Source organism: Scomber japonicus, chromosome 24, assembly GCF_027409825.1.
Source record: "Scomber japonicus isolate fScoJap1 chromosome 24, fScoJap1.pri, whole genome shotgun sequence".
Taxonomy (NCBI): Eukaryota; Metazoa; Chordata; class Actinopteri; order Scombriformes; family Scombridae; genus Scomber; species Scomber japonicus.
This window is the reverse complement of record NC_070601.1, coordinates 17,533,489-17,677,667: the sequence shown is the minus strand read 5'-3', so window position 1 is coordinate 17,677,667 and position 144,179 is coordinate 17,533,489. Positions and strand designations below refer to the sequence as shown.

Below are 144,179 nucleotides of genomic sequence, written 5' to 3'. Positions count from 1 at the left end.
GTGTCGGGCTGTTTGGTGGCCACCTGTTTCTGAGCGTGCATTCTGTAATGTTTGGTTGTCTTATTGCCGAAAGATCTCATCACAGTTGTCTTGACGACTTGACAACAAGGATTCACAGTTGGATTGTCTCGTCATGTCATAGACAGTTTATCCTTGTGACCTGGATGCATCCGCGCTGGAGTCATGCATTGAGTCCGATCACAGAGCTAAAGCAGACTCTAGAATGATACCTTTGCTTCTGATGGTCCCCATGGAGATATCACTATCACAGAGCATCATTTCAAATCTAAAGCACGTCCGTTCATTCAGCAAATCTCCTCTCCGTCAGCAGCGTCCGCTCCCCTGGGTACGCGCCAGCCGCTATGTTTCCTCAGCTGGGTATGGGGAATTGAGCCAGGCCCCATTTGTCTCCATCAGTGGTGGGATCTGTCTCTAGAGAATAATGCTCAGTGATCCAGAACAACTCAGAGTTAGCAAAAAAACACATGTTGCAGAGCTGCTGAAGAGTGCGCTGAAAGCCTGTGTTTAGATCAATTATAGCTTGAGGAAAGGATTGAAGCTGCGCTGAAAGGCAGCACTTGTTGTGGGCAGGAAGCAGCGCTGCTACACTGATATGTCAGTTTGCCAGTATTGCTTTTCAATAAACATTGGACATCAGCCAGTGAGATATTATATAAAGGCAGTGATGATGGAGCTTTTGGGATGCAGGGAAAAACACAGACTGACAGACTGACTGACTGACGGTACCAATTTACCAGTGGTGCCAAAATGACGTGAAATCACTGATCCAGATTGAAGGTTTGAGAGTCTTGGTTTTATCAGTGGAGTGATGTAATGTGTCAAGAAAACTAGTCATTCTAATCAAGGAATGTGCAGGAGTTTTTCACTCAGCTCAAGAAGCTGCTGACTCACCAGCAGCAACATCATTAGTCAGAGTTTTGTATGTGTATCTAAAGTCTGATATATCTCATTCCTCTGTGCTGTAGACAACCATTGTTATCCAAAAACTATTAAAATCATGTCAGTGATCCACTCTGCTGCACTGTCCCTTCACTATCATGAACACACACAAGGTAGGTTTTTTTTCCATCCCACACACACTGTCCTGCTGCCAGATACACTCACTATAGAACACCAAATGTGGATTCATCCTCTGCTGCAAATAGTCCCTCACAAATGTCCTGTTTCCTCAGCCTGTAAAATGTCTCAGTCATCATCATTAACTGCTGCCAACTTGTGTCATGAAACCAACAATTGCATAATAGAGGCACAGCGAGGGACACCATCTATAATCTGCTTCACTGATTACCATGGTGATGCATTTTTCAGCAGGACTCAGTGTCTCATCCCTGAAATGCATGTAGATCTCCTAGTGAGATCACTGATGGATGTAATGGATGTAGTGAATCAAACTATACTATCAGTTGTAATCTTTAAGATTTTCGCCCTGCTTAAAGTCAGTGTAAAGTAAGAATAAATATGTGTTCTGAGTTTGACGTACCACAGAAAAGTGTGTTGTTAACCACCCTGCCAAATTTGAATGATTAAAAAAATTGCCAAATATATGAAATTAGGCTTCAAAGTTGTATAAAAATCAGCCTCTTACTCTGCTCCCAAACGCTGTGGGAGTTCCCGCTGAGTTTGCTGAAACCCCGCCCCCTACCAAGTGTCACTTGTCAATCAAAGCCACCACCTCTACCAGAAACATGGACGCTACGTCTGAGAGCTTTCTGTTTCTAACTCAGCTGCTAACTCGGCAGCTAACTCGGTTGCTAGCTCGGCGGCTAGCTCAGCTAACTCAGCTAACTGTAGACTGTAGTAGTAGTAGTGTGTGCTGAATGTGTTTATACCTCTACAGCAGCAGGGACGGGTTTATGCTACACAGAAATGTTGAAACACAGTTTGTGAAGCTTAGCTCCACAATTCAAATCTAAATGGTTGAAATGCTTTTTACACCTTTTTAATACATTTATGACCTATTTAATGTGTTTAGAAGAAAATGTCTGAATTCACTTTACACAGTCTTTAATTTGGCAGTGTCTGTGGTTACCACGGTAACAGCAAGTGTGGTTAAATTCTACAGCATTCTTTTAGCAGCTAGTTTGTCAGAAACAGAACAGAGGAACAGCTGGTTTATAGAGCAGCCAAACACATCCTGTTGATTTTTAAGGTTCCCCTGGTTGACTCTTCTTGCAAACACACTTTCTGTTTACATTCTCTCCCCAAATTTCATTGTGTGTATTGTTGAGGACTAACAAATGAGTTATGTGCATTTCTTTTCTCATTAAAAAACCTACATTATTAACGTATGTTTACTAGTTTGTGTGCGTGTGTGTGCTTGTGTGTTCTTGCACATGAACAAAACAACACATTGGCCTGAGTGTAAAACGTGGCTCTGTGGGGTTAATGGTCAGAAAGTCCACAGGGTATCTTTAATGAAGAAGTGAGTCAAAACTACCATCTGATTCCATGCTGCACATGATGGGAATAGTTTTCCACACATCAGCAGCTCTAGATTTCAATGTGAAGCAACAGCAGTAGAAGAAGTTATGAGCATTAGCACTGATTAGGACATAAACAGTATTACAATAGATTATATGCTACACATACTTTATGCTCAGGTAGGCAGACAGTCTGAATTCAGCACAGACATGGTGGACTCCAACACAACCAGTCAACACTTCTTCATAATTACTCAGTGTAATTACTCAATTTAAACATATTAAATTGCAAATGGCCACCATAAATAGAAAAACAGGGTTTAATTTCGTGAAACGGAACAACTGTACTGCTGAGTTCCCATATAATGAAGATTTATCAGTAAATGTAAGGACATGGTGTGGCAGGTAGAGTACAGCAGGTGTATCACAGCTGCCTGATGCTGATGGAAACCAGAACAATGAGCCAACAAGCTCTGCAAAGTTGTGATGCTTCTGTGTGTGTTAGTTGAGTCACATCTTTCACTTTACATGTAGTGATTGTGGTCCAATCTTAATATAAATGTATTGATTAGTGAAGCTTTAAGATGTATTGTCTCTCAAAATCAATCAATCATATTATTATATTTTCTCTATTATTAGTCTTGAAACATTATTTCACATTATTTCAAATGAATGCTTCAATAAAAGACACAAATGTTTAAAGTCCAACTACAATCCAAAATAATTTTTTAAATAATTTTAATTTAATGTTACTATTTTATTTCTCTATATATATGCAATATATTTATATATTCTCATCTTAAACCTGTACAATAACAATCTCAACTCAGGTATATTATCACTCAACATCAATATTACTTATTTACTTCTGTACATAATGTTACTATTATTTACTATTATCTATATTTTACTACTATTTGTTTGTGTTTTTGTACTTAATTATTATATATTGTAATGGTACAGATGTGTACATAATGTGGGTTCATGTTTGTAATTTTAATGAGAAGGATACTGTAGCAGGAAAGTGTGACGGTTTGCTCTGACAGAACATCAAAACATTTGATTAGTTATATGGAAAAAGGGTTCCAGCTATGTAAATTGATTTTGTCGAATCAATTCAAAACTAGAGATGCCATCATAAAACCAAATACACATTTCTCCCTTTTCATTTTCCTCCTTTTTTTCTCAAAGAAGAAAAAAGGAAAAGTGATTTACAGAGCATATGGCTGTAGCAGACAGTAGACACTACTTTTTGCCCAAATTTGGAATTTCTGGATCTACCAACAGACATGGCTGCAACGATAAATCAAATCAAAGCTTCACATGACACTGAACATGTCGGAACATACAGGTGATGATTAACCCACTACATGGTTCTTTAGCTTTAAATGTAAGGTCAGCTGAGGGAGGGAGAGGTGTGCAGACCATGTGTTAGACAGTTTGTACCAGCTGCTAATAGAGGTCAATAGAAGTCTGAGTTTGCTTGATGCCCATTTAATGCTTTCACAGCAAGTTGGTAATATCTGTGTGCACCTCATCCTCTGTTGCTCTGTCTGCTAATGGATCAACAGGACTGAGGGAGCCACACCTGAGCAGTAAAGCTACCAGGAACTGATGGAAACCATCTGTCCACATGGCATTTTGATGCATAACTCTCATTCCCAGGTCAGCCATTCAACAAGGGTGTGAGCGGCAGGACCTCATTAGTAAAAGATGGAGGCCCTTGGGGGGGTACAGAAACACAAAAATCGACTTTTAAAAGAAAACAGGAGGACTGCCAATGAGATCCCAAAGCGGGGGAAAAGAAAGGAAAAGGGGATGCTGTTCGGAATGAAAAGCTGTGAAGCTAAAATCAACCTGACCTCTCTTTGGAGACTGTACAGGGAGAGAGAAGAGAGAATGAAATCATACTTAACTGGTTACAGCTGCTGGGAAGCTTCAGACATCCAGTTATTGTAGGGGAAATAAAACTGCTGATCAAAGACAGGATGTATACACTGTCTGCACACATACACACTGAAAGTACATCATAAATCAGATTTTACTATAATACTCACAGTCTCACATGACCTGGGAATGAACAAACTGCTTCTGCTATAGGTTCATAAAAAGAGAGAAATACACTCCACTAACTGCACAATCAAGGCATACACGCTCAGCTCAGGCCAACTGTGAGACTGTCACTGACAATCCATGTGATGATAGCAGCCTGTTTGTGTTATCATGCTCCCGCGGGTAATGAAATGATAGTTATAATCACGCTGGGCTGAGATTGCTTTGCTCAGTGGAAGCAATGCAATTGGCCAAAATGGGAAAATGTAGTATATATGGCACTGAAGGTAAAGAATTGCTTCCAACATGATACATTTCAATGATCTGCAGTAACTTACTTTACTTTAAAGCTGTATTTATGAATATTTTCACATTAAAAATGGGTCAAATGTGTGATATGACAGGGGTCGCTTATTGGGATGAACCCACAATGAATTATCACTGACTCTGCAGTTAGGGTTAGGGTTAGGGTCACTCAGCTCAACTGGGCTTCTTAGCCATGTTTTACCTCATTATTTTGTTTTTTGGCCCACAGGTTTTACTGTTTTGTGTGACTGCTTTCACCAACCCTTTGGATAGCAGCTGTTTTCAGTGAAAAAACTTGGATAAAGCCACTGTCTCTCTGTGCTCTGCTATCTACATAGCACCAACCTGCTGACAGACACAGTTAAAGACTAGTTCATGAGTTTAATGGAACACTTAAGCAGCTAAAGAGGCAGATTTTTTTTCTCAGGAGTTAATGAAGACCAAAGCAAAGCTAAAGGAGAGTGAATGTTGGATTTACATTCATCAGATGGAGACGAACTTGACTCTAAATGAATAATATTGTGGCTGATAGCTGAATGAACTTTCAGGATTAGCCTTTTACTAACAACTGTCACTCCTGAAGAACAATAGCACTATAGAGAACTTTTCAACAGTCCTTATAATTAAACAACAAAATAAATAGTTTATTTTTATGTCTTCCAAAGGGACTCTGTTTTCTGATCTGATGTCCCTATCAGGAAGACACAGACTGTTGCTACCTTCTCAAACTGTTACAGATGTTGTTAGTTCACTCAGAAGAATCTAGGACTGCCCTTTGGTCCAAAGGCCCATTATTCTGAAACCTCAATAGTTTGAAAAATATTCAGTTGGACTGAAAGCCAAAAACAAAAGCCCACTTCTCTGAAGGACATGCAGCAAAGGTCTTGCTGGAGTTGAATCAAGAACGTTGTAGTTACGTGGTATGCATGGTAACCACTAGGCTACTAAAGGGTTCCACCTCCACATGGATCCCAAAGACTTTTCATTTCAGCTGATATTTAACTTCAACAGCTCTTCTGTGAACTAAATTAAATAAACTGCCTGTCCATGTGATTTCATTTAAAGTCTGTGTAAAGTAAGAATAAATATGTGTTCTGAGTTTGACATACCACAGAAAAGTGTGTTGTTAACCACCCTGCCAAATTTGAATGATTAAAAAAATCACCAAATATATGAAATTAGACTTCAAAGTTGTGTAAAAATCAGCCTCTTTCTCTGCTCCCAAACGCTGAACCCCCCCACCAAGTGTCACCTGTCAATCAAAGTCACCACCTCTACCCGAAACAAGGACGCTACGTCTGAGAGCTTTCTGCTGCTAACTGTAGACTGTAGTAGTAGTAGTGTGTGCTGAATGTATTTATACCTCTACAGCAGCAGGGGCGGGTTTATGATTTTCAGACCCGCCCACTAAATCCTGAACACAGAAATCTTGAAACACAGTTTGTGAAGCCTAGCTCCACAATTCAAATCTAAATGGTTGAAATGCTTTTTACACCTTTTTTAGAAATACATTTATGACCTATTTAATGTGTTTAGAAGAAAATGTCTGAATTCACTTTATACAGTCTTTAATGATTTCATTATATTCTGCTTTGTGAAATTTGATGCTGGACTTATCAGAACTATGTGAATTCTGAAAAGTGCAAGTTACATTTTAAATGACTGACAGCAAGACACATAAAGTTCCACTATTTCCTACTGTCAGTAAACCTCAGTTAACATATGCAACATATTTGTTTCCCTAAAAGCTGCAGTAGGTAACTTTGAGGAGAGAGAGGATTTAGCATCAAATTTGATGAAGTACAACTTTCAGATCCCTCCCCCTCCCTCTCTGCTGCACTCCTGCCCTGCCTCCAAAGTCCCTCCCCCAGAGGAGGCTGACGTGCATGCGACGGCACACGACCACGTGCACACAGCTAGATATAAAATGCTTTACAGTGACTTTCACATGGCTATACCTTACCTAGAAACTACAGATATGAGCTTGACCGAGCTGAGGAGTAAGGGGGAGGGGGCTGTGAGGAGGAAGGGGGAGGGGGCTGTGTGTGGGTCGCAGTGGATTCTGGCAATTTGCAGTAGGAGCAGTAGGCGGGGCTAAATGAGCCTGTTTTTTTTACAGATTACTAGTTTCATGTAATACTGTCTTTACATAGTGACAGTCTGCAAATATGACAAAAAGTTACTTTTATAAGACTTACCAACTGCAGCTTTAACACAGTTAACAACTGTTTATTTATCAAATTGGAGTTCTACTAAGTAAAACATGATGCTAAATTCAGCAGAAGACTTCATATATAAAAAGTATGATTTGTGATAAGTATTAATAATACACCTGCCATTATTTCCCCCTTGATATCTTAGTGTATTTTCATGTGCTTGTTAAATAATGATGTCATATGGTGTGACAATGCTTTGGTTAAAGTCTGGTTAGGTTTAGGCACAATAAACAGTTGGTGAGGGTTCGAGAAAGATCATGGTTTGGGTTACAGTGATCACTTGCATGTCAAGGGCCCAGAGAGCAGTAGGCTTTTATTTTTAGGATAATGGGCTGTTGGACTATTGACTTTCAGTCCAATGGGAAGTTTTTTGAATAACTGCGGTTTTGGAATAATAGGCCATTGGCATGAGTTCACAGAAGAATTATTGAAGTTGCATGAATATTAATATGTAATACAGCTGTCTATGCTAATGTTACCAAAGAACCCATGTGCTCCTAAATGAAATAAATAAAAAACAATTAGGAGCACACAGAGAAATTTAAAAGCACAGTGAAAAGTGTTCAAGTAATACAGATGTTTGAAACTTCAGGGCTGACGTCTCTGCCTTTCACACCAAGTCATTACTATGTCTGACTGCCTTTAGCCTACTGTCAGGTCTTGAATTTAAATAGACTGAGGGCTGCCTGATGCAAGACCTTTATTTTGAGAGAACACCATTTCTCTAAGGGGAGTATCAGTGACAGAACAGGAAGTGAACTATCATTTACCTATTGGTATTGGACCACATTCAAGAAGTGAATGCATTTATCAGGAGCCGTCCTCATTGTGTGCTTTAAACTAGATCTGCAAAGATAAGGCCATTTATCAATTAGACAACAGTAAGTGGATTGATTCAGCTACTGTGGCCCATCACTAGCCTCTGAACAGACTGCTGATGGTCAGATTGTTGTATGTGACAATGAATGACCCTTAAAAAATAAATACATAAACTAAAATGTTCTATGTATTAAGTTGAAACTGAGTATACGGTACCCATCATTCTTTATTTCACACTGAATAGAACTGAAACTTTGCTTTTGACTTACAATTTATCATTTAACCCTCACCTACGGTTCATATTCAGACATATTCACTGTATCCATTCATAATTAGTCTGTCAAATTATTAATGAACGCCTCATCAGTCACAGGTAAATGTGTGCTTTCAGAGAGCACAGATACTTTATTCTTTAGTTTTTATGCTTTTTGTTTATGGATCATCATTTATAATCAGGGGAACATGACGAGTTGAATGAATTATATTAAATGTGAAGAATGCAACAGTGAGTTTTGAATGTTTTAAATTAAATATGGATCAAACACTCAACACAAATGTACATCAGCTGCATACAAATGTTCATAAGAAGGTGAAATATTTTAATTTTGTATAATGTAGGTCATATAAGGAGTATTTAGTGTGTTTTTACTTCTCTCAAATGTTAAAATGGGTCCAATTTTACTGTACAGTATGTAAGGGTTAATACAATAAAACTAATGGAATAGTCAAACATTTTGGTAGCATTAACTTTCTATCCTTCTACACTAGTAGTTTGGCCAACTCTTCTCTAGTAAACTGCTCCAGTTCTCTCAGGTTTGATGGGTGCTGTCTGCCAACTGCAAGTTTCAGCTCTTTCCACAAATGTTCACAAATGTTCACAAATGTTCACTAATGTTCTATGTGATTCAGATAAAGAGACCACTTAAGAACGGTCCAATGTTTTCTTCTAATCCACTTGAGTGCTTTTTGGTGTATGTTTGGGGTCATTATCCTGCTTGAAGACCAATGACCTGCAACTAAGACACAGTTTTCTGACACTGGGCTGTATGTTTTGCTAGTCTTCTGATTTCATTGTGATTGAAGGCACCTGGAGTCTGAGGCAGCAAAGTAACCCCAAAACACCACTGAGCCATGTCCTTGTTTCAGTAGACATGGTGTTCTTTTCTTTGAAGGCTTCATCTTTTTCTTCTATAAATATAAGGTTGTGTGGTTTACCAAAGAACTCAAATTTTGTTTCATCTGTTCAAAGTACATTCTCTCAGAACGACTGTGGCTTGTCAACATGTATTTTGACAAAGTCCAGTCTGGCTTTTGTGTCTCCCTCTTAGAAGTGGGGTCTTCCTGGGTCATCTACCATGGAGCCCATTTTCATTCAGACAGTGACAGATGGTTCAACTTGAAACTATTGTACCTTGAACTTGAAGATCAGCTTGGATCTGTATTAAAGTTTTTCTTTGGTGCTTTTTTGACCATTTGTGCAATCCTTCTGTTCAATCTCAGGCCAATGTTCCTTCTGTGACCACATCCAGAGATGTTGGTTACAGCTCTAAGGGCCCTAAACCTCTTACTTTTATTGGCAACAGTGGTCACAGGATCATCAAACTCTTCAGAGATGGTCTTGTAACCTTTATGTTGACCATACTAGGCTATTACCCTTTCTCTAATGTCTTCAGACCACTTTCTAGTTTTCCTTCTGTTTTCCGTGTTCAATGTGACACACACAGTGACACAAAACAGAGGAGTGAGTAATTTAACTTTTAAATTGGCTGCGTGAGCGATTATGACATTGAAAACACCTGTGATATTAATTAATAAAACAATAGTCTGCTTCAAGTATCACTACCAATCAATTATTTCTTCTAAATGGTGCCAATCATTTTGTCCAGGCTATTTTAGAATGTCTTTGTAGAATAAGAATGAGTTAAGTTATTTTCACAACTTTTTTGTTCTGTTCCACTGCACTGATAATACAGGTTTCATCCACTCAGGGAAAATGGTGTGTTATTTGAATAAATGCAAAGGTACCAATCATTTTGACCACATCAGTACTTCTACTATCTGACTATTAAATACTAGTTTTTGAGTAATTAGCAGCAGGGGGGGGGGTTTATGGTAAGTTGGAATCTCTACTTGAGTCTAAGTGAATTTAAATATACGGTTCATAATGCAGATTTTTGGCCTTTTGCTCACTGTGGAAATTTTCATGGTTTCAAGTTATGTCAAACCTGAACTATGCAACAATTAAATCCATGTGATCATTCCTACAAAGTCGGGGTTGATAGTAAAGGTTTAAGACTTAAATATGCCTTTAATATTAGTTTGCAGGACAGCTTATAGAATAGAAGGTTTACCTGACTGTACAGTGAAAATGGAGTGTTTTGTCTGGATGACCTCCTCCAGCACCGGCCCTTGCTAATAGACTCCAGCCAAAAGAAACCTACAGTGTGTAAAGCTGTACAGACATTTAAAACTCCTCACTCTATGATCATTTCATGCTTTGCAAACTGAGAAAGACAAAGCCAAAAACAAGTCACATTTGGAACAGAAGTAAATATGATTTCAAGCTCTCGTCCTCCCCAGGTGAAACATTAAAGATTACAGAGGACACACAATTACATAACCGCAAGTGAAAAACAGGTAGTGCATCATAAAAAAAATATGGGATGCTTGCAAGGAGGCAGATGGGACATCAGGCCTCTGAGTGCTGGGAGTTAAGCGGATGCATTTTTGAAACAGAAACACATGGACGCCTTCTGAGCAGTGAAGCAGAGAAGGCTGGGTGAGCATATGGAGTGGGGATTGCAGGGACAGACGCCAGACAGACACATGGAGACAGAAAGGAACAGGAAGAGAAGAAACAACTCAGCAGCACCTGCGTCAGGTAGAAAATTACACACATACAGATGAATTACAATCAGGAAATATGCCAAATTCTTCAATAACATTAGACATTTTGTTGTGGGTTGGGTCTAATTTTTGTCAGTCCAAAACACCTGCACATCACTGATTCAAGTTTGGTTGTAAACAAGACTGAATAACCTTTTTAACATTGAACTAAAATCACTATCTAAGTGTTTTAGTACCCCAAAGCAACTGATGGCAACCAGTATTAAGGTTAGGGTTAGGGTTGGGGTTGGGGTTAGGGTTACAGCTGCCTCCCATCTCACAGTCTGAACCAGAATGATCTTCCCCCACAAACAAACACAGCTCTACCTTCTAATAATAATAAATCATAATCTTTACCTAATCTTCAAGCAAAAGTTCGACATTATGGAAAATATTTATTTTCCTGCGGTTTTTAATATCAGCCTTATATCTCTGTTCAGTATGAAGCTACAGCCAGCAGGTTGGCTTAGGTTAACCCAGCACATCATGTTATGACTTGTTTGTTCGATATGTACACAAACCTAATTGAAAGATTGACAATTGACAATTTGTCGTTTATTTGCCGTTCTTGGCTTCCAGGAAGTATACTCTATGTGGCCAAGAAATACTCAGACAAGTGCGAGCTGACACTTTTCCATTTCAGTGTTTGTACAGAGTAAAGTAATGAGACATATTGTGTTAAGGGATGAGCTTTAGAGTTGATGGTAGGAGGATTTTGTTACCTTTGGACTAAGTCAGGCTAGCCATCTCTCCCTGCCTCCAGTTGTTATGCTACGCTAAGCTAACCAGCTCTGGACTGTAGCCTTGCATTTAACCCACAGCTAATAGGAGCTCTTGCCTTCTGGCAGAAGGTACAGAATCCCAAAATACAAACTGAACCGTTTTAAATACTCTTTCGTACCCACCTCCATCAAAATTTTAAATAGATCTGTATGCTGAGGCCTGGGAAGTGTGCAATAACTTGGTGTTCTGTTTTGTTTTTTTAATTTGCTTTAATCTTTTATTGAGGTGTCATGAGTGTGTATGTAGCCTGTGTGTACATCTTTAGCTGTTATATGTATTTTATGAGTATTTGTTTTGGCATAGACTCCTTTATTCAACAGTAAACAGACAGGAAACATGGGGGTGTGACATGCAGCAAAGGACCTCCGGCTGAGATTCAAACCGGGGTAGGCTGCGTATAACCACTCCACCACCTGCGCACCCCATTTTATGTGTATTTATGGTCTGTAAGGGCAACTACTACTATGCACTACGCACTTTGAGACCATGACAAATTTCCCCTAGGGGACAATAAACTATATACTATTCTATTATGAGAATGGTATCATCTAACTCTGTTATTCCTGCTACATTACTTGAACCATACTGTAGTTGCCATGCACAAATATTGAAGAAATTGAAAGTTTCAAAAACATTAGAATTATTTTAATTCTAAACACTCCAAGCTTTTGCAGAATTGTAAAATATGACTGATATTACTTTCAAAGTAGCTAATGTAGACAAAAAAAAGCATCTGCCTTCCACAGTAACAGTACTCTCCAGCAGCATAAAAGATAAAGTAAGTACCGTATATAGCTGTCCCTTCTTCAGATTCAATCAGCACTGATACACCATCTCTACACATTTCAAAGACTAAACAGAAAGATGGAATGAGAGACACATAAGTCATTTATACACAAACAGCCATTGGCCATGCCTTCACATCATCAGTTCATATCAATATGCACTGACACACACAAGATTCACCCACTGACACACACAGACACACACACAGAGCAGTCATAACTGCGTGATGGCAAGCAAAACATCGGTCTTCAGTGTATCTGAGGAGAATCAGAGTAACCAGATTTCCATGATAACAAGTTAGTAATGTGTCTGGATGCTTTCAGTGAGTTATTCATAATTCACAGTAGGGTAGATGGGGGTTGGCAGGGGCATGAATTTCTTTCCTGGACCTTTCACGAAGTAAATATCACAACACACTCCCCGGCAGTGTAGTAGCTATTCTTTGTGACCTGCTTACTGAATCAGACCAGCTGATATGTTAGATAGCGTGCTGATGCACACTACCCCACTGTGCATCATCACGCTATCTAACATAACTACAGATGTGCAGTTTTGAATAGAAGACACATTAATCGTCAGGAATTAGAATGATTCATTGATTTGTGGTTGGCCAAGTGAGCTAGAGCTGGATGTGTTGCTGGCCAACAGGATGATAAATCTCTGAATCTCCCTCACTTGTCTTACAGCCATCAGCCTGTGTTTAATGTTTCCTTTTTCCGGTGCCAAGAAGATGTCTCCAATAGCGTTGAATCCCACAACGTGCTCAGCAGCAAAGTGTCCACCAAGCGCCAGGGCACCAGTGAAACACTTACTCTCTGTGTCAAAAGGTCAAGAGGCTAAGTGGGCTTAATGTGCAAACAAGCATGGCTGAACAGTTAAGTAGCATCTGAGGGAGGAGGGAAAGATAACATGAAAATCCATCAATGAGATGAAATGTTTTCTGGGGACAGCAGAGTTGGGAAGAAATGGCAGACACAAATTCAAAACATATGTGAGGTATTTGAGGGAAGCCTGGATGATCGAGCTCCCACTATTGCCTTGAAAATGGGATTTCTCCAAAAGTCTGGTGCGAGAGAGAGTTGGGAAGAGAGAGAGAGAGACAGCAAGACTAGACTGTGTGTGAAACTGTGTCTGAGTGTAAGTTTCAGTCTCCAGAGGACTTAGGGACGGAGCAGAGAAGCGCTCAATCACATCCAGCTGTTGAGCTGTTGTGGTGATGGATGGGAAGCACCAGGTATGTGTCCGTTTACTGAGAGAGGAGTTCCAGTGTGACATGCACGCTAAGAGACAATCAGCACACAAACACAAGCTGGCTTTCCCTTCTTTATAACAGTTTGGCAAAGTCTAAGCTGTCATATGAGAAATACTTCCTGGAAATGGAAAGATCCAAAATGTCAGTCCAAGTCTCTAAAAAATATATATATTTTGTCAGTGTAGATGTCATGACATGTATCCAGTGATGCTGACCAAATAATGAGTCATGTTTGCCATGATTAGGTACCTGAGTCATCCAGTTTATGGACATTTTATTTAAAGTATAGCTCCATCTAACAATATTTTATTGTGAAAGGGTTTCTTTACCTCTAGTGGTATCCTGCTCACAAGTATTAGGGGCAAAATAAATCTGAGACTGTTTCATCATACTAGGCTACTATGAGAGAACAAATGGTCTATATTTAGATTAGATTACAGTCTATATTATGTACATATGTACTACTGTACTATTTGTCCTTGCAGAATACTTTAAAATAATAAGGTCCAAATTAAATTGCATTTTTTGTGAGCTACAGCATATGTGCTCTGTAAATCTCTTTTAAGAAAACATCTGAAAATAGAAGAAACCACATTTATAATAAATACTTTTTGGTTGCATTATGGTGCCAACATGTTTTGCATTAATTTGATGGAATACTGTTATCTGTATATCTGTGTATATGAAGGCCTTGCTTCTATACAACCTGCACATCTGAACAACAACCAGCATTCCTTCTAAAGTCTCCTTATCTAACTTACACTTGAACAAACAGGCTACTTAGCTAACTAGCATGTAAATGTAATTGTAACTGACCACATTGATTCAGTTAGATGCTAGTTTGGTCATTGTTCTTCAGTACCACAGCTAACATGACTTGAACAGTTTGTTTACTTAGTCTTATTCCCTCTTGTTGGAACACAAGTTTGATGTTGTGAATTTATTGTGACTACTAGCTGAATTTTAGCCATTCCAGCATCATGGCTCTACGTATGTATGGCAATGCAATGTAGGTCGGTTGGTCAAACACCTTGGTCCAGACTCAAATACTTTAGCAACTATAAGATGGATTACCATGAAATATTGTACAGACAGTCATGTTCTGCAAAGAATAATCCTGTATGAATTTACTGATCCCATGACATTTCCTCTAGTGCCAAATCTTTCACTTGTCCTGTGAAATATCACATACTAGCTGGTGTTGCACAAATCTGACATTCTTGGTACTCAGGCTTTGAATGCAAATGACTTTGGTGATCCCCTTACTTGTCCTGTAGTGTCACCATGAAGTTGACCTTAATGGGTCTGGGTGACTCAATGCCTCAGCAACTATTGCCTGGCTTTTCATGTAATTAATACATTTATGTTATATATGTTTGATGATCCTCTGACTCTTCGCTCCACCATCAAGTCAAAATATTAATCTGTCCAAGACTTTTCTGTACTTTCTAATTAATGCTAACTAGCTAATGTTTGCAAGCCAACACGCTAAGCTAAGACAGTGAACATGGTAAACATTACGCAGCTAAATATCAGTATGTTAGCATTGTCATTGTGAGCATGTCAATACGTTGATGTAAGCATTTAGATCAAAGTATTGCAGTGACAAAGTATGTGTACCATGCAGTTTAACTAATGGTGACCTCAGGGCATGAATGACCAACCCCAGGCAGGTACAATTAAGTGCTTCCAAAATGAAAGCAAGCCAAACTTCTAACACCTGGTCCCCTCTAATTAAAGTTATATTAATCAAACACTCCTGCAGTATTTCTCCCGTGCTGAAGCTACTTACCAAACGTAAGCACTATGTGAGCTGTAGAATGGACGTCTCTGATTATTTTAATCAGCATTGATTTGGGCTTTTGTGGGTAATATAATGATATATCCGTGATGCCTGTAGGGAAATTATAAGCTATAATTGAGCAACAAATTGTAATAGAACAGAGCACATTAAAGAAAGAAAAAACTTAAAGAAAATGGATTTAATCTTAGAACTATTGTTTTCATAAATCCTTAACTTTTTTATTGTAAATTCCAGACTGTACCTCAGTGGGACAGATATAAAGGAGAGCATATATCCAGAGATGGTTGGGTGGCACCCTGAATGGGGGTGGGATGGTGTGTCGAGGCGTCACCTCATTCCCAGCAAGGGTGTGGTGCATTCACAACCTGTACTGATGACAGGAATCTCATATGACCACTGCTAATGTGACCTGAGACAGTGCTGGCTTGTTATTAGCACGATAACACAGGACATGTAAACAAGTGCACCCTGTTGTTTAGCCCGGGTTGGGCTTCACAGGGCAAATGACACTAAAAAGACCTTGCTATATACACATCCTTTTGTACAAAATACATTTAAAAGTAGATGTGAAGCTTTTATGAGTCTTCATCAGTGTGAGTCATGTCAAGTGATATCTGACACATTTACAGTCTTTTTAGCATCAAATTCCCTCTTAGTGTTTCCTGTTGAGCTGTGGTGGAAGTATAGTAACAAAAAGACTTTGCTACTAAAAACACTGTAACGTTGAAACATAGAAGATGAAGATTTGACTTATTTGGACGACTGAAGCCCATCACTTACCTTGTAAATGCATTATGAAGGAATGTTCTAATGATCAGTATGACCAGCAGGGATGATTATGGAAAGAAAAGTATGTTTCAGTGTTCATTTAGGCACCAGATTGCTGTTCTAGGAAGGACTAAAAAATGTGAAACTATAATTTCCTCCAGTAAATGCTAGCCTAAAGTCCTGCTTGACATCATCAGCAACATTGTCACTACTGCACCTCCTGATGTGCCTGTTTTTCAAATAAGTATTGTGGCAACTTACTCTCTTTCTTTGTGGATAAGATTAGAAATGTCAGGTCTGACATCATCTCCTCCTCTACTCCCTTTTCTCTTTATCCAACTCGGCCGTCAATTTTGGACTGCTTCTCTCTTATTTCCCTGCAAGACCTCATTGATCTACAGGTAGTATGAAACCTTCCTCCAGCCCTGCAGATATTTTACCAAATCCCATTCTCGGAACTGTATTTGGGTTTATTAGTCCATGCCTGATCTCTCTTAGAAATAACTTCCTGCCTATTTTAAACATGCAGTTGTTCAGCCTCATCTGAAAAAACAAAAAAACACGACTTATCTCTTCCCAAAAACTACAGGCCTAAGTCTGAGCTACCTTTCATCTCTAAGGTTAGCGCTCACTGCTGTCTTGACTACACACAATATTTTAGACAAATTCCAATCTGGTTTCTGTCAGGAACCAGATTGGAATTCTACTGAAACAGCTATTATCAGAGTTTCCAATGATGTAATCATGTTGTCTGATGTGGGTGAATGTTCTGTTTTGGTGAGGCTGGTTCTTAGTGCAGTTTTTGGTACTATAGATCACAGCACCCTGATGGAAAGCTGTAGGAAGTGGGTGTTTCTGGAGGCGCCCTAGTATAGACTGCCATCTTTCAGATCAGAGTTTTTCTGCCGCTTGGTCTAAAGGTGCTGGTTTTTCTGAGGAGTCCCCCACAGTTCTGTCCTTGGTCCTATACTATTTACTCTGTATATAATACACTTACGTCATATTTATTTAACAGTCTCTGTTATCACTGTTATATTGATGATATTTAGCAGTGTTTCTTGTTAGTGTGATGAGAAAACAAAAGGAGATCTGCTTTTGAAGTGGTTGTAATTGTATGTCTTTAAAGTATTTCTGTTGCATTCTGTGTTTACTGCTTTTTATGGTCATTGATAATAATTTTACTCAAGTGAAGCATTTTGCAACTTCGCTCTAACCCTAACCCTAACCCTTTTCTCAACCTTTACTATTCTGTGACTGTGTCCTCTTTCAGGTTCCCAGTGTTGGGTTCATCAGCGTTGTGGTGCTCAACCAAGCACTGGTCAAGCCCACAGAACTGTGGTTGTAATTTTGGTAAATTCAGATTTGTCAAGTTGAGCTTTTTGAATATTTCACTTTAACTTTTATATTCATAAATCAATTGTACTTTCATGTCAGAGCAGGGATACTCTCAGCGTTCTTCTTCTTTAGTATAATTGGAGTTCATTCCTCCCATGCCTCACTTAAATAAATAAAACATTTAAAAAACTGTCTGAGTGGCCAGTTGCAAAACTCATTAGAACAGACAAATTAGTAGTTGTGAGCTATGCTAAACCACTTTATTCATTTTTCTTGGGCTGCGTTGCCTGTTTATAAGAAAAAAGAGCTTGTTGGCTTGATGTTCTTGGAGGTTTGCCCAGTTTAACATCCACACCAGTTCACAGAAAAGTTGGCATAACTTGCTGTGTATCAAACAGCAAATATTCCGCAATGCCATTGAAGTCCCTGAAAGAAACACAATCAATGTAAGTATAATATGTGATGTGATGTATAAAGCATATCATATGAAAAGACTTTGCCTGTCACACCTCAAAAATTTGCAATAACCATAAAAATAAATTCCAGAAAAAGAGGGGTTTGAATTTAAAATTCAGACATGACATGTGGTCCACAATAAGACAGACAAACTCAGAGTGTCTTATTAAAAAGAAAACCTTTCAAATTGAGTTTACTGGCCCCATTAAGTGTGTGACCTTGCTGGCCAGAGCAAGTCATTCAGCCAAAGGATCAGTTGCCTGTGGCATTGCCTCTATTTGTCTCTGGCCTGTGGCCTCCTGCAAGAGCACTAATTATGTCTGCACTGTCACAGCTCCCATTTACACACAGGGTTCAGCACCAGTTCATTTTGTTTGACAGGACCTCATCTGTAATGGAGATTGCTGTTGTAGAAAATCCAAATGGACATTATTATTATTATGTTGTTGCTGTTTTAGGCTTTAGGTGATTTGGTTGGGAGGGTCATGTGTGACAGAGTGGAACCTTAGCCAAAACACAAGCTTAGTAATGTCTATGGCAGAAATGGGATATAATATTCATAGGTATGTTTTACTGACATGTACAATCACTTGGACGGTTTGCATTTTTCGTAAGTTCTGTGGCCACTGTGGATTCTCCTAGGGGAGGGGAGTGGGAGGGGTATTTAGATGGTTGAAATTTACAATTTGACTATTAGATGCCATTAAATCCTATACACTGCTCGTTTGCTGGGTTGGTTCACAATCTTTTTTTAAAAAAATACTCAGGTGCCTGTATGTTGTTGATTGAAGGAAGTTTGTGCTTGCTGTAATTGTTCCTCCTGTTCATACTGACAAGTGGGGCAGAGGTGGCTTAAGGTTAGAGAAGTGAGCTTGTGACTGGAGAGCTCGTTCAGTCCCATGGACAGGCAGGATCAATCTGGGTGTGGAAAGTGAAGAAACAGTAATTGCCCCTCCCGCCACCTGCTCCAGAGGAGCTGCTCAGTGGCTGGCAGATCAGACTGTGGTTGTACTGGGCAGTTTCCAGGTGTGAATATGTGCGACTGTGGGAATGTGGTCAGAGCTCTCCTTTACAAAGGTGAGTGAACCAGGTATCGGTGGAGTAGGCTGCTCTAAAGCCGGGCTGAAACTTATAAGGTTGTGCTGAATTAGATATTCTTCAATCTAATCAAACACTACCCTCTCCAGTAACTTAGATATGTTTGGCAGGACTGATACTGGCCTGTAGTAGAGTCTGGTCATTTTCACATGACTTGGAACATTTCCCTGCTTTAATGACATTTACATTGTGAGCAACAACAGTCATCAGGAATCTGTCTGGAATAAGATCCAGGCCAGTTGTTGTTTCTATATAGAGTGAGGATAGCATTTTCATTAGTTTTTCTACTGAGACAGGACCCATCTCAAAGGTGTCAGGGATAATATTTTTACTTTGGTTGAAAGTGTTCAGAAATGGAAGTCCAAATCTCCTAGAGCCATTTGGTGGTTTAGAAAAAAGACTAATAGCAATGGTTGTAAAAACTGTATTGAAATATTCAGAAATATTCTGTTTCTTGTACTTTCCACAATTTTTGGGCTGATGCACATTCTCTGCAACAGCATCCATGTAATACTGGGACTTGGCTTTCTGTATGTTGTATCTAGCTAGTATCTAGCAAGTTCGGCCATTGTATATATCCTGTCATAGTCAGTATATATATTTTACTTCTTAAACATCACCAAATAGCGATCTCTGTTTAATGAGGTCAAACATTTCTGTTGTCATCCATTTGGCACTTCTCTGTTGGCCTCGTTCATTGGTGCAACTATGTCCAACACAACCAAAAACTCTACCTCTAAACAAATTGTATGACTTTTCAACATGATTACTTTGAGAAACAACAGCCCAATCTTGTTCAGCAAGTTTATGCTCAAAAACCTGTGTTTGTGTACTCTCTAGTACATCTTAACTAAACAGAGTGGTGCTTGAGACCAATGTCCAAAACACATTTCTTAACTGGACAGCTCCAGCTAGGAGGCAACAAAACATTTATTAATATCACCTAAAGTCACCTCTCCATCATCACATTACTATCAACACAAGCCATCTCTAAAAGTTCATAAAAAAGTCACTTTGCTTCAGTGGTTTGTAGCATACAGCTACTACAAGAGGTTTAGTTTCCAGAAATAAAAGCTCTGCCCACACAGATTCCAACGATTCTGAAATTCACAGCGTGAGTTAAAAGGTAGATTATTCCCAATAAACCAATGTCTGCATATTCAATGGAACTGTCCAGCCATATCTCTATCACTGTGATCACAACCTTCAATCTAGTTGTCAGTTACTTGCTCTCTTCTATTTTGGAAAGCAGGCTCTTCGCAGTCATGTTAATCAAATTTAGCATCCTTAGATTCAAATAGTCAAGGGTGATCCCCCTGTCTGTCCTCTGCACCCTCCACAAAACATAACCCCTAACTGTAATCCGGCACATCGATGGCACACATTTCCTTAGCATAACAACCATTACATACCAGTTTCATACTAGACCTATTCCTGAAAGCTAGTTCAGAGGTCTTTCCGCATTTGATGTGAACAAATTCATTGTGAAGGGACTTCTTTCTTAAATGGTTCCCCAAACACATGGCTCAACGTGGCTTAGAAAAAATGCATGGTTCAACAAAGACTCACCATGCCTGAAAGATAAGGGACACTCTTTTGAGGACAACAGTGTGCATATTTTGCATAGGGAGGACAGATGGTTTTAGATAGTGGAGGTTATCTAGAGACAAAGTAGAGGCACCATCCCTCCACAGGGGAGGAGGTCTATGACACCACTTTTTACTCACAATGCTGTTCTTTCATCTCTTCCCAGGAGACTTAACATCCATTCACATTTAGCCTCTTGTGACAACTCCAATGACTGTGATTTACACCTGGCCTCAAGTGACTCCAACAACTCTTAACCACTGTCGGTACAACAGTCTGCAGCACTAATGAACCAAATGGCATCAGTGACCTGGATAACAAGCCCACAGAGGTTAGTCAGCCAGTAAGAACTGAAGAAACCTCTTAGGTGAGAAGCAAAATGTTTTCAGGTATCTACAACCAAGACCAGTTGCCCTCGATTCAACCATCGACCTGGGTGACTGAGAATCTTCGTAGATGGTTTAAGATTGAATTGTGCTTTATTATCGTCCAAGCAACCAATTCTCTTCATTACTGAATGAGAATAAACTTGCAGAAACTTGAAACCAGTTGGAATGAGGTAATTTATCAGTAAATATCATGTCAGCTTTTGTTGATGTGCAGATTAGGTCATTGTTATGGTTGTAGCATGACGTGTGGATACATTGGACAAAGATGCACTGCATTACAAAGTAACCTTTACAAAAACAATAGCAGACATGACCGACGTTCAATCTGATCGATTATCATCTTTTATCATTTTTTTCCTCAAAAAACATTTTCCAGAGATTAGCAATGACAGTATGAAAAGTTTGCATGGATAAGATGTATGCTTTATTACCCTAATCACAATACAGGCTGCAGATTTGATATAGTGGGATGCAGATTCTTAGGCAGCTGATACTACATGCAGGGGTTTTTTCATACCTCGTGATCGTGAGCCTTTCCCGTCACTGAGGTCTTCTGAGAAGTCTCACCCTGCACTCCCACAGCTTCTGCCGTCACTCCGCCAAATTCACCTTGAAAGCACTTCATAAGGCATTCATTAGCTGACTATTAGAGCTGTGCGGCAATACAGTTCGGACTGTCATCACTTACAGCGAGACTAGCAGGGAATCCAGACAAAACATGACTCACTTTTCCACTGTAAACATAATAACCCTCCATGAAACTCAGTGTTCAGCACATTAACACCAGTTTCTCAGTTATAGAGAGGAAATTAAAAGTTAAAAGAACTTAACATAATCCATGGTAAAATACTGACTTTAATTGTGATTAGATGTTAACAAAAAACAGAAGGAATATGGGAGACCACCACTGCCAGTCAAAGCTCTGTTGGAAAACACATAATAGATAATAAATGCCAGGTCAGCATTTCCTCATCATTAACCAAAGAAAAGCACCTCACTACTGTCACAAAGCCTGATTATCATCAAGCATGCTTAGTATCAGCCATCTGAGAATTGAGATGAAGACTGAAAACACAAAGAATCAAAAGGGCAATTCCGCACTCTGGTGACACTGAATGGCAGTGAGAGGAACTGCAGCACTCTGGAGGTTGACTGGAGGTTGACTGAAGGTGGTAAAATGGTCGTAATGTCTCACAGGACTCCAAAATTCATGACTACTCATCATTTACCCATCGACCACATGTGGTCAAAACAATGCCGTGGTAATTTATTCGGGTATGAAGCATCTCCTTAGTCATAGAGAAGAGAGACAGTGACCTCCTGGAGGCTTAGACAGTCTAGAACACTCCCTTACAAGCCTTGGGGGAATTCATTGCAACACAGTTCATGAGTCATTCCATACAAGTACTACATTAGATAAAGCAAAATTAAAGCTGCTAAAACCATCTTTTCTTATATCAACAAATAATTAAATGACTTCTGCTTGTAGTGACAAACCTATCAAAACATCTGCAGTTCCCATCAGCCCTACAGATATTATGTCTTAATGTATAATCATCTGAAAATAATGAATTACAGCCTTAGAATGAGCCATTTCTATCTAAATAAAGAGGAGACCCTCTTCCATGGAGCCTGCCATGTTTCTACTGTATCCCAGAACAGACAAACCAAACACTAGCTATAGAGAGAGTCTTTGTTGTATAGGTTCTTCTGTATGTTTGGACGGGGATGAGAGGGATATTCAGTTGGTTCAATATGCAACCTCCCTGCTAAATGCCACTAAAATTGGTGGAGCGCAAAACAGCTCTAAATGTAGAGTGAATAGTAGACTTATGTTGTTCTGCCGATCCAAAAAAGTTAATTAATGGTGCTTTAAGTAATCTATTTTGTAATTTGTGCTCATTCGAGATGACCACAGGCCTTTTTCAAGTCGCTGCATCTTCAGGACCTTTTATTTGACACACCCGATCAGTCAGTTTCAAAATGAGTAGACATGATGACGTGTCACTGCTGATGAATTAATAACATGGATGCTATAAATAGCCACGGCCATGCATAACAACAGCTGTTCTGGCTGTGGAAGTTCTCTTTTTTGCTGCGTCTGTCTCACTGATGGGTGTAAAGACTGGTAGAGCAGGAAGTGTATTGATGATGTCTGGTTCAGGGTGTCTTCATCTATTTATGGATGATTGTGGTAGTAGAGATAAGGCTGGTATAGATGCACCTAGTTCCACAGGGACTGACATTTATAAAACAGAAGTACACATACATCTGAGCTGTATACATCTGAGCTGTATACACGTGGCACCTGGTGTGTGAGAAAATGATCTGAAGTCAAAGGTTGAATAGGACCAGTACTTGGGCAGTGACTGATGATATTCACTAGAACACATGTAGAATAACGCATATTCATATTCACATAACGCAGTTCTCTCTCGCTTTGTGTGTTTTATTCCCCTCTTCAGTGTGATTTTGAACTTCTCATTTATTTCTGGTGTAATGTGTCAATCACAGATCAATACCTTGAAGAAGACTGACATGTCAAAACGTTGGTCATTTAATATAATATTCATGAATTGTGGCTACTAGTGTGCCTGGATGTAAAACAATAGGGAAGTTAGACTTGTGAACAGCCACAGAACAAGAAAAGTTCAGTTTACATGTATAGTAGACTATTCACATTTTTTTATATAAAGTGCCATTGTGATAAAATAGTGTGTCTCTAATATTGTCATAAAATTGTATTTATTTGTGCCAATGCCTGTTCATGTGTACTTTTATGTGCAGTGAAATGAATTCTGATACAGTAAAAGTACAGAAGTATTACGATCTTGATGTAGTTAAAGTATTACTCATATTATAGTATGACATCATTAGATTATTAATAGTGAAGCATCAGTGTTAGAGCTGCATGTTACTGTTGTAGCTGCTGTAGGTGGAGCTAGTTTACATTACTTTATATACAGTTAGCTAGTTTACACTACTTTATATACAGTTAGCTAGTTTATACTACTTTATATACAGTTAGCTAGTTTATACTACTTTATATACAGTTAGCTAGTTTATACTACTTTATATACAGTTAGCTAGTTTATACTACTTTATATACAGTTAGCTAGTTTACATTACTTTATATACAGTTAGCTAGTTTACACTACTTTATATACAGTTAGCTAGTTTAATCCAGTGGTTCCCAACCTACTGTAGGGGTGGGGCCCCTCCAAAGGCTCAGCAGATAAATGTGAGGGCTGGTGAGATGATTAATGGGAGAGGAAAGAAACAAAAATATGTTTTCAGTTCTTGGACTTTTTCTCTAATCTTTGATTTTTGCTGAAATATTGGATCACTTGAACATTTATTGAATTTAGAGGGAAAAATCACTATTTGGTAGAGCTGTGAACAACTCATAGACATCTGCTTTCTGCTTTTTGGTTTCATCTTTAACAATGTGTTGTATTTTAAAAGCTTGTTATATTATCCATTGTGTCAAATCTTTATCTGAAAAGTAACTAAAGCTGTTAAATAAAGTACAAGTACCTCAAAAGTGCACTTAAGTACAGGACTACAGTAAATATACTTTCCACCACTGTGTGCATAACAGCCACATTTTATCTAAAAAAGCAGGATGTGTTTTTTTCCACTTGGTGATTACATTGCTGTTTCAGCTTCACATACAGCCGTGGGCAGAGATAATCTGTGCATTTTATACATGAAACCCTGAACTATAAAAGCTTTTGAACATCGCCGAAATGAAGAGTTCATTCGTCTAAATGTCATATTTCCATTTTGTAAATATAAAAGCTTTGCATGACAGCAAGCCGGCATCTGACCTTCAGAGTGTCTCTGCAGCAGCTGCTGAGTGACTGCAGGACGGAAAGTGAGAATGAGTGAGAGGAGATGTGAAAGGACCAGACAGGACAAGAGAAGAAGAGAAAAAAGAGCATGTTTCCTTCTTACTTCCAAACATTTCCAAAGACACTTTAGTCTTCATACAAACATGTGCCATAGCTTTAAGTTCCATAAATAAAAGGTATAAAGGGATATTAAAAGGCATTGTAATGTACTGGATAGAAAATGACGTACGATTGCTCCAAAACAAACATTTTTAAAGGCAAAGGTTGAGCTATAAAACATATTGCTGGGACAGACATGATGGGGGTCTGGGGGTTGGGGTTGTTGGACATTACAGACGATACATGCATTGCACACAAACTGCGGCACATGAAGGAGCACCATATCCAGAGCAAACCAGGTTCCTCTACTCAGCAGAAAAAAAGCTTTAAATACAACATGGTGTTCCATCACAGAGTAGTCATGACTCTTTTCTACTTTATAAAAGCTACGTCTACACAGAGCTGCTACTGAATGATGTCATACATACTAATGTCCTGTACATGCCCATACTGTATATTATACTGTGTGACATACTGATGTGGATAATAACTGTGAAATTCAACTGCAGTGAGCTTTTTTTTTTTAATTGACTTGACAGTAGAATAAATATGTTTGAAGTGAAGCTGCCAGATGTTGGTGTTATAGCTCAGATACATGTGGTTTTTAGATATGTTAGTAATAAGAACTTATAGTACAGAAATGACAAAGATATGCTGTTTACTGCTGCCCACACCACACACTACTGCACTGAATATTTACTGTCATGTGGTATATAGGTTAAGGGCTGTATTGACAAAGTATCATATTACCGTAATTTCCGGACTATTAAGCACACCTAAATATAAGCTGCACCCACTGAATTTTTTAAAAAACATTTATTTTGAACATAAATATGCCGCACATGTCTATGAGCCGCAGGTGCCTACATTGAAACAAAGGAACTTTACACAGGCTTTAAAGTGATGGTCCGGCGTCATTTCGATCTAGCGTCATATGCACCATGAGGTCTATCTAATATAAAATAATGGAGTTAGAGCCATAGAATGGCTTAGTACAGGCGCTAACAGGACCTCCAGTGTATCTGGTAAATGACCCCACTAATAATGCCTGGATTGTTATCAAACTTCTACAGTAGTACAAATAAGGTCTTTACTCATAAATCCATGCATCGGAAAGTTTGTAAGTACACCAGGAGTTTATTAAAATAAACACTTACCTGATGGTTTTTACTCTGCTGCTACTGCTAAAATTGTAATATCGCGTGATCACTGAAATACCGTGTGGTCACGCTATATTTTGATGAAGCTTGTGAAATTTGGAAAAATCCATAAATTAGCCACATCACTGTTTAAGGTTCAAAGCGTGGGAACAAAATAGTGGCTTATAGTCTAGAAATTACGGTATACCACTAAGTTCCTATAATGGCACCAGAATGACACATTTATCTAAAATTTACTGCTACATTTTCTCCAAGTTTCATTTGAAAATGTAATATATCCTGCTCAGCACATATTATTCATTGTATTTATAACAAAATATGGGTGAATATGTGAGATATTAAGATGGGAGTGTGCTAGCAGCAGCTGATGAGAAAGGCCTGGAGTGATGAAGAGGTCAGGTGCCTGATGAAGATTTAGTCTTTTAAAAAATGGATTTCTGGGTAGTTGAGAGAAAATAAGTGTTTACTCCTGTACAGTCAAACATTACAGAGGTAACACAAATACAAGCTGTGCATTATAACAGTATTCTGAGTGAGAAGCTGGCAGATGTTGGAGTATAAAACTGTGGGGCGGGGCTTTGTTCAGACTGATGTCAGCACTGTGTTGGTGATGTGAGGAGGTTAATAAATCATCTTTCATATGTCTAACTGCTTAAATGCAGGCCCTGTTCAGCAAATCTGGCCCTTAAATGATATATCTTTCCATTTGACCATTTGAGTTTAACATCACACTTGTGGGAGCCGTGTACATCCACATACTGTATCATTTACCAGACAAGATGATGATTTTAAAGCTGCAATGATCAGTCGATTAAGTTTGTTACCAACTACTTTGATATTTGATGAATCAATTATTTTTAACCATTTATTGGGTGGCTAACATTCAAAATATCCTCCATATGCCTCTCTGTGAGGCTGTACAACCATGGAGAGACTTTTTGGTAAATGTTTTAGCCTAGACCGGCGAGGAACCATATTTGGTAACTTCATTGACTTTGATTTGCAACATAAAAATACAATTTTGAAAAAAGTCACAAAAGCAAAAAAGTCATGTAATACCCACAAATAACTGTATAAAGGGTCAAGGAGCTGATTCCAGCTTCTTACATGTGAATATAATAGTTTGTTTAGTCCTCTGTGACAGTAAAGTGAATGTCTTAATTAATGGAGAAATGAATGGATAATGGAAATACTGAATAGTTGAACCCTGTATTAAACAGTTTGAGTCATCTATCACTCACACTGCATTCCATCAGCTGACATCCACACAGCAGATGTTCCAGCTGTTGATCTGATTCATTGGTCTCATTCAGGTCTATACCAAAGAGCTTCATCTGTAACCATGATACAGAAACATCTTTATATCCTTTTCTTCCATTTACACATCTGGTTTAACTCTGAACATATAACATAAATCATAAAATAACTGGCTTTCACATAATACCACATTTAACCTTATATCATCTCTACCCATCAAATCAAATCACTTCCACTTCCACCTACTTGTTCTTTTAACACAGTGCTGCTTTCAGTCTGAACACTTGATGATGAGATTCTTTTTAGCTTGGTAGAAGCTCAGTGATGAAGGCTGAGGCACAGAAATGGAAATATTGAGTTTAAAGGCCAATATTGTGTGGAGATATCAGCTAATTGATATATTTACATGTGGAGTATGTGATGAAAGAATAGCGAGCAGGGTCCCAGCACCTTTCACCACACGATGGTGATGATGATGATGATGATGAGTGAAGTGAGCCGGGTGTCATGGGAAACTTTGCAGACCAGATGTGACTGTATGATAATAACAAAGTACTTTGGCTGTGAATAAAGCTGCTGAGGCAGGAAATGACTGCTGGAAGAAGAAAAAACAGTCACATGATTCCACTTCCACGCTGACGGTGGAGAAAAAAAAGCACAATTTCAAGTGAACTTTTGTATAATTTGCGACATCATGCCCATCAAACTGTGATGTAAGGCACCTTATTACAAGTGCTACTGGTCACTAATGCTCAAATAAAGTGTCTGACTCACTCTCACTGTACACACAAGTCTAAATAGCCCACACTCATAACAACTGACAGTTACAGCACCAGTCAGGATAAAGTCTACAGTCACATTTAAATATGACCAACATGAACATTTAAAAAAGAGATAAAATATAAAACATGATATAAAAAAAAGACCTGATTAATTCTCTTTTTCAAACCTAGAAAGTAACAGTCTTTTGGTTTTTTAAAGGAACCACTTTTTTTTTTCTTTTTTTTTTGCATATGAGCAGGCTCAGAGAAAAAGCAGGGATGAAAAAAAATATATATAAAAAGCATCAATCATTTGGAGTTTGTCTTTGAAGATGGGGGGTTGGGGGGGGGCTGTTTTATTAAACAACTAAAATGTGAGATCCCTGCTTTGATAAATAGCCGTTTTCTCTATGATGGGTACCTGGAACAGTAGTGTCACCTTATTATACGTATGTCTGTCAAATCTCAGGATATTATAATGTTAATAAATAAGCCAGGCTGAGTGATCAGAAGTTCTTGAAGATCTCTAAGTCCTTCTGAGGAACGGGAGGATCTTTCTTCCAGTCGTCCTCTGGGTAAACATCAAAGTTGGAGGTGTCGCCCTCATGAGAGACTTTAGGAAGTATAGGTGGCTGTGGAGAAGAGGAACACAGTATAATATTTGTTAGAGATGATGCTCACATATAAGCACAATAAGCATCTTTGTAGATTATTTCTGTATTACAGGAATATTTAAAACTTTTATCCCAAGTGCAAATCATATAAGCACACCGGAACTGATATGCACTTCTATTTTATACTTGAATATACTATTATGTATTTTAGGAAAGATTTTATGGAGTTTATGGATTCTATGGAACTTATGTCATTTCTGTCTGCTGTATGTCTGTTATTGGAGAGCCAAAGACAATTTTCCTCCATGGTGGACAATAAAGTTGTATCCTGTCCTGTCCTGTCCTATCCTGTCCTGTCCTGTCCTGTCCTGTCCTGTCCTGTCCTGTCCTGTCCTGTCCTGTCCTGTCCTATTCTGTCCTGTCCTGTCCTGTCCTGTCATGTCCTATCCTATCCTATTCTATTCTATTTTGTCCTGTCCTGTCCTGTCCTGTCCTATCCTATCCTATTCTATTCTATTCTATTTTGTTGTGTCCTGTCGTGTCCTGTCGTGTCCTGTCGTGTCCTGTCGTGTCCTGTCGTGTCCTGTCGTGTCCTGTCGTGTCCTATTCTGCTTTCTCCAGTCTTAGGAAATAATATTCTCTGTTTCTCAGTTCAGTTTAGAAACAAGGAGGGTCTAATACTGTAAGGAACTTGGAAAAATGACCTTCCACACAGAAAAGTACAACAGGACTGTCATTCAAATCACACACACACACACACACACACACACACACACACACACACACACACAGAACAGTAAGCAGAATTACCTTTTTTATTTAGTTTTAATTTATGTAATGTAATGTGTTGTTGCTTTGATTCTTACTCTTCTTTTTAATCAAAGTGTGCCTGATTCCCGTACTATATCATTATCTATCTATCTATCTATCTATCTATCTATCTATCTATCATAACATTGTATTATTAATGGCCATTATCTAAGTCTCTGTAGAAAGACAGTAGCAGCACTGCAGCATCTGTCTGTGTGAACACTGCAGGTGTGTGAGCTGCAGCAGTTCAGTGACACTCACACACACACACATATGGACACACACACTGCTGAGGTAGAGGCAGAGGTAGACTGTGTGATCCAGGCATTAGAACAGCAGTCACTGGGCTTCAGCTATTTTAAACTGTTTGTAGTGTTTGCTTCCCTGCTGGGAGCAACTGACACATGTGAGGGAGAGCAGCTGATTATCAGTTAGAGTCAACACTAACTAAAAGCAGATAGCGAAGAGATTCAAGATAGAAAGCACCAAACTCCAGGTTTGTCAGTTAGTTTAAAGAATGTTATTAGATATTGAAAATGGAGTTTCAATCGTCAGCTAAATGAAATGTAACATGACGTGAAGACAGATCAAGTAAAGTTCCTTCACCTTCAGTTTCCTCAGAGGAACTGCATCCCAGTCAATGGTCTTGAACCACCGGTGCTTTTTCACATCGTCTGCTCCATTCTGAAAACACAAAGCAGGCTGTTTACACACAAACTGTACTGTGCTGTACACACATGAACTGTACTGTACACACATGAACTGTACTGTACTGTACACACATGAACTGTACTGTACACACATGAACTGTACTGTCCTGTACACACATGAACTGTACTGTACTGTACACACATGTACTGTACTGTACACACATGAACTGTACTGTACACACATGTACTGTCCTGTACACACATGAACTGTACTGTGCTGTACACACATGTACTGTACTGTACACACATGAACTGTACTGTACACACATGTACTGTCCTGTACACACATGAACTGTACTGTGCTGTACACACATGAACTGTACTGTACACACATGTACTGTCCTGTACACACATGAACTGTACTGTGCTGTACACACATGTACTGTACTGTACACACATGAACTGTACTGTACACACATGTACTGTCCTGTACACACATGAACTGTACTGTGCTGTACACACATGTACTGTACTGTACACACATGTACTGTCCTGTACACACATGAACTGTACTGTGCTGTACACACATGTACTGTACTGTACACACATGAATTGTACTGTACACACATGAACTGTACTATACTGTACACACATGAACTGTACTGTACTGTACACACATGGACCTCTGGAATCATCACACATTCTCTGTATAAAATCATATTGCTATCATTTTGATTTTTGGCCTGTAACATCCATCACACTACATAAAAAACTATCTACAACGTCTGGTCAGTGTTTATTGCTAAAATAAAGATGAACTGTGATGACAGCAGAGGGAGGATTTGATTGAACAGACAGTAAAAGCAGTGAAAGAAGCTGTTAGACCTGAAACACACACTGGCCTTTCAGTGGACACTCATGTTCCAAGATGGTTCAAAAAATGGTTTCAACTTTTAGTTTTTCCTCAACAACAAACATGTGGGTAGCTTTTTAACTAAATGTCCTCTTCTAGCATCTTCACTTCAAACCTTACCACAGAAATAACAATAAAAACTATTTCCTTCTTTGGTTTTACTCATACGCCCTTAAATTAAAGGAAACTAGAACAAAAAAGGGAAAGAATGTGTATTGTACGGAGCCTCAAGTGTGCCAAAATAAGCTACGCACTCAACATGTTTAAAGACTTTTTAAAAAACTATATTTTGATTAATATTAAATTATATTAAATATAATATTAAAACACATTAAATGATGGATCAAAGTTTTTAAAAGAAATTACAAAATAAAAATGTTTCTTTGTCTGGTCTAAACAATGAATTGAACATTGAGAGCATACTTATAAGTTATAATACTTAAGATTTTTATAAATTGCAAAATGTATGATGTTATGATATTTATGGTATTTTTGTATGCAACAGCCATTCAATGGATTTACATTAATTAATTACCTATAATTAATTAATTGGCAGTTTTTATTGTTAATGATTTCTATAATAGTTTTTAATGATCACTGACTGACTTCTTTATTAAATCAAAGCAATTTTACAACAGATACATTTATTTACAATTAAGTGTGTCATTTTCACTGTAAGCTATTTTTATATTGAATTAAAAAACAATGTTGCTTAATCGTAGAAAATTCAAGTTCCAAAGAAAAATTCTGAGAAAAATATTTTGCACAGTTTAATCTTTAAATCCTTTTTTTTCAAAATTAAATCTAATCAGTGCTGAAATCCAGCCTGACTCAAACACTGCTTACACCTGAGCTGAAATTAAATCACCTATAAAGTTAAATATGACACAGAAAAAGAGACATTTTCATTTTAACCACTGCTATCTCTATCAATTTAATGAAAGAAATCATCAAAAATGAAACACTGAATTTATTAAAGCATCATTTTAATGCAAATATCAATGGTTTATAGTGTCTTATTTAAATGTATGAATGTATCAAGTGGTTTATAAAAAACACTGTTGTAATCTCTCATTATTGTGATGGCACTCTCCAGACTCCGTACATCAGAACAGAATGTGTGTGTCACTGTTGTGTTAATGAATGATGGAACTGCTCTGCAGAGGAATATTGGCAGCCACAAATCAATATCATCTTGTGTGGGATTGTGTGGAGTTAATCACTGGGCTTAGAGAAGTATTTGTTTTGTTGAGAGCAGCTCTCAGTCTCCCGCTCTTTTCACTAATGTTAATTGAAAAGCTCCAGGCTTCCAGGCTTTGAATGGGAATCTACACGGCTCCCATTGATGAGTGGTGAAGTGGCAGGCTCCCAGTAAAATGTAGACACTATTTTCCACTCTGTAACACATTTTTATTCCTACTAGAGAACTAGAAATACTGTTTTGCAATAGACTAGAATAGAATAGAAGGAATTTAAGTGTATTTTCCTTGTATGTGTTCACAGCTGATTGTGATGGCAATGCTTCAGATCTGGATGTTACTGCAAAGAAGCTACAAGTTGTAAAACACAGATGCTTCACATATCTTCAACCTAATCTCCCCTTCTGTTCCTCTGTTCTGTTGTTCAATGATGATTACAGAACATTATGATGTGACAGTGAAGCTGACCTTTTGGATATAAAATGTCATCACTTCATCATTTTAATCCAATTAGACCAGATTTGTGTTTTTAAACTTTGTCCCAATTACTGTATGAATTCTTGAGTTATGGCCAATAACATGTTTTGTGAGGTCAGGGTAACCTTTGACCTTTTTGTCCACCAAATTCTAATCAGTTCATCATTTAGTCCATGTGGATGTAAGTGCCAAATTAGAAGAAATTCCCTCAAGGTGTCATTGTGTTAATGACAATGTGATGGATGGATGCATGGATGCATGGATGGATGGATGGATGGATGGATGGATGGATGCATGGATGGATGAATGGATGGATGGATGGATGGATGGATGGATGGATGGATGGATGGATGGATGGATGGATGGATGCATGGATGGACAACCTACCACAGCTGTCACTGCTGTGCAGGCAAATGTCTTTCAGTGAAATGAGTCTTATTGTTTTGTTGCTATGTAATGTTGAGGTTGAGCAGTGTTGCTGCTGGGAAGATTTAACAAAAACTAAATGAAGATGATTTATGTTTTTTTTTGAACCTCTGAGTTATAATCAGGAGCAAACTCAATATGAAGATGTTAAGGACATTCATTCACTCCAGACAAACAACTTATTACTTTATTGAAGAGCCTGTTGGAGCTCAAACAGTCAGTGGATTAAACTGACTTCAGTTATTATTATTAAATTGGCTATTCAATTCTCAGTTTGTAGCTATTATGTCAGATTTAAAAAGTGTTTACAAGGAACAAAGTAGTGGCTGTTTCAATTAGAGCAAACTTTACAGAAGTTACTAAGTAACTAAAGTAAAGGAGAGCTTATAGTCAGAATATAAAGGCTCATTCTGGACTCTTTGGGGGCACTTGTTCTTCGGACAAATAAATACGTATATATAATAAGTACACAAAACACAAGGTCCACTTACTAGCTTCAATGGCCTGTGAATTGAGTTAGCTGAGTAGTCATTAGGACTTACTTTGAAAATATCTGCCATTCAAATGTGGGGGAAAACCAAAATGTAATGAATTTTAAATTGAGTGTAAAAGCACAACAGGCTGTCAATCATTAAACTAAATTCTCCGCACTGATGCAAAATGCAGTAAACTAGTGAGTTGTGACACTGTGTAATCTGGGTAAGGCAAATGTTTGGATTCCAAACCATAGAAAATGTTGGACACAGGTCATTCTGCTTCTTAACTTTGTAAAATGTGACTGCCACAACAACAGATCTGAAGTCAGCTGTCAGCTCATCACTCATAAGAAGAAAAAGAAGAACAATGTTAACTTCACATGAGTTCAGGACAAAGGTTTAAATTCATTCAGACAAATGACCTGATATTCCTCATTCTTCTAATATCAATTTCCTGAAAAAGTGACAGCCCTAGTTGCCATGGAGATGATTCAGTTGCCTTCACTGTGGGATTTCTGCATGGTTATGGTAGAAAGCTCCAGAAAAGGTGAGAGGACAGTGAACTAAGATTATTTAGTCAGTGTGAACGTTAACCCTAGCCCTAACTCTAATGTCTTTTTTTGGTTATCTGATTCATTTTAGAGGCTGAAGATGTGTATTTTTATAATAAATAATAAACTGGCAACTTAATGTTTATTTCAAAGTATTGAAAGTGTGCTTGTTCAAATGATACTTGCTCCTTCTTACAAGCACAAACTTTTGATTATGGGTTCAAATATTTCCACATCCTTCTGTTCTTTGCTCTCAAATCCCTTGAGTGGTTGAATCATGAATTTGTTTCATTCTTACTTAATGACTGAGTCATGAATAACCTTCCATAATGTTACGTTGCTGAGAGAATTAAGGCTGTTGCAATACACTGGGGAATTATATGTAGAAATACAAGTCTGACCTATTACAAATAGAGGTATCCTCAGATAGATATCCATCCTGCTTCAGACTCCATACCAGCTCTGCAATTTCTCCTCATTTGTTACTAATTGGAAACATGTGGAGCTTCAGTCACACTGTGGACCCTTTCTTATCCTGTCCTGCTTCTCCCACTACTGACTTCAAACCACCCAGTGAACGTATGAAATATAGAGAGCCAGGAAGTCGTATCAACTCACCTTCATGTTGCCTAGCCGTCTGGCTCGGTCAATGACCAGAAATTTCTTGATGAGGTCTCTGGAGGGGGAAAGGAAACAGTGAGTGAATCCGGTGTTGTACAGTATGTATCTGAGAAGCAGTCTCTTTCTTTCTCACAAGACAAAAATTGCCAGAAGGTCCTTTCAGCGCTGTCAAAATGACAAATGAATCCTCACCAAAGGAAGCCTGACAGCTCGTAAAAGGTGACGAGGGCTGGCTAAGTGAATTGTGTCCTTTTGACAATCTTTTAATTGAAGAAAGTGAGAACTTTTTTTTTTTTTTTTGCAGACAGGAACTTTCTGAAACTATAAACTTGTGCATGTAATGTAGACATCGGTGAAGAAGGAAAAGGGGGGATGATTCACCGGGATCTTAAAACGGCAGAGTGTACGCCTTTCTGATGAAATGCGATAGCTGCTGACGAACGGAGAGCTTTCCATAAAGGTGCTGTATCTCACATCCGACGAGCTGCTGACAGCCTCATAAATACAGCGGCTGGATGTTGACAAGTCAGCTATTTCTCATTTTTTGTCTAAATCCTTCCTATGCTTAAAGACAGGCCTTTGGAGTGATATGTCACCGGGAAATATTTTAATCAGCTCTAGGGGAAAATGTTTGTATTTATGCCTTTTTATGGATTTCTTGGAGGAGAGTTCATCTGGAAAAAAATGGAAAGAGAAAGTAGGGAGGAAAACCAAAACACATAAAGGAATACTCTGTATATTTTCCCTTTATGTTTACTTTTCTCTTTAAAGCTCTACTAATTACTATTCATATATCAACAATAGATGAAATGAAGTGTGGCAGAACTGTGGAGAAAACAGAAGCATCCTCTCCACTTGGCAGGATTTAGAGAAAAATGCAAAGAAGAAAACTCATTTAACTTGACTTCACTTATATGGAATACAACAAAACATCAAAAAACAAAGCAAGTGGTAATCATGTATTCAGAATGTTCCAACTAAAACTACCTGCATCATCACACAGTTTTCAGTCTCCTGGAAGTTTCTGTTTAGTTCTTCTTGACTTGGTTGTGTTTCTTTTTTTCTAAATGCAACATACTATAGATGCTGTCAGAGTCATGAAAATGTGTTCATGTCCCTGTGTTTAGTCTATATGTATGTTTCCAAAGGTCTCAAAGTGTGTTTCGAGGTATTCAGTGTGTAAAAAGTAAGTATACAGCAGGGTTGTTATTTCAGTTTTTATTTGTATTTAGTTTTTCAGTTTGTTCTTTTATTTCAGTTTAGTTTTAGTTAGTTTAACAAGTGATGAAGTTAGGAATTGACTAGTTTGAGTTTAGTCTTTGTTTAGTCTTAGTTTTTCAGGTATTAGGAGGAAACCTTGATTGGTAGAAGTTGAAAAGGATGACATAATGTGTGACAAACCACAAAGTAAGGTTTGTTGTGTTTGTGGTGCAGCTGTCTGACTGTGAGCTTATGTTAGCTGTCTCCTGCTTCTCTGTGAGAGCTTTGAAGGTGGACTCTCACATTAGTGGGATTTTTCCCTTTTAGCTGTATCCTGCAAATGTTCCCATCACTCTTCATCACCAAACTTTTACTTTGATCTACTGCAGGGTCGGAGTCTAAATATTCCCATGTTGGGCTGTGACGTCTTCTGCCAGGAACTTCTTCTTCTTCTTCTTCTTCTTTCTTGAAAATCATAAATTGCACGTCAAGCATTTTCTTCTGTGTGTTATGTGGCAACCGGCATCTGCTATGCTGCCACCTACTGGTACCAGCTTGTTATCTCAAGAAGTCTGACTGAACAGGATTAGGGTTAGGGATTACGCAGTAAAAATGGAGGGAGAAAAAGAAAAAGAAACTAAGCTGATTTATCTGCAGTTCAGTTTAGTTTTAGTTAGTTTTACATTGTTCATTGTAGTTTTTATTTAGTTTTAGTTTTTTTATTTTCATTCCAGTTAACTAAATTCTTTTTTGTGCTAGTTTTAGTTTTAGTTTTGGTCAACTATAATAACCCTGGTATAGCTCTGCTAACACCTTGTTCAACTCTAGGGTTTAATATGTGCTATCTTTATCTTGTTCTACTGCCCCCAAGTGGACAAACTAATCAATGCATGCAGCCTTAACAGTCATGTTGATCCTTTTCATTGTAATATCACTTTGTGCTTCTGAATGTTGAAGATCATTTTCTGTTAACTTGAACTATGCCCTGATTACTGCTGATGGATTGTGTGTTTGCTCCGTTATTGTACTGTGTTATTTATGAAAGCTCTTCTTCTACACTTTCACACTGTTATACACATGTACAGCTGTTAGCCCTGCAGCAGCTCCACAGCAGCAGCAGCTGGGGGGTTTGGTGTGTTGCTCATGAGCACTGAGTCACTGTTGGGAAACAAATGCATCACAAGGATTACACAACAAGCCTCACCACCATAGATGGAAAGCAGAGGAGGACATGGAGACCCAGTGCAGGGTGTTAAAGATCACAATGTCAACATGTCCATAACAACTCCTTAACTAGCAGCTCATTTTATGACTTGTGCATTACAACACTTTTAGGCCTAGGGTCAGTGTGGGACACATCTCCAACATGTCTGATTGTCTATGCAGGCTAGCAGCTGCTGCAGGGGGGGGACACGCCACTCTGCTCTCAGCCCTCTGCGAGGCCTTTCACTTCTTGATGGATGGGAGTGCGTGACGTGGAACTGTGTAAGAGTGATATAAATGGTGGAAATATTAAAAATCCCTCTGTCTGCTGGCCCCAAGATAGATGGCTTAACAGTAGGAAGCTCTGGGTTCACTGAATTATCAGGGGAAGCAGTGTGTGTCTGGCCTCTCCAGGGCCACTGTGCCAGGACTGATTGAGTGAGTGTGTAGACTCTCTCTCTCTCTCTGTCACACACACACACACAGACACACACAGACACACACAGACACACACAGACACACAGAGCAGAGCGTACTGAGCCTGTAATCTTGCACATTCCTGCGCCCTCCAGCTGGTCTAATGGGCGGTGTGAGCGGTGGGGGAGCAAGTCCAAATCAGCTGGGTGTGTCATTAGTGACTGCAGGTCCACCTGAAGCCCCTCTTTAGCTCCAGGGAGCTCATTGACCCTGTGTTAAAGGGACGCTGCAGCACTTAAGCGAAAACATTCACGGCCAATACAGCTAGCACAATCATGTTGAGTATTACACTTAACAGGTCCTGCAGGCCAGCTTCTGCTTTTAAATGAACACCAGCGTAGGGAATGATTGGAATCATGGTAACAGGGCTGTAGCTACAGGTGAGGTTACTGACATCATCTTCTTCTACTTCTTTTTTTTCTTTTTTTCTTTTGGAACTTTTAGCAAGCTTGTGGAGAATATACATTCTTAAAGTCTGTGTAAAGTAAGGATAAATATGTGTTCTGAGTATGACATACCACAGAAAAGTGTGTTGTTAACCACCCTGCCAAATTTAAATGAATAAAAAAATTGCCAAATATATGAAATTAGGCTTCAAAGTTGTGTAAAACCAAGTGTCACCTGTCAATCAAAGTCACCACCTCTACCAGAAACATGGACGCTACGTCTGAGAGCTTTCTGCTGCTAACTCAGCGGCTAGCTCTGCGGCTAGCTCAGCTAACTGGCTAACTGGCTAACTGTAGTAGCAGTAGTGTGTGCTGATGTATTTATACCTCTACAGCAGCAGGGGCGGGTTTATGCTAACGATTTTCAGACCCGCCCACTAAATCCTGAACACAGAAATGTTGAAACACAGTTTGTGAAGCCTAGCTCCACAGTTCAAATCTAAATGGTTGAAATGCTTTTTACACATTTTTTAGAAATACATTTATGACCTATTTAATGTGTTTAGAAGAAAATGTCTGAATTCACTTTACACAGTCTTTAAATTAACTTTTAGACTCAGCATTTTTATAATAAATGAGTAAATGACTCACTACTTCCTCATCAGGATGTAATTCCTGACGGTGGGGTAAAGACTTTGAAACAGAATTTAATCAGAGTTGTGTTGAAATGATGAATCATTTCTGTCAGGTTGTATACTAAGGTTGGTCAAATGGATTTGGAAAGAAATCTAAGCTACATTATATGTTTTCTTATTTTTGGCATTTATCAGGAGTGCAATAAATAGAATAAATAAATGTGAAACTGAATTCTCCTCATATGATTTCTCATGGCCCAACAGCAGAAGACATTACAAATATATTAGATTTCACATGTTCATTATTCCTGGAGATTTAGTGACACAAAGAAAAGGAATTAATAATTAATAACAGTATGGCTTTGCAGAATTAACATACATCTGAGGAAATGATAAGGACTGTACAGTATGGAAGATGTAGCGTCAATCCATATCTCTGATTGGCTCACTTTAAAGCAAAGTTGATATTTTAAATCTCACACACACTAAAGAAAGCTTTTCATTTGTAAGCTTTTTTTTTTTTACAGTGTAATTTTTAGATGTTTGATAAATACACACTCTGTCTGGATATCATGTTTCAATATGCTGCCTCATTCATTCTAATCTAAGCTGCTCACTGGGAGAGTACACAGCAGAACATTGTTAGGCTGTGAGAACATGAACATTGGACTTCTTATCATTTCATGATGCTCAAAAACATGTTTTCATTGTCTGACAGCTGCCGGTTTTCTAATGATTGTGTATGTGGAAGTCTTGGTGGGGCTAGCTGACCTCACAACCTGGTGCTGCTCGGTTCCTGAGGGGAAGCTTGCTGTATTTGTGTGCAGTGAGCAGTTATTAGCAACATTTCAGGTAGAATCTTCTAGCAGCAGTTTACCTAACATCTATCATGCTGACATCATATTTCTATTCATGACTTGTGACTTCTGTCAGCTGATTTACTATATGAGCTTCACTTTTTTACTCCGGTACTGAAAGATGATGTTCCCATCAAAAAACCTATATAGTAAAAACTGAACACTTGTGTGGCTAGAGATAGGAGTGCTGGTACATGCAGAGATACACAGACTGAATGTACAGCTCACACACACACACACACACACACACACACACACACACACACACACACACACACACACACACACACACACACACACAGATTCCTAGTGTGGTTGCAGAGCTTACTTGACATGGAAATCCAGATGGCGTGGGAATTCCAGTTTTCCAGCCAGGATCTTCTGGTAGATTCCAAACGGATTGTCATCAAAGAAAGGTGGGTACCTGTGGAGAGAGAGAGAGATACAACGTCATGCCCCTCTGATGTGGCGCCCCCACCCCCCCACACCCCCAAACTCAATTTGGCGCTTTGCAAAAACAGCATGATGCAAGTAGCAGGTAACACAGGTAAGAGCTTCCACCTGGATCACTGTGAACAAAGTGAGTGAGTGAACATGCTTCAGAGTGGGGGGGCTTTAGATGTAGACAGAGACGTCTTTGTTCAGAGCTATTTTCACTATTGTGTGAGTATGTAAGTGTGTGTGTGTGTGTGTGTGTGTGTGTGTGTGTTGGTATTTCTACCACCCACAGGCCTTCTGCCGCTACACTTCACTGAATGCTTACCCAGCTCTCCTGTTCTTCCCTCTGCTTGAGCCTGGACAAGTCATTACCCACAAATTACATAATGGGGCTGGCCCCTAAACGCATTACGCATGGAGCAGACAGGCGCATAATCGCACCAGTTTGTCACATGCCGCTTGCCTTTTTTTCAGAGAAAAAGCTCCGGAGTCAGGAGACAGCAGCAGTGGAGGCGTCTGGGAGCTGGCTGTGCACCGCAGACTCCACTCATGTGGTTTTTTTTCCAAAACTGGTGCTGTCATAGCTGAGGAATCTGGGTCACTGTAGCAAAGAGGAGGGGAGGACGACATGATAGGACTGTTTTCTGACTTAAAGTGAAGGTTCAGCACAAGACAAAGCAATATGTGACAAATACATTAGACTAACACGGAAGAGGGTTTGGATGCTTTGAGGTGAAAAATTGGAAAGATGTATCAAAACATTGCATTACATTCTGTTAGGGTGTGGAGGGTAATATATATATAGATGTAAAAAATTAAGTTTCCTCCACTTTCTTCTTGTTCCTACAGTTGATGTTTGAGTTTCTCTGTGCAGAATGATGAATGTGCAGAGTTTGTTTTAACCTTTTATCTGCTAGTAGTAGAACGTTTCTCTGAGCTCACTGATAATCTGATTTTAAAGGGGAGGGGCCTATGAGCAGGATTTGTGACATCACAACTAGTCTGGGGCCAATCCTGGTCTAAAGATCAATTAAACAAGTGTGATGTAGAAACTTGAAGCATTCAGTGCACAAACACTGAGAATTAACTTTACATGTCCAAACTATGAATTTATTATAGAATAATTTGGGAACCTCTACTTTACAGTGAAGTAGAGAACATTGTCCAGTAGTGAAATATGAAACATTTGCATAATCAATGATTATGGAATTTTTAATAAGGCAGGAGTAGATGCCATTTCAGGGATTTCAACACTGTAATTAGACTATTTTTTTGTGGAAAAACCATATCAGACACATTATTGTTCCAAACAAAGCATTTTTATATGTCTTAATATAAGTCTAGAGAGGATCTTTAAATGACCATATAAAAGTTGGATTTCTTGCCATCAGAGATGTGGATCATTTATGAGTTCATAGATGAAGATATTATTTATCACAGCTTTTAATCTTTTTTATTTGATTCATAGTTGTTATACTGCTTAATAATGTTTTTATTGTTTGTAAAGAAAGGAGTGGGGCCAACAATAATGCCAGCCAATCAGTGAAGTGGATTTTGAATACTTACTAATGATAATAATTAAGGCAGCACTTTTCAGTAGAGGGGAATGTGGAGCAATGCCTTTTGGTGAAAGTGAGCAGTCATACCAATTCATCATAACAACGGCAGAACACCATCGATTAGTGTTTCAGGCCTTCTTAATACTGATGGATGAACACTAGAGTTGAGTGACACAGCAGTCTGCACACTTTTCATCCATGAAAAAAGTCTTCACCTCAGTCACTTGTTTTTTATTGACTTTGCATGCAATGACATCACTTTCAGTTCCAGCCAGCTGAAGGCTCTTTGGAAACGGTGTGTGTGTGTGTGTCATGGAAGAGTTTTCACTTCCACTGAACTCCAGGACTGTGACACAAGCAGCTGGATTACTCATGTGTTAGAGATATGTTGTAACTTTGATCTGTTTTTCTGACAGGCCGCAGTGAAAGACGATTAAATTACCCATCCAATGATGTTTTATGATGATGTTGTCCACTGCAACATCATCATAAAATATCATCATTCATGGTACCCCAAGGATGATCGGTCACTGCCTGAGGTTACTTCCTGTTAAAAGGGAGTTTTTTCTTGCCACTGTTGCTCATGTGGGAATGTTGGGTCTCTTTAAAGTTAAAACCTGAAGAGTTTGGTTTAGAACCTGCTCTATGTGTAAAGTGCCTTGAGATAACTCTGTTGTGATTTGGCGCTATACAAATAAAGATTGATTGATTGATTGACTCATCGTTGTGCCGTCGGGCCAAAATCTCCAGTTATAGTATAAGAAATATTAAAGCTTCTATTTTCTGCATCTAAAATGTTAGGCTCTGTGTCCCCAGCGGCACAACCAAAAGGGAGTACATCTGATTTTTGAGACTTTTAATAATGAAGTTGAGTTGGACTTTTTGGGAAATCTTAAATTGAGTCTCTACTGGAAGCCGAGTATTTTATTTATGAACTTTTTATGACCTGACTTACAGGTGTAGCCCCACTGTTGCAAAATAAGCGGTATGTTTTTCATGCGTTATTTTTTCCCAACCTGAATTCTGTGAAGACCCGCCCTACACTGCCTCTGATTGGCCCATGTTCAAGCATGCCTGAACATAACCAACCTCACCAATGAATAAAACGTCAGCCAATCAGAGGCAGAGTAGGGGTGAGTCTTTGCCGAATGTTGGTGTGAAAAATAAGCTATTTTTGTTCCTTCCAATGTTTAACATCATGAAATGTAATGCCCAGTTCAGCCACTAGAGATCGCTAGAAGGTTTTCCTTTGATTCTTTATTTCTGTCTTTGGTGTGATTTAAGACAAAAGCTGCTCCACGTGATTGATGAAAGAGTCCCAGCAGCACACTGGCTGTCCTAATTCAAAACTGCTCAAACTCAATGACACTTAGACTTTTTGGGTGACAGGCTGCTGTAATAGGACAGCGTTTCTCCTCCAGGATCTCCATCTCTAATCAGCGGGCTGACGCTCCACTGAACTGAAGTGGACAAGGACTGGCCCGGGTGAGCCAAGGAGAGGTGAGGAGACGGCTGGGGAAGGGGAAAGGGAAGGGGAAGGGGAAAAGGAAGGGGTCTGTTTCATTTTTTATGCAGTCAATCCAGAAAATTGAGTCTGGGAGTAGACGTGTTGATTAAAATTCCAAAGTGGGATTCATCTTTGCATTAAAATACTCTTTTTGATACAACTTATTTCAATAATTAACATGAAAGTGACCCTGAGCCAAACTCTAAGGCTTCTAGGAGTTGGGGGCCATGCTGGAAATTACCTCGACTTTCCAGCATGTGGCCTATTTCCAAACTGAAGCAGATCTTTATGTGGAGGAGTACAAGATATATACAGGAGGCAGATTTTCAGTGTGAGAGGAGTCAAACAAATACACACAGCAGCATCTGTAGAGCTCCATATACACACACTGAATGATTGGTTTCTATTAGGAGCAGAAATTTCACCCTGAAGGCAGGATTACAGATGGGAGAACCCATTCTTTTTCTTCTATACTCTCTCCTGACTTTCTCCCTCAGAGGCTGTGACCCTTCCCTGAATGTTTTTTCAACTTGTGCTTCACCCCAGAGGAGGGATGATCCACCACGACTAACTTTTCAGAAGCAGCCTCTACATTCCTGGATCAGGACTTCTGACGGGCGGCTGCACAATACAGTAATGATGAAGAGAGCTCTTTGTCTGAGGGGACGTCTTAGTGTAGCGCCCCTCCCTGGACACATCTAGTGATGTGCTGAGGGCAGCAACACTGTCAAGCCTCTGCAACACTTCAAAGCCTGCACTGATGAATGCTGGGAGAAGGTCACATTCCTTCCACAGGGTTTAAAAGCACATAGGTTTCATAGTGGGGCGTAAAAAAGATGGATGGTAGAGGTGAAGGCAGGGCCAATCTACATATTCATGAGTTCATTTAAGAAGGTTCCACCATCATCTTAAACATCATGGATAGCTGATGTTAATGATGGTCAAAACAATCCCTTCATACTGCTTCAACATGCTGATGTTAAGCAGGTATTATGTTAAACCATGTTCACTGTCTCAGCTCATTAAAACTGAGAGGATCACTGCAGTTCATCCTCTGGGGTGCTGAGATGTTGGTAGCAAGTTCCAAAGTAATCCATCCTATATTTATTATCATTTATAACTCATAATCCTAAATGTGTTTATTTGAGTTTAGAATTTGGCTGCTTAAATGCCTTTTCTCATAATATTTGCAGTGACATTTGTGACTTTATTGTGTGTATGAAAGTAGACGCATGGATTAGCTGACTTGGGTGAATTGATCCCCCAGCTTAAGGAAAGAAACAAGAAGAAATCCTGCTGTTCTTCTATTTACCACCACTGTCTTATCACTGACTAAATCAGCTGCTGACTTCCACAGACCTGCCCAGCCTCAGTAGTCTTTGGGTCTGTTCGAAACCGCATACTTTACTACTACTCGTACTAACTGACGTCATTTGAAGTATGTAGTGTGTTTCAACTGTGTAGTATGTGATTTAGAGTATGTGAGAAGTTCCCGGATGGTTTACTGGATTCACCAGAAATGCAGAGTATGCATATGAAAGGCGCTATACAAAATAAAGTTATTATTATTATTATTATTATTTTTTTATCAAGAGCTGACTACTCACACTCAAATTACCCATGATGCAATGTAACTTCTGTAACTTCTTGGTGGTTTCAAATTAGCTACAGCGAGGGTATGTTTGCTTCCTGTTTTCAAAATAAGAGCACCGATTCTATCGTTATGGTTTTCTTAATAATAAAAGGTAACGGGTGTTTTATTTTGTGAAAATGACTGGAAGTGCGTTACTCGCTACGGCTAACTCCGAAATCGCAGGAACAAAACTTTAAACAGCTGTTATTTGGACAAATTAGCGTCACATTGTGGATCTAAAGGGCTACTTTACTTTCTCACCTAAAAGGGTTAGAAATGTGGATAAAGTGTTATATTTACAGAGTTAGACCTAAAATGAAATCAGCTTCAGCGTACTGATTTCAGCTCGGATAGAGACGAAATGCATTGTGGGTTATTGTGTAGTTTACTACTGTGTAAACGGTCTGCTTACTATCTGGTCGTTTCGTGTGTAGTGTGTAGGATGGAAGTATATAGTATGTAGTATGTAGTATGTAGTATGCGGTTTCGAACACAGCCTTTGTCTTTGAGATCAGTTGATTAAATGAGTGAAGTCTGGTGTGCTCCTGCTTGGTTGGAATGAAAACCTGCAGCCACGTGCACCCTTTATGGGATAGTTTTGTTACATCTGCACTAGAGGGAACAGCTGTTTTATGTCATTTGGAAACTGGAGAATATAAATTATAAATAAACCTTCCACATCCACAAGTATTCTAGGGTCAGCTAGACAGAGAGCAGTGTCATGACAACAACAAATTGGCGGTATCGAGCACCGATACCCAGCCGTAGTGGCCCTACAGCTCTAATAAACTGTTTCAGAGCCTTCTATGGATAAAGGGTCGAATAACACACTGGAGGTTGGCGGTACTTCCAATTTGTTGTTGTGTCTGAGCATGTGAGTATCACATGTTCCAAGCAGTAGCATAAGCAGAGCTACTCTCAGGAGTATTTGTGGCCTTTAGGGCTGGGTATCATTAAAAAATTATGATACCAGTACCGGTCTTAGTACCCTTAAAGTGATACTGATACCAGTTAAGTACTTCAATTGATACCCATTCCACATTTAGGTCTCTGTCTTTTATCTGGTGTAACAGGCGTGTAGTGTAGACACACTTTAGAGCGTTTAGGTGGCATCTTGGCTGCTGAACTGCTAAGCTCGCTAACTCAGTTCATTTGATGTGGACGAGGTGACATGTGTCAGTGTAGCAGCAGCACAGCAAGTGGCAGTAATCCATAGTGTTTCTGTGCCACAGTTTGTCCACCAGGGGGCACTGCTTTGTGTCTATACTAGGGTTGGGTATCCTTAAAAAAATTACGATACCAATACCAATCCATGTACCCTTAAAGTGACTACACCAACGTATACCAACTGAGTACTTCATTTGATACCCATTATGTCAATAGAAGCATAAAATGCCACCAGACGGGATGTAGCTGCTGTGGCAGTGGGCCAATCACATGATGAATGCATGAATGCATGAATGCATTGATTGGCTGTAAGCAAGTCTATACAAATAGACATATTTTCTAACTCTAGGTGTAAAAGGATCGATTACAGGTATTGTTTGACGAGAGACGTTTCGATACTACTTATTGCGGTCGATAACTTAAAAGGTATGGAGTACTGATACTCAGCCCTAGCCTACAGCTCAAATAAACAATCAGAGCCTTCTATAGATAAATAAACATCATGTTGGGGAAAAACTGTATTGCAACTTGCATTTATCTTTAATTTATGTATGAAAAGAGTATATATAAAAGAAAAGCTACTGAATAGCAGACAATATCCAGGCAGAGGGATGTTATTAAGATGGTTTAATTAATGAACTACTGGATTATAGCATAATACCTGGTGTGCTCCTGAAACAAAGTTTCAATCAATTTTAAAGTCAATCTCAATCTTCTGAGCTGCTCTCTCAGAATGTTAACGAGGCAGGGACATTATTATTCACAGAGGACGAGCGGGAACATTAGAATAAACCCGAGTGCTTTCTAAAGGGGATCAACGTCATTGTTCTTCATCTACAACAATGATTCCCATTCACAGATTAATTTGTCACAGCTCTGCAATATCCAATAAGCACACAATGAATAGATTCCCCACACTGAGACAATAACAGCAATGGAATTAATTGAATAATTCCTCTGGTCCATGTACACAGTCTCCATTGTTCTGTTCTGTTCTCTCTCTCAGGAACTACTATTTCTTGCAGGCCTGTTCTGTTGGATTGCATCATTATTATATAGGTGTTCACGTTATTGTGTCCACTCCAGCAGCTGTTTATGTGTGCGCCTGATTGTTTTGGAAGATGATCATTGAGTTTATTGTGGTCACGTGGAGAAGTGCTCAAAGTGTTTGCTGTCAGTGTTTTGCAGAGGGATGTGTATGTATGTGTTTGTGTGTGTGTGTGTGTGTGTGTGTGTGTGTGTGTGTGTGTGTGTGTGTGTGTGTGTGTGTGTGTGTGTGTGTGTGTGTGTGTGTGTGTGTGTGTGTGTGTGTGTATGTGTGTGTGTGTGTGTGTGTGTGTTTGTTTGTTTGTATGGATAGAAGATGAGAAATTCTTTCTTTCTGCAGACATTTCTCTGATCTCTCAGACAGGACTAACATCTCAGAGATGTTGTGCACAGCGGTAGATGCCCCCCCCCCCCCCCCCACAAACACACACACACACACACACACACACAACATGTTTTTCTTTAGATAAACTGTTTCTTTGTATGAATCGACAAACAGTATGAACTCTAACTGCTCTTTAATAAAAGCAGGGTGTGTGTTTGGTACTGCTTTACCTCAGTTGCTCTGGTGGAGGAGAGTGCCCCCCGGTGTTTAAAATGGGTGGAGTACATATATATATATATATACAGAGTACACAGTGCAGAGCTTACCCAGCCAGCATCTCAAAGACCAGGATACCCAGAGCCCACCAGTCCACTGCTCGACCATGACCTTTGCTTTGGATGACTTCAGGAGCCAGGTACTCAGGAGTGCCGCACAGAGTCCAAGTCCTGCTCAGACAGAAAGGGAAAGACCACATCAAAACCTTCATCACATGATGAATATGTAAAAATCAAAGCAGGTCTTGTCTCTATTGAATCATTTCAATCAAGTTATTTATGACTTCTTTCAGGCTCACTACAATTCACCTTCATCTGTTGCGGTTTTTCTAATAAAAGACGTGTGATGTTATCTAAGCTGTAATATTAGTAAAACTAAAAAGCTACATGCTGTAACAAACAGTTATTTTCTTTATCATTAAATCTACAGATTAATTTCAAGTTTTGATTAATTGTTCTGTGAAAAACAGTGAAAAATGCATTATTTCTAGGAACCTAAAATGATGTCATTATGTCTTTTTTTTTGTCCAGCCAATATTCCAAATCCAATTTGGAGCTTTGAAGACCAAAGTAAATGCTAAATGGACTGTATTTTTCTAGTCTTTTTGACCACTCAAAGTGCTTTTACACTACATGTCACATTCACCCATTCACACACATTCATACACTGATGACAGGAACTACCACACAGTGTGATAACCTGCTCATCAGATGAAGGCTAACCATACACATTCATAGACACAGCAACGGAAGCAATTTGGGGTTAAGTGTCTTGCCCACTGACACATTGACATGTGGACTGGAGGAGCCGGGAATCAAACCGCCAATCTTCTAATTGGTGGATGACCGCTCTACCTCCTGAGCCACAGGGAGGTGAAACGGAGATAAAGCCTGTAGGACTCTGGCAGAGAGGGAAATGCAGCAGAGCTCATGAGATGTGTCCTCCAGCTGCTGCCACAACAGGACTGAAAACATCAGAGCTGTGCAGATCTACTTTTGACTATTAACATGCTAGCGCTACACTTCACCATGCATCCATCACACAATCTGACAGTCTCCAGCTGATATCTTATACAGTCTGACACTGACTTAGACCGAGCTGTTATGATCTCAGTCTCACACAGTGTGACATGCAATAAACCAGAGCTCTACACCTGCTCTACCACTGGAATTTAAACTGGAACACACACATGCAGCCAGCAGGAAGTGGAGATTCTGTTACACTTAAAATGATCTATTTTTCAACCTGTTTCCAATACTAATCAACAGGTTTCAGAAACTATTATTTTCATTATTGATTCATTTCTCTATTATTTTCTATGTGAAATGTCAGAACACTGCACCATTCACTATTTCCCAGAGCCTGAGGTCTTCAAATTGCTTGTTTTGTCCAACTAAGGAAAACAAGGAAAAGCAGCAAATGCTCAAATTTGAGGTAAGTATATAAATATTCCACTTGTGAGTCAGACGGTGTGTGGGAGTTTTGTGCTTTCTGACTCACAGGTAACATATTCACAGACTTTTTAATCATTTTTGAGGTCACATTTGTGGAGTTCAAATAACAGAATGCTGAACGATGATGAACTCATGTCTTATTTTCTCATTTCTAAAACATTTTATTTTTTATTTTTTTATTAACTTATTTTTAATTGCTTAAATTATTTTAACCTCTTTTTATTGGGGTTTGACCTATTTTTACAGCATCTGGTGTCTGCAGTTTTAGTCTTTTTGTTTTTGTTTTTTTACATTTTTAACACTCAATGTGCAGTTGGGACTGGTGCAATCTTTTTCATGTCACTGCCTAGGAAGTCGATAACAAGGCACAACTACTACTACTACTTTTGTTACACTATGTGAATGTTGTAGGCATATGGGTGTGAATGTGTTGTGTGTATTCATTGTAATGGTGCTATATGCAGCTGTAGCAGCACTTGTGCCCAAGATGAATTTCCTGTCAAGGACAATAAAGTTTATCTTATCTTACTTCTAAAAACGACACGTCTCCTCCTGCCTATGTGCAATCATAATTACCCTTCACAGTGTCAGTTACTGCTGTACTGCATGGTGAGCAGTCACTATAGTGTGACAGGTGATAAGTGATAGCCTCTGCTGCTCTCTGTACATCTCAATATTCTCCACTGTGTCAAAAAAAAAAAAGCGGAGACTCCGGTTTCACAGGGAAGACAGCACCCGTAGGTAAAGTGATCCTGTTGTGCCATCTGACCTCACTGTGTCATGTGGTATGGTACTGTGATGATATGGAACCTCTGTGTGGATACAGTGGTAATGGATCTGAAGCCAGGATGGAAGCATAATGAGAGAGAGAGACTCCAGATACAAGTATTAGACAATAAGTGAACGATGCGTTGAGACCATGAACAATAACAGTAAATCTAAAGCAGATTTCTCTCTCTCTCTCTCTCTCTCTCTCTCTCTCTCTCTCTCTCTCTCTCTCTCTCTCTCTCTCTCTCTCTCTCTCTCTCTCTCTCTCTCTCTCTCTCTCTCTCTCTCTCTCTCTCTCTCTCTCTCTCTCTCTCTCTCTCTCTCTCTCTCTCTCTCTCTCTCTCTCTCTCTCTCTCTCTCTCTCTCTCTCCTCCCCCCCTGACAGAGCAGCTGATTGACACTCTGAGCATGTGTAACAAACATGCAGTGTTCTCTCTGAAAGCCACTTGTCCTCTCATGAAGAGCACTTGGCTCGGCGCCAGGCTTTCATCGTCTGTCACCGATATCACCTAGGTAATGACCTCTTTCGGCCGAGTTGCCATGGCGACGGTAATTTGTATGGAAATGATGTCGGGTCTGGTGGAGGCTGATGTTGAGAGCGGAGGCATGGACGCGGTGGAAATAAGACATGTGTTGTTGCTCTTCGGGGCGTCGTGTGTCATCACATGAGGGCTCCGTGTTGTAAATGTGTTGGTGAGGGTATCTGCCAGCAGGGGGTGCTGTGGCAGCATGGGCACTGGTGATGACGCTTCATCACGGCAGACGTGGAAAGTGAGAGAGCTAGTGGCAATGAGGCAGTTGTCTTCCTATCCCAGGCAATTCTGCGGCCCTCCATTTATATAAGTGGGCCACTTGCACATCAGAGAGGTATCTGCTCCCCATCTGTTTTACTCTCCCAGTCTGGGGGAAAATGTAATCTTACTCCATTATGTTTACATGTCAGCGGGGGTCAACGCAGCGCTGGCTGAAACGCTGGGGAGAAACACTGCAGCGTAGATATAAAGCCGTCTCTTCTCCTCTACACTGCATCTTTTCAATTCTGCCGAGGTCGCCGGGAGGCTTGGCTCGCTGCGTATCTAATTCAGTCTAAATGACATCAGTTGGGGGAAGTTTGTCCTTTAGTGGCACCATCCATGGGTTTCTTGGAGTTTGGAGGATTTCCCTTAAATTCCCAGAGGAAGATATGAGCTTTTCAGGGATATTAAACACACACAGGACCTCAGCAAGAACGGCTTTTCCTCCTTCAGCAGAGCAATGTCATTGACCATAGAGAAAGTTAATCATGTCATGAAGTAATGGGCCAAACTAATGGAATACCACAGGGAGATTTCAGTACTGTTTGAAAGCTCTGGCTCTGCAGACGTTGACTGACCAGGTTAAAAGTTACAGCTGGTAAGGAAATATACATACAAACACAGACATCAAGTACAGTGCAGACTGACTGCTGCTTTGTTATTCACTTTCTGCTGACAATCAATCAATCAAGCATCAAACACCAGCAGATAAGAGCAGCATATCCCTAACTGTCATTCATCAGCAGCCACACACTGCTGGAGGAATATCAAGAGACCATGATACCAGCAAAACCAAACAACGCTTTGGTTTTATAAACAAATGTGTGTTTCATTATATTAATGTGCTGCTGATTTTACATTTTGGTCTCATGTCTGAATAAATGCAAAAGCCAGTGTATTCTTAGTGCCAGTCCCAAGCCCAGATAAATGAGGAGGCCAATGTCAAGAAGGACATCTGGCATAAACCCTATGTCAAATCAAATATGTGGATCATAAATCAGATTTCCACACCAGATCAGTCAAGGCCTGGGTTACCAACACCCGCCACCGGTACTGTTGATCAGCAGGGTGTCAGGTGAAACTATGCTACTGTTGGGCGAAGGAGAGGCATGTCAAGAAGCAGCTGGACAAGACGAAAGGTAGGAGTGTGGAGGAGAGAGTCGGAACTTTAAATGTCAGGTGGAAGGTGAGTAAGGCCAGGAGCATCGGAGGTGGGTTCAAACTGTTCTACAATGCTGTAGATGGGAGGAGAAATGGGGTAGGGGTAATCCTGAAGGAAGATTCAAGAGTGAGTTGGAATTGAAGAGTGTGTTGGACAGAGTGACAGACACAGCATGAAAATGATGGAGGAGGTGCACATGTGATATTTGCTTTGAGACCATTGATGAAGTATAGAGACAATCTGAAGGACCATTCTACAGAAAGCATATGACAGGGTGCTGAGAGAGGAGGTGTGGTATAGTATGAGGTACTGGTATAGTACGATGGCAGTGTGACAGTGGTACTTGGAGTGACAGATGGGTTCAAAGCGGAGGTGGGATTACATCACAGATCGGCTCCGAGTCCTTTCTTGTTGGCAGTGGTGATGGACAGGTTGACAGATGAGACCAGGTAAGAGACTCTGGGGATTATGATGTTCACTAGTGACATTGTGATCTATAGTGAGAGTAGGGAGCAGGTTGAGCAGAGCCTGAAGAGGTGGAAGTATGCACTGGAGTGAAGAGGAGGACAGTAGAATGGTGAGGATGGATGGAGTAGGGTTAGGGTTAGGGATAGTGGTGAAAGGTGAATGAGATCAAATACTTGGGGTCAACATTGGAGTGGGTGAAGTGGCAGAAGAGTACAAACAAGAGTGAAAGGGAAGGTTTACAAAAAGGTGGTGAGAGCAGCTATTGTGTATGATTTGACGGTGATGACACTGATGAAAAAACAGAAGGTGGAACAGTTGAAGATTCTAAAGATTTGTGTTGGGAAAGATGAGGATGGACAGGATTAGGAATGAGAATATTAGAGGGACAGCTCAGGTTGGATGGTTTGGAGACAAAGTGAGAGAGGTGAGATTGAGAGATGCTGGTTATATTGGGAGAAGGATAATGAAGATGGAGCTGCCAGGTAAGAGGAAAAGAGGAAGGCCAAATAGGAGGTTTATGGATATGGACATGCAGGTTGTTGGTGGGAGAGAGGAAGATGCAGAGGACAGGAAGAGATGGAAATCAATCTGCTGTATTGACCCCTAACAGAAACAGCTGAATAAATAAGAAGTCAAAGGGATGAAACAACTACCTTTACTTGAATACTTTAAACTATATTTTGCTGCTAATACTGTACAGTGGTGTCCTTTTACTGAAGTAGAATTTTTCATGCAAGACTTTTGCTTGGATTGGAATATGATTACTTGGTTGAATACTTCTTTCACCACTGCATACAGTTCCTGCTTTTATCTAAACTTTTTTAATACTCAACAACAACAACAACAATACACCTTAACTACCATCATGACAAATGTATTAGTCAGAGAAAGTATTCACATTGTTTACTTAAGTAAATTACTCTATTACAAGTAAAAGGTCTGCATGAAAAACATTTACGACATAAGTATTATGAGCTTGATGTAGAGGTGGGACTCTGCAGATAAATGTGAGGGGTGGTGCTATGATTAATGGGAGAGGAAAGAAGAAAAAACTTAAGTTCTGATACACAAATGTGTTTTCAGTTTTTGGACTTTTTCTCTAATCTTTGAGTAATAATGTGTTGTATTTCAAAAGCTTGTTATATTATCCATTGTGTCTAATCTTCATCTTTAAATTCTTATCTCAGCACAGAGCTCTTCTCCTGCCTGGCTGCTGACAGCTGTGTCAGCTGGAGAGTCAGAAACAGTAGAGGAAGTTGTACCAGTGTCTGCTTCAAAACTAGTTTGACTGACTTTACTAACATTTAGCAGCAGTGCAGAGAGCAGCAGCTAATGCCCTCTGTTTCCATCATGGTTCCATGTGCAGTAAGGTTATCTTAAGACAAGACAGGGTTTGTTCAAGTTTACAGTGTGTCATGTTATCCTGCATTGTTCTGTGTGTGTACAGTGATACTGCTAAAAAGAGTGCAGCGATACCACTTCTTCCTCTTGATCGATGATTATAATCAGAGGAAACAGTCAAACCAATTACAATCCAAAAACAGAGAAAAATTCATATATGAGAGAATTTCTTGTCAATCAACCGATCAATTATTTAACAACTATTTAAGCTCTGGTCAGTCTACAAACTATTAAAATGTAGAATTATTAAACAATTTATTGGCTGCTACAAAGTCTAGATTACAAAAAATGTTGGTTTTGACAGAACTTAAGATTTCATTTCTTTTCAGTCAGTCCTCTTAGACTTTGACTTCTATATCTCTTACTGTATTTATACGTCCATTCACTTTCCATGTGATTGGTTTTGGTATTATTTCATTACTAAATCAAAATACCTGTCAGAAAGCTTCTTAGCAAAGCCGAAGTCGGTCAGGCGGATGTGTCCTTCACTGTCCAGCAGGATGTTCTCTGGCTTCAGGTCACGGTAGACAATTTCTTTGGAGTGGAGGTACTCGATGGCACAAACGATCTCAGAGGTATAGAAGAGGCCCGTGGTGTTGCTGAAGCGGCCGCGGCTGCGCAGGTAGCTGAACAGCTCACCGCCGGGCACGTAGTCCATCAGCATGTAGAGGAAGCGTTCGTCATGGTGGGTCCAAAACCTGAACAACAACAAAAGGGTCAAACAACATCCAGATCAGTCCCTCTTTAAGTTTTAAAAATTGCTGAATGCTCATAGTAACTTGCAGCACGTCAGTTTCTTTCAGTCCACAAAGATAAAAGTGTTAATCTACTGTGTGACGATGTGAGGAAATCAGATAAAATGAGACGCTGTATCAGTCTCGGCCTTTTATCCCCCAGTGTGGTTTGGAGCTGTGTTGCAACAACTCTTTCAGCTAGAAGGGCACTTCAGAGGAATAAAAACAAGAGAGCACTGTCACTGATGAAGATGGAAGAGGCTCCAGTGTTTTCCATAAGTGCTGGCTGCTGGCCACCAAGACGATTACGGACTCTTTCCTGCACCGCTATTTTCTCTCCACACTTCCATGGGACTTTTTCTAGTTTTTTAAATAATAATAGCTCAAAATATAATCAGTCTGATTTCTAAGTCTACAGTACAGTTCTTTATTAATAGGATAACCAATTGAACTGAAAATCACCAGGTGACTTGTTTTGTTCTCCTGTTCATACTGACCATTAGATCACTTCATAATGTTTACAATGGAAGTGATGGAGGACTAAATCCACAGTCCTCCTTCTGTGGAAACATGGATTTAAAAGTAGATGTGCAGCTAATATGAAGCTTCAGCGTCCAAATGAGTCAAATCTTCATCTTCTATGTTCCAACGTTACAGTGTTTTTAGTACCAAAGTCTTTTTGTTACTATACTTCCACCTTGCCCTTTAATAATCATATATAATAATCAAAATAATAATAATAATAATAATAAAATGACAGAAAACAAACAGCTGGGAAGCTAATTATCCAGAAGTTAATGGCGAGGTCACCACTACAATAATGCCTGATGATAAATTCATTATTTAGAGTTTCCTGCAGCTTTGACTGTCAGAAAAATCTGTCTGTTAGATGAAAGCAAGAGCAGCAACGTAAAAGTGAAATAAAATCCAAACTTCAAAAAAACCTTATTTCAAAAGCTACAACACTTACAACGCCTCACAGTGAGACTTTTTATTTGTTTAATTGAACATCTCAGACTCCACTGGAGCCTTATTTCACTTTTAAAAAAAACTCAAATGTGTAAGACCTTCTCTCAGTGTGCTGAAGCCTTTACTTAATAAGTGAGGTGGAACCTGTCAAACTGGGGTTTTTTCAATATTTGAGCAGCATGTTGTTTAAAAGCTGTTGAACAATGCAGTCCTGTTTAGGCCCAGATTACTTGACCTGACTCAGTCACCATACCTGTTCTTTTTTCTTTCTTTGTCACTTTGACGATTGTTTAAATTACACCTGATGCTACAACGTGGCAGGAATATGATGTAATCAGCTCTGAGATAGTGGATCTTTTAAACCAGGAACTGAGACTGGTACAGAGCTTAAAATCAAGCTAGCAGAGGGAAAAGGACTACTGCAGCTGGAATAGGTTGGATAGGAAACTCCACCAAGGAAGTGAGGAATGCGATGAGGACCATCACAATGACACAATGATGGAGGGGGATGTGAACAGGGCCAACAACCTGAACCTGTTTTTTAATAGCTTTGACATCTCAGCTCACCTTTCTCCTCCACAGGGACGGTGCTTTTCTACACCTGGCTCTCCGTCCTCCAAGCACTCCTCCATGTCCCCTCCATTCCTCCCACCTCTCTAACTGTGGATGCAGCTGCTGTAACCAAGTCAGTTCCTGTGAAGGATCTATCTATCTATCTATCTATCTATCTATCTATCTATCTATCTATCTATCATTAGGGCTGGGCAATTATGGCAAAAATCTAAATCACGATTAATCGAACTTTTAACCTGGATTACGATTAATGAAGGATTATCTCCACCCTTGATGAACAATGATGTATTTTCACACTTTCTTTAGTTTAGTATTTTCACACATGAGTATCTTTAGGGAGTGAAAATAAAGATGTTTTAAGGTGTGACGCTGTGGTTAATGTCTAGTTTACTTGATTAGAACTATGTAAAGATCATGGTTTGGGTTCAAATGATCACTGGAGACAAGTTTTCATATTCCTTAAAGATATGCAACCTTTGCTGTCATGGCAACAGTGAACACCACCATTAATTGACATGAGCAAGATTAAGTTGATTATAGTTTCTAAATGTCAGTTTCGATTATTTGCCCAGCCCTACTTTCTATCTATCTATCTATCTATCTATCTATCTATCTATCTATCTGACATCTATATTCCAGCCTTTGTCACCCTATCTATCTCAACTGATGACATCAGGTGAACTGTGTACATTTCACCCCAGCTTGCTTTGTCCTGGTCCCCAGAAATGCTCATCCTGTCTCCCCCAACAACTAAACAACTACAGGCCAGTGGCTCTGACGTCACAGGTCATGAAGTCATGAGAAAGACTCATCTTCAACCAGCTGTGCATGCTGGGGGAACAACAGTTGGACTCACCACAATTTGCTTATCAGCCCTGCATCATTATGGAGAACGTTATCATACTGTGCCTGTGCCTACTGCCTATTCTCACCTGGACACAGTGGGATCACTGTGAGGGTTATTTTCTTTGACTTCTCCAGTGCTTTTAACACCATCCGACCATCATTTTTAGGGAATAATTGACATGCAGTTGGATGTATCATTCAAGGCCTGGATTACCAACTACCTCACAGGCCAATCAGTGTCTGGCTGCAGTACTGGAGCACCACAGGGGACTGTCTTATCACCCTCTATACATCTGACTTCAGGTAAAGATTAAAGTTGTGTCAGCTGCAGAAATTCTCTGATGACTCTATGGTTATTATGGGCTGCATCAGTAGTGGACAGGAGGAGGAATAGCTTTTGTGGAGTGAGTTAGTCTTGGACTTCAAGACTTCAGGACCACCAGGGGGACTGACGTTGAGGTGGTTGAGGATTACAAAAACCTGGAAGTATACACTGATAACAAACAGGACTGGTCTAAGAATGCAGAAGGAGCCAGAGTTGACTCTTCCAACTGACTCTTCCATGTATCTATCCAGCAATGTGCTGAGGCATCACAGTGAAAGCAGCTGATGTCAAGAGACTTAAGCTCCTTAAGAAGGCTGGTTCTGTTCTGGAAGTGGAACTGGAGACTCTGGTGGATGTGTCTGAGAGGAGGATGCTGCATAAACTTTTCGACATCAGGGACAATCCCACTCAAGTCCTGCATGCCTTCCTAGAGGAACATCAGAGGACATGCAGCAGGAGACTCAGTGTCCCCTCAGTGCAGGACTGAACAGTACAGTACTGCACCTAACCCTAACCCTAACCCTTTCTCACCGAACAATAACTAAAAACCTCTTTCAGTGAGGACAATAATGTAACATTTCATCATGTAACATTCTATAGGCTTATACTGAATATGTGCAAGAAGTCATCTACTATCTACACTGAGTGCAGTATCTGTAGAGGCAGCAGTATCTTCACCTCATCTGTTTTTGCTCCTGCTATCAGTACTTTGGCCATCATTCTATCATTTTATCTTCTCAATATTAATATAAAATGTCACTTTCAACCCATCACTGACAACTACATTGTGATCTATTGTTCTACATTATTCTGTAATGTTATACATTGTTAGCCTGGGTAAACCCATGCTCTCATTCGAGCGATATTCTACTTAGCTCTGAAAGTTAGCATGGCCACCAAGACAAAATCTTCGCCTGAGATAGGGTACCAATCACAGAACGGGAAGGCGGGGTCAAGACGATGATTACATCTGTTTACATCCAGCATGACGGCCACGGAGGAGCAGCAACCGTTTGAAGCAGCAGTAGATTGTGTGCTAAATACATTGGAAGGCAAGTTCACTTTGAAAATAGAACAAAAACTTGCGCTACATGATTTGTGTTCACGCTGCTCCCTACAGGCTCTGAATACGCCATCATCTATCGTTGATATGATTGGCGTTAAATTTGTCCAGTAGTGTATAGAAGCATTTGATCAACATTCGTTGATCCCGCCTAAAATACAAGGAAATGAGCAGCTCCTCAGACCCTACCTCAATCTCAGGCTAATACATTGTCACATCCATGTCTATAGCTAGACTGCACAGAGTATTTAGATCTGATTGAGAAAGGTCTTCATCTATGCTGTGTTTCTGTTGCATTGAGCATGCTGATGGCATCATTTCCTTTGGGGTTAATGAACTTCTTTCTTCTCTCTTCTTCTTCTTCTTTTTTTTCATTGTTATGACCTAGGCTATAATTTTAATCAGACTATTTGAATCACAAATTCTATGTTTTGTGTTAGTGGAAAGTGGAAATGTAAGATATATTCACTGCTACTTTTTTTTTTTTGCTATAATGAAAATGTGTTTTGACATCAACACTACAACAACATAAAAAAGGAGAAATTGTTATTCATAAAAGGCAACCGGAGGAAATTTGCCCAGGGAGACATAAAACAGCTTCCCACTTATGTAAAGAATGTACTTGGGAGGTAGAGATGTGGTGTTTTATTACACCAAATAAAGCTCAGTGTGACTCCTCTTCACATCCTGATTTGAACAGAATATAATTAGAGTAGATTTCTAACAGTGGGGACATTTAATGTGTCATGTTCATTCAATTAGAATTGTCTGGTGAGACAATGGACAAAAAAAGATTTACTGACATTACATCTACAAAAACAAACGAAACAAAAGGTACTTGACAGAAATAGTTCAACACATTGTGAAATGGACTTACTAATTCCTGCTCTGAGTGAAATGAGAGTTAAGATGGATATCAGTCTCATGCCTGTGTTAGGTTAGGCTAGCCTATCTTAGCAGGGGAAGTTATAAAATACACCTACCAACACCTCAAAAGATCACTACAATGGCTTTATTACACTTTTCTCTATTTATGGCTGTTTCTGCTTGCACTACTCCTCTCTGCATTATTTCTAACTCTAACTCTCCATGTGTTGTAGTGTCGACCAGTTTTTAGCACCACTAACAAACACTAATTCATTTAGGAAGGCGTTTCACTTCCTATACATTCGTCATAATAGTGATATCCTGTTGTTTAGTCATTTGAAAGCAAAATAATATTTTTTTAATATGAAGCAGTAAAACAGGAAATGTTGGGTTTGCATCATATGGAGCCAGACAAGCTGTTTCCCCCTGCTTCTAGTCTTTAACACTGAATCCAATATGTTGAACTGTTTATTTAAAATGAATTAGGAGGTAAATGCAAAAATACACTAAACTATGGAGAAATGTATTTTAATTAGGGCTGTCAGCGTTAATCGCGATTAGATTAATGCAATCCATAACGCGTTAATTTTTTTTTAATCGCATTTTAATTTTGCAAGCCTTTTTGTCCCTTCTACTCCCCCGTAGACGGCTCCTCTAGCTGTAGCGCTATGCTTTGAAGTGGCCTCCTGCAGTAAACCTACCGCGCTGATGGAAAGTAAGAGAGCTACTGGACTTTTTAACGGCTTGTTTAACTTTAAAACACTTCCAGACGCTTCAGTTGACAAGTCAAAAGTAAAATGCAACCTGTGTCAAACGGAGTTTAACTACAACCGGAGTACGTGGAGTTTGAGTTAGCACCTCCACGCTAAACACCCAGGTGCAGCCAAGCCAGCCTCAGCTCCACCAAAGGACCATTTTGGAGTGTGGGAGTCGCAGCAGAGCCGTGATTGATTCCCAGTTAAGACACTCTGGTAAGAAATGCTTTACATTATGGGCTTAAAACTGCCTTCAAATGGAAAATAACAGGATTTTAAACATGCAATTCAAAACGCGATTAATCACGATTAACTATGGAAATTATACGATTAATCTCGATTAAAAAAATTAATCGTTTGACAGCCCTAATTTTAATGTAACAAAATGGGTCAATCAGTAGCTATAACTATTTAGGTTTGAATTCCGGTAATGAAATAAAAATAAATACAGTTACACTATATGAATTTAGTTACATATATGTATATTTTTAGCATCTTGAAGGGAACATTTGCTTTTTTATGATTTCCTGTAATCTCGTGTATATACTACTATGATGTTGTCAGATGTTACAAATGCACAAAGTTCAAAAGCTTGAGGTGAACATATGGAAAATGCTCAGACAGACAAAGCCCAGGTTTCAGCCTTTTCTGCTTTTTACTGTTGTTTGTGCTGTCAGCTTTCAAACTCCTGATCTGATCAGGCTCCAATATGTACGAATGTGTTTGAGAAGTTCACATTTCAAGTTAAGCATGAGGAAAAGGTACAGAAATCATGCAAAGATATTTCAGTAGTGTGTGTAAATGTTCTGTTTAAAGTTTCACATGATAATTAAGCCATTGTGATGAAATGAATCATTTGATCTCAGCTGCTACATCAGTGGAAGATGAGACTGTATTGAAATTTAAGAGAATGTGTGCATCTGGTTAGAACATATATTTCTTTTTTTTTAAAGATTTTTTTGGGCATAGATGCCTTTATTTGACAGTTGAGAGACAGGAAATTATAGGATAGAGAGGTAGAAGGTCCGACAGCTGGGAGTCGAACCAGGGTCCTCTACGTATATATGGCATGCGCTCTTAACCAGAACATATATATTCCCATGATATTTACCTGTAGTGAGAGACCTACTCAAACTCATGAATATTCATTACTTTAAGATTCAATGTTAAAGCCATCAGAATCAGTCAGTATAGACCTGTACTTCTAATTGGAATCAATGTCTCAAAATGCACAAGCAGACAGTGATCTTTGAACTTCTTATTAGAAGTGTTCACCAATGGTCCCTGACCCCTGCCCCCCCCCCCCAATCTGTGTGTGTGTGTGTGTGAGTAATGGTGGAGAGTGGACTCACAGTCGGATGAGGAATGGGTGGTTGACCTCTGTCAGCACCTCCTTCTCATTGTGGACGTGCTGTTCCTGCTTGAGTCGGATCACGTCTGGTATCTTCATCTGCTTCAGGGCGAAGAAGGCTCTGCTCTTCTTGTCCTTGACCAGGAAGACTCGGCCAAAAGTCCCTGTGCCTGAGGCAGGAGGGCAGAGGAGGGGGGATGGGGAGGGGGGAGAGGATTAACCACCGTGACAGGAATCCCACAGCACACAGGGGAAGTAGACCATGACAAATGACTGCTTATCCAACATTTACCATGTATTGATTATGTGTGGGGTGCTGGAACGCTCTGTACTGAAGCTCACACATGTCATTTATAATTAATGCAGGATAAAAGTGCTCTTAAAATACACTCATTGACAACTGATCAGAAAACAGGTGAAGCACAAATAAATCAATATGAATAAATGGCTAGAACTTATGAAATAATCATTTGTTAACTTTACTTTTTGCTTATAAATCATTCATCAATTATGAAAATCATTAAAGTTATTTTATGTCAATCAATGAATTTCTTCAGCACTGCATACATCACTCAGAGTCATACAGTGATGTATGTCTCCAACTCACTCTATATTTATACTATGTATATGTGTATACTGAATGTTAATTTATTTATTTTTGTAATGATCCATATTGTTTGTAGCGATTGATCTGCAAACCTCAATACTGTCTTAGAACCATCCAACATGTGTATATGTTGAATAACGATTTTTTTTTTTCAATTAATCACATTGTCTATAAACTATCACTAAACTGTGAAACATGCCTATTACAATCTCCTACAGCTCAATAGACTTAATGATAAGTCAGGGTGGGAATCACAGATAAAGTCACCATACGATACTATCACCATATTCTTCACATGACAATGATGTATCACAATAAAGCCGATTCTGCGATTTTTGGCTGACGACACCTTAAAACAAAGCAATGTATGGATTCTTCAGCATAGCGTATGGTCTATACCAGGGGTGTCAAACTCATTTTCATTCAAGGGCCACATACAGCCCAATTTGATCTCATGTGGGCTGGACCATTAAAATATGGAGGGAAGGAAGGAAGGAAGGAGGGATGAAAGGTAGGAAGGACAGACAGAAGAAAGGGAGGAAGGAAGGAAAGAAGGGAGGAAGGAAGGAAAAGTAGGAGGAGAAGGAATAGAATACAGGAAGGAAGGAAGGAAGGAAAAGGAGACAGGGAGGAAGGGAGGAAGAATGGTAAGAAGGACAGATGGAAAGAAGGAAGGAAGGAAGGAAGGAAGGAAGGAAGGAAGGAAGGAAAGACAGATGGAAAGAAGGAATGAAAAGAAGACAGGGAGGAGGGGACCATTAAAAAGATGGAGGGATGGAAGGAAGGAAGGAAGGAGGGACGAAAGGTAGGAAGGACAGACAGAAGAAAGGGAGGAAGGAAGGAAAGAAGGGAGGAAGGAAGGAAGGAAAAGAAGGAGGAGAAGGAATAGAATACAGGAAGGAAGGAAGGAAGGTAGGAAGGACACACGGAAGGAATAAAATGAGGAAGAAGGAAACTGGGCCGGGTTGGACGTCTCGGCGGGTCCCTGGTCTATATTATCCATATGGACAGGTCCCCCCACATGCACAGTGACATTCCCTTCTTGAACTGTTTCAGTATTTCTCCCAAATCATCTTGTGACCCTTCAGATTTATCCTGGGACTGCTAAAAAAGAAGCTGATCCCTGTTAAAGAGGATTAGAGGTTTTAAGAAGTGAGCACAGCTTTAATTTACACACAGACATGAAGCAAAGTGGGAGCTTTTACACCATTTAAGAGTCAAGTTTAAGAACAGGAACCAATCAGTGATCAGTATTGGATTTGCTGTTTCTAATGGTATTAAAGTGGTGATACAGGAAGTGACTATATATCTGTGGAGGGAGGAGAGTTATTCCGCGTCTGTTGGGGCGAGACGGTTTAGGGAGGATTTAAACAACTAACCCTAACAGTTACAGCAGAACCACACCTGCTGTATTCCACACACACACACACACACACACACACACACACACACACACACACACACACACACACACGGTGCAGTTGGGTGTGTATTTATTTTTTAGTAGAGAAAGGACAGCAAGCCAGATTTGGTCCAGCAGGACTTGCAGTGACTGATGGCAGCTGAGTCATGATGTACAGTATCTGCCTGTAGGTGGCTTCTTCTTCCTCACAGGCTGTTTCTGCTGCAGTAGTAAAACAATAGTGATATGATATGAGCCTGTGCCGAAAGAGCCTGTGAGAGTTATTGTCTTCTCTCAGCAGCTGGAAGTTGTGTTGAGTGCTGCAGTGTTCGCAGGGCGTCCCACTCATTTGTCAGTGCTGAGTTCTCTCTGACTGATGGCTTATGAAGTATATACAAAAAATTGCTCAATTCCAAAAATGTGCCCAAACACTTGTTTTCTATGAGAATGAACCAGTAGATGACACAGATGTATGGGCGTGCTGTTAGGGCTGGGCGATTATGGCAAAAATCAAAATCACGATTAATTGAACTTTTAACCTGGATTACGATTAATGAAGGATTATCTCCACCCTTGATGAACAATGATGTATTTTCACACTTTCTTTAGTTTAGTATTTTCACACATGAGTATCTTTAGGGAGTGAAAATAAAGATGTTTTAAGGTGTGACGCTGTGGTTAATGTCTAGTTTACTTGGTTAGAACTATGTAAAGATCATGGTTTGGGTTCAAATGATCACTGGAGACAAGTTGAAGACAAGTTATAAATTGCTTAAAGATATATAAAAAAAATATGATGTTCCAATATAATACAAGTGTTTTTCTCATGATGCCACCAGTGTGTGGTGTTATCAGGCTTCATAAATTGTGTTCAGCTTGGGTCCTCTTGAGGAGGTCAAGAGGGTCACAGTGTTCAGTACATCTCCCCCTTGAGCATACACTGCTTTAAATAGACCAAATAAAGCTTCAAGTTCGCTCACGTCCAAGTTCATTGAATTTGGACGAGGTAACATGTCAGTGTACAGCAAGTGGCACTAATCGATAGTTTGTCCACCAGATGGCACTGCCATGTGTCTATACCAGGGTTAGGTATCATTAAAAAAATTACAATACTAATACCAATCCAAGTACCCTTAAAGTCATACTGATACCAACTGAGTACTTCATTTGATACCCATCATATGAATAGAAGCATAAAATGCAACCTGACGGGAAGTAGCTGCTGCGGCAGTGGGCCAATCACATGTGTATTAAATCAAAGAACCCTTGTGTTGATTGGCTGTGAGCTAGTCCATACAGTCAGTTATATTTTCTAGCTCTGTGTGCAAAAAGGATTGATTGCAGGTAAACTAGTTGTTTTGGATTTATTTTGGTTGATACCTTAAAGCTATCAAGTACTAATACCCAGGCCGAGTCATTTATATTATAGATGCAGTTACCGTCAGCAAATTTGGTTTGGTAACTTGCGCAGTTTCTCCTCCCTGTATTTTGCACACTGAGGTTAAAACGCCCCATATTACATATTCATTATGACAAACGTACTAAATGGACAGCAGTGGACAGCTTGCACTTTTTTTGCAGGTGATGTCACGTTTGCACACGTTTTCACACGTTTTCACGCAAAAGTAAATCAAGGCCTAAGAGTACTATACAGAAGTGTACTAGCATAAGTATGTGATTTGAGACACAGTATCTGCTTACTATTCTTTAATGACTTAATTATTAAAACCTGAAGAGTTTGGTTTAGACCAGGCGGGGAGTTCCTGTCCTCTGAAAAGAAGCCAATGCGGAAGTAACTTAGAGCTGCATTCTATCAAAAGGCCACCAGGGGGCGACCGTCTCTATACAAGTCAATGGAGAATTCACCAACTTCTCACTTGATTTCTAACCTCAGTAAACATTTTCAAAATGTGTTTATGGTCTCAATCGCTAGTTTAAAGCCTTCTTCAATGCAGTCTGATGTTCATTTGTGAAATTTTGGCCTCTCTGATTTTATATTTGACGATAAAGCAGGCTACGTGGCTACGTGGTGATTGACAGGTTGATTGACCAATGTCCTTGAGATCCAGCCCTCGCAACCAATCGCAGCCTCCCCGCTCCGCCGTTGGTCCCGCCCATACGTCCGTCCATGACTCCGCCTCATGCCCATATAAGTAGAATCCATGTTTTTATTTTTCCCAGCATGCACCTGAAATTTTCAAGATGGCGCTGCCTAGATTCGATACTATTGGCTTCCGAGCAGCAGTCCACAAACCAATGGGTGACGTCACGGATGTTACGTCCATTTCTTATATACAGTTTATGATTTAGACCTGCTCTATGTGTAAAGTGCCTTGAGATGACTTTGTTGTGATTTGGCACTATACAAATAAAGATTGATTGATTGATTGATTGATTGATTGATTGATTTATTGATTGAAGACAGGCTGTAACTTCCAGTAAACTGTAACCCTCCAGGCAACAGATGAAAGTTTACTTCTAGTTTCTGTCTTTGCAGAGTAGTTGTTTATTTGGTGAAAAACTCTCTTTGTGTTCATGACAAGATCACCATCTTTAATCTGATATGATCTAAACATAATAACACTATCACTGCTGCCAAGTCTGACACGTCTATTTTTTTGTCTGTTGCTAGGGGAAACCACGAGCTATCAAAGAAACATGATGGATAACTTCTATGTTAATTTGACTTGAAAGATATTTAAAGGCTTGCAGACTATGTGTGCTGGTATTCAGAGCAGGATGGTGAGGCAGCAGGAGGAGGGGTGCAGTGATGGTCGTCCTGATATCTGCTGTTTCTCTCCTACAGAGCAGCAGTGTGAAGACAATAAGTACGTGAAGACAATCTGTGATGTAACAGCTGCTCTGAGTCACACATGGAGCTGTTTTTACTTCCTAATGACATGCTGGCTGTCTCCTCCCTCTGCTTTACCTACAATGAACCTTTGTCTCAGGCCTATTGGTGTTGCCACGACAACACAGAAACAGCAATACACCGTTGCTGTCAGGTAAAAGACAAATATCCTCATAGTGTCAAACTTTCCAGGAGTTATGAGAGCATCAGTAATCAGTAACACTGGGATTATTTAGAGGTTTTCATTGAGTATACATTGAGGCTTTTATAAAGAAACATCAGGTCAGAGCTGTTTTTAGGTGAGGAGATGAAATGAAATGGATTTATCACAACAACAGAAATGTAGTGGTATTAAATTGGTTGGCTAAATTTCTGCCATATCAGTTGTTGAGTATGCAGCCGTCTTGTTTGGATAAACTTTATTGGAACTGCCAACGGACAAAATCTATCTCAACAATCCTGTTCACTGCATGGCATTAACAGTACAACACTAACCAGCCTCATTTTAGTCATTTTTATTTAATAACACCATTCCTTCAAACAGAATGTGCACCTGCAGTTTAAAGCAAACTAAAGATGACCAGTGAACACAGAATGACTCAAGTGTTGGATAAATGCAGCTGAGGATGTGTGCAGAGAATGATGATTGGTAAGTAATACGAGCACTTTGTCTTCACTCAGCATGATAAAAGCACATTTTTTTACCTAATGTTCTGTTTCCCAATGGATGCTCAGCCCTCAGCACAAAAGTGATCTTTATTGTCATTGCAAGTGTACAATGAAACTCCATTTGGGCAGTCCAACTGTAGCATAAAAATATAAAATATATACACTTAACCCTAGTACACTAGTGCAAACACATCTCATCCATACCCATGACCACATACACATTCATATCTATTCATACCCATAAACACTTTCAAATATGCGTTGTCTGACTGATGCTGGATTTTTGGGGCTGAGGCCGATACCAATATTAGAAAGTAGATAAATGGATGGATATATTGGCCAATAATATTAAATACACAGAAAATATACATGAACACACTTTTTATCAGCTGGCCAATATATCAGTCAGGCTGTAGTAAGCATTGCTAAAAAGCTGCTGTAATTCTCCTTGCAGTATTAATATCTCACTTTTTTTCAGGTGACAAAATAATCATTTAAATTCTCAATATGAGCTTTATTCAAATAACCTTTATTTGGATTTTTGCTCAAACTTTTTGGCTGTGAGACAAGCCAGTCAGCATATAATACGTCAACAGCGTTTCTGTAATTACACTCACTGCCAGTAGAGGGACACAACAGTTCCACACTGCAGATTTACAGTCGACTAACTGAACATGTGTGATGTTAAATGAAGGCTGCTGCAGGAAACATACACATATATTCCTACTGATATATGGAATAGAAGCAAATCATTGTCATTTCAATGGGTTGAATTTAACAAATGGGGGAAACAGACACAAACTTTTAAGATGTGTTCACGTAGAAAGTGACAGAAGTAGTGGTGGTAGAATAAATCAAAAAAGTAGCTTGAAAGACAATGTTTGCAACTGCTGAGGTTCAATCTTCTGCTGCTCATGTGCACCAGTGTAAAGTGGCTGTGATGATCAGCCTCCCTCACTATCCTGCATTTGAAAATTGGGTTTCGGATGGCGTCAGACCATCCTAGGAGCACTTTGTCTGAAGTGTAATGAGGACGCTTTTTGTTCCGACCAAGGTGTTGCAGAACTGTTCTCTCCAATCAGCTTCAAATCCAAAATAATGCATGAAAATCACGGGGGGGGGGGGGGGGTGCTGTCAGTTATCTGTCCCACTGCCTCTCTGCGTGACAATCTGCTGAACCCGTGTAACATTTCACCCCCACTCCACTCCACTCCACTCCACAAGGCCGGCATTGTTTAAGCGTCTGAACACACACATGACGGAGGGAGACAAACACACTCAGCACAGTTATAAATCATACTGCTGCTTCTTTGGTATTTCCTCAGCTGGGGTTGTTATCAGGAAGCGAGCAGGGACAAAGGCAGCTGATAATGATACTGAACGGAGAAATGGACGAGAGAGTAATGCACTGTAACTGATATTTACCTCTCTGATATAACTAGGTCACTCCTTATTCGTCTTCCACCTGCTTTGCACCTCCTGAAATTCCTGTTCTGGCTGCGATGCAACTTTTATGAGTAATGCATTCACACCGGTCACATTAACACAAAGTCAAGTAGAGATCAGGAATGTTGCCGTTAAATTCACATGCTCTGACAGGACTAGGGCTTCCAGCAACGTTCCGGGGGTCACGTGACTGCACCAAATAAATCTAATGGCACAAGAGAGTCGCCTCATGATTTCAATGACAATTAAACAACAGTGGGCAGATAAAGAGCTTTAGCTGATTTGTTTTAGGCAGCAAATCCCTCTCATCAGACAAAATGGCTCGGCAAATTGGATTTTTATGCAGGCGCTTCCTCCCAACAGCGCACGATGGATGCAGCACACCTCCCTTACACATATTATGCTCAGGCTCTTGTTGGCTGCGTGTAGCTTAATGCATATTATTGAGCTGGATGTTTTGTGTAAAGTATGTGATATGATATCATAAATCAGAAAGCATGTTAAATCTGCCTGTGAAATGAAACTATTACTATTAATGAAAAAAAAAAAAGGTCGGAGGGATGCAATGTCATCACTCTGTCTGTTCCACCACCATCTGGCCTTTTTATGATCACACTGCAGCACTGTTGGTTCTATATTTGTCCCCAAACAACAACATGTATTTATTGTTTTAGTTACAAGCTGACTGAAAGATGCTCATGTTCCTGCTCTGACACATTTATTACTCATGTTTCCATTAAAGGACATCTCACACATAAAGCATGACAGCTGACATTGAATAATAATGAATTATACTAGATTGTTTATTTGAGATGCTTTTATATTTAGAAGCAGTTTTATATAGAATCAATGGTCTTCATATCATGTTTCAAATCTAAAGTAGCATTTCCTTTTTTCCCGTGGACTGTGGGAAGCTTGTCTGCACATCTATATTTATACCAACTTGAAATCATGAATGTATTATGTCTGTATGTTTATCTGAATGTAACTGTCTCTCTGTGTAAAGCACCTGTTGTTTTCAAACGTATAAAATCTATAAAATTGACATTATGTTTTCTTAAATTTTCTCTGATTCATGATTGTTCTTACACACATAGAAGTCAGTGTAAATTGTGTGTGTGTGTGTGTGTGTGTGTGTGTGTGTGTGTGTGTGTGTGTGTGTGTGTGTGTGTGTGTGTGTGTGTCTTGGGCTTTAAGAAACATAACTATAAGTGCAGCAATCTTTGGTGCTATGTTGTACAAGTAGATATCACAATGAACAATATTACTGTGATCAATAATAATAATAATAATAATAATAATGAATAATAACACAGCAAATACTGTATATATTAAAATGACATCATTCAGATAGGCTGGTATAACATGCTGCTCTGTTACCAAACCTGTTTAAACACAACTTAAGATTCAATCTGTGCAAGACAAACATTTCACAAGTGAAGCTCAATGACTCTGCTAGTGGAAAGGGCAAAACACACACACACACACACACACACACACACACACAAACACAGAGGGAACAGTCATCTACTGACTGCTGTGTCAAGCATCCCAAATCCCCTCAGGACAGCTACCATTCAAATCCAGCTGAGAGTCAGAAACAGACCTGCACACACACACATGCACACACGCACACGCACACAGAGAAGCTGTTTCTTCCAATAAGTGCTGATGCAGGTGTAATGATACAGTTAACACATATAGACTCAGCCTTTTGAATCCACTCAATTGAAGATCGATTGCCATGAAATGTTGACCAGTCATTAACTCTTTACATCCTCAGGATCAGGCTGTCTAGTTTAACAAACATGCTGAGTTTAGATAACTAATTGTTTGTGGATGTTCATCCATCTTTGTCTCATTCTGCATCACAGCAGAGTTACTGTCATTATTTCTGTTTATTTTATCAGATGATGTCATGATGTCAGAAAAAAAACAAACACAGTATGTGACATTAAAGAGCAGCACAGAACACAGCTACATCTTTTCTTCTGTACTGACTATTAGATCCAAATTTTGATTTGTCCAATAATTTAGTTTATAACTCACATATCTAAAAAAATCCATGGCACTCCCTTCAGACTCAGCTGTACTTTATCTTTTGAGCTAATTAGCAAATGCAAAAATCTCCCTAAGATGCTAACCATTACACCAGCTGATCAAAGCTCCATCAACACAGAACAAGTGAACTGTGTTGGATGGATGATGTGATGAAGGCTCTGAGCTCAAACATGTTGGTCTGACAATGAAGTTGTGTATAATACAAGTGTTACTGGAGCTTTGACTTTTTCACACTAGTTTTCCTTCTCTGTGCAACTTGGAAATAGGAAAAACCGTGCAAATACCTCTACTCTGCTTCTCTAGCAGAGCTTCACAGAGCTTCACAGATCCTCACAGAGCTTCACAGATCCTCACAGAGCTTCACAGATCCTCACAGAGCTTCACAGAGCTTCACAGATCCTCACAGAGCTTCACAGAGCTTCACAGATCCTCACAGAGCTTCACAGAGCTTCACAGAACTTCACAGATCGTCACAGAGCTTCACAGAGCTTCACAGAGCTTCACAGATCCTCACAGAGCTTCACAGAGCTTCACAGAGCTTCACAGAGCTTCACAGAACTTCACAGATCCTCACAGAGCTTCACAGAGCTTCACAGAACTTCACAGATCCCCACAGAGCTTCACAGATCCTCACAGAGCTTCACAGATCCTCACAGAGCTTCACAGAACTTCACAGATCCTCACAGAGCTTCACAGAGCTTCACAGAGCTTCACAGATCCTCACAGAGCTTCACAGAACTTCACAGATCCTCACAGAGCTTCACAGAGCTTCACAGATCCTCACAGAGCTTCACAGAGCTTCACAGAACTTCACAGATCCCCACAGAGCTTCACAGATCCTCACAGAGCTTCACAGAGCTTCACAGATCCTCACAGAGCTTCACAGAGCTTCACAGAACTTCACAGATCCTCACAGAGCTTCACAGAACTTCACAGATCCCCACAGAGCTTCACAGATCCTCACAGAGCTTCACAGATCCTCACAGAGCTTCACAGATCCTCACAGAGCTTCACAGAGCTTCACAGAGCTTCACAGAGCCTCACAGAGCTTCACAGAGCTTCACAGAGCTTCACAGATCCTCACAGAGCTTCACAGAGCTCCACAGAGCTTCACAGAGCTTCACAGAGCTTCACAGAGCCTCACAGAGCTTCACAGAGCTTCACAGAGCTCCACAGAGCTTCACAGAGCTTCACAGAGCTTCACAGAGCCTCAGAGTCTCACAGAGCTCCACAGAGCTTCACAGAGTCTCAGAGCTTCACAGAGCCTCTCAGAGCCTCACAGAGTCTCACACAGCTTCACAGAGCCTCACAGTGCTTCACAGAACCTCAGAGTCTTACAGAGCTTCACAGAGCTCCACAGAGCTTCACAGAGCTTCACAGAGCGTAACAGAGCTTCACAGAGCCTCACACAGCTTCATAGAGCATCACTGAGTTTCACAGTGGCCTCAGAGATTCACAGAGCCTGACAGACCCTCACAGAGCCTGACAGACCCTCACAGAGCCTGACAGACCCTCACAGAGCTTCATAGACCCTCACACAGAAACTACCAAATGAAGAATGAACAGATGAACAGAAGGATACGGTTGCAGATGATGATTCTCTGTTTTGTTTTGTACAGACATAAAAGCTCCATGCTGAGTCATTTCTTGTGTAATCCTGTGATGTAGGTGTGACTCAAACTTTTAGCAGAGCTCCTCCCTACAGAGCAGGTTTCTGCCTGAACATGGACTAAACATGACTAACCTTGAGAGGAAAACTCTCCTCATTCACTGACCAGCGTACACTCCTCTGACTGCAGGCAGCTTTTTTAACAGTCTCTTCCGGTGAATTTGCTAAGCCCTGAGGTTCAGGTTATTCATGCTGACTGCACTACTGCTGCAATCACTTCAGAACTGAGTGCTCATTATGACAACAGCACGAAACTGAATGTATACAAAACTGAGCACCGTGGGTTATTATGTGGTTCCTGATGAATGAGTAACTCCCAATGCTAAAGTTGAACTTTCCAAACTGAACTTCAGTGCTGCAAAAAACATGAAAACTTGAACTTGTAGAGCCCTTCAGACATTAAACACTAACCATTCATATTTTATGCTGGACTCAAAATGTCAGCTAAGAAACTAAATTTTGTTTTCCATACAAAGTCTCCTCCAGCACCCTAACCCTAAAATGATTATCAAAAGTCTTACATTACTTATCAAAAGCAGATCACATAGAATAGTTTAAATGTGTGTGAGTTGGTTATAGAGATAGTTCAGGGTTACAGAACTTTTTAACACTTTCTCAGAGTCTAAAAGTAATAAATGTTTTCAGACAGAGCTTTTATGGATTTGTTGTAGGCTGAAGTTTGTCAAACAGAAATATTATAGTTTATAGAATCAAATAACATCATCATGGTTCCACAAAAACCCCAAAAAACTGAGCAAGTAAAGTAAGGGAGGGTAAGGAGGAGGCCTTATCCATGTCTGGGTGACACATACAGTGACAATGTCTAGTTTATAAAACATTGTGAGTGTATCATGTCTGTGATTTCAGCATACCAATACAAGAGTTGATCAAAAACCAGATCTAACATGTGTGTGTGTGTGTGTGTGTGTGTGTGTGTGTGTGTGTGTGTGTGTGTGTGTCTCTTTATATCTTTTAGATTTCAGTGGAACAACCGGAGACTGCACTACATGTACTAAATGATTAGATGAAGAATCAAGTAGGTCAGCTGGAACAGTGTGCCTTATGATAAAGTACTGTTATTCTGACATGACGGGAGCTCTTATCTTGATAACAATACATTTCAAATGTTTTATTTAATACATCAGTGTAATAAGTCTGTGTAAAGTAAGAATAAATATGTGTTCTGAGTTTGACATACCACAGAAAAGTGTGTTGTTAACCACCCTGCCAAATTTGAATGATTAAAAAAATCGCCAAATATATGAAATTAGGCTTCAAAGTTGTGTAAAACTCAGCCTCTTTCTCTGCTCCCAAACGCTGTGGGCGTGTCCACCAAATTGGCTGAATCCCCGCCCCCTACCAAGTGTCACCTGTCAATCAAAGTCACCACCTCTACCAGAAACATGGACGCTACAGCTCTTTCTGCCGCTAGCTCACCTGCTAGCTCGGCGGCTAACTCAGCTAACAGGCTAACTGTAGACTGTAGTAGTAGTAGTAGTGTTAGATGTAGTAACAATAACTGGCCACTAGGCAGGTTAACCACTGAGGAGAGCGGACTCTCGGTCTTATATAGTAGTGGAGGGACCAAGGGTACGCCACTACGTCACGGAGTAGCCCTTTTTTGCAGGCTCAGAAAATCAGGAAAAATGAGAGAATGAGAAACAGTTTAAGGCTCTATATCCATAGTTATCAGCCTTTTCACTTGTTTTCTGTAACCTTTTTCCAACATGTATAATATGTTTAGAAGTAAATTAATGAATTGACTTTAAACAGACTTTAAAGTTTCAAGTCAAACTACCTGCAGTCACATGTTAGTTGTCAAATATTAAAATTGATAACAGTGTATCTGGAATCGAAATATCGCAAGATCCCGCGAAGATCTCTAGATGTGCTGTGAGGGTGTCTCGCGAGACCACACGGTATTTCAGTGATCGCGCGATATTTCGACGATGTTTACAGCTTAAGCAGTAGCAGCAGAGTAAAAGCCATCAGGTAAGTGTTTATTTTAATAAACTCCTGGTGTACTTACAAACTTTCCAATGTATCGATTTATGAGTAAAGAGCCTATTTGTACTACTGTATAAGTTTGATAACAATCCAGGCATTATTAGTGGGGTCATTTACCAGATACACTGGTGGTCCCATTAGCGCCTGTACTAGCCTGTAATAGCTCTAACTCCACTATTTTGCGACCAAATGAAAATGTACGGCTGAGGCGCTGATTAGATAGACCTCATAGTGCATATGACGCTAGGTCGAAATTACGCCGAACCATTGCTTTAAGCACGTCGCGCTGTAAACAGTCTGGAGGCTGCACTGTCCTCACAGATGAGGTCCGCCTTTTCTGTCCAGTCAACACGTTGGGGTATGAATGAGAGGAATCAATAAGCTCAGAGGCATATGATGGCATATGATCCCCATGGCTCAGACAATTTGGAACCAGTTCCAAACTTGACCAGTTCTTGATTCCCATCCCTAACAGCAAGTTAGCATGGCTAGCATTGTTAGCATAGCATAGCCGTGCAGTGTGTAGCAGCAGTGATTCCAGCAAGACACGGCATACTCTGCCTCTGATTGGCTAGCTGTTATTGCCTTCATTGATTGGGTTAGTTGGGGTTAAGGTAAGAATATCACTCTGCTGTTCTGACTGTGGCACCAACACTCGCTAACGCTCTCAATATGTTCACATGCAACACCTAGTGGTGAAATTCTGTATTACAGGTCCAATCAGGTTTGAGTTGATTATTTTTGACATCAGTCCAACTCCATTTATGCAGCTATTTATGGTACGTTGGTTGCACCCAATATACTGCCAACCCAACCATGTGAATTGTTCTGTCAAAACCACAAGGACATTTCATTGTGTTATATAAAACACACATCACTTGGAATACAATGTGAACTATGGAATTCTAACAAGAACTAGTTCAGTCGACTGCTGAAGCCTCACAGTAGCTCCAGATGAACTTTGCAATACAATTTTTGATGACATTTAATACATTTTTGTGATCAACAGAGGCAATTAGACCTGCAATCATATTAGTTGATTAATCAATACATTGCTAGAAAATGTATCTGCAACTATTCTCATAACCAAATAATCACCTTGGTTATTTTATTAAGAAAATACAACAATAATTTGATGGTTTCAGCTTCCCAGATGTCAGGATGTGTTGCTTTCCTTAGTCATACATGATGACAGTAAACTGAATCACTTTGAATTTTGAACAGTTGGTCGACCTAAACGAAAACATAACCTTTGATTCTGTGAGATTTGAAAAAGCTACAGAGAAGACGACTAATCTAGAGTGTCAACATTCATATGAACACTAGAGTGCTGTTCTAAGACATACTTGAAAGACTGTGAACCTAGTCAGCACAATAATCAATTATTCATACAGTCTAATCATAGAGCTCTATGTGACCATAATCTGACACTCGATGCCACAAACACATTTCAGTTGTTATTTAAAAAACATTGAGGTTACCTAGCCCTGTCATGTATGATCCTGTACTACATTAACTATATTATTACATCATTGCTCTATTTCACACATCAATCTCTCATGTAGCTGGAAGACCAGTAATAGAAGAATAACTCAGTACCTAAGTAAAAATACCAATACAGCAATGTAAAAGTACTCCATTACAAGTAATAGTCCTGCATGGAAAATCCTACTATAGTAAAAGTACATAAGTATTAAGAGTGATGTAGATAGAGTATTACAGTAAAAGTTTACACTACTTTATATACAGTTAGCTAGTTTAGTCCAGTGGTTCCCAACCTAGGGGTGGGGCCCCTCCAGAGGGTCAGCAGACAAATGTGAGGGCTGGTGGGATGATTAATGACAGAGGAAAGATTTTTGGACTTTTTCTCTAATATTTGACTTTAGCTGAAATATTGGATCATTTGAACATTTATTGAAATGAAAGCATGTGAGAAGTTTAGAGGGAAAAATCACTATTTGGTGGAGCTGTTAACAACTCATAGACATCTGAAATGTGAGTCTGACTACACACTGCTTTTTGTAAGACGTCAAAAGACAAAAAGGTTGTACAACACATTGTCTTTAACAATGTGTTGTATTTTAAACACTTGTTATATTATCCATTGTGTCAAATCTGCATCTGAAAAGTAACTAAAGCTGTCAAATAAATGTAGTGGAGTAGAAAGTACAATATTTCCCTCTGAGATGTAGAAAGTAGCATCACATGGAAATACTAAATGCAGTGAGTTACTTTCCATCAGTCCAGCACTGAGTGATGTGTACTTGAACTCACCCACTGTAGCGATGGTCTCCAGCTCATCAAGGCAATATATCCGGTTATTTGGTGATGCTTCCCCAGCTGAACTGCCGGCGTTGCTTTTACTGTCTTTCAGGGAGTTGGTCTCATTGTTGACTCCAACCTTTGCTTTGGAGGACGCCATTGTGTATTTTAGAGACTACTTTACTGTTTGGGTTTAGAAATATCCAGTGGGACGCAAACACAACTCCTATCATACATCTCTAGACGCAGAGTTGCTGTCAGTCCATCCTCTTTGTCTGGCTTTGTTTTCAGAGACAGTAACAGCTTCCACGCTGGTGAAACTAACCGGTAAAAGTAGATAATGTTTATATGAACTAATAGATAATAGAAAAGTGAACCACTGATATGAAAGAGACAAAGCAGCCCGTGACAGGTGCACTGTGGTGCTAGCGACTTCGGGTTAGCAGCTAGCGTTAACGTCCATAGGGATGCACCAAAACACTGCCGGTATGAACGGGAATCGGCATCAGAGAAGCTCCGGGATGAACGGCTGTTAGCCTGAGACACAGGAGAGTTTTATAGCCTCGCTAAGTCGACGAATCTCGTTGCTTTTCTGCCTCAAATTTACTGAGTTTCCCCATTATTTACTCAGCTCCAGCAGCAGACCTCACCCAGCAGCTCTCCCTCTGTCCACATCAACCAGGAAGCGATACAGCACCAGCGTCCAAGTCATTTCCGCTCTGCACTTTCAAAATACAAACGCTAACCTGACGTGACGTCTTTTAATCAGTAAAACAAAGTGCATGAGCGGCTTCTATGCTGTTGTTCAGGATAAATATGTTCTACACTATGGCATTATTAAAACTGAACTCTAAAAAGTTACTCCACTCATCATTTTTAAAACAATTCCAACGCGTTGTGTTTAAAACTGCGCAGCTTCCGGTGCTTTCTACTTGACTGTGCGCACCTTGACACAGCTGGGAAGACAGGCTGCAGTGTTGACATGAGGCAACCAATGAAAATGCAGCTCTCCCGGGACATTAACCAGTAATATGTTGGGAGGGGCGGGGTCATGTAGACAGGTATGTTGCCCTCAAACAAGGCAGAAAACAAGTCAAAGTAAAAAGACTGAACTTAAAGATGAAATGAAAAATTTGGCAAATGTGCTGAAATCATGTGCCAAACTTGTTGAGCCAGCCATGAAATGTGTGTCATGAAATATGTTAGATTATCTTTAGACTTAGTTCTAGGACAGGACCATGTGTCCCAGCACCCTGGACATCCTAAAGTGCATCTTATTTGATTTTTTTTTTTTTTTCGAATTGTGGACACATTTATTATTGAGTTTCCTCAAATGTGTGAAACTGTAGTTATAATATCTGTTAACTGTCTAATAATATCTAATAATAATATAGAAGCCTCACTGACATCTACCATTAGGAAGAAAGGTGAGGCTACTTTACTTAATATGACTCCATTCACCTCCATGAAAGAAGGAAGACATCAGGTAATGTGAATCAGATACACCTTCTCTCTGTGTCTCTTTTGTCATTGGTTTCTTTTCTGATGGTTAAATGTTTCTCTGCCAGTGTTGTGTGTATTTATTTTCCTACAGTACAAGAATGCAGTAAACAGACCATATAATGTGCTGTAGGTTTTCTGCCTGGACACTGAAGCTGTCGTTGCAGTGTGTTGTCTAATGAGCTCAGTCACGGGGACAGATTCAATGACACACTGTCCTACTTTGCACATTATTTTTTATAAAAGCAGTAATCTGTGTGTAAAACTTATTTTCTGAGCCATTTCTGCTAAAATGAGAGCTTAGTTTAGGAGTTAATTAAACTGGCCCCCTATAAAACGACAGCTGGCCACTGTGGTGACTTTTTGACCTTTGACACATCAAGTCAAAAATCCACTATGCTTCCCCAGAGAGGGACTCCTCTCTGTTTTAGAAGCTTAAGGGATAAGGCTGCTGATAAATTCCATAAAAAGACCCAAAACCAACAATATACTGTATTAGTCCGACTTTCTTCTCTGTTTGCTATCAGCTCTAAGCCCTATTGTAATTTACTTCCCTCATAAATATATAGTTCTTTAATTTTTTAGACTCAGTAATTTCCTAAACAGCTGGTCACTCTAGTTTTTATCAGATGTTATTCAAACTGGAAGAAATAGTGCGTTTGTTGGGGTTATTTTCAGCTGCGGATAAATACACATTTAACATAGCAGGATGGTGTGTGTGTGTGTGTGTGTGTGTGTGTGTGTGTGTGTGTGTGTGTTTGTGTGTGTGTGTGTTTGTGAGTGTGAGATTAGTTTTCCCATTTTATCCTGTTGTCAGATTTATATTTTATTTATATGGTTTTATGCTTTTTACCAAGATAATATCATTCATTTAAACTATAATCTTTTACATGTGTTTTTTTAATATGTCCTGTTTATTTCTGTTAGACATCAGGACTGTGGATGAAAATTTGCCTTTTGGCTAAATCTGACACATTTACATCACACTGATATGAATTCATGTGTGTTGTTCTGATAAATACATCAATAAAGTTCAGTAAAGTGTTCATAATAATAAAGATTAAATGTCACCTATAGTGTAACAGTGTAGCTCATGAATGACTTTATGAACCATTTGGACAACAATGGAGCTCTGCAGCACAGAGGATATATATATATCATACAATTCTTGTTAGTAGATTAAGAAAAACATAGCATATTACCAGACTTATTATTATTGGCTTTTGCTTTAGCGCCACCCACAGGCCAAAATGTCAACATTGCAACCAACCATTTCTTATTCTGTGTAATATTAGATGCTATTACACACTCAGTCAATGCAGCCCAGGTGTGACAGTGCCTTGAAAAGCTGAAAGGTCATATGAAATGGTTTCTAAATAGCATTTCAAACACTGAGGAAAGTACTGCATACAGAAACTGGTATATCTGCTTGTCTTTCACTTCATGAACTCAGTGTCTCTTTAAAGTCGCCCGTGGCTTTTTAAAGCTATATTTGGGCTGGAGGTTAAAGTTGTCACGGCCCAAAAGAGGAAACTCAAGATATGCATGCTGCCAACAACAGACTTAAAATACTCCATACTGAGTCAGCAGCTGCCCTCAGTCCACTTCACTTCCAGCAGCATGGACGCTGTCACTTCTTAGGGATTGAGGTGTAGCAGCTCTGCTCGCTTTGAAGTCTTGTCTGTGCTACGGGCGATTTTCTATTTCACACTGACATAATTCTCCTTCAGTCTGGTATTAGCCTCCTTAGGATAAATAAATCTGGGTAATTCACCACATTAAAAAAAAGTATGAATGTTTAACAGGAGCGCATTAATTTTTATCAAACCTAATTGCTATTTTCCTGATTTGCACATTCAGTTATTTCATAGTTTGAAAGTTATCTGAGTGCATTTGCATTGCAAAGCAGAGCGTCTACTATTAGTATTCATGCAGCGGCCTGTTTTTTTTTTTGAGACTGTCTGCAGCATGAATGGAATAAAGATGCGTTTGATTTAGACAGAGGTGGCCTAACATTTGCACTTGTGTCCTCAAGCTGTGAAACTATTTGGCGCTGCACTATGATACGGCCGGAGCTGCTCTGAAGCTGTCTGTCAAGTGTAGAGAAAAGGAGAGAAGCTTTTAGGAGGATTTCAGCGGGATAGATAAGGTTCTCTAGAGGGTTTCTGATTCACCTGATGAGACTGAATGACGTATCTTGATGAGTTAGACTTGATGTAATTATTTTGACAAAGAATGTGTTCACTGATATCAGCTAATGAGCTGCTATCATGGGCTAGGTTTATTAAAATGACTTAGTTTATCAGGAATTTCAACTCTTAAAGTCTGTGTAAAGTAAGAATAAATATGTGTTCTGAGTTTGACATACCGCAGAAAAGTGTATTGTTAACCACCCTGCCAAATTTGAATGATTAAAAAGAAATCGCCAAATATATGAAATTAGGCTTCAAAGTTTTGTAAAAATCAGCCTCTTTCTCTGCTCCCAAACGCTGTGGGAGTGCCCGCCGAGTTCACTGAAACCCCGCCTCCTACCAAGTGTTACCTGTCAATCAAAGTCACCACCTCTACCAGAAACATGGACGCTACGTCTGAGAGCTTTCTGCTGCTAGCTCAGCTAACTGGCTAACTGTAGACTGTAGTAGTAGCACGCAGGGAGTTCCGGTCCTCTGAAATGAGGCCAACGCGGAAGTAACTTAGAACTGCATATCTATCAAAAGGCCACCAGGGGGCGACCGTTTTGGTGTCAAAAGGACTTCCGTCTCTGTACAAGTCAATGGAGAATTCACCAACTTCTCACTTGATTTCTAACCTCAGTAAACGTTTTCAAAATGTGTTTATGGTCTCAATCGCTAGTTTAAAGCCTTCTTCAATGCAGTATGATGTTCATTTGTAAAAATTTGGCCTCCCTGATTTTATATTTGACGATAAAGCAGGGTATGCATTAGGGCGTGGCTACGTCGTGATCGACAGGTTGATTGCCCAATGTCCTCGAGATCCAGCCCTCGCAACCAATTGCAACCTTTTCCGCCCATGTCCCCGTCTCATGCCCATATAAGTAGAATCCGTGTTTTTATTTTTCCCAGCATGCAGCTTTCATGCTCTCTACAGCAGCAGGGGCAGGTTTATGCTAATCACCGCCACGTGATTTTCAGACCACTAAATCCTGAACACAGAAATGTTGAAACACAGTTTGTGAAGCCTAGCTCCACAATTCAAATGTAAATGGTTGAAATGCTTTTTACACCTTTTTTAGAAATACATTTATGACTTAGTTAATGTGTTTAGAAGAAAATGTCTGAATTCACTTTACACACTTTTTAACTTTTTAAAATATCAAATACCAACTTTATTTTTTAAATTGGCTTGAGGAAAAGACCAAAAGTAACCCACACACTATGTGGAAGAATTTAGATGATGAGCTCTTGACTAAAATGTTCTCAGCACATGTTCCATCTGGTCTTTTCCTCCTCTGAGACTCTGAGTCTACACCTCTGAGAAATACTTCATCATTTGCAATGGTCACTGTGCCATAAAAATGATCAGCTTCTGAAAAGAAAGCATAGAAAACAGCACAGATGGGATTTACACAAGACATGAAGATGGTTGAAACTATTACAAATACACATCTATATATAACTAAAAAACAACTCTCACTTTTTGTACTTCTTATTCTCTTTTTTTTCTCCTATTAAATTCATTAGTATCAAATCCGACCTGAAAATTGTGATATAATCTGTTACAAGTTATAGTTTGAATCAAGTGGAACTGAACTACAGCCAAAACATATGTGAAATTAAGATCACCACTTTATACCGATGAATGATGTTTGTAATGTGATGAAGATGTGAGATGTGTTTCACACGTAGCCTTGTATGAGAACTGTTGATTGTTGTCTTACATTTCACCTCAAATATTTGAGAATCCAAAAGTGAATTTATTTTAAATATCCATTATATTTATTTGGTATATATATGAAATGTTCAAATATACTGTTGCACTCTTATATTTATATATTTATTTATCTGTAATATATAAGCATATATATTTCATGCTGCTGGGATGGGAATGCTAAACATAGTTTTGTTTTTGTTATATGCCATGACAATAAATGATCTACATCTATAAAATGGTGTTTGACATGTGATGAACATGTGATGGACATGTGATGAACATGTGATGGACATGTGATGAACATGTGAAATGTGGGATACAACTGCTTAATATCTGAAAAAAAACCATTTGCTTACATCATGATTTTTTTCATGTTGAAACACATGTGCCTTTATGTAACTTGTGAAGCACTACTTCACATGATACTGTATACATAAACAAGTAAACGTTAACATGCAACCATGGTTACAGTCCCAAACAAATCTGGTGAGAGCTGTAGCCTCAAAATGCTAAGAAGGCCTAAATTAAAAATAGATGTCAAAAGTGAAACTGAAATACCTCGTTTTTGTTGATCAAAACTAACAAACATCTAATGAAAAGAACAAATATGATGAAAATGTGGAGCCAGAATGAACACAATGAAATCTTGACCTGACTGTAACGTGAGGAAGAAAATCATCAGAAATGATCCTGTGATGAACAAGAACATTTCACATCACCCTTGTCCCTCAGTAATGACTGTGTGCTTAGATACAGTGTGTATGCCTGAAGCATGAGCAGCACTACATTTAAATGTGACTTTGATGTGTTCTTAACCCAAAAACTTTTTCAGATATCTTAACGTAAGTCATGTAAGGCATGAGTTTGATGCCTCTCTGCGGGGGTTTTGTGTGCTGCTCAGACCATTATTGCTCTCATAAATGTCTCTTCCATCTGCTGAAGTCAGTCATAGTATAATACAGCTATCCGACTGTGTAATTTGCCTTTGCAAAATATGCCCCCCCCCTTCACATTCTCCATCCCATTTCATGTCTACCCCTCCTTCTCTTCAAGTTTTTCCTCTTCCTTTTAATGTTGCCTCCTGGCCGGTGTTTCAGCTGCAGTGTTATCACAATGATGATGGCGTTGGGGGTGTACAAAGAGGGAGGGGGGGGGGGGTGATTTGGGGGGGTTGCTGGGCAATGAGAAGTGAAGACTGTGTTAGTGGAGTTTAAGCTGCTTGATATTATAATGGTCTGTCTTCTCACAAATCTGCCCAGTGGCTCTAATTCCTGTCAGCTCTTTTTAAAGATGTATTCTCTTTGTCCCTGCCCTAACATAACCTTTACTGTATTCATGGAGGACTCAAAGAGGAATCATACATCTTTTCTACAGTGATGGGTATGACTGTGTGTCGCTTACGAAAAGGCACATCTGAAATTTGATTTGTTTTTTGACATGAGAAATGTTTTCACCTGTGACTTCTTTACATTTTATTTGCAAAACACCTTAAAATACAACTGATTAAAATGTGAAATGACATGAACATGAACAACTTTTTCTAACAATTCATGTGATCATTTTTAAAAATTCATTACAAATCATTTGTGGTGTTTATCAAAACATTGGTTGTCTTACTGGGAATTATTCATGCACCTTTACTTTAGATTTTAACTTATTTCTCTCTTTTTTGTGAGGAATTGTAGTATATTTTAAAGACCATGTAAAGTGAATTCAGACATTTTCTTCTAAACACATTAAATAGGTCATAAATGTATTTCTAAAAAAGGTGTAAAAAGCATTTCAACCATTTAGATTTGAATTGTGGAGCTAGGCTTCACAAACTGTTTCAAGATTTCTGTGTTCAGGATTTAGTGGGCAGGTCTGAAAATCACGTGGCGGCATTAGCATAAACCCGCCCCTGCTGCTGTAGAGGTATAAATACATTCAGCACACACTACTACTACTACAGTCTACAGTTAGCCAGTTAGCTGAGTAAGCCGCTGAGTTAGCCGCTGAGCTAGCCACTGAGCTAGCCACAGAAAGCTCTGAGACATAGCGTCCATGTTTCTGGTAGAGGTGGTGACTTTGATTGACAGGTGACACTTGGTAGGGGGCGGGGTTTCAGCAGACTCGGCGGGCACTCCCACAGTGTTTGGGAGCAGATAAAGAGAATGAGTTTTACACAACTTTGAAGCCTAATTTCATATATTTGGAGCATTGGAATTATATAGGAAGATATACATCCTTATGGCTGGAAGAGCTACCAACAGGAATGCCATCATTTGCCAACAGACAAGAAAAGGATGCAGGACTTATTCACTTTCCATCATCACTGCAGATTAGAAAGTGACATTTAAGGTTACATATCTTCATAAGGATAGTGTATCCAGTAATCAGTAACATTGGCATGATAAATGATCCTCACATATAGAATCAGTCAGTTATTCAGTTATTGGATCCAGAAAATCCTCTTTGTGGAGTTGAGCCTTGTTGCTGGTTGGAAGCAGTTCACATTGACTTTAACATTCAGTCATTTCAGCTTAGTTTAGGCCTGGGCTTAAACTGGAATAAAACTTTAAACCAGCAGCCTGCATTGAATGAAAGTTCTGCTACATGCATGAATCATGTGAAGGAATTTCTCATTTGAGAGTTTAATTTCCAGGATGAAAATGTTGTCACCTCTCAAGTTTTTTTCATATTGATCATTTAAAACATAACATTTGATTATAAATAAAGATTTATGATTATACCCATTGCAGCTTTTTGAAGGATGAAGCCTTAGCTTGGTGCTCTAACAATTCCCCTTCTGAATCCACATTTAAAAAATCCACAGGGCTACTTGATACATTTTACTACTCTCCTTTTCCAAAGTTATTAAAGATTCAAACAGTAAGAAATGAAAAGGAGAGAGGACAAAAAACTGTTAGGCTCCACTCTCCATACACTCCTCCTCCTCTAATCCTCCCTAAAGGTGCACAGTTACTAGAACGCAACATTGAAAATCATCTTTTAACACATTTTACAAATATAATATAAATGAACATTTCTGCATTTTAAGCTATCCACATATATTTTAAGTAAAAATAATCAATTAACCATTTACACATATGCAGATATGAACTACAAATACATCAATATAAGTAATAATATGTATAAATGAGCTCTGCTGGGTTCTGTACAGATGACTGTACAGAACCCAGCAGCAGATGAAATAAAACCTGCTGTAGATAAAAATAGACAAATATGACAATGACTTTAAAGAACACATTAACACCTCAAAGAGCAGCTGCAACTTTCTTTCTCTTTTTTGCAGCTTGTTAGAACAGGAAATGGGTCTATCTGGCTCAACACTTCCACCTACATTCACTAGATAGGGTGCTACTGAGTAAGGAGCAAGGCTTTTAAAGTCTGTGTAAAGTAAGAATAAATATGTGTTCTGAGTTTGACATACCACAGAAAAGTGTGTTGTTAACCACCCTGCCAAATTTGAATGATTAAAAAAAAATCGCCAAATATATGAAATTAGGCTTCAAAGTTGTGTAAAAATCAGTCTCTTTCTCTGCTCCCAAACACTGTGGGAGTGCCCGCCAAGTTCGCTGAAATCCCGCCCCCTACCATGTGTCACCTGTCAATCAAAGTCACCACCTCTACCAATGGACACTACATCTAAGAGCTTTCTGCCACTAGCTTGGCAGCTAACTCGGTGGTTAACTCAGCTAACTGGCTAACTGTAGACTGTAGTAGTAGTAGTGTGTGCTGAATGTATTTATACCTCTACAGCAGCAGGGACGGGTTTATGCTAACGCAGCAGTGATTTTCAGACCCGCCCACTAAATCCTGAACACAGAAATCTTGAAACACAGTTTGTGAAGCCTAGCTCCACAATTCAAATCTAAATGCTTGAAATGCTTTTTTAGAAATACATTTATGACCTATTTAATGTGTTTAGAAGAAAATGTTTGTCATGTTGGTCTGTTTTCCTCTCCTGCTGGGTGTTCAAGTGTTCTTCTAACTTGAGCAGTGTCACTGATCTGTACTATTTATTACATTAATAACTGCTTTTTGCTATAATTATAATGTGATTATTTAATAATGACTGTATTTGGATCATCACTAAGCACTAATGCTGAATTAGTTTTGATGAATGCTCGCTCACTCTCGTGCTTTCAGTCGATAATCACTCACTCATTTTGCATCCTTGCATGTCTTTACTGAGGAGGCACAAGACTAGTAATTCAACATGAAGTACTGGAGTGCTTCATTATTGTTCACTGATGCCTATTCATGTATGCAGACTGTAAGAGAGAATTACATCTGAATGTGTAACAGCAGCAGTGCACCTACACATGCTGTACTGTAGAGGGCTTCACTTCTGCAACCAAATAGAGCAAATATAGTCTCCCAGATATTAACCTGAACCTAACTGGTTCCCTTGTTTTCTTATGTGTTTGAATAAGATTGTTTCCAGATGTTTCCTTTTTTTAAATTCTTGCTTTCTAGAATAACAGCACCTGGTAACTATGGTATCATTACAGTAAAAGAAAGATTGTGGATAAGGCAATAAAGTATGGCTAAAGTATGGTTAGGATTAACAACTATACCCTTGTTTAAAAGGTAAAAGTTTTCTTGTGAACAAATGAAAGTTCTGTTCCTCATCAAACACATATTTAGTAGGGGTGAGTTTCATTTCTATGATATTAAATCATGCTTCTTGATGTTTCAGTGCTGAAAGTTGGCTCTGGTTATGAGGAGCAACATCGTCCAAGATGAACTTAATTGGCGAAGTTACAAAACCACAGAAAGGTTATCTAAAGATACTCTTGAGGTAATATCTCATAGTCTAATCTGCAGTCACATGAATTATTGGTGTACAATGAGAGCCAATGCAGCTCAGAGAGTGTGAGGAGACTGTAAATCATACTGAACAAGGCAAGAATGGTGTTAAGGTTTGAAAAAGGAACTACACATTATAATAGGATGGACAAGAGTAGTGGAACATGTGGAACAACATTCCATTGCAGTCATTTCAATTAAATTCAAAAGATTAAAAAGTCAGTTAGGATTAAAGACAAACATTATTAGTATGTGATAAACATCAAGTTAACATGAGAATAAAGGTCCATTTATGCTCAACGTTAAATACGGACCAAGATACAGACGGAGCATTCTGTCTGTGCTTCCTGTTTATTTCGTCCATATTTCTGCACGTTTCCATAAAGCTTACAGATACGGAAAGCTTGTGCGAGCTGGTTAGAAACTTTAAACATATGTTTTTTGTCTTTTATGCAAGAGGAACATTATCAATATCTCCTCCACAGTCGCCATGTTTGTTTTTGAGTTTGCTGTTGTCATAAACGTTTGACTCAGTGCTGCCCCCTGGTGGATGTATTGGTTAACATCCATGCCAACGTAAAGGATGCATGGAAGTATGTGAGCAGTGACGGTTACATTGTTTGAAAAGGACGTTTATATTTTCAGACATAGATTGAGCATAAATGGGCCTTAAGAGATACAAGTCATTATGTTAATAAAAACTGAAATGGGAACTGTTAACATTATGGAAGTGATTACAATAACTCACTCAAGACAAGCATGGACAGAGAGGACAGATTTAAATGTAGTTATCATCACACTATTGTACTGTACTGTCAATAGGTTTGTAGAGTATTGGTATAATATGTGAAGGTATGTCAATAAATATGTGTATATGAAGGTACATACAGTGTGCCAATGTATGTAGGTTAAGTGTGTATGTAGACCTATATATGTGTCAACTATTATGCACTGAAGTATTTATTTATGATTGCATGCTAAAATGTGTTTAATGTGAACTGCTGGAAGATTAGCCAATGAGCTAAATATTGATCCAAATATTAAAAAATGATCCAAATATTAAAAAATGAATCAAACTAAAAAAATCAAACTAAAATGACTTAAATAAGAATGGAATTTTTTTTTTTTTTTTCTATGAGAACAATTTATTCATATAGTCATATAGTTATTTACTGTAATTACTGCCATCCATTAATCAGTTAATACAGCTGTTCATTAATATAGCTGTTTCTCTTTTTTGTTTGGTTTCTTCAAATGTACATGCAAGACTCTATATTTAATGTCAAGACAATCTTTCCTCTCTTGCCCTAATGGGTTATAGCTGTTAGTTGGGTAACCTGTTCATTATTCTACATAATGATGGGCTTTGACTGAAACCTTCACTTTTTGTTACATAAAATGAAAAATATATATTTTAAGAATCACTTCTACTTCAATCCTTTTTATAAAATGTAACTGGCATACAATGATCTGACGTCACATCTGGTGGATCAATCACGCTCCACACAATGCAAATGACCTCTGAAAGCACCTGAAGTAACATTTATATACAATACATTACAGCTTTAAAATACTCATTTAGCTCCAAATGATCACTTAAGTATTAGAAAATGTCTTTGGCTTCACATATAGAACAAACGAGGAGTTAAAAGCAAGTTTTCTGACAGGATTCCCTTTGAGCTCCAATTCAGGTCCAATGGTAAAGCAGCCATGGTAATAACTTAACATTAAGGTAAAGCAGCAAAGCAAATATTCACAATGGACTCTAAAGGTCTTTAGTTGAGGTTAATTAAACCAGCGTTTACTGATGGACTTTATGTTTGCATGAGATCCAGATGTTGATTTTATGGCCTCTGATAAAATGATGAGGCTTTGGCAGCTGTCCACTGGAGGTGTCAGAAAACTCTCATTCACTACTCACACAACCATCAACTGAGAGACAAAGAGAGAAACATCAAAATGCTTTTATGTGTGGGTGGTAAGCTGCTCTGCACTAATTCATATACATAATTCATCTCATTTACATCAACAGAATGTGGTACACAAAGATTTGTAAGAGCAGTATCGCAAATAACTTTCCACCAAGAAGACTGAACTACAAATGAGACGGAGCAAGAGAGATTTCAGTGTCTTTCAGCAACATCTAAAGAACACATGCATGATGCCAACCGCTGCCCTGAATTGATTTGAATTGGACAGACTGAGCTTGATCTCCAAAAAACTGATTTAATGTTTCCTCGCTCTCACATCTCCAGCAGCAAACACAGCAGGACAGAGTTGTCAGGGCTGAGGAAGAAAAGACCAAACCTGACAACTGAAGGATTCAGACTGACAGAGCCTGAGGCAAGCAGCCATTCTCATTATCCATCTGCCTCAATTTGCCCCCAAAAACAACATTTCTGTTGCAATTGTTTTCTTTTTACAAGCAAGTAGACATAAAAGATGTAATCTAATAGAATCAAATTACTGCTTTCTCTAACATTTGGGAAGTCAAATCTTTGTCAAACATTGGTTCCAGAAATAATATGCAAGTTTTCAACATAATAATAAGAATCATATAATTAGCTCCATTACCAGGCTCTCTCTGTGACTCTGTAGTGAGGTCTATAGAGCTTTTGGATATAGAGTTGAGAAGTGGTGCGAGCTGCTTTGGGCGCCCCTGGTTGCACAATTAAAAAGCCCATTCATTTCCCCCATATACAGTCTGACATGACTTGCAGTTTGAGCTCTCTTATTAGTTGAATCAGTATGAAACTATCTATCTATCTATCTATCTATCTATCTATCTATCTATCTATCTATCTATCTATCTATCTATCTATCTATCTATCTATCTATCTTCGTATCAAGTTCTTGATTTGCAAGCATTGTACGAAAATAGATTCTTAAAACTATAACAGACAGAAAATACTTAGATTTCAGTGTGTAGTTTTGTGTGTTGAACTGCATATTAGGTTGTTTCTTAGGTTGAGCTGCACACTACCAAATGACATAACCTTTTCAAAGACACGCCCAAACAATTAACAGTTACACTGCAGCTACTTTTATGAAATTATTGGCAAAAAATAAGATGCATGTATGTATGTATGTATCATTTTCCTTGACTGGGGCATAAATATAGTGGCAAACCTTCTGTCAAGCCTTTCGTAGGCAGAAACAGGAACGTGTGTTAGCATGGTGTCCACTCAGCCTCTTGCATCAGTGGTGACTTCCTCCTCATCCTCTGATGAAGGATACAAGGACAAGATCTGCGAGAAGATATTGGGTTAGAGTTAGGGTTAGGGTTAGGGTTAAACCTTTTTTAGTGTTGATGTACCAGCAGCAGGTAGATGAGTGTATTCAGGTGAACATATGAAATGCTTTTAAATTTTTCCTACGTGTCTTTGCACGATTACGATTTGTATCTTCTTCCTTGTTCTTTATTTAACTAAACACTATATTTTAACTTGTATAGGCTTACATCAATTATTATTTTTTGTTGATATCTATTTGATGAACTCTTTTTTTATTCTGTCTTTGTTTGCTGTGTGTTAAACATATGAAAAGATGATCAGGTAATCTCAGACACAAATTGCGCTGCACATTTTCAAGGACTATAGTCAGGAAGCCAGCACTGAAGTCGATCCAATGATGGCGGGTTTTATAACCCACTCCCACTTAATGCTAATGGGTTTGGAATAGCACTTAATGTGGTGGACCCTCCACGTGAATGGGCAAACACAGTCACAGAATGGAATTGAACCATGGAATTACATTTAACTGAATTCAGCCAGATGCATTAATAATAAATTGGATCATCAATACATTTTGCCTCATATATTATCTCCAGGAAGAAATAAAAGAAAAAACTAGAAAACTATTTCCAGATAAACAGCAGCATTCTAAGTCTCATCCTGTCTTTGATCATGTTGTGCAAATGGTGTTTGTATGGTTATGTATAGCTCAGTGTCTGTACAGAGTGAGTCATCTCAGCAGTTGTGGATGAACTCAACAGATTGATGGCATTGAGTATGTTTACATGTACATCAGCATGTACTGTAGCTCTCCTGCATATTTGAGCTCATTGTCACGCTGGGAAATGAATGCTTCTCTGTTCAACTTGGAGCCAGAAGGGAAGTCTCTGCAAAATTGAGTGGCACTTCTTGTTGTTCAGTGTGGAGCTGATACTACGAGAGTCAGCATGTCCAGAAAAAGAAACATTAGCCACACCTGAATGTTTTCACCCTGCAATGTACTGCATAAAAAGCTTCATGAATTATAAACATTGATTTATCCATGAAGGAAATTTTGGGAAATGCAATAAAACTGTGAAATTGCAGTCCTATTAAACTTGCAGTTTGTCTCATTCTGGCTTTCAGACAGCTATGGTTGTTTCAAATCTACTTTGTTTTACTCTGGATGAAAATGACTTGTCTGTGAACATGTACCCAGCATGTATTCTACTGCCCCATTGGAAATTTTCAATTTACCTGCAATTTGGCGCTGGTAGTGTTTTTTCTACACTGGAGAAAACAATTTGGCCCCAAACTGCTTCACTAAGCTGTTACAAACAACTGAAGAGAAGTAACAACTGTTCTCGGCAGTGAACTTTTTCTCCCACTGTGGATTGCAAGTACAAATATGAGTTTGTGCATGACGTCCAGAGATAAGGTGAATCAAGATTAAATTCTTATTCCACAGAAATTCTCTTATCAAATCTACACAGATAGCAAATAAAGAAAAGCAGATGGAGTTTAAAACTTTGGAACAGCTTGGAGGTGGGCTGTCAAAAAGAGGCTGCAACTCAATATGAGCAAGGTATCATTTATATACAGTGTGTTGTTCTGTCTGATGTTCACACTAAGGCTCATTCATACAGAAAACCATCAGTCTCTGAAAAGAGCCCTGCTGAATGTTCTAGACTCAAACATAGCTGAGTCACAGAAAACAGAAAATGCTGGAAAATCAGTCAAAAACTGTAATTTAGGATGTAAATGTTACTTGAAGAATTCACAGTACAATAAATATCCTGATGATTGGAAGGCCCTCATCTTCATCACTCCACTCTGCACAGTTCTAACACCTGTCCATCATCCACAAGAAGTGACACTGATGTGATGACAGGTCATAAAAACAGGAAATCACAGTGTAACCAAAACAGTGAGACATGATAAGATACTATATCACTTTACTGATTTCCCAAAGGGGACATTCATAATGTCACAGTAGCAAAAAACAAAAAGAACCTGAGTAAGTAGAGGAGTCTGGACTTGTACTTGAGTTCTAAATGGGACACGAAGACAAGGACAGAACATGAGATAAGAAGGTAAAATAAACAAACTCTGATTTGGTTCACAGGTACATTGGAGGTTGGTTCTTCAGAAGATATTATGTCCAATAATGGCTGACAACAAAACATATCTCATAATACTATTAGAATACTGTAGACTCTCAGTTATTTTGGTCCGCACTCAAGTACAATTTTTATGTTCAGATCATCCCAAACAAATCATACCAACCAGAGTCCCATTCATAAGACTCGGTGAGAATGTACTTAGCTCAATGCTAATGTCAGCTCACAACATGCAACATAACATGCCAATGTTTAGCTGGCAGAATGTTTACTATATAAATCAGGTACAGTTGATTAATGAGAATATCACTAGTTTTTCAAATATTAGGTCATAATAGTATTGTAAAGTATTGTCCACATTCAATTTTGACCTGAAGATGGTGCTAGATGAAATACCACCAAACCAATTACACATCATCCTGACCTGAACAGGAATGTGTGTACCAATTTAAATAGCTGTCAAGATATTTGACTAAAACCACAAAGATCAGACCTGATGATGGTGATTGAGGAAAAGTCAGTCAGGGTCACCAAAGTCAGTTTGGGAAATTTCACATCCTTCCATCCTGTAGTTGTTGAGATATTTCAGTCTGGACCAAAGTGGTACACTGACATATTGCCATCCCTAGAGCCATGCCACTAGTGTTGCTAAAAATACCAAAGCAAGTCAGTAACAGCAGCAAAGAGCCCACGGTTACCTGTGTTCACCACCGCTGTTTATTTGTTTTCAAAGATGTGTTCTCAGCATGAATGCACAGCTGCATTTTACCCTCAGTACTCTAGCTTTAAACAATAAGTGCTTTCGATGTCATTTTAAGGGCGATTTGGGTTGGCATATTTCTGACAAGCACCACTTGGTCACTGTGCTGCAAAGCGGCCATTGTTTCAGTACCACATTACCATCTGTCGCTGCAACAGAGCCAGCATCTGAGGCGACAACCCCCATGTTTAATGAATAAGGCTGCTTCTCTTGCAGAGCCTGAGCCATACTGAATGCATCTCCTCTCTCCTGAACATTCAAACAGCCAGGATGGCTCAGGGGCCAGACGTGCTCTTCAGAGCGTACCCGTTATCCGACCACCTCTCGAGACAAGCGTCTCAGATAAGCCCCGAGTGTTTGATGGGAAAAACGGTCTCCCTTCCTTTATCAATCTCAAACAGAGAGCTTTTTTGCACCATTATTCTGTGCTCTAACTGATAAGGTGTGGAGAGCCCAGAGTGGCGTGAAAGACATATTGTGCAGGCCTGCGGTCTGCCCAGATAAAATGAGACTGAACCACAAAGGTCAAAGGCATCTGAGAACACGCTGAATGAGTCTGTCTTCTGTTCACGCTGCTCAAAGGAACATCCAAGGATCATGTTTAATTCTAAAGCTTTATCAGGAAAGTGTCCCGTGTTCAGAAAAATGTTGTTAGTGCCTGATTACTATTTCACTTTCAATAATAGTGTTCTATTTAGGGAGCAAAAACAAATTCCTCCTTTAAACTGAGGATGTCAGTTTCCTTTCATGTGAATGATTGCAAAACCAAACAGTTGTCCTTAACTGTCCTTAATACTTTCAGTGAATAATGTAGTGTATGAGGAATGAGAGGAAAGTATTATGAAAGGATGAGTTCACAACCTTTCAAAATGTGTCTTAAAACAGCGGTCAGGAGAACAAATAAACACTGAAACCTGTTTTTCTCTTGGTGTAATGATTCCTCCTGTTCATACTGACAATTAGAAGATCACTTCATAATGTTTACAATGGAAGTGATGGAGGACTAAATCCACAGTCCTCCTTCTGTGGAAACATGGATTTAAAAGTTGATGTGAAGCTAATATGAAGCTTCAGCGTCCAAATGAGTCAAATCTTCATCTTCTATGTTTCTTCTAACGTTACAGTGTTTTTAGTAGCAAAGTCTTTTTGTTACTATACTTCCACCACAGCCTATACAGGGAGAGATGCTTTTTTCAGCCTTCATCAATTTCATTGAAAGCACAATTGAAGGAGATCTTCTTATTGCCAGTATGAACAGAAATGTGGTGAGGACAACTGAGAAAATGATTAGGACCATTCAGTACATGTCACATAAACACTGCTTGACCTCGGCCACCAGCATTGCTGTGCACTCCACTCATCCTCCTAATGGACTGTTTGCCCCTCCAGCCTCTGTGTCATTCAGTGCAGAATGGCCATGTTGTGCAATATCATAAAAAACATGGTTGCAACAAAGCTATTACCTAACCTGTATCAATAATATTAAAGGACAATGATGGTTTAAGGCACTCGAGTGAGGCTGATGTAGCTGTAGCCTCATCAGGAATTACAAAAGAATCACTGTCCCACCAAGAAATAGCAGATGTTTGATGAAGTCTGATTGGCTTCATTCAGCTACTGGCACAGATGTACCTCAGACCTAATCACTAGAAAAGCCCAGCAGTGACCGCTCATCATCAGACCAGCTTCAATTCAGAAATGCAGAGTGAAACAAAGAACAGTCTTACAAACATCTCTCATTCTCTGGTTGATCTGGTCCAGTAGTGACTTAACAATCACATAATCTAAAACAGAGTAGATACTAGTAGAAATGGGACAGTTGGAGCAGAGCAGGTGTAAAGAAAGAGATGTGACAATCTAGAGTAGCTCCTTTGGTGCCACTGTCACTGAAGATACAACATTTTGTGAGGCATGATATGAGTTGTGTAGTTTCTGTTAGTCTTCCTGTTCCCAGTGCTCTCATCTTGATTGTTGTCCACTGCAGTCATCAGAAGGGTGTGTAGTAGGTATGATGCTTCAAAATTAACTTTTGAATTCCCCTACTTCCTCTCTTTGGCTCACATATTCATGTATTTACAATAAAAATGCTAAGTCCCACAAATAAATCATTAAGCCACCAAGAAGCCCCAGCAGGAAAAGAAAAAGAAAGAGAAAAATTGTCTATGCTGCTAAAATTAAGAAGCATTCTGGCTTAACGTCAAGCATCAATCATTAGTAGCAGAAAAAGTCATTTTTTATTTTCTACTGTGTAGTTTACAATCCTGCAACCTAAAAGAACACACACACACACACACACATATTCTGCACATTTCCATATTTTTAATCTGGGCTCTACTGGAGGATCTTTGCATGATTTACAGCTCATTTATAAAAAAACACTGCGTGACAAAATGGGTGAAAGCGAATCATTTGTCACCATTTTTTACAATCAACACCAGCTATCTTATTCATTTGACTGTTTTGTTAATTGTTTGTTAAACCATTTGTTTGTCAGTAATCATATACAGATGCATACTATCTTGGGTTTATTTGTGTTTTGCATTACAGTGGTTTGGTTACAGTTCACATTCAGTAAACTTTTGGTTTAAGTTTTAAGCATAGCCAAGTATTGTTAAGTTGAATTATTGTTACTGGGTTTAGTCCTGAGTTTAGGCATTGTTTTTCTTTGTTACTTACCTATCATGTGCTCAACAAACAAAAGGAAGAATCGTCCAATACACTGGTGATGTCAGTGGGTTGGACTAAGTATGGGGGGATTTATTTTACTCAGTTAAAGACAGTGTAAAGTGAATTCAGACATTTTCTTCTAAACACATTAAATAGGTCATAAATGTATTTCTAAAAAAGGTGTAAAAAGCATTTCAACCATTTAGATTTGAATTGTGGAGCTAGGCTTCACAAACTGTGTTTCAACATTTCTGTGTTCAGGTCTGAAAAACGCGGTGGTGATTAGCATAAACCCGCCCCTGCTGCTGTATAAATACATTCAGCACACACTGCTACTACTACAGTCTACAGTTAGCCAGTTAGCTGAGTTAGCCACCGAGTTAGCCGCTGAGCTAGTAGCCGAGCTAGCAGCTGAGCTAGCGAAAGAAAGCTCTCAGACGTAGCATCCATGCTTCTGGTAGAGGTGGAGACTTTGATTGACAGGTGACACTTGGTAGGGGGCGGGATTTCAGCGAACTTGGCGGGCATGCCCACAGCGTTTGGGAGACAGAGGCTGAGTTTGAAGTTTGAAGCTTAATTTCATATTGTCAAACTCAGAACACATATTTATTCTTACTTTACACAGACTTTAAATGTGTGGTTTGGTATCTTTATAATTCATTCTTGTTTTGGTTTATAAAGATAATGTTGAGAACGATGTGTGGTAAACAGTGTTGACTGATGCAGTAACAATGGTTCTGCCTAATTGACACACATTCTTTTTGTTGTACCTGGATCACAGGTAGCCATACCTGGGTCACATTGGCAGCAGACTCCAGTCCAGTATTCCCACACATCCAATCAACTCACCTGAATTAAACAAACCGGGGTCTGCTGTTGTAGCTAGGTCTGTGAGGGAAGCTCCCAAGTGAGTGCATGGTGACTGGGTCTGGACCTTTGTGGACTCATGGGGCTTCAGCTATCACCATCCACTTGGTAAGCATTTGTGGCTGAGGGCATGGAATTGATCAAACCTTAAAGCCAAGCTGAGTTCAGTCACCTGGAAAATATGACCGAGCAGCATCAGCTCCTGTAAGTATATGATGCTCTGACTGATGTGGGTGTTGTCATAAGGCAGAGCGACCGTACTGTGATTGGCTCGACCGCTAAACAAGCTTTACTCATTTACAGTTTCTATCTGGGAGAGCAGAGGAGAAGTCTGCCTACCTGACCTGAATCTGTGTCTGGTTGCCCCAGCTGCACTGTGAGGGAAACAGAATGTCAAATATGTTTGCCTTTTTCTTTTTCTTTTTTTTTCCACTTTAAAGAGCTGTTATAAAATCAGCCTGCTGCTTCTTTCTGACAAGTGCAAAGATGCAACACAGGAGTTTGTCTGGTCAGAATGTGTCAGCTCAGAACCTTCAGACCTTCATCTGGTTCACTCAGTATCATCACAAATGATGTGATGGACATGACTCATCACATATTGACTCAAAATTGATTTAAACAGCTTTGTTTGCCTGTGGGACACCTCTAACCTGACACGACTCCAATGAGACATTTTGATCTGTATTCATAACTAAATGATAGCATTATTATTTATTAATACTGAAAGCTGAACCTAGCTTGTTATCCTGAGGTTCAGTAGAAGGTTTTAGTCTTCCATTATGAGTTTTTCAACCTCAGGGTTCACACACCACTGGAGGAAAAAAGTTCTAACATCCTTTACTTTAGTAAAAAAAAAAATACAGCAATGTAAAAAAACCCAATATGGAAGTAAAAGTACTGCAGTATTATGAGTGATGTAGTATGCAGTATTACAGTAAAAGTACTGCAGTATTATGAGTGATGTAGTATGCAGTATTACAGTAAAAGTGATATATTATTATATATGACATCATTAAATTATTAATAGTGAAGCATCAGTGTTAGAGCAGCATGTTACTGTTGTAGCTGCTGGAGGTGGAGCTGGTTTATACTACTTTATATACAGTTAGCTAGTTTATACTACTTTATATACAGTTAGCTAGTTTACTCTACATTATATACAGTTAGCTAGTTTATACTACTTTATATACAGTTAGCTAGTTTATACTACTTTATATACAGTTAGTTAGTTGACACTACTTTATATACAGTTAGCTAGTTTATACTACTTTATATACAGTTAGTTAGTTGACACTACTTTATATACAGTTAGCTAGTTTACACTACTTTATATACAGTTAGCTAGTTTACTCTACTTTATATACAGTTAGCTAGTTTACACTACTTTATATACAGTTAGCTAGTTTACACTACTGTATATACAGTTAGCTAGTTTACACTACTTTATATACAGTTAGCTAGTTTACTATACTTTATATACAGTTAGCTAGTTTACACTACTTTATATACAGTTAGCTAGTTTAGGCCAGTTGTTCCCAACCTAGGGGTGGGGCCCCTCCAAAGGGTCAGCAGATAAATGTGAGGACTGGTGAGATGATTAATGGGAGAGAAAAGAAGAAAAACAATGTTCTGATACACAAATGTGTTTTCAGTTTTTAGACTTTTCTCTAATCTTTGATTTTTGGAAGATTTGAAAAACATCTGATATGTTTCTTCCATTTCAAGTAAAAGAACAACAAACCAAAACAAAGTATCATGCCAAATTTAACATATTTGTTGACTATTTTAAATATTTACATCTTGGTTTTGCTCTTTTCGTGGGATTACATGGTCAAATTAAAATTATATTAATAATTAATAACAACAATATATATTTTTGTACCATTATCATAATTCAACATCATTGATAAAATGATCATATTTATTAAATAATTTCTTAACAATTTAAAAATTAAAACACTTTTACACTAAAGAAAAATATAGAATAACAGCAGTTTATTCTTAAAACATGATTTTAAGGGAATGTATCTATATTGATCCCTCTAGGAAGAAATTCAAAATTGACACATCAGTAGCTGCGTAATGGTGAAAGTAATTAAAATGAATACATACAATAAATATATATAATATGCATAAATCCCCGATATTATACACGTGTTCCTGGGATTAAACAGTAAAGACAGCCTCAGCGTTATTAGAGGGAGTGGGAGGTACAGGAAGCTGATGGCTGATGAGTCTGTGGATAAACGTGCTTCCTGAGCTGTTACAAGCATCTTTGATTAAACAAAGTTTCAGGAACTTTAAGGTTCAAGCGGTACAACTCAGAACCTGAAAGTTCCATCACATTTGTGTTTGTTATTCCACTGCATCTCAAGAACTGTGAAGATTAGGCAAATTAGACCAATGACAGATCAAACAGATTGCATGCTTTAGATGAAATTTCTTCAGTCGCTGAGACAACAACACAAAGTCATCATGATGTTTGTATAATTAACCGCTGTGCAACAGTGTGATGTTTGAATGGATGCTGGAGAGGAGACGTAGAGAGACTGAAAACACAAGAAAGGAAAGATGCTTTTCTTTTAAGGATTAGTATGAGTGTTCTTTTTTTCCTCTACTTTAAGAAGAAATGTCCACAATAAACCCATGAGAAAAATAAAGTGAAAGCACAGTCACATTTTTTCAAGTATGTCTTCAAACAGTATTCACAATACATGTATATGTTCTTGTTGTTCTTGTCTTCCAGATCATAAAAGTATTGAACTAGTGAATACAATTCCTACCAAGTTGTACCAAAAATGTAGATAGTGAAGTATTCTCAGGTTACTAAAAGAACCCAAAATCAGAGAAAACACTGTGATAACATAACTATGTACTGGATGTACTAGGGACTATTTCCTCTGAGGGGGTAATTAGTTTTATTCCTGCTCAAAGCACAGGTTAGAGTACAGTCCTTGAGTCTCTCTAAAGGTTACTGGCTTGTTGCAAAAGTTCCTGCAGTCAAAAAGCACTAAAGTGAGTTCTCTTACTTTAAGCAGAGCTGCCCCCAAAAACCTGTCCCACATCAATTTCAGGCTATAAAAGGCCACAGCGCAAATGAAAGCCACCTCAAGCAGATGTGTACTTTGGGCTTTTTGGCGTTTTGACGGCTCAATATCTCAGCCACCTGCAGACGAGTCCTGCTAATGATGCAAATATTTCCTTCCTGCAACATTTTACTTGCTGCCTCTGTACGATGTAGAAGAAGACACAACAGAAGCACGGCCGAGGCTTCCTGTTGAGAGCGGCGAGATAAAGATATCCGTGTGTTCTTTGGGAAAACAAACTAATCCACTGCAGTGCAGCTCGATACACGAAGCTGTCAAGAGTCCGCCGCAAATGATTAAGATAGGGAGCTGTTGTTCCGATGTGTTTTTATCCACCTTTCTGCTGCTGCAACACAATAATAACCTGATAAATGTGCAATGGTTTGGGGAACAGTAATGTCATTTTTTGTTTCCACCTGTGTTGCTAAGCGTTGTCCATTGCAGTGAACCTGAACCTCACTGTCTATTTCAGCTGTAGATGAGATATTACCCTTGTGGCTCCCCTCTGCATCTCTCATCTTATCTTCAGAGTATATTCATGATCCTTTTCATGAGGTTTAACAGGCCAAAATTACCACAGAGATAATTGTTGGTCATAAATTGTAGTGATGACTCCTCTATTTTCTAACAAAAAGCCTAAGAATGGACTTTGTCTAGTTTGCCTATGCCTCCGGCTGTCTCAGGCTGCTGCTTTGTGTTGCTGCTCTTTGTTAAGCTGTGGTTTTATAGCTCATGTTAACTACCCAGCTCATCCGCTCTTAATTAATTCAGAATCTCTGTAAATAAACAGGAAGGGTGTCGGTTTAAGGTTTTGGCTCATTAAGAGCCAATACAGTCACTTCCACAACACTGAGTCAGTACTGTGTCAGCACTCTTTTATATTACATTAAGAACTGTATTTTAACCTTTATCCAACCATAGTACACCCTAAGACTACAGTTATGTGTAGCACTGAAAGCAAATAAAATGTTCTAACTGATTCCAGATCCAGATGAGAGACTTTGGGACACAATTTGCAAGTTGCTGAAACAAAAAGGAAAACAAAAGAGAAATACTGAAATTCTGTGGAAATAAATCAAAAATGTAGTCACATGTTGACCATCTGAGGTTGTACTGTAGTGCAGTGAATGAGTCTGTTGACAAGAGATTTTGTACACGATATGCTGCCATGTCTGAATAGTGAGGAGACCAATGCCAAAGCAACTAGTTTTCCTGTGTGAACAGGCCAAATCCAGCTTAGTTGGGTTTTTAACTGCTCGACTAACAATCAATTTTCACAGCGAAGGCATCAAGACAAACAAGAAATCTGCACAACAACATGCAGTCTAACTATACAAAGGCAAAACTGCCAGCCATGCTTCCTGCTAAATATGTTTCTATTTGATTTGGTCAATCATAATGTGGAAATGTTATTTTGTTTTTTTCATGGATGGGTGCATGTACAAACCACAGAACTTAAAAAACATTAGAAACCTTTTCTGACATGATGATCCATACAAATGAAGCATTCATTCATTCATTAAGCTGTCAGTTATATATCACACCTATTACACTGATGCAAACCAAAGTCGGGTTTTACACATTGACATTGTTTGTGATCTGCAAAATGAGTTTAAACTGATTTTTTCATATTAGGTTCACTTTACATGTGCTCTTATGCTGCACACACACTCCACATATAGTCAGTTCCCTTCCCAATAAGGAGATAGAGGAGTGTGAGGAGATGTTACTGTATGATGAGGACTAAACGAATGTAATTTCAATAAAGAGATCATTTTAATGGGGGAATTTAAAGATAAATGCAGTAGAAGAGCTCTTTAAGAAATCACAAAAACCTTTGACCTGGTACAGTTAATTAAAGGATCAAAGAGAATAACAGTTAAAAACACAGATAGACTAAATATTCAGTAATAAACCAAAGAGAATTGTCAAAACATTTAATATGGATTATCTGATCATAACTTGTATTTAGCAAATTGTCCGAAAAGCGCTTTAATCCTTGTGATGTAAGAAAGCCCAGTCGGCTCAGCATATCTAAGAGGGAACAAAATGACTTTGAAAATGCAATTAAAGGGATTAAATGGAATAATCTTCTGTATTACTCTGATGTTGACTCTAACTGCCAGGTCTTTTTGTCCACAATCAAATGTAAACCAAACCTGACTGGAAGGCAGAGAACAGAGGTTCAAGATAAATGGTGAGTCCCATGCTTGGTTGTGATATCTGCGCACCTCAGGGAGTAATTCTGGGGCCCCTATATTTTAGCCTTTCCATAAATGACATTCCCACTGTCTGCAATGAGACTGAGATTCAATTGTAGGCAGATGATACTGTCATTTATACAATGACCAAACACCAAGCTACAGTGATGTCAGTCTTTAAAAACAAGTAGAAATATCAGCTTGTCAAATTTCTGCCATAAGTGTTTAACTATTAAGCAGAAACACTATATTTCAACTGTTTGACCAGCAAGACTCCTGTATAACATTCAAACCTGTTACCAGGCCATTAAGGTGGACAGGAAGTCAAACATCTATCAACATTGTTACTGCCTAAGAACTCATCATTTACTGAGATGAGACAATCTTATCACATTTACAGCTCACACATGAATCAGTCTGCCAACACTTATCAGAGACTATGACATGTATATCCTTTACATATTCTTGTCCTTGTTTTAAAGTATTTTATGTGCCTTTATGAAGTGAGCTCTGTGAAAAGCTTTACTCTCAATCAAGAATTTATCAGTGTCTGGAAAGACTTTTATCTGCTCAGAACACCTTGAGTATGTGGCTGTTAAAACAGTATAATATTTCTTTTTATTAATGTTTCTTAAAATCTCAATAGAGTATTAAGATTGTTGATGTTTATATCTTCATGGACAAGGTTTAGGGTTAGGGTGAGTGTTATGTGCTGGTCTTTGACATATAAACCTGACAGAACTGACTAAGTATAACTTTAGTTAAATATAGAAAAAGTCAATGTATCCCATCTCTTCAAACTAGTATAGAATTTTCATTTGACTTCATCCAAGTCAAAATCAAGTCAAAATTGAGGCTTCAACCTGCTCTGAATGCTTTGTTTGTGATGTTTTTTAGCTTATGTCAGCTAGTCAAGCATGTACATCAATAGTTGTCTGTTCCATAGTCTTAGTTGCTAAGGTTTTTCACATGGTCCACTCTCATATTTCAGATTATATTCTAAGATAAATTTATTTTTTTGTCCACAGGGATAATGTACATCATTAAACATTTCCAGAGAACTAAAAACGTAAATGCACCCAATTGGAGCCAAGAGCTGATTTCCATTGGCAGTCCCCCCTGCCAGATGTTACTGGCTCAATTCCTAAAAAAAGTAACTACATTAAACATAATATACACGAGGCAATTACAATAAATAATCATAACAGTCATAGCGTCACAGTATGACACATTAAGATAGTATTGCACACTTCATGTTGCGTCCTTCTGGCTCAAACATGTACGGACGTATATGAGAAGTTGACATTTCGAATAAAGAACAAGTAGTGAAATCCTATTACTATAGTTTGTTTCATGGTTTGTTGAGGTGGCCTCCTCAGCGAGTCATGATGCAGCTTCCAAGAACTGGCCAATCAGAACAGAGTGGGCTTATCCAGAGGGGGGTCCTTAGAGAGACAGCAGCTAAAAAGGCCTGTTTCAAACATAGGCTGAACTGAGGGACTGTGTAAAGGTCAGTATGAGATACATCAGAGTTTGTTTTAGCGATAAATCATGCAAAGATATTTCAGTAGAGACCCAGATTAAACATATAGGCCTGGAAATGTGCAGAATATGTCCTCTTTAATCATGCTTTAGTGGGTATGAGTGGATGTTTCAGGGGGGAAATGAAATATGTTGTCAGTAAACCTTTTGTAGATATGCTCATATGACTGTATACCATATACATTGATCTGCTGTGAGCTGTTCACAGAAACAAATAGAAGCATTACAGTGATTAAAACATAATCTGGCTGGCATTACATTTCCTTCAAAACCTGAAAACATGTGCTGCTGCTGCTGCTGCTGGAAACCAGGTTGATGAGAGCAGAGTTTGAAGGCCGTAAAACCAAAACATTGAGCTGAAAGAGACTAAAATAGAGCTGAGGAGGGACTGCATTGATTTGATCCATTGGTATAAAATAATGATTGGTACAGCTTTAAGCAAAGGCAATTTAACTGTGAGTCAGCCCTTACATTTAAGACTGTCAGTTCAATCTTGCTGAGAGAGACTAATGCAACACTAATGATGATGATGTCAGTGACAGAGGATGAAAGGAGCTTGAAATCAGTGTAAGGGGGTCCCTGTCAGCTTCAGCCTTCACTACGGAGGCTTCAGTATCTCTCTGCACAACGGGGGATGTGTATGATCAGAAGAATGGGGGAGGGCGGGTGGGAGTTAGGATTGAGGAGAGGAGAGCACGTAATGACTACTTACATAATAGCTTCATGACTAAACATAGCAAAGCCCCTCTGGATATGGCTGAACTGCACCTGCTGCGCCTCACACCTCCTTAGCAACCAGGAGGCTTGTCTCTTCTCCATGTCTTGCCACGGGATGGGAGGGAGATATCCCTTTTACGTCCATGTGGGGGCGCTGTGGAACTTTGCCTGCTGCAGGTGTGACACGCTCTTGTTGATTCCGCTCTGCACTGGAGGTTTAAATTAAACATTAAACACAGAGGGAAATGAGAAGAGAGGAATGGGAGGATGACAGAAATGGAGGGAGGGAGGGAGGGAAGGGGAGAAAAAAGATTCTATTCATGAAATGTCTACTTTCTTTCTTTGCAAAATCTGACATAACACAGTGGGTGGATGATTCATTGCTCATGAGGGACGATCTATTCCGGCTAAGGATGAATATTTGGGTGCCTTGAGACCTTTTACTAAAACCTCTGTTATATTGTAAATAGATGAAGTAACCAGGGACTGATTTAAAATGCTGCCAGGTTACCAAATCACATATTAAAGATGAATTACACCTATTTTTACCATATCAATATAACATATGCAGTGCAATGAGAGATCTCTGAAGGTGTGGCTTAGGGTTAAAATGTAAGTCTTAGGGATTTAATGAAGGGTTAGGGTTAGGTTTGCTGTGAAGGGTTAGGTTTGTTGTGAAGGGTTAGGTTTCTTCGGGTTAGGGTTAGGTTTTTTTGGGATAGCATCAGGTATCTTAATCTGAAAGGCTAATTGAAAATGTTGCCACTGATGACAACCACAACTACATTAATGCTTCCTTCCCCATTTGAGGGCCATATGTGATGTAATCGAGTGGCTGAAATGTCAAAAGTGGGGCGCAGGCAGGCGGAGTGAGAGGATTAATGCGGTGGCTCCGAGCCATGCAGCTAGTTTTACTATCATGACCTTGTCGACTAACTGCCAGTCAACTCAGACCTCCGAGGGTTTCTGCTTCCTTAGCCGAGGCCGACGCCGTGTCTGTCACGCCAAAAAAAAATCCCCCCTCCTCCTCTCCCCATAGAGACGCCACATGGCAGGTAGTCAGCAATACAGAGAGACTGTTTTTCTGTGAACTTGAAGGAGCACTCACCCCCAAGCACCCCCCCTCCCTCAACCCACACTGAAAGCAGAGAGAGATTAGAAACCCAACTCAATCAACCTTGGCTAGAATTTTTCCTCTGAATTAAGAAACACTCACAAAAAAGTGATTCTCTCATTGTGTAGCCAGAGGTTTTTGTGTCTGGAAGAAAGTGAATAAATTAAATCACATTAGATAGCGCCTAAGTACTTGACACTGGTGCCCAATTAAGATCTGTAAGGCCCGGAGCACAGAGCACAGAAGGCGCCTATAGCTTTTTAAAAGCAAATATATGACAAAATGCTGTGCTTTTCACTTTGATAACCTTGTTTTAATTATGCAATTACATGGCCGTCTTCTAACCCTGTTCTCTTTGGTGCATTTAAAAGCAGCCTCCGCGGTCAGGGCCATTTGTTCAGCATAACGACAGCTTTGAACTTGCGGGAAATAATATGCAAAAATCTCTCCTTTGATGCAGAGCAAAGTGCGCTTATTAAACAATTAGCATAGTTATTCTGGTGGTAATCACCCAGAGAAACTGCAAATTGGCAGGAGAGTTTAAAAATAGTCTTGTTTGAGAATTTCAGTGCATGGTGTTTAATACCTGACTGTGTGCCCTGGGGCAAAACATTGCAACATTGTCTCCGGTGTAGCTGGAGAATGCAGATATATATTCACAAAGGCAACAATATACTATACATCTTCATAGTATTCATTGCTTTTGATGTTTGCCATTTCTATTCTGTCTGAAAATCATATTAATGTTGTACAGATGCATGTTTCCAGCATTGTGAGGAGGAAAACATGACAGCAGCTCTCTCTGACATGCTTATAAATAAAATACTGATGAGGCAGGAGCTTTTATTACCTCGAGATGCTTCACTGATGATCAGAGTGTTTTAGCCCACATCACACATACGCAACATTTAAGTACTCTATAGTCCTTGAGATCACTGTTTCTTCTCTTCAGCGTGTCTCCATCTGTGGTGCTAAGCGCCCGTCGCCTTGTTGCTTCGGCGCCGCTCTTCTCAGAGATCAGCTGTCACTCAGGCGGATTGTTCAATGCCCGAGGTGCAATCTCCAAATGGGTGACAAAGCTGACAGGTTTGCTATTATTTTGCTCAGCTAGGTCAAGAAAATGCTGTGAGAAAGAAACATTTTCTCTACATGTCTATGCAATTAGAGTTTTATTCTCTCTCTCTCTCTCTCTCTCTCTCTCTCTCTCGCTCTCTCTCTCTCTCTCTGCTACCAGGAACATTTTCCATTACTATAGTTTCTCCTCAATGTGGGCTCGGTTGGCATAGCAACGCTGCGATTTTGTTTTCTACGCGACACAAACACATAAACATGGAGGACATGGAGGCGATGGTCTGTGCCTTTTGTCACACACAAAGCAAGAGAAGAGAGCTGAATCACTATAACGCTGTTGTTGGGTTTGATTCTTGTGTGGGACGGCTCATGACTCTTCCAGTGAAGACTCTTCTGACCAATCAGTGGCCGGCAGTCTGTTGACATCACATTTTAGTATCGGCTCGGCTCACTTGGACCCTCACCAGAGCAGATACTAAAAAAGCACCAGCAACCAGGTACTATACCTGATGGGAACATAACAAAACTTGAGTCGAGTCGAGTAGTGCTACAACTGTATAGTGGAAAAGCCCCATATGGCGTGTTTGAGTCCCTCACTCCTAGCTAGCATGTCCATCATGTGGGTCATGTGTGTGTGTGTGGGCTGTTCAGGTGTGTACATCATTTTGTTATATAGTGAACTTTTGACTGGTGTGGTATGTTTAAATCTTCATTACAGATGCATAGTTTAGTTTCAATGCCTGAGTCCATAAACTGGCATACACGTGATTGTTTTTAACATTGGTGTAGTGTCAGTGAGGAGAGGAAGACTGTGAAAAAGATTTTAATTGGTAGCAGAATAAAGTAATGTCACTCCACTAGCAGATGTTGACACCTGGGAAAATATGTTTTGTAGTAAATAATAGAATAAAAACAAAATTCCTGAGAGGTCACAGTGGAGCGTTGTGGTGAAGCTGAACTCTGGTGTATAATGTAACATCTGTCATACTACCTTAAAATTCCCCTCCACTCAAAATATATTTTTCTTCTTGTTCCTACAGTTGGATGTGTGAGCTTCACTCTGCAGAATGATGAATGTGCAGAGTTTGTTTTCATTTTTCATCTGCTAACAGTGGAAAGTTTCTCTGAGCTCACTGAAAATATGGTTTTATGGCGCGGAGCTACAAGTATGATTTGTGACATCACAACTAGCTTTGCAGCCAATCCTGGTCCAACATTGAATTTACACAAGTGTGATGTGGAAACTTGAAACCTCCAGTGCAAAAACACTGAGAATAGACTATACAGTAAAGTAGGATACATCTAGTGTCCATCAGTGAAACATCTGTAATCAAATATATATGCCTCTTGATAGATTCAGGGATTTTTAATGATGGATGGGGAGGATATGTTCAATTGTTCAATCAATTACTGTCCAAAGCTGAGGAATAGCCACAGTCACCACAGCTACAGCCATATAGCTAGAGTACACAGCCTATAGTACAGTACAGCCCTAAACATATAGTTAAAGACAGTGTAAAGTGAATTCAGACATTTTCTTCTAAACACATTAAATAGGTCATAAATGTATTTCTAAAAAAGGTGTAAAAAGCATTTCAACCATTTAGATTTGAATTGTGGAGCTAGGCTTCACAAACTGTGTTTCAACATTTCTGTGTTCAGGATTTAGTGGGCGGGTCTGAAAATCACTGCTGCGTTAGCATAAACCCCCCCCTGCTGCTGTAGAGGTATAAATACAGTCAGCTCACACTACTACACTACTAAAGCTCTCAGACGTAGCGTCCATGTTTCTGGTAGAGGTGGTGACTTTGATTGACAGGTGACACTTGGTAGGGGGCGGGGTTTCAGCGAACTCGGCGGGCACTCCCACAGCGTTGGGGAGCAGAGAAAGAGGCTGAGTTTTACACAACTTTGAAGCCTAATTTCATTAATTTGACGATTTTTTTAATCATTCAAATAACAACACACTTTTCTGTGGTATGTCAAACTCAGAACACATATTTATTCTTACTTTACTCTGACTTTAAAGTGTTGCAAAATAATGCAAAATGTGAGTGTTAGGGAACACAATATTGGGAGAAATAACCTTTATATGTGCAATACTAAGGGAAATAAGTGTAATAATGACAGCAGAATGTGGAATGTCTCGCGTGTGTTTTATGTGTTTCACTAAATATTTATTTATTTATTCATTTTGCCACTTTTGCCTATAGCAGAACAAAATGTTACAATGGTCATTTTTGCACAGACTGAAAATGTATTGTTGACAGATAAACACATGTTTTTAAATGATTTCATGTTCCTGTAATTAACATAATGTAGATTAGGATTTGTATCATGTTAAAAAAAAGCTGAAAATGAGTGTAAAAAGACAGAAAGTGTAACATTAACATATATAAGTGAGGTAATTGGCGAACATTCAGGCTCTTGCTTTCTCACACATGCTTTACTGTGTGATATTCTTACTGCATTGGAGCTCATTTAATCCAGCTATATACCTCCATTCCCCCTGTGAACTCATGAGGATCTTATTATGCCTCAGCTATCCACCTCGTTGTTTGTGTCATCATTTAGATTCTGTACCTGGTGTGTGTGTTTCTCAGCCTGTCATCCTGATTTCCTCGTTTTAAACTGAAGACGTTCCTACTGGCCCATCCTTGTTTTTCTAATTTCACTTGTTCAGATGATCAATTGCATCTTCCCTCTATCTTGCTTTTTACACCATCAGATTTTATCAACTGTTTTTTTTTTTCATTGTCACTAAGCTGCTGTTTTATCACCGCACAAATGAACTCAAACTTGTTTTGTTTGTGCTGTTAATACACTTTCTGCAGTCACGTCTCAGGATAACCATCATTTCTTTGGCTTATTTTTCATAAAAATCACAATCCATTTGAGTCAGATGGAAAAACTACCCAACTGTCACACAGAATAAATTACTAGAGGTCTAGACAGATACTGTGAATGAACGTTGATATGAATAAAACACACAAACACATACATATACATATATATATGTGATATGTGTTTGTGTTTGTGCATGTGTGTATACATGTATGTTTGTGCTTTTTCCCCATATGAATAATTCCAAAAAAGTGTTGAAGGATGAATGTTTTATTTGGAAGAAAAAAACATATGTCAAGCTTTTGCTGTAAACTATGCAAGTAAAAATATTTTCATCAATGGGCCAAATCATTTTACTGAAATGTCTAATAGGCCCCTCCCCCACCACTGCTCTACTCTATTACTGATAAACAACTGTATAATGTTAAAGGGCTCACTCACAGAGGCTTCATTCACATCACACATCTTAATGATGGAGCCAAGACCTTTAAAATAAAGGTGTTGTCTTTCAGACTACATTAGCTAAATTGTGCTACCAGGCCAGGTATTGTAATTAGGTGACATTCAACTTAATGAAATATTGTGACAACAGTTCTGGAGCTGGGGAGAGCAGCAGGTGTGCCAGCTGTCAATCATAGCTGTCAATCAACACCCACACAGCAGACATCAAAGCTAATATAAGTCGTCAAATCTTATTAACAGATCTATCATTTCTAAAATGACCACCAGCATATTTATTAGAAGGCCTGAATTTAAAGATAAAGACTATAATGATTGGCTCAGTATTCCTAGTATTCATTTGAGACTTTTTGAATGAGTCAGTTGGAGCATCTAACTGCAGTCAGTGGCACTTCAACCTCAAGCCTGGTAGGTGCTGCGAGGTTCACATTCATTATTGTAATTGACATGTATCCAGTTGCGGTTGAGGTCCAAAACTGCCACACATGCACAGATTGAACTGTGATTGAACAGTTAAATCATAAACATGGAAGATATGGCTGTGCTAGTATTAAATACATTTTCTTATAAACACATTAAATAGGTCATAAATGTATTTCTAAAAACTGTGTAAAAACATTTCAACCATTTAGATTTGAATTGTGGAGCTAGGCTTCACAAACTGTGTTTCAACATTTCTGTGTTCAGGATTTAGTGGGCGGGTCTGAAAATTATAAACCCGCCCCTACTGCTGTAGAGGTATAAATACATTCAGCACACACTACTACTACTACAGTCTACAGTTAGCCAGTTAGCTGAGTTAGGTGCTGAGCTAGTCGCCGAGCTAGCAGCTGAGCTAGCGGCAGAAAGCTCTGAGACCTGGCGTCCATGTTTCTGGTAGAGGTGGTGACTTTGATTGACAGGTGACACTTGGTAGGGGGCGGGGTTTTAGCGAACTCACGGGCACTCCCACAGCGTTTGGTAGCAGAGAAAGAGGCTGAATTTTACACAACTTTGAAGCCTAATTTCATATATTTGGCGATTTTTTTAATCATTCAAATTTGGCAGGGTGGTTAACAACACACTTTTCTGTGGTATGTCAAACTCAGAACACATATTTATTCTTACTTTACACAGACTTTAAGTTACAATAAATTCCTTCCAGTTTGGCTTGAATAGAAGCTTCTCCATATATGCCAAACAAAGTTGAAACGTCTTAGTCTCTGTATTTACTCCCCTCCGTGTCTATTTTTACTGCTGATGGCAGTGAGGTGCTGACACTGAATGATGACGACAGGAAGTATGAGCAGAGAAGTGAGATTTAAAAAAAAAAAAAAAAAAAATTCTGATCTGAATGTTCTGACAGCAGTCATATCCAAAGATCAGTATCAATCAGACCTAAAACCACGTTGGGCACATATGGAATATCTACTTACAGCAGACAGACGTACAGGAGCAGGAGGGAAAGGTGTGTTCATCAGTGCAGAGCAGCAGACATACAGCAGGCGATGGCTCAGATCATCACATTCATCATGACAAACAGCAGACGGCAGCATGCTAGCAGTCAGCTCAGTATAAATATGACTGTGTTACAGGCACTATATAAAGTAATAATAAACATTCTATAGAAATGGTGTTAATGTTTTTATGTAGAACATTTACATTTTTAAAAGCACTTATAATGTATGTAAAATGACTGTTACTCTGTTTAATAATTAAGGGGAATATGGAGACCCTTCTCTCTTTCTTTCCTTCCTGTCGCTTTCCTTCCTCCATCCCCTTTCTTCCTTCCTTCTGTCCTTCCTTCCTCCCTCCCTCCTTCTTTCCTTCCCTTCCTCCCCCTACCTTCCTCCCTTCGTCTTTTCCTTTCTCCATACCTCCCTCCTTCTTTCTTTCGTTTGTATAGTGATTAAAATGATAAGAAGGGAGACCTCAAGTTGTCTCCATCTGTCACATGACCCTCACCTTGCAGATCAGGGTCCCTCGAAAGTCTCCCTAAACGTAGTGAAGGGTACATACTATGATGATTTGTTTTGTTCTTGAATGTTGTTTTCTTTCAAATATTTGACTTTCTGTTCACCAAAGTCATCCTCCGACAAACAATATTCTGTGTCAATGTGATCAGATATGTGTTATTATGATTATGCTGTGGTCTTCTATTGTTTTCACTGTGGATTTGATGGTGTTTTTATGTCTGGAGCACTGGAACCAACACATTTCCAAACATTGATCTGAGTCTGAATTGTTCTATGAGGTTTGGTCATATGAGTGTAAATCAGATTGAGCAGCATGCCTGTTGATCATCATGTGGATGTGAGGAGGAGAGTATAATAAGTGACCTCTTCTGCTACATTTGTGGGATCCATTTCCTTCCTTCCTTCCTTCCTCCCTCACTCCTTCCCTTCCTTCCTTCCTTCCTCCCTCCCTCCCTCCCTCCTTCCTTCTTCCTCCCTTCATTCCTTCATCTCTCTCTCCTTTCCTTCCTTCCTTCTTTCCTTCCTCCCTCCCTCCTTTCCTTCCTTCCTTTACCGGTAGGACAACAGAAGGGTTAATAGGTGATGTTATCATCTGAGGCAGCTGGAGGAGAGTTTTTTTCTAAATACTGAAGTGTAAAAGCTGCTGCCACACATATAGCAAATAAATGTAAATATAGAATATACAAATCTGTAAATTGGTAAGCCACGATGAATAGAATATGTATGCATTAGGTTTTTCTTCATTTCAGTTTCAAATTTTAACTCAAAATTTCCTTCACATTCTCTTCACAACTTTCTTATTTGAAGTCACATGATAGTTTTTCTCCTGCAGATAATCTGTTCATGACCCATTAGACAGGTCTGCTTACATTTCTACACTTAAAATCTTTCAAATTTGAAGCACTCTTAAATCACTCACATGTGCCACTTAGCAGAATCTACTTGTATGACGGCTTCTCACACACCTGTCATTTTCTTCCCAATACATAATGTAGATGCATTATCCTAAACTGTGTAAGCTATGTAGCTCATATTCAAACACATCAGAGTTTCAAAACACATTTTCCTGTTTCATCTTTATCTTATAGAAAGTGATCCCAAGCTGAGAAGTAAGCTGCATTATTTCTCTAAACTCAAATGTAAATATCCATTCAAAATGAAATACATTTATTTCCTTGTAAAGTCATAGAAGAGGGCAGAGCTTTAGAATTGCACCAATTGACTATATAGTTTCACAGAGAACAGTTGGTGGTCATACTTCAGTAGAAAATGCTTCTCTCTCAGGTCTGTGGACAATGTCACTGTGGGTTCAGATTCCACACAAGGAGCCATGAATGTCTAATTATTAGTTTTACTGGCTTAACTGCTGTTTCAGAAGCTTCCCGTCATGCACAGACATAAATCCCATGCAAAACGCTTCACGCCTTACTAGTAGAGCATCATTTATTAAACACTGCTGAGGCAACACTTCAAAGGAGGTTTGCGCAATAACCTGTGAGGCATATGTAAAAAGCTAGCAATTGTTTGATGTCATTTATGGCTTGGGAACTGTGAGAAATTTTATTGTACTGTAATCAAATAAATGTTAAGCTTATTGTAGAACAGTAGTCACTTAAAAAAAAGGGAAATTATTTTAGTAGTCAGACATTTGTAGACTGATTTTAACTAACAGAGGTCAATTTCCCTCCCATTTCCCATAAACCCTTGCATCGTGGAAAGTACCAATACAGCAAAGTACTAATATTCCAAGTAAAAGTCCTGCATAACTTGAAGTTCATAACTATTATGAGCTCGATGTAGTATGCAGTATTACACTAAAAGTACTGCAGTATTATGAGTGATGTAGTATGCAGTATTACAGTAAAGGTACTGCAGTATTATGAGTGATGTAGTATGCAGTATTACAGTAAAGGTACTGCAGTATTATGAGTGATGTAGTATGCAGTATTACAGTAAAAGTAGTGATATATTATTATATATGACATCATTAGATTATTAATAGTGAAGCATCAGTGTTAGAGCAGCATGTTACTGTTGTAGCTGCTGGAGGTGGAGCTAGTTTATACTACTTTATATACAGTTAGCTAGTTTACACTACTTTATATACAGTTAGCTAGTTTACACTACTTTATATACAGTTAGCTAGTTTACACTACTTTATATACAGTTAGCTAGTTTACTCTACTTTATATACAGTTAGCTAGTTTACACTACTTTATATACAGTTAGCTAGTTTACACTACTTTATATACAGTTAGCTAGTTTATACTACTTTATATACAGGTAGCTAGTTTACACTACTTTATATAAAGTTAGCTAGTTTACACTACTTTATATACAGTTAGCTAGTTTACTCTACATTATATACAGTTAGCTAGTTTACACTACTTTATATACAGTTAGCTAGTTTACACTACTTTATATACAGTTAGCTAGTTTACTCTACTTTATATACAGTTAGCTAGTTTAGTCCAGTGGTTCCCAACCCAGGGGTGGGGCCCCTCCAAAGGGTCACCAGGTAGTTCTAGTTTGGGTGTCCTTCTGCATCTGGGAAGCCAATGAGGGATCATGTCACTCTAGCTGAACTACAGTTTGCTAAGCACAGCTGAGTGGACAGTGATGGTTCTTGAGGGGGGCAGCATGAACTCTTTAATATGTTTATGTGTTCCAAGAAGGTTTAATTCCTTTGCTTATCAAACTTTCCAGCAGGAGGGTTGAGGGGAGAGGAGGCTTGAACAAGGAAACATTGGGAGGTCTTTTATCAGGTAGACACACACCTCTTCATTGGAAATGTGATAATGAGATTATATGATATGAAAGCCTTGGAAACCTCCACAATTAAGAATCCAGGTCAGATAACCAAAACACTTAATTGCTACCCTGAATTTCTTCTGGATTGTCTGAGGTCTAAAGAACTCAGCATGCTTAAAACAAAGTAGGTTCTGACATTATGTAACAGCGTAAGTGTTTATAATGGTTCCAAATAGCCACACTCAAAGGCGGGCTAAAAGGCTTGTCAGTATAAAGTGGGGTGAGAGGTGACAAATCATACAGAATGAGAGTAATGATAAATGCTGTCTCCTCAAAAGCATTTATGGTCTGCACTTTTGTTGCTTACATGAAAAATGACAGAACAGTTGCAGGAAGAATGAAAAATGAGTTTCACACTTAAGTTAAAAACTCTACTTCCAGACATCCACACATCTGGCCAATCATTGTAAAATTGGGCATGACAGTCAGATTGTCGGTTTTGAAAAATTACAAAAACTGTCAAACCCTGCTCAACCCCAATCCCTCAGATCCCATGGTTAGAAAGGTGAGGGGAGGACGGTGGTAACAGAAGACAGATTGTTAGACAATCATACAAGCACATTGAAGAAATATTGTGACTCAAAGGTGTAAAAGTATTAGTTCGGAATTCACCAACCAATGTATAAAGAAATGAGCAAAAGGCAATAATGTTTATTTGATAAATGAGTAAAAAGAGCCAAATCCAAGAGAGTTAGAGAAATTTGGATAAGGGGAGATAGGATGTGTGCCTTCCTTGTGTGTGGCAAAACCAAAAACTGTCAGGTCAAGGACTGCTGAGTTGTTGCTGGTCACTGGCTAGTCAATGTCAGTTGTATTTTCTGGGCACTCTGCTAAACAGCTGCTTCCCTCCAGATATCGACCAAGCTGTTTCATGCAGTTGTAAACCAGCAACAGGTCCAACACACATCCCTAACCCTAACCCTCCGGTCCACATCATTATGTCTTCCTTTGGCAAGATACTTAACCCCAAATTGCTCCCAATGGCTGCTGTGTGTGAATGGTTAATCTCCCTCCTGATGAGAAGGTTGGTACACTGTGTGGTAGCTTCTGTCATCAGTGTATGAATGTGTGTGAATAGGTGAATGTGGCATGTAGTGTAAAAGTGCTTTGAGTGGTCAGAAAGACTAGAAAAGTGCTCTATAAGTACAGTCCATTTACAACAGGAGACAAGCAAATGACTGACTGTAGTGTGTGTGTTGCTGGGTAAGTAACTGCAGACTGGAGGTCACACCCAAACACACTTGTATACCATCAGACCATCAGCATGCAATTCAGCCCACGCCACATATGAAAACCTCACCCACAGGGCACACATTAGACTCTAACAATAGTTTTGATCACTGCATTCACTGCATCAAGCTGATACAGGTCCACCCTGTTATAAAGGAAACACATGGCAGCTTGTCCCTATGATCTCACCCCAACACTCATTACCATACGTGACTTTTGGCTTTTGTTGAAAAATGATGTTAATCACACAGTGCAATGATTTCAATAGAACCCTCAACCCTGGTGTTGGAGTGAATTTATGAGTGAGTTTATGAAACCACTTGTATTCCTGCAGAATGACAGTCTTAATGGAAAAGGAATTCCATCTAATGCAGAAGTCAAACATCATCAGTCAAGAATATTTTGCAGAAAAGGTCTCATTAAGTTTTTAATTGTCTTTACTGCAGCAATTATAAAACATTACAAAAAAAACATGAAATGATCTTACAAGTACAGACTTAAAGACAGTGTAAAGTGAATTCAGACATTTTCTTCTAAACACATTAAATAGGTCATAAATATATTTCTAAAAAAGGTGTAAAAAGCATTTCAACCATTTAGATTTGAATTGTGGAGCTAGACTTCACAAACTGTGTTTCAACATTTCTGTGTTCAGGATTTAGTGGATGGGTCTGAAAATCACTGCTGCGTTAGCATAAACCCGCCTCTGCTGCTGTAGAGGTATAAATACATTCAGCACACACTACTACTACTCAGGCTGGGAGTTCCTGTCCTCTGAAAAGAAGCCAATGCGGAAGTAACTTAGAGCTGCATTCTATCAAAAGGCCACCAGGGGGCGACCGTTTTGTGTTCAAAAAGACTTCCGGCTCTATACAAGTCAATGGAGAATTCACCAACTTCTCACTTGATTTCTAACCTCAGTAAACGTTTTAAAAATGTGTTTATGGTCTCAATCGCTAGTTTAAAGCCTTCTTCAATGCAGTATGATGTTCATTTGTGAAATTTTGGCCTCTCTGATTTTATATTTGACGATAAAGCAGGCTACGTGGCTACGTTGTGATTGACAGGTTGATTGACCAATGTCCTTGAGATCCAGCCCTCGCAACCAATCGCAGCCTCCCCGCTCCGCCGTTGGTCCCGCCCATACGTCCGTCCATGACTCCGCCTCATGCCCATATAAGTATAATCCGTGTTCTTTTTTTCCCGGCATGCACCTGAAATTTTCAAGATGGCGCTGCCTAGATTCGATACTATTGGCTTCCGAGCAGCAGTCCACAGACCAATGGGTGACGTCACGGATGTTACGTCCATTTCTTATATACAGTCTATGCTACTACTACAGTCTACAGTTAGCCGCCGAGCTAGCCGATGACCTAGCCACCAAGTTAGCCGCCAAGCTAGCAGTTGAGTTAGCAGCAGAAAGCTCTCAGACATACCGTCCATGTTTCTGGTAGAGGTGGTGACTTTGATTGACAGGTGACACTTGGTAGGGGGTGGGGTTTCAGCGAACTCAGCGGCCACGCCCACAGTGTTTGGGAGCAGAGAAAGAGACTGATTTTTACAGACTTTGAAGCCTAATTTTATATATTTTTTTTTAAACATTCAAATTTGGCAGGGTGGTTAACAACACACTTTTCTGTGGTATGTCAAACTCAGAACACATATTTATTCTTACTTTATACGGACTTTAAGTTACTTGGAGGTTTTCAAATCAGCATGGGGAAATGTCAGATACTGTATGTTTCATGTGTGTTTCCTATGTGTATTATATTATAAAAGCATCATGTAAATAGTAAGAATTATTTCCTTTGGCCCAATAATGTTTTCATCTTAAATCAAGTCAAGTTTGTTCATGTTCTACTCATCACGTCTTGTCTCTAGATGTCTTTTGCCTCAGAAGCTACAACACCACAACATCACTGCTAGAAAATATAGACTGACTTTGTATGTAGCAGATAGCACACAATGCAGCAGCAGTGGAGTCATGTTGTTTGCCTCTGAGCCAGGACTTTCACATTGACAGAGAGACATTGGTTATTGATTACAGCCATTACCAAACCTCAATTGGGTTATTTCTGAAATCAACATGGGATAAACAGGCTCCATAGGAACGGCTGCCTGCGCTTTCCAAGGCTCCGCTCTGCAGCTGGAGCCCCAGGACACAGCCAACACCTGTCTGCTGATGGATTAGCACCTTTAAACAACAATCTGCTTTAAATAACTAGATTGGGATGCTGCTATCTCATGATGCCTATGTGTTGTTTCAATATCACATTTGTTTGTTTGTCTGTTTTCTTATCCTATCTTAACCCTTACATACTGTTCAGGTCAAATTGGCCATTTTGCCATTTGACACCACAAATGTCTTTTACTCTGAAATTTGATGACTTTTCTTAAAGTGGCCCAAAATGCTCAAAAATGAAAATATATTCAAATGTTATACTTTTGTATAGATAACCCTAACCCCTGTTTCTTTGTGATAAAGTGGGTGAGAACACAATATTTGTCCCATTTACTCTGCCATACTTTTCATTCCAGCTTCCCTACACTGGCTACTTGTTATTTTTAGAACTGATTTTAATATTTTATTGATTACTTACAAAGCTTTGCCCCAAACTGTCAGATTATTTTACCCTTACTGTCCCTTCCTGCTCCTTGAGATCATCTGAATCGTCGGTTTTTGTTTCAAGGTCTGGATTGATACATGAAGGTGAGGCTTTGCAGTGACTTGCCTGAGAAGATCAGAGCTGCAAACTCTGTCTCATCTTTTAAATCAATGTTAAACCCCTCGTTTAAAATAGCTTTTTTAGTGATTTCATTATATTTGCTTATTCATTATATTTAAAGTACTGTTCAGACTGCTGTGACCGAACCTCATCCTTTATATAATCTCCTTTCTATTTCCATTGCTCCTTCTATTTCTCCTATTTTTCTTTGAATGCTGCAGTAGTATTGACCCTTATTTCCTCAGCCCCACTCTTCCTGCTATTTCTTTTCACATTTGATTATAGCTTTATGTATATTTTACAACCATCTGCCAGCTCATCCAAACCAATATGTGCAGGATTCCTTTTAATTCTGAATATTGCTTGAGCTTAGTCAGCCATGTCTTGGCCTGTATCTGACTGCATGTATTTAATACTTGTGAATCAGAACCTATGAAAGTGCGTAGATTAGAATAGTTAACATTTCCCCAACTATTTTATCACTTACCCTTTAATTTGACATTTACATTTAATTCTGGAATGATAACACTGTTCTATTTTCCAGTTTTTAGATGCTTCTGTTTATAGGTCAATGAGGGTTTTTTTGTGTCCATGTGCTTTAGTCAAATTTATAGAGTTAAAATGTGAAAATAAACGTATCAATAACTCCTTTTTTTTGTGGACCCAGCATAGCATTTCTCTTTTAATCCATTGAGAGAATATATTAGAGGATTATGGCAAAAATGTCTAAGTGGTGTAACCATAAAAACTTTGTACCAAATAATTCAACTTGCTTAAAAACAGTAAATAGTCAACAAAACACCATATCAACTAGTGTGGCATGATCTTACATTATAACTTTTTATATTAAATAAAGCTAATGGAATACAATACCCTCTTAAGTTAGCCCAGTATGTTCATGCCAGCTGTCAACCTGTAAAGCTGGTAATGGAGTAACCTTTATGGCCCCACAGCACAGTCTCAAAACTTGTAAGTGGACTGTATCCAACTGTTTTAATAATGTCTTTGATGCTGATTCATAGATATAGCCATACTCTAGAACTTGACCTGATTACACCAGTTTTCAAAGCAGATATATTTGCTCTCCACTCTCTGCTCCTCAAACATCTAATAACATTCTGTATCTCTTTTTATTTTCCTTTTGATGTGTTTTCAAGTGATCTTCTTGTCAAACCACCAAATACTTGAAACAATATGCTCTTTGTACATATTTTCCATATATATTAAAAGTTTGAAAAATATCTTTGTCACATCTGAAACTCTAAAACTCATCCCAGTGTCCATACCTCCACCTTTTATATTGCTTACAACTTCTTAATTATAAACTCTATATTTCATCCCCTTTCCAACATAACCACATCATCTGCAAATAATGAGACCACAATCTACCTATCTAAATGACTAAATATTTCATTTATCATAATGTAAAAAATATAGTAGACCTCGATATTACCTTGAGGTAACTTTTTAATCCATTGACACATGTTTAATCCATGATAAGATTTTAATTCTCCTTTGATTTCTAAATAATAAACTAAGTTTTCATTTATCATTTTTTTTACATCATTTTGGGGAAAGTTATCAGTCTTTAACTCCAAGCTTGGATCTTTACCTTGTTTACACATAGGAACAATTATGGATTCTTCCCATTGAGAGGGCAAATATCCCACTTCCTGTATCTTATTGTACAACTTCAATAGCACTTCTTTACATCCTTTCAGATTCCTTTTATATATTATTCTATTATATCACTAAAAGCATCATATAAATGATATGTCCATGTTCCTTTTCATCCTACTGTGCTTCCATATTGCTTGATATTGCTCCATCTCTCTCTCAATTTTCTACATTATGTACTTTAAAATGATCTATTATCATATTTCCATCATTTCATTATAGTGTATCCATATTATTTCCTATTACCAGACATTTTTTTAAATCATACCCCATACTCTCTCTAATGGTGTGTGTCTACCTAATGAATCACAATAGTTCCTCTGATACTCTATTTTAGTCCTCTTATAATATTCCTCACTGCTGCATGCTTGCTCTTATAATTAATCACGTGTTTTTTTTGTTGTTGAAAGCTTTATTTTGCCTTCTTATTGCTTTAGAGCGTTATAACTCTTTTGCTGCTGCTAAAATAATTTGACTGATTTCAGAATTCAAATCATTATTTGACTGATTTACATTTAAAACTTGCTCCAGTCTTTCTCATACATCTCCCTTTCCTCTCATCCTCTTCTACATCACCTTCTATCCCTACATTAACAGATACTGCATAGTGATTACTACACTGCTTCCTTTTATTATCTTCTAACTACTTATTACAGTTAAAGATTGTGGTAGATCAGGAGCTCATTCTGTACTCCTCATCCAATTCACCCCTGTCCCTGAATCAGCCTGATCTCACGGAAATACGTGACAGGGCCACGACCAGTTACCACTGAATTCTGTGATGGGGACACGTAATGTGTCAAATGTACGTGTCCCCATCACAGAAACAATACCAATGTTAAATCAATGGTAAGTCTCTTTCGTGGTGGACACACGGATTCCCCGGTTCAACAACGTCACGTAGTGGGCAGGGGATCATATTTCTAATCTATAAATCTTTTATTTTCTAGCGATACTTGCACATCGTTGCAAGGCTGATATAATCTATTTATTATTACCAAAGGTTCATAGTAGGCTAATGATATTAATAATAAGCTACTGAATGAGAAGAAGAGTCAGTGGTTACCGGACTGAGAGCACATCTGTGCAATAAGCTGTACCCTTGTTTTTACTGTTTATTATAACTGCTACATTACTCAATATTTGACCAGCTGATTTTCATTCTTCTTGAGTATGTATCTGTCCCGCGGGCAGACCGGATAACTCCATTCTTGCCTCGGCTGTTTTCCACACAGTCCATTTTATTTATATCCTCATATTTCTCAACACAACAACACGGAAATAAGTAGTTTTTTAATGAATGAATGAATAATAAGAATGAGAAGAAAAGTCGTTCGTTACCATGGCAATGACACGTCACGCTTCTTACCGGGAATCCTGAGTCATTCATTTCAATCACTGCCACTGACTACAGTAAGTATCTCAACCCGAGGCATATTCATTTGTTCAAAACACAGAAATGTAATACTGTTATTCCATCCATTGTTGCCCAGTCTCCGTAGCATTTCTCTGAAGATTAGGTTGAATCTGTTAATGTTGGCGACTCGCCAACTATTCTTAATGTGCAGTTTTTAGCTGTCATGTCATCTAGCAGATTTGAATTATTGTTATCTAGGCAGCTAAACGGACAATCTCAGCTGGGTTTCAAAATCAGTTTAAGGCATGACATTATTAAGTGTTGTATAGACAATCAGAAACAAATTCATGTGCTTTATTTAGTGCAAGGCAAATGTCAGAAGTTTGATTTTTAGAGATTACCGCCATCAGGGATGGATTGTAACAAAAAGTGGCCCTGGATTTCTCCAGAGGATCGGACTGGTCGCTCATCCTGCGGTCAGACATACACAGTCTATGGGTCAGACCCATAACAATAAATTCATAATCAAATAAAAAGAAGAGCCACAAGCAATCTACAGATAGAGTATCCTGCGTACACACTTATGCTATATTTTAATAAAACTCACTGTATTCATTATTTGATCAAATGAAATATACGACAACAGATAAAAGCACCATAAAAGCACTGAAAAAAAGACATTATGCCAGTTATCATTATTTTTAGTTACTTGACTTTGTACAGCAATGGTTCATTTTTATTGTTATTTGGTTAGTTAAAGATGTAATCAATAGTTACAATATTTTGGTAATAGAAATTAAGATATGCTCATTTATTTCAAATTCTATACTAATCATGTTTCTCTGCTTCCTGTTTTACAGACTTTTGCAAAACCTTCATACCAGACACACAAACACATACACACACTCACACATAAACCAACGGCACTTTTAAGAGCCACTCTCGCTCTCATCTCTTTAAATTCCTTTTTCTCAATTATTCACTTTCTCTCTCTCACTCTTGTCTCTCAATCACTCTCTCTCTCTCTCTTTCGCTTTCACTCTCACTCTCTTCATTGTATCTTTGTATATTGTGTCTGTGTTGTTTGTAGTGTCTGTATTGTTGAGGGTCTTTGAGGATCCAAATGAGGCCAGGATCCACATGGCAGCATTAATTAGTAATGCTCATCTCTGTGAGGCCAAGGTGAGGCTTGTCTTGATGAGCAAATACCCAAGTCTGTAATATAATCATTGCTAAAGCTGTTCATTGATGTAATGTAAAGGTTCAGTTTGACCCCCTAATATGCTTGATTATTATATATATACACACATAGTGCTGCTGTCTTCTATTATATTCTACAACTTTTTTTTGTTTTGTCTGTTAAGTTTCATTTCAAACCTTTCCTCAAATAAAAAAGTGCAGGCAGAGATCCATCAGTGCACACACACATGTGAAACAGTGAGGAACCCAAAGCCCTGCAACAGGTTTCTTCCTAAGTATACCATGATATAGTCTAAGAATAATAACATGTTGCAATATTTGTAAAAGTTTTTTCACACTAAAATATTAGATATTTTTAGAGTCTGGTTAGAAGCAAAAATAACTGTTTCTCCAGCTTCACAACCCAGAAGAAGAAACCTGGTGTATGAGCAACACCTTCATATACCAGATCAAGATTTGGCAAGTCTTGGTGAGTGAATTGATCATTACAGCAGTTGACTTTCACTTCAGTTATTGCCATTCCTCCATTTATTCACTCAGTTGGTTAATCACATGTAAGCTGTAGATAAACTATATCACTACAGACTTAAAGTAAACAGAACTATTATTGAACAGTATTGACTGTCTCATTCCAAGTTTAGTTGAAGTCTACTTACTATTGATATTGATGCAATTAATGAGTTATAGCATGTGGCTATAGTATTTATAGAGTATTTTAATCATACGTCATTATTATACATCATACATTCCTTTAGTTTTAGGGTGGCTTAACGTGTTTCATCCTTTAGAAACACGTCTACAAGAGTTAAGGGACACCTTAACCTCAGTGGAGGTTCCACAGGCACGTTGTGCAGCTTCTGCCTGGGCACAAAGGCAGCATCTCACAGCATCCAGGCCCATACTTTTGGATGCTAAACTGTCATCTGAGCTGCTCATGGACCAAAAGTGCCACAGACGCTGCACTGTACAGGCTGTCATAAGGTGTCTGGATCGTGTCCCACTGGAAATGGAGTTCCTCTGTGCTGCATGTGACCTGGAGGCACACAAAAAACATATTCCATGACAGAGAGGCGCTCCTTAATGGATTTATGGAGCCCATCCCCCCTACAACTGCTGTGGTGGTGGATGAAGACGGCCAGCCTCAATTGAGCAAAGTATGTTATGACTAACAATACATTACAATGTCCCAATCAAATAATTGTGAGTTGGTACACATGGTTGTGTTTCAGTTTTTTATCTATGCTTTCGGTCAGGGGTGGCCAACCAGTCAGAGACTAAGAGCCACATTTTTTACTGTGTTACTGCAAAGAGCCACATCATACACATAGACACACGTGAACATCCCCCCATCCCTTCCTCTCATTCTCTCCCTTTCTCTCACACACACACACACACACACACACACACACACACACCTCTGCTCAGCCAGATTTACTGTAAATATCACACACCAACATGATAATGGCAGAAATGGACTCCTACAGTACTAAGACCAGTCCAGTCATTTTCAACAATGAACATTGTGTGCACTGTCTCACACACACAAACTCTCAGTTCAACCAAGTCCACAGACAAAAATACTATGCATGTTGCTTAGTGGGACTTCTGGCATTCCTTGCCTTGAACAATCCTCTTCAGGTTAGAAAACACAGATTCGCAGACGTATGTTGATCCAAACATTGACAGCAAATATTGCCAACTGAGGCTTGTCTTGTCACAAGACTCATCAAATGCAACACTAAAATACTCGCATGCTTGAAGATCAGAGTGCAACTGTGATTCAATAGCCATGCTAATGTCTGATATGCTGTGTTCAACATTTTGGCGGGACAGTTGGACGTCTGATACCATTCGTTTTAGTTTGTCGTTTTCAGGAGATAAGATTTCAACAACGTCACTGAGGAACTCCTCTTCATAGTATGGCTTTCTAGCTCGTGCAATGTTCCAAGCCAGTTGATATGATACAAGCGGTACGTTCTCTGAGTGCTTTGTACATTTATGGAACAACTGTGTCTGCTTTTCTGCCTGACTTTTCAAAGTGATAACCTGTGCTTGTGAAGTTCAGTCCCTTTTGGAAATTCCTGGTCGATGTTAGCATGGAGTGAGCTGAAGATTGGAAGCCTTGAAATGTGCTAATGACGCCTGGCATATGAGGCAGAATGGCTTGCCATTACGTTCAACAAAAAAATATAAACTCTCCCACTCTGTAAAAAACGTCCTGTCTTCATATTTTCGTTTTGCTGTGCATTTTTTCGCTGCCATTTTTTCAGAGCGGACTTCACACAACAATGAGGTTTTCCCTCCCGAAAATTTGCGTCATCTCATTTGCATGAGATGAAAATATTTAACTCAAGCGAACACGCATACACATAGCCTACACTTTTTTTTTTTTTTTTTAACTCGATATGAACGGTGGAGCCACATGAGACCAGGCAAAGAGCCGCATGCGGGTTGGCCAGGCCTGCCTTAGGTGCTTTTTCTCAAATGCTTAACTCATTTTAACCTCATTCTCAAAATTCTTCTAAGTGTTAAATATCTTTAGTTGATTGATAAAAGTACAAATTGGACTGGCATGCCTTGGAGAATTCAAGTCATCAACTCATTTGTTAATGTTTTGTGAAATGTGCTTAAGCATTTGCATTTTGTTCTAACATTGTGAAATGGACATAGTGCTGTGGCCAGTGGTGTTAATATTGTGAGGTTTTCAGGGACTATTTTGGGAATGTCATTAGTGTTTTGGGAAATGCAAATAAGGGATTGAGAAAAAACTCTAAATACACCCTTGATTTGATCTTTCTGTATTGCAGTATGCCAACTGCCTGTGCCTACAAGCACTATCTGCAATTGTGCTCACGAGCTGATGGTAACTCCAGGGAAGCACATATCTGTGGTCACCATCAATGGTATGTTGTTCTTAAAGTCCTTTTTATGCAAGTTGTTTCGTACAACAGAACTTAACACCTGTGAAACACAAAGACATTTTGTTGTTGAGAGTCATGTCAAGTCATAATACATCATAAATGTACATCTCTGTGTAAAATACAATATGATCAGGTAAACTCACAATAGGTTTACTAAAATATCTTTAGTCTTTACTATGTTCTCTTGTTTACAGGTCGATATGATAAACCTGTCCATCCTGCTGTGCTGAATGGACTCCAGACATAAAGAGCCTGCTTGGGTACAGGTACTGGCCAAGCAGACCCAGCTGCCAGACCCTGCACAGGTTCGATGTGCTTGATTCATTCCAGCATATGAAGGTGACAGCACCAGCCATGTCCAGGCAGGCCTTCCTGAAGATGTTGGACCAGTCAAGCTGGAAGGGTACATTAGCCTGAATCACACTGAAACATACAATGAACAACATAATATTCCTGCATACATAATATTTTGGGTTATTGCTTTACTAGAAATCCTAATCTAACCTTTTTTACCATACAGAAAGGCAGTATCTGAGCTGATACCTTCCAGAGGAGCTTTTTTGAATATACGTTCACTAAGTATAAGGAAGAGGAGACGTGCCAAACATCTCATTTTGACTGTCCAGCCTGTTCACCACACATGTTACAGTAGCTGTCTGTTGTGACGGTAACAGGAAGCAGTACCACTTCAGCAAGTCCAAAGGGTAAGTACAGGTATTATACAGATGGTTCATTTAAGATTGTCTAAGAAAGTAGCTAATATCATTAGCAGTCCTTAGGGTTGTCCTTGAGGTTTCATAATAGATAGTTTCACACTTTAAATAATAGTAAATGTCATGATTTGGTATTTTAACTTATTTTGGACAGGACTGAGGAACCGCCCCTATATCAGGGTTAGTTCCTGGCAAGGGATGAGGAGGTGGCTGGTTTTGTTGGCCTTGTCAGAGGCAACACGAGGAGTGTAAGACAGTTTTGGATTGTTTATTATTATGAGTATTTTCATTTTTTATTTTTTATTTTTTTTACATATGTTACAATGTGTGTTTAATAAAATACTTTATAGGAAAAGGCGGTGCTGTCTGTGGGACAGCTAACTTTACCGCTGGCAGAGAACAGTCAAAAACATCTGGTGCCCAGACTGATGAGGAGGGCATTCAGATTGCAGTCTGCAGGTATGTGTTTGGAAGTGTGTGTGTGTGTGTGTGTGTGCATATACCAGCTGTCCTCATGTTGGTGTGATGTAATCTGTTTACACAGTGATTATTGTGTGTAGTCAGCTCCCCTATGGGGACAAAAAGCAAGTCCCCTTAATGTAAATCCTTAAGAGTAAATACTTGGTTTCTAGTTTAGTTTGATGGAAACAGGACTGTGTGTGTGTGTGTGTGTGTGTGTGTGTGTGTGAGGCTGGTGTCAGTATTTGATTTGTAATAGCAGTTCCAGTCTTACTCTTGCTGGGTCAGTTGATTATTAACCAGTAGATTTTCTTCTGATTAATCAGACACGGGGTTCTCTTGTGAGAGGGGTTCTTCTGCATGGATGTGACATGCAGGTAATCCTCACTGTCTTATTGCAACTCCATCACCATGTTCAAAATGGCCTGTGCCTAAACTTTACGGTTCTGATGGTCATTTTAGATGTTAATACTCACCTACTACTACTGGCCTTACTGTATGTTAATAAAGTCCCAGAAGTTGTCCCAGAGCTGCAGCCGTTGACAGACATGAAGCCATTCCTTAGTGTCATGCACACCAAAGCTCATACACCTAAATGTGAGGTACATGCACTAACTTAACTTCTGGTGTGACAGCCTTTTGTTCAGAGACCATTTATAATGCTATTTATCAAACATCTTATCTTAAAGCATTCAATCTGTTATCTAAATTATTTTTAAATGTTGTGCATGTAAAGTTTGATTTAATGATGTTACATCAAAACTTGTAAATGACATACATAATACTTGTCACAGTGTATTGCAGGTGAGATGGAGGATGGAGCTGGAAACAGTGTGGGAGAAGAAGTGGAACAGGTGTCATTATTGTAACTTTACAAACCAAGACACTCTATATACTCAGTAGTTACAGGCTTGGTGTTAGGATAGAACACATGCTTTATGTCACAGTTACAATGAAAGATAGAGATGATGTAATGGAGATTAAACATTCATTGTAATATTTTCTTTCTCTCCAGAGCAGCTCTGGTCACTGAATACATGACAAAGGCAGGTTGGTATTACACAGTGTAATAAGTAGTCCTAATGATTGTTTTTACACAGATTTTAAAATGACTCTTTCCCATTTCCCTCCTTACAAAAGTTATTGTTCTATAATTTAATACTGTTATTACTGTAATCACCTGTTTAGCAACTTGTTAATGATTGGGTTGAGTTATGTCTATCAGGTTTCTCAGTAAGTATTGTCTGTTTTATGTGAATTCTCATTTTTGTCTTTATTAGGAAGAGTAAACATGCTCACTCTGCAGGCGATGGGGTGGAACAAGAAGAAAAGAGACAACCTCCACAAAGTGTTGGTCCGTAGATAATTACAATAATCTCATCTCACAATACATATTTATTACAAATGCCTGCACTTTTAAAAGCTTGTAATCTCACAGCTATATAGATATTGTTCCTCTTGGGTGTCTCTACGTGTTCTGATGAAGGCTTATAGTCAAAGCTTGCATCATGGTGCTGCATGAAGCTTTGCTTTAACATTTTGGAGGGTTTCTATTCAAAAGATCACAGAGAAGGCAAAGGTGGAGGTCGCCAGCTTCAGCCACCTCCAGAGGGAGCACCACACAGCAGTGGGGGTGTGATATCAGGCAACGGGCACTCACAGGTAAGACATGCACAGTACTTTGATGTCTTCTCATATATACATATGTTAATGACTGTACCTTTATACACTAAATACCAGTTTTCGATATGTTAAAAGTTGATGATCTCCATATATTTAGTTTTTGTTCTGTTTAGAGAGAATAAACAGTCCAGGGTCTACTGAAGACCTCAGGGCTCACACTGAAAGCCTCACTGTGACCCTTTTGGGCAGGAAGCAAGACCTTTATCAGCAGCATGGTTTGTTTCTAAGTGACGTTATTTAAATGACACTTCAAAAACAACAAAATCACTCCTGACTCATGACACTGTTTTCTTTTTGCTTGGCTTTGTAGAGCCAAACAAGACAAAGGAAACGCTCCATGAGAGAGTCTTGGAGTATAACCAAGTGGAAGAAGATCAGATTGAGGACTTAGCTCAGTCTCACAGAGGGCTACGTCCTACCATGGGAAAGAAGTGAAGATGCTAATGGTAATTGCTACAGTAGTTTGGCATGGTGCTCTGATATCATTACCACTTTGTAATGATATCTTTAAGTTGTTTACATTCTGGAAAACTTGTGCTTTGTGTCAAAAATAAACCTTCTATTCTAATATTTATATCTAATATAATATAATTAAAACATATATTCCTTGTCCTCTACTCCATCCTAAAGGTGCAACTTCCAGGTTGAAGAGGTCAGTCTTTGACCAGGTAACCCTGCTGAAACGTTTGGAGGAAGAGCAAAGCATCCTGGTCAAAGAAACGTCTCAGCACACATGTTCAGAAGGAAGTGGAAGAAGTGGAAGCAATGAGAGGACCAGCTGTGGAGAGCATCAAAGCCAGCTGTATGTTTCATATCTTAAAAATGGAATCTTCTCATCCACTCTGCATAACATAACAAATATAGCACATCTCTCACTGTGAAAGGTTGAAGGGAAGTTATTGTTTGTTTGTTTAGTTTCTGAGTAATGTGTGTAGCTATTCAGCCCCAGTGTGCAGTAAAGATAATGACTGAGAGGTTACTTGAAATGTGTACTATATATATTGTAAACATGTACAATACTTATAAAGTTCCATGTAGTGCCTTTGTAGTCTTGTGACCACTCAAAGTGCTTTACAGTACAGAGCAACATTCACACACATTCATGGCAAAGGCAAAGGTGATCAATCTATTGCTTATTAATAAATGCTTAACCATTCATTATCTAGATAACAGTCAATAAATTGCTGTCTATTGACTGATAATGGCACACTATCAAAAACATGAATTAATATGTCCCATATATTACTTCTTAGCATATGCAGCATTGTATAATGTAATGGTGTTTGCCATGGTCATGGTTTGTTTAGAACCATGACCATGGTAGTGTTGCTGCAGTGTATCACCTTTTCTCTGCTGTTGTTCCTGTACTACTTCTGCAGGTTTTGGTGACCTAACAGAGGACGCTACGCATGGTCTCCAAAATGTCCTCAATCAGAGGTGTCATTCCATCAAAGATCAAATCAAACAGGCTGTAAATGCGTTCAGCACAATAACCGCTATGGAATCAGACCTTTTACATTTACAGGACATTGAGGAATCTGAAGATGGATTCACTAGCCCCGAGTCCAACGAAGAAGATGTGACAGCCTAACAACACAGAGGCCATGGACTGCTAACCAATATTAGACTGGATCAATATGCAGAAAAATAAAAAGAATTTGAATTTTTTAACATTTGGATTAATATTTGAATTTCAGTGTACTGTCCTGTAGTTGTCAGCTGTTTTCCTTTTTTGTCTATCACATGTTCAGGCTGCTGTTAGACAAGTGTTTACAACAATTACTTTCCTAATATATATATGAAGTGGATTTTTGTAGGCCTACCTCCTATTATTGCAAGTTAAAAGTACATATGTATTTGAATAATAATATAGGCTATAGCCATTTCATTTGTTGTATTATAAAAAATGTCATCACTTAAGTGGCTGGGGACCTTTGTTGTTGGGTTACACCTTCATAAATATCTGGTAGCCTTCTTTATACATGTGGTTCCATAAATAATAAAGACTACGTGGGCGCGCAGGTGGTCGAGTGGTTGGAGCGCATACCATATACGCAGCCGACCCCGGTTCGAATCCCGATCGGAGGTCCTTTGCTGCATGTCACACCCCCCTATTTTCTCCCATGTTTCCTGTCTATCTACTGATAAATAAAGGCGTCTATGCCAACAAAATCTTTAAAAAAAAAAAAAAAAAAAAAAGAAACAGAAATCAGTGCTGGTAGACCGTCGCATCAGGAGCTGGTCCAGTAGGTCTACCTCACTCTTGGTTGGTTATCAATGATCAATGCTTTCCATTTGGTGTGGGGTTTTGTTGCACTCTGTGATTCACGCGTCCGTGATGTTTTCCACCTGTTCATTTTTCCATTTCATATTGCATTATTATAGAGGTGGGATCTTTTTAAAATTTATTCTAGACCTCCCTATTGTAGACCTACAACATTAGAGTGCAGGATGAAGTAAGGAGCTTTTCTAGTCCTACCCCTTCATCATCGGCTGGGAATCCCTAAACTGACATTTGACCAACACACCACCAACATTCACTAAAGGTCCCAACAGAGACTCCATGTCATTCCATAAACTCTGTGCCCTCTCTGCTGCCCCCCATCTTGTGTCACTACTGTACACCAGCATCATCCAACCATCCTCCTGTACTGCTCACCATGTTTCTACAACATGCTGTCCATCACTAACAGAGACAAACTGACAATATAACACACACATCCTAGATCATTAACCATCACACACCCAACCTCACCGAGCTCAACCACAAAGCGTCACACGCCTCACACAAACAATAAGTAACGACCCGGACCACCCTCTCTACCCTCACCTCACACTGCTGCCGTCTGGTCACAGATACAGGACTCTGAGATGGAGACGAGCTTCAACAAGAGCTTGGTCCCATCTGCCATCTCAGCACTCAATAACCTCATCCAGCCCTCCTCAGTGTGATATATGTGTCGGTTGGTCAATGTGTGTGTATTTATATGTTACTCATATTTGGTATTGTACAGTGTGTGTGTGTGTATGTATATTGTTCATGTTTGGGTGATGTTTCTGACAGATAGTGAAAACGAATTTCCCCATGGGACAATAAAGGCTATCTATCTATCTATCTATCTGATGACGTGTTTCTCCTGGGGAATCCCGGACCATGATTGTGTTCACGCCCTGTCAGTGTGTGTAAAAAATAAATGTGAATTGTCTGAGGAACTAATTTAGAGGTTATGGGTTCTGACCAGAAGGGTTAGTCAACTTCATAAATTCAATAGACTATTTCAGCGCCACAGGGTCATTTTACTGTCGACTCTATTTTACACTTCACAACACAGACAGACTTCCATGCTAAAAATGCCAATTCTTGAATAGTAGCTAAAATAGCAACAATCTGAAAAACTACAACTGCAGTGCTGGCTTGTATTAAACGGCATGAAGCGGCTTCAGGGAACTGTAGTTTTTTTTAATCTGTTTTTCAAAGTTTTTAATTCTGATTTGAGAATACAAATATTAGTGAAAGGGTCTTAATACTAACATATGGTACTTTCCAGGCCGAGACCTTTCCAATGATATATTTGGTTTAGCTCTATGACAATAGAATCATTTTCGCATTTCATGGACCCAGACCATACCAGGCTTAGTTTCTGAGAGCACTTTGAAGGACCAGTTGATAAAAAGAAGCTTTCCGTTTATTTGTTGTTGGTTTTTTTGTCTTTTTAGTAGAACTATGGACCAAACTGAGTCACCCTGAGATTAAAATACTGCTGGCAATGTAGGGTACTTAGAAGAAGGTCTGAAGTGCTTGTTTTAGGGTTAGACTGAAAAGACCAACCCGTTCTCATTCATGCATAAGCTATTTACACAACCATGGATATTTTTTGTATGTTTCAATGAAAATGGACAAACTATTTATAGAATGAAATAGTCATAGTTTAGAAATGGGACATACAACTTGAAATGTATATTGACTGTACAAAGGAAATATAGGTTGTGTCATGGGCCAAGAAAAGAGATTATATAGCCTAGATGAAGGTGACGAGCAAAATAAATAATGTCAAATGGGCCTAAATAATGAAATTATCAAACAGTAGAGGTTGAATGTATTGCACAATATAATGTCCATTCATTCATTTCCCATACCGCTGATCCACTAGAGCAGGGGTCTGCAACCTTTGTTATCAAAAGAGCCATTTTGCCCCCTCTCCCACCAAAGAAAAATAGTCTGGAGCCGCAAAACACAACACAGTTTATAAACTTTAAAACTTTTAATCTTTTTTAAATTTTATCTCTTACAACAACAGAACAACAGGGTGATATCAGCTAAATTGGGCCACTTTTTGGTTAATGGCATGGGAAACTAACAAAGAACAATGTATGACATTTATTTGTCAAGGTTTGTTTTCAATTTTTTTTTGTGGAATTTATGTAAGAAAAACAGTAATTTCTAATAAAACAATCTAATAAACTTTAATTTCAAAACACATCTATGTACTATAACAATATAATATTAAAGTTAAATTACATCAAAACAAATATTTCATAAGAAATATTCCATGCTCTTGCAAGAGAGTGTGTGATCACTTTTTGGCTTCTCTGGACAGTCTTCCTATAATAACCTCATGCTCCCCTCTTCCTCTCCTTTACCCACTGATTGTATTTACAGATTATTCCCTCATTTACACCCTTTCTTTTCCTTTCTGTTTCTTTCTTAACCTCTTCTATACTCCCTGTTTTTTTGTTTTGTTTGACATATTGTCTGTAATCACAAGTTTAATATTACTTTCCTTCAACATCTGTTACTTCTTTATTTACATGCCTCTTTCACTTTTTACCTTTTAAGTTTGTGTGGTTTATGTGCACAAATCATGCTGGCACACACTGTGAGTGAGTGTGTGTGTGTGCACATGTCAAGAATGCACACACACACACACACACACACAAACACACACAAACACACTCATATGCACAGACAAACATAGCTGTGTACACACAAACACACCTAGAGGGGAAAATGGGAAACAGGCATATCATACATAATATAATAATATATTAATAATATTCTTAATGAGAGTAAAATAAAAACTATATAAATACAACATTTAGCAACAGCTTAGCAGCTTTAACAAAGTAAGCATAACATTTTTGAACGTTTGTGACAAGTCCATTTCAGTGCGCTTTCATCCTCTTCAGTTTTCTTTCTCAGCCGGCAAGCACCTGAACATACAAAAAAAATACATCAGCTGCGGGTCCGATTTTTTTTTTTTTTTTCAGAAAAAACAAAACAAAAACCTATTTAATGCTATTGTTCTTACCCGTTTAATGTGACTTCTGTTTCTGAAGCTCGCTGCAGATCTTCCGTATGTCAGGACTGTAAGATGTGACTTTGATCTTCACACAGGACTGTAGGCTCTCATCTGTGAGGCGGGAGCGATATTTGGACTTTATGAAGTTCATGCTCGAGAAAACTTGCTCGCATAAGTATGTTGAGCCAAAGATGGACAGGACTCCAAAGGCATACTTTTTCATGTTCATATAGGTGTCGGGAATGGCACTCCATGTTTCAAAAACAAGCTTGTCGGATTTGGGGAGGTTTTCTATGTCACTCCATTTGTGCTCTTTAGCGAGAGTGGCCTTCTGACGGGCGACTTCTTCAAGATACACTCTCAGGCTTTTGAACTTGGACACCCATAAATCTTTATCCGCTATGTCAGCCAGTTCAATTTCAAGATCGGGCTGACTTACTCCAGTGAATGCGGACATGTTCAGTAGGGATGGGTCGATGTCCAGGGGTGTGACAGGGAAAGAGAGCGTGTTTTTTTCCTTTCTGAACTCGCTGAATCTTTCTCCAAATGCAGCTTGCATTGCAATAATTGCACGATGTAAATAATAATAATAATCATAATTTATGTGATTGTTCTCTTCTTTGAACTCTCTCAGGGTGGGGAAGTGAGAGAGTGTACCTCTCTCTACATCTCTGGCAAACACTGTCATTTTGCGCTCAAACGCCAAAACATCCTCCAGCATCTGCAGGGCTGTGCTTCCTTTTCCCTGGAGATTCTTATTCAGCCTGTTTAAGTGACTTGTCATATCCACCATGAAGTAAAATTTTCCCAGCCAATCGAGGTCTCCCAGTTCGGGATAGCTGAGGCCTTTGTTGCCCAAGAAGGTTTTCACATGTCCCAGACAAGCAGCGAAGCGTTTCAGCACGTCTCCCCTTGACAGCCACCGGACTCTGTTGTGCAGCAGGAGATCTGAATATGCACTGTCGACTTCCTCTAATAATGAACGAAACTCTCGGTGGTTTAACCCGTTTGCAGTTATTTTGTTCACTATTTTAATAACGAGGTTCATCACTTCCACACACTCGGGGGGGAATGTTTGAGCGCACAGTGCTTCTTGGTGCAAGATGCAGTGAAACGTCATCAGCTCTCGATCCAGTGACTTTTGAAGTAAATTCACAAAGCCCTTCTGTGCTCCTCTCATACTTGGTGCCCCATCAGTAGACACGGACACCAGGTGAGTGGTGTTTATTTCTTTGGCTTTGAGACAATTCACAACAGCCTCACAAATGTCCTGTCCCCGTGTTTGGCCCTTTAGTGGTATAAGTTCAATCAGTTCTTCCTGCAGCCCATCAGAGTTCACATGTCTGCATAACAGCGCTGTCTGCTCAATATCGTTGACATCACTTGACTCATCACAGGCAATTGAATATGCTTGAGCTGAATTTATGTCATCAATTTGCTTAGTGGTGATGTTTGTTGCCATTTTAATGGTCCGGTCCTTGACGGTCTTTGCAGAGAGAGGCATATCTCTAATTTTCTGAACAATTTCTTCTTTGTTTTTGAAGTCGGAGAATAGATGCTCTGATATTTTTATAAATGACTCTTTCATGTATTCTCCGTCTGTGAACGGTTTCCCCCTCCTTACAATCTCCTGAGCTGCCACAAAACTAGCAGCTGTGGTTGAATTTGGAGCGGTCATCCACTTCTTGAAAGTGTGTTTGCTCAGCTCAACTTTCCGTAGCAGTTCTGAAATTGCTCTCTTTCGCTCATCTTCAGTTTGATATTTTTGTCCAAATGCTGAGTGCTTGCTTTGAAAATGTCTTTCAATGTTACTTTTTTTGTTGTTTGATAAGTTCTCACCACATATCAAGCACACAGGTAAGCCAGCGTTGTTGGCAGTGAAGGCAAATGAATCTGTCCAAGCAGGATTAAATTCTCTATTTTCTTCTGAAATTTTTCTTTTTTTAGATAAACTCATGGTTAACTCACCCACAAGGGTCGCACACTCAATAAGCTGTCTGTAGGCAAAGTAGGGGGCTAGTAGTCTGTGTGTGGCGCTGTTCAGTCTGTGTGTGGCGCTGTTCAGTCTGTGTGTGGCGCCGTTGAACAGCTCTCGCGCACCATAAATGCTGTGTCATGTTGACAGTCAACGGGCCGGAACTAAGTTTCCGCCTTCAGTTTCATGTCGGACGTCAATAAAGACGGGATGTTATGAAGCCGGTTCCGGTGAGAGTTGCGAGCGCATTCATTCATTTGTAAGAAGAAATAAAAGTCACGTCTGTACAGCAACTATCTGTCACCGATATATAATAAAAATTTAAATTAAGAAATAAAACATTTTAATTTTCATGGGTGTTTTTTTTTTTTTTTTGTCAAGGCCAAAGAGCCACCACAAGAAGGCTCGAGAGCCGCATGCGGCTCTGGAGCCGCAGGTTGCCGACCCCCGCACTAGAGGGTCGCAGCGGGGGTTGGAACCAATCCCAAATAATGACACTGTACGAGGAGGCAGGCTGCATGTTTTTTGTCTTTGGGAGGAAGCTTGATTAATCGTAGAGAGGCACGGCATGGGGATAACATGCAAACTCCACACAGCAGTCATGTGAAGTCCACTTTGTTGAGGTTACAAAATTGACAAGTGCAAAGATAAAGGAAGGATGTGTAATATAAAGTTCAGTCTTCATCACGTTTATATGGCAATGATACAAGATTTGTCCTACAAGGGCACTGACCCACACCCGGGAGTGAGTGGCCCAATATTATAGAGGAAGACTTTTAAAGAACCATGACTTCATCTTAAATATCATAAGTCACATTTTCCTATAAATATACAATTCTATGAGCAACCTCACATTTTACAATCAGAGGCTATGAAACGTGTGAAATCGTGGAGTTTACAGTCGGGTTGTGGCAGTCGACGGAAAGTAGTTGAACGCACTGTCCTCTTCCACCAAAACCCCATAAAAGGATGAATTATTAAAACTAATGGCATTAACATTATCGTCCCGTTTTGTAAATGTATCAAGGACACTTTGATGTCTTTGTGTTGGTAAATGTTAAAGATATTATTCAAAGAAAACCTGACACGGAAAAAAAATTGCCAACATTTGAGATTTCCGCAGAAGACCAAAGAGGAGAGAGTTCCAGTAGTCCAGACGGGATATGATCAGGGTGTTTACCAGGATGGCGGTGCAGGTTGGTGAAAATGAGGGACGGAGACAATTGATGTTATGTAGATGGAAGTATGCAGACCGAGTAACGCTATTGATGTGGGCTTTGAAAGATAGTGTGCTGTCCAGGATGACACCCAGGCTCTTTACTGGGGATGGAGGATCAGTGGAATTGTCGATGGACATGGAGAAAGTGTTGAGTGTTGCTAAGGTTGATCTGGTACAGATGAGAATTTTTTCGCCGTTGAGTTTAAGAAAATTGAGTGAGAGCCATGACTTAATTTCCAGTAAGCAGTCGGATAGAGCTATGGGTGGCAGACTGGAAGGCTAGTGGAAAGATAGAGTTGGGTATCATCAGCGTAACAGTGGAATTGTATGTCAAATTTCCTGAGAATGTGACCAAGAGGCAGAAGATAAATAATGAACAGCAGGGGGCCAAGGACAGAGCCCTAGGGAACACCACTAGAGACTGGAGAGGAGCCGGATCTGTGTGATCTTAATTTGAACAAACTGTGTGCGGCCAGAGAGATATGATGTGAACCAAGCCAGTGGGATGTCAGTGATTCCAATGGAGGCTAATCTGTCCAGGAGGATGTCATGAGAAACGGTGTCGAAAGCTGCGCTCAGGTCAAGGAGAACCAGAATGGATTGAAGTCCAGAGTCAGATGCCATCAGGAGGTCGTTTGTGATTTTCACTAGGGCTGTCTCAGTGCTGTGGGGGGGACGGAAGCCTGACTGAAATTGTTCATAAAGGTTGTTGTCAGACAGATGGGTGTGGATCTGAGCTGCAACCGTTATTTCTAGTATTTTGGAGAGAAATGGCAAGTTTGAGATGGGACGGAAGTTGTTCAAGTCATTCGGATCGGCGCCAGGTTTATTGCAGTCTTTAGTGATGATGGAATAACACCAGAAGTCAGTGAGGAATGAATGAATGGATAGATAAGATAGATAAGCACAATACAAGTGACAGACTGAAGGTGAAACAAGCCAAATGTAGCAGCTTAAAAAGTCAAAGTGTTGTGTGTTGTGCATGGGCCGGTTAGCGGTTTCAAGGTATACCACGGTATGAAAAAGTCACAGTTTCAAAACCACTAAAATTTTCCGTCATACCGTTCCTGCGGTATGAGCAGGTTTTTTTTTAATGTGACTTCTCATCAGAGAGAAAGTGGAGGTCCCTCAGGTCGCGTGCAGCTGCAGCGTAAAGTACCCCTCCCCCCACGCACCTCCGGTTGCTGTTACAAGCAGGTAGCTCTGCAGGCTGTATGATGGCTGAAGGAGGCGAGCCCCCCGAACTTTCCCCCCCGTCTAAAACAGGGTATATACAGCAATCTTTAAGTTAAATTTACTACTTTTTAGTGCCTTTTTTACTACCTTCAGAATTTTTTTTAAAACCACCACGACACTGAATTGCAAGTGTTAATCGGCGACCTTTCTATTATTTACACAGATTTCGACATATATAACATACAAAAAAGAATAGATTTAGAGACTCACTGATGTTGACAACATATTGCACATATTTATTTCACTTAGTAAATAAAATTAAAAACAAACTACATAAAATGTGCTCCATGCGCAGTGTTGGTGTGGCGCCCATGGCCACCCGGAGGTCAGACGTTACTGGAGCTGTAGCGTTGGCCAGTAGACCTACCGTGGCACTAATTTGCGGCGGTGGTGGTGGGTCCCAATCCAGTTGAGTTGACATTGATGTTTTTTTACACACCGAACAATAAGCCTGCCTGTTATTCCCTACTACAGGCCTGAGCCAGTCCTTAAACGCTGGGTTGTTCACCCAGCTATCAGAAAACTTGCATTTGCCCATGAAGATGACTATGGTTGTCCAGTCGTTGAAGATATGCCTTGAAGCAAGTCTAAAATCAAACATAAGCCAGCCACTTCTGTTGAGCGGTGTTCTGAGATGATGCCGAACGACCACTGAATATGACGTCAGCATCAAACATAAATTGAGACGGAGACGAAAGATCTTTCATTATGTGCCCAGATATGCTAGAGCCCAAATTTAAACGAACTAACGCGAACTTAAGCAGATGAATTTCAATCAGAATAGGACCAATGGCGATTCTAGGGGGTGGCCCGGGGTGGCCCGTGCCACCCCTGAAATCTCATTGGCCACCCCTGTAGCCACCCCAGATCCAATAGGTAGTTGGTCAAGTTCGTCAACACGTCAAGCTGTCAATCAATGGTGATGGCCGACTGACGGGTCTAGGGTCAGTTTGACATTTTTAACAAACACAATAATGGGCGGACTGATGCTGCAGAGAGCTGATTTCTGAACAGAGGAGATTTTTCACGCTGCATCTCCGTGTTGCCTGCAGCACCGCGAAACACGACAGAGACAGCATCAACTGTGGATAAAAACGGATTCCGACAATTGAGAGGTATGGTAATTTAATGTTTAATTATGTCGTAATTTGCTCTGAATGTGTAGGAAAACTTTATTTAGCAAACTTTATATAAGTAGCAGCAGCTAAAAGACGAGATATTGCACTAAGTTAGCTAGTGTAGCAGCAGCCTGCAAACCAAGTTAGTATTAACGTCAGTTGCTTGTAATAGGATAAATTAAATGTTCTGGACTGAAGACTGGGGGTATTTTGCTGATGTGTGTGTTCAATATCTAAAGCGGATGTTATATTTTTCACTAACCAGTGTATGAAATGTAATGTGACAGTCGTGTAGTTAACAGCAAACTTTTTATGTACACTGTACACTAGGCTTGGGCGATATGCAACGATGGTGACAAGGATGCCTTTAGGAGGACAATCTTCTACCCCATTGTGGACACCATACTTGGAGAGTTAGACAGGCGCTTCTCAAAAGACAATTGTGACATCATGAGAGGAATACAAGCTTTGGACCCCAAAAGCAAAAGTTTCCTTCAAGAGGCAGCAGTCTTTCGCTTGGGAGAAATGTATGCAAGTGATTCTGAAGATCTGGGTCATGAACTCCACCAAACAAGAAGGCTTTTGCAAAGGAAACAACAAAGCGGCATGCCGAATTTGTCTGGTATTGTTGAACTTGCAATCTTTCCTGAACCTCATAAAGATGTTTTTCATGAGCTTTTCCGTCTGTGCAAGATAGCCATAGCCCTCCCAGTAAGCAGTGCAGCATGTGAGCGGAGCTTCTCTGCTCTAAAACTCATCAAGACCCATTTGCGCACAACAATGACTGATGACAGACTGAGCAACCTGGGTGTCCTCAGCATTGAGTCGAGAAGAGCAAAGTCACTTGACATGGACAAGTTTATTAAAGTTTTTGCTACCAACCATCAAAACAGGAGAATTAATCTGATGTAAGATGGATGAACACAGAATTTGATGTGTTCTAAATTTTGTTTTGAGATTTGTTTGGTTTATGTTAAAATCTTAATGTGCAATTTTCACCTCTTATATTATGAGGAAGCATTTAGTTACATTCGGTCTGGCATTGCATTGAACTTAAAGTGTTGTTTTATAGTTTTATACAGTATAAAAACACCATAGGCTGAGTTATAGTCTGAGCTATACACACAAACGACAAATGTCTAATGAAAAGTCTCATTTTATTTAACAGCAAGCAACGGAGTTGGGTACAGAAACTTGTTGATCAGTAACTGCCACCATTGTCAACAAATGAAAATTGAGAATAATTCTCAGGTGTATTTAACCACAGTTGTAACATAACAAGAGGTTCAACACTTCTGTTTGCTGCTGCTTTGCAGAACTGCTGCAGTGCATTAAAGGAATAGTTCACCCTAGAAACAAAATTCAAGGGAGGAAGGGAGGAGGGTAGGAAGGAAGGGAGGAGGGAGGCAGGAAGAAGGAAGGAAGGAAGGAAGAAAATGACGAGAGAGGAAGGAAGGAGGGTAGGAAAGAAGAGTGTAGGAAGGAAGAAAATGACGGAAGGAAGGAGGGGAGGAAAGGAAGGGAGGGAGGAGGGAAGGAAGAGGGAAGGAGGTAAGAAAGGAAGGGAGGGAGGAAGGGAGGGAGGAGGGAAGGAAGGAAGGGAGGGAGGAAAGGAGGAGGGAAGTAAGGAAGGAAGAAAGGAAAGGAGGGAGGAAGGAAGGAAGGAGGGAAGGAAAGGAGGGTGGAAGAAAGGAGGGAGGAAGGAAGGGAAGGAAAGAAAAAGAGGGAGGAAGGAAGGAGGGAAGGAAGGAAGAGGAGACTGAAGGAAGAAAAGAAAGGATGGAAGGTAGGTGATGAATCACCGACGACAATGTGATGTGCCGGATGAAAATGTGTATTTGTTTGGTAGACCTGAGGCAGAAAGTCATCTCAGAGGATCTGATGCCATCCGTGCTATGGCATGTGAATGCGGGGCTAAGGATCCTCAAACACTGACATCAACTAGACTAAGGAAACAAATGGCAACCATGTCACAAGTTCTGAACTTAAAAGACAATGAGGAGAACTGCCTCGCAGGTTTTATGGGTCACAACATCAGGGTCCATCGACAATATTATCGGAGGAAGGGAGGGAGGAAGAAGGAAGGAATGAAGAAAGGAAAGGAGGAAGAAAAAGAGGGAGGAAGGAAGGAAAGCAGGGTGGAATAAAGGAAGGGAAGGAAAGAAGGAAGAAAGGAAAAGAGGTAGGAAGGGATGAGGGGAGGAAGGAAGGGAGGAAGGAAGAAAAGGAGGGAAGAAAATGACGAGAGAGGAAGGAAGAAAATGATAAGGAAGAAAGGAAAGGAGGTGGAAGAAGGGGGAAGGAAGGACAGAAGGAGGGAAGGAAGGGGGAAAGAAGGACAGAAGAAAGGAAGGGAGGGAGGGAAGGAGGAGGGAGGGAAGGAGGAAGGAGGGGGGAAGGAAGGACAGAAGAAAGGATGGAAGGGAGGAGGAAAAGAAAGGAAGGGAGGGAGGAAGGAAGGAAAGGAGGGAAGAAGGAAGGAAGACAGAAAATAAGGGAGGAGGTAAGGAAGTAGAAAAGAAAGGTGGAAGAAAGAAAAGAGGGGAGGAAGGAAAACGAGGAAGGAGGGAGGAAGGAAGGAAGGAAGATAGGAAGGGAGAAGGGAAGAAAGGAGAGGAGAAAGGATGGAAGGAAAGGAGGGAGGGAGGAAGGAAGAAAAGGAGGGAGGAAAGAAAGGAGGAAGGAGGGAGGAAGGAAGAAAGGAAAAGAGGGAAGGAAGGGAGGAGGGAGGGGGAAGGAAAGAAGGATGACAGGAAAGGAGGGAGGAAGGGAGGAGGGAAGTAAGGAGGGAAAGAGGGAAGGCAGGAGAGAAGAAAGTGGGTGAGTCCATAATGACTGAATATTCCTTGAACATGTTTTTGTATGCATTTAACTTTGATATAAAAACAATTAGTTAAACCAAAAAACAAACAAAACATTCTCTGATATGTATAAAAACAAATGTGCACATTAACTAGTGCTGTTAAATGAACTATTTACACCTTGATTTTAGGAACCTTAGCTTAATGCTTAATGCTCTCAGCTTCTGTTCTACAGCTTTGACTTCTTCCTTTGTCCACATCTTCCTCTTCTTTCTTGATGAATCTATAAAAAAAATAAAATAAGATGAGATCAAGGTTGGTGGGGGTGATTCCTATAGATATATGTGTGTGTGTGTGTATGTGCCCAAAGACAGTCTGAAGGCTACAGGCTTCGTTAGGCAGAACTGTTCGCTAAACTCATAGAAATATGATACCTTTGATTGGCTGTGATGAGGCATCAGACCCATGGTCCTCCTCTGCATGTGACCTCTTGATGGGGTTCTTCTTCTTCTTCTTCACAGGTCTTGACCCTCCTTGAAAACAGAGATACAATGGTAGTAAAGTTCATTTAAAGCATCTTAGAAGACTTTTAAGGAAACCACATATATCATTCAAGTTTTTTCTCCAGGTATGATGAGGATATTGATTTGTGTATCTTGCATTGAATCAGAATGTGTCATTATATATAGGGTTGCAAAGGGGTGGAACATTTCTGTAAAGTTTCCGGTAAATTTCTATGGGAAGTTAAGCTGGGGAATTTTGGAAATATTCCAAATTGGAAACTTTCCATGGGAATTAAATGAGAATATATGGCAACTGAGGGTAATTTAGTGGAAAGGTATCATCATTTGATTAATTGGATAAAAGAAGTCCATCCCTTCATTAAAAATCAGAACATTTTAAGTTGATGATAAAAAAAGTTGCACAAACAATGTTGCTTGATGTGCCTGAGCTGTTGAAGTTATATTAAATTATAGAATTATTTATAATTTAATATTAAAAAAACAACTAAATGTTATTATTCTTAATGGTTTCACACATAACTCTGAAAAAATACAACAATGTGTCAGTGAAGCTACACAACCCTGAGGGGGAGGGGGGGTGTCCAATGTATCCTGGTGGAGATACAACTCATAAAATCCAAAATATACAAGATGTTTTTAAAACTATTAGTTATTGTTATTTACTTAGGTGCAAATGATATAACTAGTAACATCAAAGTTCCACTCCTGTCTGTTAAAGTGATATTTACTGTATAAATTGTGGTTTATTTGGTTTTGACCAGTTTTATTTTTTCCACCACAAGGCTAAATATAGCACTTACACATAAAAATATCCCTAAACATATTACCTAAAAATGACTAATAGTTGACAGCACTATCTCATCCTCTACACGCCCACATTCAACTATAAACCAACCATGCCTCTCGAACTCCTCCGATGGGGGAATCTTAAAAGTGCTGGGACTTCATCACCATATACTCGGACTCCATCATCATGTAGTCGGACTCGGGCTTCATCCGGTTGTACATCGAGCCCAGGGAGGAGCACTGGCTGCCCACAGTGAAGCTGCTCGCCGTCGAAATACGTCTCTTAGGAGGCGCATCCTCTCTTATCTCATTGCTGGTTTCCTTCTCGTACTTCTTCCTGTGACGGGCACGCCAATAGCAGAAGAGGACGATGGCAATAATGATGAGGATCAGTTGTACAGCAATTATGGCTCCTGCGATGATGCATCCAGTGTTGGGAGGTGAAGACGGGGTTTTCCCTATCATAACCATAGATATTAGGGGTGTCAACATTTACAATTTTTTTCTACACATACATGTGGCTGTTAAACATTAATGTTACTACAACTCTCATTTATACAAACTCTTTATCTTGTCTTTCTCACCTGTGCATTCAAAGCAATCAACATTGGTTGCAAAACCTGGGCCATCATCCTGCAAGTACAAATGAAAGTTAAAAAAAAAAGTCAACCTTCAAGGTCCAACATTAGAAAACTCATGGTTCAGTCTGATAAAATATAGTGATGCTGTGCATAATTTGCAGACCACAATGGTCGGATTTATCATTTATAATATTATATCATATCATATTTTTATTATATTATCTAAAATCTGATGCAGCTGAGGTGCGCTACAGCATGAAAAAGTGGGGAAAGAAATGCGACAGGCTCGCTGCCCCTGCTGTGGTCCGTTTAGTCAGTCTGACTCGCTGCTAATTGAATGGTTTTTAAATGGAAACTGCAGCATCACACAATAAAACATTTTATTCTTTCATATTAAACCAAAGACGTGGATTGGCTGCTAACGCTCATTTCCACACTCGACTTTTCAGCACGTGCATTAGCTAAAACGCTTGCTAGCTAAGGCTAGGTTAGCTAAACATTTTGGTGAAGCTACAACGTCGCAGCTCTTTTTGTTGCGACACATACGCGAACTTACAGTATGTAATGTTATTCAAGTAAGACATATTTAACAGCACAATATTATATTTGAAGCCTAGAACAAGAAGTCAGCACTTACCATCTCCTCCGTAGTTGAAGCACTAACGCCACACTGCCAGCCTGACGCCGTCCGTCATGTCGCAGGTGTGTGTGTGAAACAGGAGGAGCGCGAGCTTGGACTCCGGAGAGCAGCGCATATTGGGGCGAGCGACTATGACTTTGAACGGGGAGAGAGAGCGCGCGCTGACCATAGACTGTAAAAAGAATGGACGTGACACCCGTCACCCATTGGTTTGGGGGAGATTGGCTGTGTCTCAAATGGAGCACTTACGTGAGTGCACCAGAATGTAGTGCGTAGTGCGCACTGAGCACTTACCTCTGTAGTGCACACTGTCGTGGGTAAGTATTGTCTGAAATGGAGCA

General features: G+C 39.3%; 1 protein-coding gene across 1 annotated transcript; it reads right to left on the bottom strand.

The window, feature by feature from the left end:
- Positions 1–27,818: 27,818 nt before the first annotated feature.
- prkx (protein kinase X-linked) lies at positions 27,819–76,702 on the bottom strand. Its single transcript, XM_053314715.1, has 8 exons — positions 76,073–76,702; positions 61,088–61,256; positions 54,038–54,301; positions 47,607–47,726; positions 39,933–40,028; positions 34,844–34,901; positions 30,140–30,217; positions 27,819–28,741 (listed from the first exon to the last, which is right to left on the bottom strand). Exons 1-8 carry the CDS (start codon positions 76,218–76,220, stop codon positions 28,616–28,618), a joined length of 1,059 nt encoding a protein of 352 aa, XP_053170690.1. The 5' UTR covers positions 76,221–76,702; the 3' UTR covers positions 27,819–28,615.
- Between the last annotated feature and the right edge of the window lie 67,477 nt (positions 76,703–144,179).

Coding starts and splice junctions, on each gene's coding strand:
- prkx (XM_053314715.1), bottom strand. CDS start 76,220: ATGGCGTCCTCCAAAGCAAAGGTTGGAGTCAACAATGAGACCAACTCC. Junction 61,257..76,072: donor GGAGACCATCGCTACAGTGG/GTGAGTTCAAGT, acceptor CTCCTGCCTCAG/GCACAGGGACTTTTGGCCGA. Junction 30,218..34,843: donor GACGGCTAGGCAACATGAAG/GTGAGTTGATAC, acceptor TTGTGTTTTCAG/AATGGAGCAGACGATGTGAA.